Source organism: Lynx canadensis, chromosome B1, assembly GCF_007474595.2.
Source record: "Lynx canadensis isolate LIC74 chromosome B1, mLynCan4.pri.v2, whole genome shotgun sequence".
NCBI lineage: Eukaryota > Metazoa > Chordata > Mammalia > Carnivora > Felidae > Lynx > Lynx canadensis.
Window position 1 is genome coordinate 172,267,017 of NC_044306.2, and position 114,954 is coordinate 172,381,970.

The following is a 114,954-nucleotide window of genomic DNA, read 5'->3' on the forward strand; positions in this document are numbered from 1 at the left end:
CTATCGGTCATTCGTTCGGGTAAAAATGGTGTTCTATACGACAAAAGCAGCTATCACTCACTCTGTACTCCACAAGAGTGATTTTCCTTGAGACTGTCATCATAATTGGTATGCAGCAAGAGAGCCATGTGCATACTTCCCATCTCCTCACACAGAATATTACAAAGATGTACACTCGAGAGCCAAGATATAGTAAAATTAATCTTTTCCTGCATCATCAGGTACATTCTTGAGGATAGTGGGCTTTAAAAACAAACTTTTGAGTGCCCAGCGGTAAAAAATGTGATTACTAGTACACTTTGTTGCCTCTGCCTGATTTTGTGCTGCCTTACCCGCCTTTGCTTTTACACCGTTAGTGCAAATGTTAACTCAGTGAAAGAGGCACAAATACTAAAATTATTATGAAAATAGTTATGGCCTTACAGACTTCTGCAAGAGCCTTAGGGTTCTTCGGGGTGTTCAGAGACCTCAATTTGAGAACTGCTGGTCTAGTGGTTGGTGTCCTAGTGAAAGACAGTGTTGGACAGAGAAGACTCCTCATGTGTTCTCCTCACCTGTTCCAACCTCTCCTTCCTTGGGCAACTTGGGAAAACACCCAGGGCCGTTGTGACACCTTCCTTGGGTGTCTGAGTTTAAGCTGGAGTGGGGGGTGAGCAGTTGCTGAGGCCACACTTGCAAGGGTCTTTGAAGTCCCCTTCCAGAGAACTGAAGAGGCTTGAGTGATTCAGGGGAGTGCCAGGTCTTTGGCAGAGTCTGAGCGACTTAGCAGCTCCAAATAAAATCTCCACCTTCTGCTGATTCTTCCTCTCCTATAACCTAGTCTCCAAGGGAACTCAAAATCCCTTCCAGAATCTGGAACCATCCTGCAGAACAAATATATGCTAGACTCAAGGATATATATCCAAGCTGGAAGGGAGCCTCTAGAACTGACAGATGCTTTGCAAGCAGCCCAGGGCAAGAGAGTAGCACTTGCCAGAGTTAGATTATTCTGCCCTATTGGAACTTTGCAGTTAAAAATTTCAGGGGTGGGGTGCCTGGTGGCTCAGTCGGTTAAGTGTCCAACTCTTGGTTTTGGCTCAGGTCATGATTTCACTGTTCGTGAGTTCGAGCCCCACGTTGGGCTTTGCACTGACAGCTGCGGAGCCTGCTTGGGATTCTCTGTCTCCCTCTCTCTCTGCCCCTTCCTCACTGTATCTCTCTCTTTCAAAAATAAATAAATAAACTTTATTATTTTTTTTATTAAAAAAAAAAAACACAAAACTTCAGGGGTATACCTGCACACTGACATAAAAAAATAGAGCAAAAACTCAACTTAGAAGTGTATGGCTGGAGGGGCACCTGGGTGGCTCAGTCGGTTAAGCGTCCGACCTCGGCTCAGGTCATGATCTCATGGTCTGTGAGTTTGAGCCCCACGTCGGGCTCTGTGCTGACAGCTCAGAGCCTGGAGCCTGCTTTGGATTCTGTGTCTTCCTCTGTCTCTGCCTCTCCCCTGCTCATGCTCTGTCTCCCTCTGTTTCAAAAATAAATAAAAACATAAAAAAAATTTTTTTTAAATTAAAAAAAAAAGAAGTGTATGGCTGGAAATGGGGAAATCTTATTATAAACATTTATTTTGTACAGAAGGCATGGTTCTTTCTCAGGGACACAGAGTTGTAGTCTCTGAGCACCATGAAATATAATATTCGAATATAATAGCACACACACCAAGTGCTATCTATATAGAACAGGGAATTTTAACACAGCCTGCCGTGTTTAAAATCAAATATCAAATTTGCAGCCACAGAAGACATGACTATAAACGGCTTCCTTAAGTGGGACAATCCATACTGTCTATTTGGTTTTGTGGTCAAACAAGGGCCCCTATATTCGAGTTTGCCAATAGATTTCCAAGTGAACAGGACAGATTGTCTTTGGGATAAGAAGCAAAGGTGGCCGGAGGAGGGTGGAGAGGACAAGGAAAAGGCGCGTAGAGTAGAAAAACAGGGTCAAGCAGGTTCTGAGCAGAGCACAGAGTGGCAGAAAACACCCGCAGGTGGCTCTTGATTGGGGCAACAGGCACGTCCCTGGAGTGAGCAGGCTACCGTGTGCTTGTGTCACATGAGGACAGCTCAGGCAAAGGGCAAGGATGGAGACCTCTGATTTTCACTTCTGTCCTTATCAGTTGCCTGCCCATGGGCAGTCTCTCCAAGTCTGTCTCTTCCTGTGCGATTACATTAAATGAGGTAACACGTATCAAGTACTGGGTAATTGCAGACATTTAGCAAATGATGCTTGTTTCATGGCACAATTTGATGGTCAGCTTATTTGCTACCTTGTCTTTATAACCCACTTTTCTTATCCTTATTTGAATATATACACACACACACACACACACACACATATATATATATATATATATATTTTATATATATATATAAAAATGCAAAGCAGCTACATCAAAACCCCAAACTCAGGCCTTTGCTTATACCTGAAGTTTACTCCATCAGGGCACTGCTTTAGATTCAGATACTATGTCCTCACATTTTTTTCATCAAAATTCCAGTATGTTCCTTAGTCCTAAGCCCTGGACTCCATGCATGGGTGCAGAAGTGGGTACTCTGGTGGTCTAGAAAGCAGTTGACGTACACACACAGAGTGGGGTGCCGGGTGACATGGGATACGTGACCCAAGAGGGGCACTGATAAAGAAAGCCTCCTAGGAACTGGATAATTTTCCCCCAAACATACAGGTTTGTCATTTGGTGGAGATTTGCTCCTGTTGTGTTTGCCTAAAGAAAGGCACACAATGGGGCACCTGAGTGGTTCAGGTCATGATCTTGTTCAAGTTCAAGCCCTGGGTCAGGCTCTGTGCTGACAGCTCAGAGCCTGGAGCCTGCTTCGGATTCTGTGTCTCCCTCTCTCTCTGCCCCTCCCCACCCCCTTGCGCTCTCTCTCTCTCTCTCTCTGTCTCTCTTTCTCTCTCTCTCTCTCTCTCAAAAAGTAAATAAACATTAAAAAAAAAAAAAGGCACACAGAGAGAGCGGTCATCAAAAGTGAGTTATAGGGGTTGAGTGAGATAGATCCTAAAAACAGAATAAGAGGAAGACCAGCCAAGACAGAAGAAGGAAGGAGATGAGGAGATGAGCGATCCCAGGGGAGAATATGCCACAACTGGCAGGTAGAATTGACTAGAACAGGTGGGGACATTGGGGCACTGAGGCACATTTTAGGCCCGGGCGTTGGCCCACGCTGGAGCGGCAGCTGAGGCAACCCTGGCCTGTCAGGAAAGCCGAGCTGCAGGACGCCGTCTGCAATTGCCCTGAGACCAGCTGAATCTCTGCGTCTCGGGCTCCCGCCAGTAGAATCTGGATGATAGACTAACATCCGACTTCCCTCCCTCCCCAGAGTGTTTGATATGACACATGAAATAATGGAAGAAATGGGATGAGGAGGATAATTACTCTCCGCCACATTTCCATCATCTCTCTCTCAGGGAGGCCAGGCAGAAAGGGAAGGAGGAAAGGAAGGGAAAAAGAAAAATGAGAAAGGAGAGAAGGAAAGGGAAAGTGAGGTTGTGTTCAAGGGCGGGTGGGTTCATGAAGAGGAGAAATGTAAAATCAGAAGGACTCAGGCCGCTGGCTGGGAGGCCCCTCACGGTGCCCCTCGGGAGGCAGACACCCACCCTGTGATACAAAAGACAAAAGAGAAGTGAAGTCACTTGCCTTTAGTCACAGCACTAACCTGAGGCATCTATAATAGGAGGAAATGGAAAATAAAATGGGGCCTATAACTGTAACGTAAGGGGACAAAACAATTTGCAACAACCCTTAAGATTTGGAAATCTTAAGTTTTGAAAATGTGCCATTTTCTAGGCTCTGAGATTGGGAGAGCTCTCAGTTCTTTGGGATATCTTTCCTGGTTCTAGACATTTTATTTTATAGATGAGACATTTTTATTTTATAGGCTCAGAGAGGTTAAATGATTTGCTCAAGGTCACACAGCTAGTGTGTGGAAAAGCCATGATCTCAGTCCTATGTTTGGTTTTCTTTCTACTCCACTAGACATCCTAAAGATATGAAATGCAGAATTTTGAGTATCCCTGGAGACTGGGGTAGGGGGTAGGGACAAGAGAATGGGTTTTCTTATTTGCCTAACCTGGCTGTGTGTGTGATTTCAGAGCGAAAGTCGATTCTTTATCTTCTCCTCTAGACGGCCTTGGGTTCCTTTTAGCGAGTAGGCTTGACACTTGCTAAATAATTCTACTTTCTCGTTTCTCAGATGTCCCACTCAGAGCTCCAAGAGCAGGTAGATGTGTGTTGCCCACATGGGCTCCAGACTCCAGCCATCTCCGTACGTGGTTTCTGTAAAACCAGGCAGCTGATCCCTGAGCACCTTCTCTTTATCGTGTTAACCCTGGTGGTACCAAGAGGCACCTGACATTCTGGGCATGCTAATAATTCAGTGCCAGCAAGTTTCTGTTATCCTCCAGTTGTAATTGTTAACTTGAATGGAATGCAAAACTTCTGGTTCAGAGCAGAGGTTGGCTTTTAACTGTGAGTTACTTGAGGGATATGGAAAACGGGGAGTACATTTTGTTGACTGTGCAAGAAGGGTTAGAGAGGCTTTTTTGAGTTGTATTTTCTCTAATAAATAGAAAGAGGTGGTAAATATACAGTTGCTACTGTGTCTACAGACTCACTGGTGAACTCTACCCTTTATTAGCTCTTGCCTTGGACGCTTTTTCAGGTTAGCAAGCCAAGACTTGCTCGGAGATGAGAACAATGAGCGCGATATCGTAATGCCGTTTTAACACACACACGTACACTCGCACACAACTTGTAATGCTTCTAGTGTCAAGGTGTATTTCTGCAAGCCCTTCCTGCCGGCCTACCCCCACCCCTCACAGGTTTGGAATTTTTTTTTCCCCCTTAAGGGGAAGTGTAGAAATAGAGCCTGCCTGTTCATTTGCATTATTGTACATCACACGATATCTTTGCAACCATTATATTGTGTTCTCTCAATGGTGTTTGCTCTGAGGGTGGGACACAAGGCTGTTTAGTGTCTCGTAAAACATTTACCAAAAGCACTGAGCCATGGTTTTGAAGGGCATTCCGTTGCCAGAGTGTGGGAGGAGAGAGCAAGCAGAGGAAAGAGAGCTCCAGGTGTTTGGCAGGTACTTGTTTCATACTTTGTTATTTATAAATATCTAAATTTTCAGATTACATACAATTTGGTTTGCCTTCGGCTGAACGGGCGGGAACGGGGAGGGGAGGAAGGGGCAAAAATAATTGCTTTGCAAACTGTATCTCGGAGGCCCCGGATAATTGTAATCTTCACTTTCGGTCAAATGGTGTTTTCGGTTTTACTAGAGGGACTTCAATGTCGTGGAGAGTGAGGTAAAATCTTCCTGTGCTTGAGGTTTTCCAGTGATCTGAATGAGATGTTAGTGAGCATTTGCTTTAGTAAAGAATTTGGAACCAGGTGTGGTGTTTCTAGGAGGCGACGTGTAACCTTGTGATTTGCACTTCGGTGTGCCCCGTGACTCATGCCACTAAAAGCTTTTGCTAAATGGTGGCTCTGGTTTCATGAAAATACTTTGAAGCTTTCTTTCCTCCTCACCTTTTCTGTTAAGTTTGGACAAGATAGCAAATTAAAGGTCAGCTTGAAAGACTGCTTCTTATCCTCAAATCTGTGTTTTTAGAACATTCTAGGAACGACTATATGCAGTTCATACATTAATTTTGGAGAACTAATGACTGAATACTTCTTGGAAACACTACGTATTTATATTCTAGCTTTTTTTTTAGTAAAAAAATATGAGTATATATGATAAAACTAGAGCCTTAACCAAATATTTACATTTGATCAATTTTTTTTTTTTTGGTAAAAAAAATACGAGTATGTATGATAAAACTAGAGCCTTAGCCAAATGTTTACATTTGATCAAATTTAATAACAATTACAGATACCTGGGAACATGTTAATAGTGGCTAAAGCCCAAACAATAAATAGGAAAAATGTAGGAAAAGAATAGCTTCAAAAGATTTCTGTAATGCTCGTTCTCAGGGAAAGGAATCGCAGTGTAATGTATTCACTATAATAAACATGGAATCTTTGGCCTGTTTGCCCTTCTAGTGGGAGACGAAAGTATGAAGACGGTACTGAAGTTAAGAGGCCGTTGATTTTGGAAAAACATGATTTGCCTCGTGACACTGATAGTAAGGAGCCAAGAGTCTCTCTCCTGACAGGTTCCCAGTCCATTGCAAAATGGCTGGAAGAAACGATTGTTTCAAAATTAGAGGAAACCTCCTTCATGGGGAAAACTTCACTGTGGCTTTGTGTATTTAGGCAAATAGGACTGAAAGTAACAGCCGTGGAGGTCAAAAGACATCGCATTCACCTGAAGGATAGCAGATTTGGGTATTTGTATACGTGTGTCAGAAAATCAGGTTTAACAGCCAGCAGTTTCACTACCCTGACTACTGAAAGTTTATGTGACTTTTGACAAGCGGATTAACTTTTTCTTACCACTCTGAAGATTTCGAAAGAGAGGGAAGAGTGCTTGCTCTCTACTGGTCTGTCCCTTGGTTGCACTTAGATGATGAATAGTCTGTGAAACTTTTGACCATGTATGATGCCACATAAATCCAAACTAGAGTTTAACCAGTGGAGGAGCTCATGTGTTAATTCTACTGTAGCTGAACTAGAGGGATGAAGTTTTATGTGTGAAATCTTAACAGATGAACAGAAAGACTCTGGGAAGAAGTCTAAACATACACCCTTTCCAGATGCTTGTCATTCCTTGTTTCCCTTTATGTCATTGGGAAAATCCTTATTCAGTGTAGCTCCTTTGTTTAGCTTTTTCAGATATTGAGTCCCAAAGATCTGCACGGAATTGTAAGAAGCTATGATCACCAAAGGCTATGTTTGTACCTCTTGCTCTTCCTTACATGATAGTTTGTTGATGGGCCAACTCATACATCAGATTAAGTCCTGAATACATTGACTCCTAACTCTGTCATTTTAAACTTTGCTGCTATGTGATATGATAATGTTTCTATATCAGGTTTGCTTTAAAAGGCAGATAATTGGATAGTCTCTCCACAAAGGTTGTTGTCATCTGTTCCCTTTTTCCTTAGAATGCAAGTTCTTGATTTGTATATGTCATGAAGGTGAACGCTTCAGGGACAATAATAGGCCCCAAATTAGATGGCAGTTTGCAACGTTCAGTACTGCCCGAGAAGTTGGGGCTGCTTTGGCTTGCTTGGACAGAGTTGTCACACAGAAGCGTGGGTGGGTGACAGCTACCTCTGCAGATAATTTTGGGTAACTATACCAGGAAAGTCACATTCATATCAGCTGGGGGTCAGAACTATGCAGGCAAGATAGAGGAATCATCGTAAAGATTTGGGCTATTTGGGGCTGGTTTTGTGTTGGTAGCATGAAATGAAAACTGAATACATATAGTTAGCTGAACAATGAGTAAAAATTCTTCATTTGTCAAGTCACTCAGTGTCTTAAAACAGAATATAGTCCTCATCGCCACCAAAATTAATGTCATTAAGTTCATCAGGGCCTCACTGAATGCCTGTTGACTCTTGATTTAGGCATCTTTCGATAATTCAGAACTCTGTTGGCTAATGATCACTCATGCATTCATTCTCATTCAGCAAATACTAAGGTCTCACTCTGGGCTTGGTTTTCATTTCTCATTGCTTAAATGGCACTTCTTTGAAGTGACCTCCTGAATTAGGTCCTATGCTTTCCCCTTTATGATAGTCATCACATTTGTTTTATACTGTTTTTTTAAAATTATTTTTTAAAATTTATTTTGAGAGAGAGAAAGAAAAGTGTAAGCAGGGGAGGGGCAGAGAGAGAGGGAGACACAGAATCCAAAGCAGGCTCCAGGCTCCAAGCTATCAGCACAGAGTCCTACTCAGGGCTTGAACCCACGAACCGTGAGATCATGACCTGAGCTGCAGTCGGATGCTTCACTGACTGAGCCACCCAGGCGCCCCACACTTATTTTATACTTGACTCCTCTGCTAAAATCTGGATCCCCTTAGGTCATGGATAATGAGTGTCTTCTTTGCTACAGTTATCTCCAGTGCTTAGTACATACTAGGCATTCAAAAGATAGGCACCAACCCTACAAATAAATGCATGGAAGAAAGCAAATGAGAAGGACCGGGATCCTCAGAGACAGGCAGGTGACAGAAAGCAGTAGCCACAGATAACAGAGAAGGGACAAAAGCTACCATCATCAGTATAGAAGCAATAGCTGCTGAAGTTATAGCTCAGTCTCAGCCCAGCTTGACGATATAAGTTTCTAAGGATAACCTTGGTTCACCAAGAGGAATGTACTCAATATTGTCTGTTTAAAATGATAGTGAAGACTGTAAATCATTTCATAAAGATTTTCATCGAAGAAAGTAATGGTTTCCTTAAGTAACCTTTGCTTACTTAAGTGGATACATTCAATTATTTGGAAAATTTCATATATGAGTAATTCTTTATTTCTACAGTTATGAGGTACCAATGAACACATTTATCATGTACATATATATGTAAATGTAAAAAGAGCCGGGAAGAATGCACAAGAGAGAAACTTCCACGTAATAAGATTAAGTCCAATAAATGCTTTGAAAAAAATATTATTTTAAGGGCACCTTGGCTGGCTCAGTTGGTGGAGTGTGCAAACTCTTGATCTTGGGATTGTGGGTGTGAGCCCCATGTTGGCTGTAGAGATTACTTAAAAAATAAAATCTTTTAAAAATATTATTTTAAACATTTTTAATTAAAATAATTTAATGATAATATTTAATAATTAAAATAATTTAAAAATATTTAAAATATTATTTTAAACATTGAGGTGTAACAAAGGCAATAAAGTGCACAGCTCTGAAGTGTACAGCTTGATGAATTTTTACATACGTACGCACCTGTGTAACAACCACTCAGATCAAGGTACAGAACATTTTCAGTGTCCCAGAAGGCTCCTTTGTGCTTCTCCTCTCTGTCACCCCGTGGCTCAAGATGACCATTATTTTGATTTGTCCTATCATGGAAGCAGTATTTGTAGAATAAGTAGCTTTGGCTGTTCTTGAACATAAAAATGAAACCATACGTGCTTTTTTGTATCTGGCATCTTTCATTCAATATTGTGTCTGTGGCATTTGTCCACATTGTGTCATGTAGCTGGCATTTATTCCTTCATTGCTGCCTAGTGTTCCTTTGTAAGAATAGACCACCATTTAATATGTTTGGGGGATTGAAAAACATGGCTATATGGGCTGAAAATCATTCCCTGTGTGTGCCAGTGCTTTAAAGTTAAGTGATCTCAGAAAGGGTGTGGTTGGAAGTGTTATCACCCAGAGGGGTGGAGAGAGAAAAGTCTGTTTCTGGGAGTATATTTACTAAAGTGCTCTGTGTAGGGTGTTTACTTAACTGACTCCATCCCCCTGGGAGGCGACTGCCACTTTTTTACAGATGAGGAAACTGAGCTTGAGAAAAGTTTCATGACTTTACAGTTGATCCGACCTAAACACGCAAGCTGTTGATTACACCAGGGGCAATCTGGTCCTGGCAAAGACCATGCCAGAGGCCACTTCGTTATCGAAGACTTCACTTTCTTTCTTTTTTTTTTTTAACATTTATTTTTTATTTTTGAGACAGAGAGAGAGTGAGAGCATGAGCAGGGGAGGGGCAGAGAGAGAGGGAGGCACAGAATCTGAAACAGGCTCCAGGCTCTGAGCTGTCAGCACAGAGCCCGATGCGGGGCTCAAACCCATGGACCGCGAGATCATGACCTGAGCCGAAGTCGGACGCTCAGCCGACTGAGCCACCCAGGCGCCCCGAAGACTTCACTTTCATGCAGCAGTGCAGGAAAGCTGGCCGTTGACCTGACTTCGCTTAGGCCATTTTCTCTTTCCCCTCGAAGTTGGTTTCATTATGAAAACGGGCTCCCTTATGTAGTTTTCATTCACTGAACCTTTGCTTATGAATGATTATTTTTGCTTATGAATAGTTTTTATTTTCAGATGCACATGGTATTCTAACATCTATATATAGCAAGTTTTGAGAGTTCTTTTTTAAGATCAGGTTTTAATATTTATGGGTAAAGAAATATTTAATAAGAAAGGTAGGTTTCAAGGTAAGTTTCAAGTCAGACTTGCTGTGAAATTTCCTGGGAGACAAAGGTCGTGTCTTTCACAATGGGGTTAGAAGAGCTTCAAATTCTAACTCACACAGAGCTCTGGGTGCTGATCCCATGGGTGTCAAAGTCCGACTCAACTGAATATCTTAGAGATGAATAAGTTTCTAAATTTCCTTCTCACTACTACCTACCTCAACTTCCCAGCCTACAAATGTGTGCATTCACAAATATTCCATTCTAACTTCAAAAGTTACTGGAGACTTGCTCAGAATGCCCTTCCCTTAGAATAACAAAAGGAGGCATATGACCTTTAAATTTCTTTATGGCGGTGGATGAAAGGGTTTTTTTTTTTTTTTTTTAATTTGCATTAATATTGTGGGCTCTTTGGTGCAGTCAGGTCATTTCAGCAAGGCACCCTTGCCCAATGGAACACAAGGAAACATCTGGATAGTGTCTCAGTTGAAATTCTAAGTCACTTTTAAAATTTTTTTTTTTCAACGTTTATTTATTTTTGGGACAGAGAGAGACAGAGCATGAACGGGGGAGGGGCAGAGAGAGAGGGAGACACAGAATCGGAAACAGGCTCCAGGCTCCGAGCCATCAGCCCAGAGCCTGACGCGGGGCTCGAACTCACGGACCGTGAGATCGTGACCTGGCTGAAGTCGGACGCTTAACCGACTGCGCCACCCAGGCGCCCCTCTAAGTCACTTTTAGAAACAGCAGTCAGTACATGCAAAGATTTTTTGCTTTATTATTTGCACAGGTAATGAGAGCCCCTTTCTTATGGGATGCTTGAGAACAGTCATCAAAGATTTGATTCTTTTTAAATTTATGAACAAGCACAGGAAGAATATCTTAGATTTGTATACTTCCTTTTTTTTTTCTTGTTTAAACATTTGTGTTTTTAAAATATTTATTATTTATTTGGGTGGGGGGAGGAGCAGAGAGGGAGAAAGAGAATCCCTCGCAGGTTCCACACTGTCTGTGCAGAGCCCAACATAGGACTCCATCTCATGAACCGTGAGATCATGAGCTGAGCTGAAATCAAGAATCGGATGCTTAACCACCTGAGCCACTCAGGTGCCCCCATTTGTATACTTCTTAAAATACTTTCTGAATTTTGTTTACCTTTTATAGAAAATTTTTGAGTTGTAAAATATGCCCGTTTTGTACGTGAGAAAGCTGAAATAGAGAAGCCAAGATCATACACCTGGTTAGTGAAGGAGCTGACATCCAGATTTTCTACCTCCACTGTTCTCAGTTCTTCCCACTGGCCCACACTGCCAACCACACAGTGTTTGGTGAGCTGTGGCAGCCATTAAAGACAGCACTTCTTCAACAACACTCTTTGGTCTACGATGGCTTCTCAAGTCATACTATTTGGCATACTACTTACTATGCGTCAGTCATTGTACCAGGTGCTTACAATCTTACAAAGGCTCTACTGGCTAGGGATCATTAACACCTTTTACAAATGGGGAAACTGAGGCACTGAGCCCTCAGGGCCTTGAACAAAGCCACATCATTTAGTAAATGCTGGAGTTTACCTTTACCCTCAGATTAGTTTTAGTATAGGAGCACTAAAAAAATTGTTGAATCTTAACTTATCTCAATACACCCTCCTGACAAATGGGCATTTTCTTTAGAACTAAACAAAAACATGTCCTGGGTTAGACTCAGTTTAAAAATAATTATTTTTTAACTCTTGGAGCTATAGGAAAACCAGATTAGATTGCCATGGGGTCAAGATGTGTGTAGAGGGTCCTATCCATCAGTGAGATTGTGGGAACCTCAGAGATGGGGGTGCTGGAGAAAGAGCGACTATCTGGAACAGAGATGAGTCCAGGTGAGGTAGCCTTTCCCCCTGAGTTTTGCACTGCCATTGTCCTTGCTTATTTATATATTCATTCAACAAGTATTTACTGAGGACCATTGTCCAGGGTGGTTGTAAAGCTTAGAGATGATGTATGTAAGGTGCTTAGTTCAGGCTGATACTCTGTAAAGCCTTCGTAACTGATAACTTAATCATCTGTGGAAGCGAAAGAATGAGAATACCCTAGGCTTTGTTGGTAGCCATTTTGGTTACAGCCAAAACAACCCAGAACATTGCAATGGTTGGAGAAAGATTTTGTCTGGATGTCTGTATAAATTAATGGATTTTGACCTTGGCTACATACTAGAATTACCTGGAGGAGCTTTAAAAACTACCAAGGCCCAGGACCCTACAAAAATTCTAGTTGTTGTGATGGCGGGTTTGTTGTTGTTGTTGTTGTTTCTTTGTTTTTAATTTGTTTTAGTTCCACAAGCAGGGTTGGTATATAATAGTTTAGACTGAATGATGGTTTGGAAGCCATCCTTCCTGCTGGTAGCCCTGCTTTGCACTGTACATAAACAGATTTATGGGTGAGCCACTGCTTAGCCCACACAGGCACTGATCTGGGTCAGCCCTGGTCAAAAATTCTCTTAACGGATTTTCCATGGCTTCCTGTAAAAGTTGCCTCCCGGTAGGTTTTGTTCTTTATTCTTAATCTACACTCTTTTTCTAAGAGGGAAGTAGGAGAAGGCAGATAAAATAAAAGGAAAGAGAAAAATGAGGATGATCAATTGTTTCTGAATTCTTTGAGCAATCCTAGTTAACACTGCTCAGGACAGCAGACACAGATATAGGATAGACAGGCTTTTTATTGGGGGCTGCACTTCATGGCATTCGGTTGTAATCATTGCAAAAAGGCTCTCTCCATGAATGAGAGGATTTTTTGTAAGATTCTACTACACAGAGACAGAGATCTGACCACTTTTCAGAAGTTAAACATAAGAAACTTCTAGGAGGAGCCCTCTTTCATCGGAATGTCCTTTGTTGATTTTCTGTTTGAATTCTAGCACTTCTCTTCAAAGATACGTTAGATTCACACCATTCTTCCATTATACCAAAAATGATGAAATGCCCTTTCAATAAGGGTGAAGAGGCATAGAGTAAAATTTTACTGAAGGAATTAAGGAGGGAAAATGGTGGCTTTCTCTGGCACCTGGAGAGTACGTTTGCTGAACTGGAAAAAGGAATGGAAAGAGGGGATGGGTCAGGTGTGATTACTCTGTGACCTTCTTGGTTACCCCACCCCCATAATAATATACATTGAGGAAGAGCAGTGCACTGAGACCCTTTCTAATTAGGACTCTTTTGGTTGTAAGTGGCAGAATTCCAATCCCAAGTAGCTTAAGGAATCAATCAACAAACAAATCTATCAAATTTAATTCTATACATGAAGTTACACGTATACATATATATTTACGTAACTGGGAATTCCAAAGGGTGACACATGGCTGGATCAAAGGAGTCAAAACAGGTCATCAGGATTGTTTTTCTCTTCCTATCTCCCAGCCTGTTGTCCTCTGCGTTGGTTTTATTTTGGCAACTTCAGGCTTACGTTGTTCTTACAACTTTCATTCCTAAGGAAAACCCCACAGCTTTCTCATCCCCAGATGGACTGTGATTTACCTGCATGGACCTATCTCTGATTTATGGGAGGTGGAGGGGTCTTTACCAGGGAACACGGGAAGGTGGATGGGCAGGAGAAAGTAGGGATCTGCTATATCCTTAGTGCAGGTGCTGCGTTGATCTCTGGTTTAGGAATCCCCACATCGTAGGCCACAGACTCCAAAGTTGAGTTACACCCACCACGTGCCTCGTACTACCGTAGATTTACTGACTCTCAAGGTTGTTTATCTGCACAGCTAAGCCTCTTGATAACCGGTGGAGGTTTTATCATTTCAGCAAGATTTTGCTCTGAGAACATTGAGTACTTGACTTGTCTCTACTGAGAAACTTTATCATATCTTTTTTTATCACCAAGGGGAAGCCCATTTCCAAATATCTATTTCTCAAAATTAGAATAGAGGTACAGGTCTGATCAGGAAGGAACCATTATTATCAATATTAACTCCCTGCTTTGTTTCAAGAGCAAGTAAACCTCCTGAGCAATTATTGTGAGGGAATAAAAACAACACGTTGTTCTGCCCTGTGTTACAATTATTAAAGTCTTGTTTTATCTGCCCTAGTCATTTCTAAGCTTGTCAGAAGTAATTTTATGTCTCTGTTGCCTGGTGCCACATAATGGGGAGGGGGGTGGTCAGTAAATGCATATGTATTGGCTGAAGGAAGAGTTAAGAATTTTTTTGGGGGGGCCATTTTACTTGACATTCTAATTTGGCAAAGTTAGAATTATAGGTTAAAATACACAATATTAAACCCAGGACATCTGCATTTATATCTTTCTAGTTCGTATATTTATGGGCAGGAAGAAATAAAAAGTGATGCCCAGTTTTCTTTAGTTGAATTAGCTCTTAATAATAACTCTGACCAGAGCAGCGAACAGTCCTTTCCAGGTTCTTACCTCCCTTGCCCAAACTTATTTTTTTCTTCTTCTGAATTCCTAGGGCCCTTGGTGGGGCAAGAACTTCACACTCTCTGAGCATTTGCTACGTGCCAAGGGTTCTGTGGACACATTGTCTTAGCAAAGTCTCACAGCCACTCCATGAAGCCTTCTTCCTTCTTTTCCACTGTTAAGAGAATCAATCCCTCCCTCCTTTATGATACTATCTATCATGGCATTTATCACACTGCATTGTAATAATTATTTGTGTATATTTCTATGTCTCCTACTAGACCATGAATTTTTTTACCTAAGAGTCTGTGTCTTACTCAGGTGTGTATTCTCGGTACCCAACACGTAGTGGAAACTCTAGAAATATTTTTTAACGGTTTGGATACTGTGTGATATGCATTTTACAAACTTGACATCTGAGGCTTGCCCAGGGTTACTAAGTGGAAAGGAATAAGGTTAGTTTTTGGGCTCTTGCCTACCAGATTCTAAAGCTTGTTTTCTTTCTGCTAAACCATTCTGAGATGTTGGAAAGCAAAGTTGACTGGAATGAAGACGATTCAGGAGGAAGATACAAGGGGAAGGAAAATCATCATTTGCTGGGGCTGGGAAGGGAGGTTACTTACACATTGCTCAGTTTAGCAGTGCTCTGGCCCACAGACTCCCATCTCCAGCAAAGCATGTATGCACATGCGTGTGTACACACAGATACCATCGGGGACTTTCGTCACAGGGGGAGTGCTGATTGAGTGGGGACCAGAGAGCATTTTCTTGGAAAGCGATTCACTGTGAATAAGAAGCTGGAGTACTAAGCCATCCACCAGGACATAAAATATTGCCCTGACCTTCTCTGTAATGTTTCTCTGTGGTGAGATTTTTACCTATACAGTTCTAGTCTGAAATGAAATTAGGGGTAACATGTAACATGAACATCACAGCTACCACAGCTGCATACCCAGCTTTTGCCACTTGGGCATGATGGTTGGAATGGGAGAAATCTGGGGTAAGCCTTTGAAATCTGTCCTTATGAAGTGGGCATGGTGAGTGTCAGCCTTTGCTGACTTCCACTCTGACATACTGGATACACACACACACACACACACACACACACACACACTATAGACATAGAGATAGAGATAGAGATAGAGATAGAGATAGAGAGAGATAGAGATAGAGATAATAGCTTTATTTGGGATATAATTCACATAGTACAATTCACCTATTTAAAGTATACACACCACTGAGTTTTTAGTATGTTCACAGAGTTGTATAACCATCATTATAATCAGTTACAGAACATTTTCATCACCTCCCTAAAAACATCCTCTGTACCCATTACCAGTCACTTCCATTTCTTTCCCACCTGCCACCCCTCATTGCCAGCCCTATACAACCACTGATCTACTTTCTGTCTTTATAGATTTGCCCATTATGAACATTTCATATAAATGGAATCAATACAAAATGTGGTCTTTTGTGACTGACTTCTTTCACCTACTTAATGTTTTCAAGATTCATCCATGTTATAGAAAGTAGTAATACTTCATTCCTTTTCAGTGCTGAATATTGTTCTGTAGTATGAATATACCACATGAATATATGTAGTATATTCATACTACAGAACAGTATTCAGTACTAAAGTAGTGCTGAGTACATTTTTAATAGTATTTAAAAATGTTTATGTATTTATGTATTTATTGAGACTGAGAGAGAGAGAGAGAGAGAGAGAGAGAGAGAGAGAAAGAGAGAGAGAGAATCCCAAGCAGGCTCCACATTGTCAGCATGGAGCCTGACACGGGACCCAAGCTCCTGAACCATGAGATCATGACCTGAGTCGAAACCAAGAGTTGGATGCTTAATTGACTAAACCACCCAGGTGCCCTGAATATGCCACATTTTATTTATCTATTTATTTATTCATCAGTTGATGATATCTGTGTTGTCTCTACTTTTGGGCTATTATAATACTGCTATGATTATTTATGTGCAAATTTTTGTGTGGTCCTAAGTATTCATTTCTCTCGGGCATATAGTTAGGAGTAGAATTGCTGGGTCGTATGGTAAGTCTGTGTTCAACCTGAGGAACTGCCAGACGGTTTTCTAAAGTGGCTGCACCATTTTACTTTCCCACCAGCAGTATATGAGGGTTCCAATTTTTTCATATGCATGTCAACCCTTGTTACCTTTTTTTTTTTTTTTTATTATAGCCTTCCTAGTGGGTGTGAAGTGGTATAGCCTTGTGGTTTTAATTTGCATTTCCCTGATGGCTAATTATGTTGAATGTTTTTCATGTGATTTTTTTTTTTTTTTTTTTGGCCATTTGTATACCTTCTTTGAAGAAATGTTTAGTTCAGATCCTTTGCCTGTTTTTTAACTGGGTTGTTTGTCTTTTTATTGAGTTGTAGGAGTTTTGTCAACACCGTTTTTCCAACAGCATTTGCTCACTTCACTCTCTTTGTGTCACATTTTGGTAATTCTCACAATTTTTCAAACTTTCTCATTATATTTGTTATGGTGATCTGTTATTGGTGATCATTGGTATTACTATTATAATTGTTTGGGGGCATTATGAAGCACACCCATATAAGATGGGAAACTTTATCAATAAATTTTGTGTACATTCTGACCGCTTCACTGACTGGCCATTCCCCCATCTCTCTCCCTCTCCTTGGGCCTCCCTTTTTCCTGAGACACTATATTGAAATTAGGCCAATAAATAATACTACAATGGCCTCTGGGTGTTCTTGAGAAAGGAAGAGGCAATCGATCTGTCAAACTTCATTGTTGTCTTATTTTAAGAAATTGCCAGAGCCACCCCAGCCTTCAGCAACCACCACCCTGATCAGTCAGTGGGCATCAGCATTGAGGCAAGACCCTCCTCCCGCAAAAAGACTTGGCTCGATGATAACTCAGATCATGGTTAGCATGTTTTAGCAATAAAGTATTTCTTAATTAAGGTACATAAATTGTTTTTTAATTTTTTTTATTTTTATTAAAAAAATTTTTTTTTAATGTTTATTTATTTCTGAGGCAGAGAGAGACAGAGAATGAGTGGGGGAGGGTCAGAGAGAGAGGGAAACACAGAATCAGAAGCAGGCTCCAGGCTCTGAGCTGGCAGCACAGAGCCCGACGCGGGTCTCGAACTCACAAACCATGAGATCATGACCTGAGCCGAAGTCGGTCGCTCAACCGACTGAGCCGCCCAGGCGCCCCATACATTGTTTTTTTAGACATAATGCTATTGCACACTTAATAGACTACAGTACAGTGTAAACATAATTTTTATATGCACTAGGAACACAAAAATACATTTGACTCGCTTTATTGTGACATTTGCTTTGTGGTGGTGGTCATGAACTGAGCCCACGGTGTCTCCGAGGTGTGCCTGTAGTGATGTCCCCTCTTTTATTTCTGAGTTTGCTAAGTTGAGTCGTTTTTTAAATTTTCTTGGCCATTCTAACTACAGGTTTGTCAATGTTGCCGATCTTTTCAAAGAACCAACTTTTGGTTTCATTCATTTTCTTTATTGTTTTTCTGTTCTCCATTTCTTTTACTTCCATTTGACTCTTTACTCTTACTGAACTCCATTCTTCCCTTAGGCTGTTTCAGGTTTCATTAGCTCTTTTTTAAACTGGGAGGTTAGGTTGTTTACTGCATTCTTTCTTTCTTTCTTTTTTTTTTTAAGTTTGTTTATTTTGAGAGAGAGAGAGAGGAGCGTGCATGGGGGTGGGGCAGAGAGAGAGAGGGAAGGAGAGAAAGAATCCCAAGTAGGCTCCCCACTGACAGCACAGAGCCTGACTCGGGGCTCAGTTCTATGAACAGTGAGATCATGACCTGAACCGAAATCAAGAGTCTTGACGCTTAACCATCTGAACCATCCAGGCACTCCTGTTTACTTCATTCTAGCTATTGTCTTCATTCTTCATCCCACTAGACAGTTAGTTTGTAAGTGTGAGTGACCAATGCTGAAGCTGAGCCAGTGTGCTCAGACTTCCTCTCTGGGGACAGAGTGACAAGGCAGCTGAATCCATGAGGCAAGTACACAGCACGATTGATGTGAAGCACTGACCTTTCGGCTGGTGGGGTCTGTTTGGCATCGTAGTTCTGGGGTCAAAACACAAGCTCTGGAGTCTAGCTGCCTGGTTGTGAATTCTGTCTCTCCCAGTCAGTGGCCGTGAGATTTGGGGCAACTTATTTCAGTTCTGTAAGCTTCAGTTTCCACATGCGTAAAATAAGCATAACGATAGTTATTACTGCTTAGTGTTGTTGAGAGGATGAGATGAGCTACGTGTGAAGAAGTACTTAGCTCAGAGTTGGTACATGGCCGATGCTCAGTAAAGGTTGGCTGGTCTCACTTTGTTATGGTTGTCTCTGGGTCAGATGGGCCTATGCTGGGCCAGCGCCATGTAAAGTAGCTACAGAGCTTGGAGTCGTGTTTCCATTAGTTTGTACTTCTTTGCCAATCATCCATGACCTCACCCGCATGTGCTCCTGGGATGAGCCTCACTTGCGTTTGCTACCAGGTGCTGAGTGAGACACATTTCCTACCGAGGTGTGGCAGCCCTAGATGTGACTTCCAAACAAGAGACCTTTCTTTCTCAGAAAGATGGCATACTTTACTTATTTGATCATCCATCCATATCATAGTGATGATATAAAAACGAAGGCAGAAAATGTATTTTTCTGAATAAATTTGAAACAAGCTCAGGATGGGAGTACCATAAATTATGAAAATGGTATCACTAAAAAGTTATAATTTAAGTTTAATAGTACCTCAAGTTCTCGTCTGGAGGTGGGGATAGAAATGCCTTTCTCTGAATTCCACGGAAGAGCTAATATTAAGTCCTGTTACCTGAGGCTCCATGGGGATAGCATGTTCAAGTTTACAGCTCCAAGGCACATAGTGTGGCTGCTGTTTATGTGACTAACAAACATTTCTCAGGGGTAAAAAAAAAATACGTACATTGTTATTCTAATTCTTCAGTCAAAGAGTGGCTACTGGTTTTACAAGAACAAAGGTATGCAGCAATCCTCATTATGAAACTTTCAGTTAGCATCCTTGAAAATGAAAATATAGCTAACCTCTAGTTATTTGTGAATGGTATTAGCAAAGATTATCCTAAAACCTTTAAGAAAAGTAAAACATTTTAATACAAATGTTTTATTAAGTATAGTAGATAATAGTTTGGGGTCATTACCATTTAAATATAAATATTAATATTTAATATTTAAAATAATAGGCAAGCAATATTTCAATAATATATATTTCCCTGAAAATGCAGAACATTTTCATTCATGCTGTCTATATTTCCCCTCACAGCATCTCTGACATTATTGTGGAGAAATAATTTCCACTTCACCTAGAAGAAGAAGAAATAAAATATTCTAAAGGAATTTTTCCAAAGATCTAATTAGTAGAATCAGTACAACCAGTACTCAGTTACTCAATTATTCTCCCTCCCTCTCTCTCCCTTTCCCTGTCTCTCTCTCTTTTCCTATTAAACTTTTTTTTTATCAAGAACACCACTAAGTAGTAAAAAAGATGTAGACATTAAATAATTTTTAGAGTGCCAGTCATCAAGGCAGGGTGCACACTCTGAGGCATGTGTAAAGGTGTGTGTGTGTGTGTGTGTGTGTGTGTGTGAGTGTATTTATTATATATCAAATTTAGACACTGGAATTTTGATAGGAAGGAAATAGATGATACAGAGGTGAAATCACTCACATCATCAGATGGTAGAGACCACAGGCACATCTCAGTTCTTGAGACACTGATTTATTCTGTTTTCTTTTTTGTATTATTCAGTTCCATCTGCCAGTCCTTTATAAAAGTCCCACTATGGTGTAAAAGAACTAACAGATGAGTCTTGACCATCCTAAGGTTGCTCATGGTATATTTCCCTTTTGGGGGGAAAACACAGAATAATTTTTGGTGGCTCTTGAAATCTTAGGACCCTTCCGCTCCAGTGAGTGCTTAAAGAAATACTGGCATTTCTGGGATCCAAAATGGACCCGAATCCCTATTTGTTGTTTAGATTTCCATCTATTTAATTGAACAAAGTTCAGTTTGAATAAAGTTAAACATATTTTTATGTTTATTGGCCATAGAATTTTTTTTTCCTGTGAGCTACTGGTTCATAAATTTGCTAATATTTATTGGGTTATATTGGGATTTGTAAGGGCTCCTGCATATTAAGGAAATCAACGCTTCATTATATATATTGTAATCCACCCCATTTGTAGTCTGTCTTTGATTTCATTTTAATAAATATTTCTAAATTCCATTTAATATTCAGTTATTGGTAGAAGGAAAAGTAATGACTGGGACCAATTTTTAGTTCAGTTTGAAATTTAGATAAATTATCAGTTTCCTCCTGAGCTATTATGTTTAGTTGTTTAATTCGCCAACCTAATTTCAATTATTAACTGATTTTTCTGCTGGTACATATGTATGTGCATATAAGGAGTCTGGTATGGAGATTTCTTGCATCATACTTTTTCCTTGTTCATTTATGAAAGAGAACTGGAGTACCATTAATGGTATTCTATTTTTTTAATCATTATTATTGTTTTATAATTTTACTTCCAATAAATGCATTGACAACCATTCGTAAGATATTTAATAAGATGTTACTGTTAATTGTGTGTTTATATGTTTGAGGGATTTGTCTACTTTCTCTTTACAAGAGTAGTTTTTCACAGTAATGTGTTTTCTCAATTAAAAAGTTTGTCCATTCGAGTAACTATCAGGAGTCATGGCTGACACTATCATTCATATTAAGACTTAAGGTCAAAGTGATTCTCTTGTAGTTCTTATCATGGTTTCACTTAGAATTGAGGATCATTTCAGTGTTGGTGTTTCTTTAAAAAATATTTTTTTTAATATTTATTTATTCTTGAGAGAGGGAGACAGAGTGTGAGCAGGGGAGGGACAGAGAGAGAGAGAGGGAGACACAGAATCTGAAGCAGGCTCCAGGCTCTGAGCTGTCAGCACAGAGCCTGATGTGGGGCTTGAACCCACAAACTTTGAGATGGTGACCTGAGCCGAAGTCGGACGCTTAACCGACTGAGCCACCCAGGCACCCCTCAGTGTTGGCATTTCTAAAAACATGCTGTGTTAAGCCACTCCATGGCCATTTCTTTGGTTTCCCTGTCTGTAAAACAAAGCTGGAGAAACGAGGTGTTTGTCAAAGCACTGAGGTGTCAGGGACTCATGTGAAATAAATATGGTAGGAGGACGGATGCAGCAGCCACATGCATATTCTTGCTACTCAGAGACGACAACCATTCATATGACTTTTATTCTTCCTGTCTCCATAGTTGTTCACCAAACAGCTAAAGAGATTGAGCTGTGAATTCTTTGTTTAAATGCCTTAGATATACTTTATAAGGAACTACCGTCTTATTGTGCAAGTAGATGATATAAACAAACAACCTGACTACTGGTGTATCTCATTTTTCATAAGAGATGGTCTTAAGTTTTGTGTATAAGTGTTCATTTTCAAAAGTAGAATTATGGTTTATGTACACTAGAAGCATTTGCTATTTAGGCAATATTATGCTAAAACAGGAATTTCTTTGCTTTTTGCAAGTCTGATTGCAAATGACAAACACAATTGCACAATGTATACTAAAAAAAGGGATGCTGAAACAATGTGGTAGTAAACTCGTTTGGAGAAAAGTAGATACTTGGATAAGAAGCCTTTCTAGACGATTCTAGAGAAGAGTTAGGAAAGAAAACAACGGTATGTTACAGAAAGTAAAATGGTAGTCTTGGGAATTTTGCATGTGGGTGTGTTTATGTTGAGGTTGAGCAGAACAAAGGGAAATTATGCAATGGGTTGTAGTCAGAAGTTAACCAAAGATTTGCAGTTCATGATCAAAAGCTTGGAGTGTTATGGATGACCAAGGATCACATCAAATTCCCTTCATTAGGGGTAACATGATCCCAGCCACTTAAGGTAGACCGTTTTTACTCCCGCTCTCAGGATGGTTAGCAGGGAACATGATTATCAGGGAGGGAAGCCAAGGGGTGGAGGTGGGAGGCCATGCATGGTTAGTGCTGAGTGAAAGCAGTGAGAAAGGAAAGGAAAAAAAATGGGCAGAACTTCATGATGGGCTGAAAAGGGGAGAATGGGCTAGAAGCAAAGAGATTTATTTGATAAAATCATTTAAATTTTCCTGATGATCAAAGTTATATGTGTTAAAGATATATAACATAAATCTATGTGTGTATAATGTTAACATACAGAAGTATCTCAAAATGAAATTTAAAATAACCTCTATTCAGTACTCTTACTACCCAGAGACAAACCATCACCAGTGTTTTGTTACATGTGTCTAACTTTTATTTCCATAGTATCAGTCGAGATCATGTTGTATGTATGATTTTCCATACCGTCTATTTTCATAATTTCCACACTATCTATTTTTGTAATCTCACATGTCATAAAACTTTATTTGTGATAGTAAAATTCTTTATAAATATATTTTTAGTGATGTACAAGTAATATAATTTTTAGTTACAACTACAATATAATATAATTTTTATTTAATCATTTCTTCAAGGTCAAGTATTTCGGTAGTTTCTAAATATAAAGAATTCTGAGATAAACATCTTTGTGTGTAAACTTCATTTTTACTTCTTTAGGATAAATTCCTAATGACAGATTGCTACGTGAAGAGAATGTACATTTTCAAGGCTTTTAATATAGATTATAAACTATTTTTTTAACTTTGTTTTAATGTTTTTATTTATTCTTGAGAGAGAGAGAGAGAGAGCATGAGCGAGGGAGGGGCAGAGTGAGAGACGGACACAGAATCTGAAGCAGGCTTCAGGCTCTGAGCTGTCAACACAGAGTCCAACATGGGGCTCGAACTCATAAGCCATGAGATCATGACCTGAGCTGAAGTCAGACACCCAACTGACTGAGCCACCCAGGTAACCCTTTAAAGAAAAGTTTTGATCAATTTATACTTGTCTTACTGAAGAATGACATTTTAGCTCTTACTAAAAAGATCTGCTGATTTCATTGGCTAAAAGTGATATGGTTTACATATTTTTTTCTTTAATTTAAATTTATTTGCTTACCAATGAGCTTGAACATTTTGTTGGGTTTTAGAGTCATTTGTAATTCCTAGAAGTGAGACATGAAAATATATATACCTTGCATATATGACATACAAGTTAATTGGCATACTTCACATTAGCTAAACAGGGTATCTGAATTGATATATGATGTTATTTATTTGTTTGTTTATTTTGAGAGAGGGAGAGAAAGCACATGTATGAGCAGGGGAGAGGGGCAGAGGAAGAGAGAGAGAGAATCTTACACAGGCTCCATGCTCATCACAGAGCCTGATGTGGAGCTCAATCCCTTGACCCTGGAATCATGAGCTGAGCCAAAATCAAGAGTTGGACACTCCACTGACTGAGACATCCAGACACCCCAGTAGGATGGGTTGTTTTGTTTTGTTTTGTTTTATAAACAGAAGAATGGAAAGCAAGGGCTAAGTGATGTAATTGTGAGGAGGGGATGTAGAAGGGCAAGATCATAGGTTGCATTCAGTGCTGTTGGGCAGAGAGAAGGGAGGTCAATCATGTAAAATCTACAAAAGCAGATGGTAGTCATGAGTGGAACTAAGTAACAACAGGATCATGAAACCCAAGATGGAAAGAGTATGCAATTGTCAAAGAGCTTCAACTTCAGCTCAAGTGGAGTTGAAGGCGAGACAGTGGGCACAGGGGAAAGAGGTCTTGGAACTGGAGAATGAGGGTGTCTCCACTCTTTAGTCCCCCGACTCCACCATCCAAGAGGCCTTGGGAGCTTCCAAGAGTTTTCTAGGCAGGTGCTTGTTTATGCAATTCTTTGTTTCTCTGAAGTTTGGCAGAGTTTCTAGAGTATGGACCTTTTGTATACTCCCTCTCACCACCCACCCTAACCAGTGTGTTTCTTAAATTTGTGGTTTATTGCTTTTAATCATGGAGGTCACTGAGACCATTTTGTGTATTTTTTTTGTTTCTTGGTCCTGAGATCAGTTTTCCATAGTGCATACGTTATTTTGATTTAAAGAACCATAAAAGTGCCAGAAAAAATTAGAAACAGGACTGTAAAGGCCATGCCCAAGGGCGTTGGTTGGCTAAAACCTAGATTTTTAAAAATAATATTCCAATATGCTGCTTGATGATTAACAGCACTCACACTATATATTTGTATTTTTACTGTTTACGACTGAATGCCATGCCATAAAAAAAAGGTTTTACCCCATATTACTGACATGGCATCGTGGTGCCACCCCTTTCTCAATTGCTCAAGCCGGAAGTGTTAGTCATCCTGGACACTGTCATCATACAGATCATCCGTTAGCCAGTTCTGTCAACTCTGCCTTTCAGATACAACTCAAGGTCCACCTCTCTTCTCACCAGGATTACCACTCAGTCTAGTGTAAGCCACCATCATCCCATCCCTGGAGGACTGGAACAGTCTCCAGCCAGTCACTCTGCTTCCCCCTTTGCTCGCCTGTGATCTCTTCTCCACACCAGAGTGATCTTAAGGAAAAGAAAATCATATCATGTCACTTCTCTGCTTAGAATCCTCTATTAAGCCCAATAGAACCCACAATCCTTGTTTAAAAGGCCCTTACCTGACACTTAACCTGCTTTGCTCACCCTTTGTCAGCTGCATTGCCCCTCTCTTGGTATTCTTCAGATACCCCAAGCCTGTTAGCCTGCTATAGCCTTTCCTTCTTTCTTCTGGAATGCTTTTTTTCTGGGTCTTCAAACCATTTTTCCCTTACTTCATCAGGTCTCTGCTCAAGAGAGAAAGGACTTCCCCGACCACCCTAAGCAACAGCCCCCCTTCGTTCCCCTGCTTTGTTCTTCCTCATTGCATGTATCTATGGCCTCTCCCCCAAACACACACACACACATATATATACACATATACAAAAGATTATTAGCTCTTAGTTAATAGAGACCACATCAGATCAGGGTTCAGGTCTTTTTTTTCTTTTTTTAAGTTTATTTATTTATTTTGAGAGAGCAAGCAAGAGAGGGGCAGAGAGATAGAGGGAGAAGGAGAATCTCAAGTAGGCTTTACGCTGTTAGCACAGAGCTTGATGCAGGGCTCGAACTCATGAACCATGAGATCATGACCTGAGCTGAAACCAAGAGTAGGACGCCTAACTGACTCAGCCACCCAGATGCTCCAGGGTTTGGGTCTTTGACCACAATTTGCCCCCTAATGCTTGAGTACATCTCAGTGTGTATGTGTGTGTGTGTGTGTGTGTGTGTGTGTGTGTGTGTGTTTGCTAGTTTATTATGATTCCCCAATAAAGACGTTGTCTTTCTTGATCACCAGTCTATCACCAGGGTCTAGAATAAAGCCAGATAGGTGATCAGAAACCCTTTGTTGAATGATTCAGTGACTCATATAACCAATTCAAAATTGAGTGTTCTTGCAAGGTTAACCATTTGATCATAGAAAATGAGGCTCATTATGTCTAAACTATTTGCTTCAATACTATTTTATGTTCTTTTTCTAGAACATACACTCCTTGCTAATTTTAGCATCCTATCTAAACTGGTCAGTCTTATAGTTGATCTTTTAAAGATGTCCCCATGTTTCTAATTAATGACTTAACCAGTGTTTATAGATCCACAACAGCCAGAGTTTTAATGTTAGATTTTTATTTTGTATGGTTTCTGTTATTTCTATAATTATTTTAAATTTCTTTAGGATATTTACTTTTATGCTCTCAAAAAGTAAGAGTTCCTTTTAGAAAGTGTAGAAGAATATGTTGAACAGATAATTAAGCTTAAATACGAACTGAACCCAAAGGTCTTAAGAATAAGTCTTCTAAAGACAACATGTAGTATCTTTCCAGCTATTCAAGCCCCTGATCAGTTCAACCTGCTGGTCGATTAAGGTATCATACTTATAAAATATATTGTGTTTGAGGTTAATACCAATAATGATAGTGCCCAATTCTTAAAATAAAAAAAAAAATCTTCAGGAAAGAGGTTTTGTTTTGTTTTGTTTTGTTTTTAATCACAAAGTAAAGAGATGGAGAGAAGTGCATATTTTAAAGGTTTTTTTTAAAATTAATTATTATTATTTTTAGTAATCTCTACATCCAACATAGGGCTTGAACTCACGACCTGGAGATCAAGTGTCACATGCTTTTCCAACTAAGCCAGCCGGGCACCCCCTATTTTAAAGTTGTGGGGTTTGTGATTGCCTATGTTTCTAACCTAATATGACTAAATCAGACTACAGGCTACTGGCATCTCTCGCAGGAAGCTGTCCCCACGGACTCTGATCAACTTGACAATGACTCTCTACCTTACAACATGGCTCTTAGTGCCTAACAGCACATGGTGCCTTGTTTCGCCTTACATTGTATATGTTCTAATTGTTTGACATTTAATTGTCGCTCCAAAAAAGATCATTAGCTCCTACTTAATAGAGACCACATTAGGGTCCAGGTCTCTTTGACTGCAGTCCCTCCTCTCCCCCAGCAGTACTTGAGTACATCCTGAAGTTTTATTGAAGGTGCTCCGGAAACACCTATTGAAATGGAAAAGCATAGTACTCCGTAAATCCAGAGTGGTAGGGGATTTCTGCAGTAATTATGAGGATATTATTAAAACTGCATGTAATTATTAAAGAGCAAAACTCACATAATACTTGGCAAAGCCATGTGCTTCCTGAGTTCTTGTTAACCTGACTGCACATTCTAAAAGGGGATGGGAGGAATCTACTTTTTCCATTATAACCTAATACAGCTTTTCTCTTAATATGGCTTTTCTCTAGCAAAAGATAAACACAGGGCTTGGATTTTACACATTATTTATGACTTTGTAACAGGTATCTTTTTTCCACCTGCATTCACTATTCATTCTGAACTTCCTCTTTTGAAAATAAAAAGTCTGTTAAAATGACCACAGGAAATATAGGGTAAAGACAGGTAATTTCTTGGCTTATGAGAAACCACAGAGAGGGGGCAGAATGGGATCACTATAAAATCTAACAGGCTTTATGAATTAATGAAGAATGCTGCGTAGGACAGAGGCAGAAAATGCAAAGAGAATTTTCTTTAGATTTAAATGAGGTTCTGTGGCTTTTTTGTAAGTTTCAGTTTCACTCACCAAGTATTAAAGGTTTCTCTGCCTGGCTTCAAAGATAGCATCTCTAAAATTCCAAAGCTTTTCCTGTTAGTACAGAAATGCCTGTCACTGACAGAGTTAAGAGTGGCAAGGTGAAGGATGTATAGGTAGGTAGAGAGGCAGATGAGTAGGAAGAAAGAAAGAAGAGAGGGAGGGAGGAAGGAATACTATCTGTTTATCCAGAAGTGGAAAATTTCAGTCTCTGCAAGCCAGAATGCCTGGGTTCAAATCCTCATTCCACCGTTGCCAACCTGTTTGTCTTGGGCAAGTTTCTTTATTCTTGTGCCTTAGTGTCCTCATCTGTAAAATGTGGATAATACTAGTCTGTAACCTCAAAATGTATTTATGAGGACCGTATATGTTAGTACATGTGAAACACATACAACAGTGCCTGGTATATGGCAAGGGCTATAGAGAGGCGTTAGCTACGGTTATTTTATTACAGATGGAGGTGATGAATTTGAGTGAAAGTTGGACAGGAAATGCAACATACCTTGCTGTACCTCTTCATTGGCTGCCTCACCAGATGTCCTCTTGCCTGTAATAAACACAGGTGCTTGAAGTCTGTGGGCTGTTCACTGCCCATTCAGGGAAGTAGAGAACACTAGAGTGGCTGTGCTTTTGTGACAAATTTAAAGTAAAAGTAATAAAAGAAATGTCCTCTGCTTGAGTAAAGCTTGGGAGGGAAGGAGTTGGCTGGATATGAGGTGGGGCTGTTTGATTTAATTTATTGGATAATTCTGTCATTCAAGTTGTCTGAGAAGTTACAGAGAGGTTCTACGGCAGGCATAATGATGTATGATGTCACAGGCTCTTGAATGAACTCAATCAATGCAGGACCCTAGACTCTGAAGAGAAGGGAGCAGTCCTGATCCACTCCTACCTCTGTCGTCGTCTTCTCTCTGAGTACTGTTCCTGTCACAGTGAACATTTCTGAGGGTTAGGGACTCAGTCGTGCACATCTGCAATCTGGGGGTGAAGGGGGTAGGAATGAGCCAGAGTGAGGGTGTGTGGAGATCTCTGAGCAGCCCAGCCTGGCCAATCTAAACTCTTGGAAGTTCCCACTAAGCTGAGAAAGTAGCGCAAAGTTAGTTTTACTTCAAAACAATCCTCCAAAAGTATTATATTCCCTCTTGGATTTCTTTCCACAGTACCGTGTACTGGCACCTAGCTACTACATTTAAGATGTCTGCTGCCTTTCCTGTGTCCACATTAAATAGTCACTACCATGTGAACAGGAAGTACTTGACATACAATTTAAATGAGTTTAGATATATGCTTAGATTAAAGCGTATCCCACTAGAAATATAATAGAGTAACATGCTTAAATTTTATAAGAAGTAATAAATAGTAAATTTTACTTGTAAGTCAGAAACCATGCAGGACACACACCCCCATACACACGTGCGCGCGCGCGCGCACACACACACACACATGCACACACTCCTATTCTCCTCCCCTCCTGCTTTTTCTCCTTAGCTCTTTCACAATCTAACATACTATATATTTTACTGATTTATTCATTAAATGTTTTTCCCCCATAGGACTAGAGGGCTCATGAGGGCAAGGATTTTTGTCTGTTTTGTTAACTGCTAATACCTTAGTACCTAGAACAGTGTCTGACACTTAGAAGGTACTTGACAAATATTGGTAGAGTGAAAGAAATATACACATGTTAGTTACTATTATAATTTTACTCTTTAAAGCAATTGTACTGAGAGGACACCATTTTAAATTTAAAGCTTTTTCTAATGTCTAGATAAGTTAAACTCTTTATCCCAAATATGGCATTGTCTATTATTTAATTCTTCCTGTTGATACCATAACAGACTGTTTGCCAAATTAACCAAAAGGGAATACTATGGGGCTTAAAAAATTTTTTTTTGTTTATTTATTTTTGAGAGAGAGAGAGAGAGAGAGAGCAAGCACACACAAGCGGGGAAGGGGCAGAGAGAGAGGGAGATACAGAATTTGAAGCAGGCTCCAGGCTCAGCGCTGTCAGCACAGAGCCCAGGGCTCAAACCCACCAACCATGAGATCTTGACTTGAGCCAAAGTCAGATGCTCAACCAACTGAGCCACCAAGGTGCCCCTATGGTGCCCCTATGTTTGTAGGAACCACTCTAAAAAAGTAGAGGAAGATTTTTTGGTTTCCAGTGGTGGTAGGATAGGGCAGGTAAAGGGATTTTAACAATGCATAACTGAGGCCAAGTCCTTGTAGATGTTGTGTGTGTGTGTGTGTGTGTGTGTGTGTGGTAACTAAGAGCCATCTTGAAGGAATCAGTCCTTCCTGTAATATTGCCTTTCTTATAGTGAGTTCTGTGTGTCACATGCATTCTTTAGAAGGACTCTCATATATGTACATGCATGCCCTTGTCTCTCTGTGCTTACTTTTCAACGCTGGTTAATTAGCTTCATGGCCAGTCGTTATGGCTGACACCACCAATGCAGTTATATGCCTTCCATGCCAATGGTTGACACCTTATCAGATGGAAGCTAGTTCTTTAATGCGTGCATCTGTGTGTGGACAATTTCTTCTTTTTATGATTTAGCCATGCATTAATATAATGAACAATTTCAGCAAAGATTTCAAAATTCTAAATAGTGTAAAAATCTACTTCTGGAAAACTATATACTGTGATACACAAAACCGATATGCATTCATTTGATCTTTGTATCAGCTTTAGATAAATTAAAGCTCTAGTAACAAGATGACTGTAATAGATGCTACCTATATTTAAAATAGCCCCACATGATAGTTTCCTGGTTTCATATCATGTCTTCACCTGTGCTCTACTTCTTGTTCTCTCAGACCTGAGTCTCATTTCTTGTTCCTTTTTCCAAATTACCTTAGAACTTGCCTTGTCTCAAGCTTCTATTTTGCATGTGTATTTTTTTTCTATTCTCTACCGTGTTGGACCTTAGATATGCCTGCTGTCACTCTACTCTGAAAACAAAGGTACTTGGTTGAGACAAAGATCACTCCTCCAGGGACGACTTAAGCTTGTTGCAAGCCCGATACATCAGAAGTTAACACAGTGAATGTAGCACAATGTGTCTACTATGATGGCATCGACTTACAGTTTTATACATTTGCCTACATGGAGAACTATGCTAGTAGCAGTCAGTGTCAATGGCAGTAGAAGAATTGGTGACTTTTACTTTTTCTGTGTACTTTCCTATATTGTTTGAATGTGTTATAACTAGTGTGCATTGTTTTTACAAAGACCATAAATATCTGTGTGCATGTTTGACTAATTTTTTAAAATTAACTTTTTTCAAAGTAAAAGCAAGAAAAAATTTGCTTATTTTTTTGTTTAAGGCAGGAGTAATTGTAATTATTACATTCAGGTATTCAGTGAACAGCTGCCCTGTCCTTACCACCTTATTTTTTAAGTGTATCTCTTTGAGATGGATTGTTTCCTAAGTCTTTTTGTTCTTGATAATGTTTGGTGTAAGAATGCATACACGCACATGCGCACACACAGGCATATGCACACACACGCGTGCGCGCACACACACACACCCAAAACCTCCAAACCAAAAATACTCTGCTTAAAGTGTACCACACACCCAGAATTTATCAAAATTCTTGAATATAATACTCATATGAAAGGCAGATTTCCTGGGTCTTATTTGTAGTCAAGAGGCATTTAGTCCAAAATCAGTAGTTTTTTGGAAACACTGCCTTAGTGTTGTTGAGACATTGCCTCAGTTTTCCTCCATTTCAGAACCTGTCAACTTAGTTTTATAATCTAAGACTTGTTCTGGATTTTGGCCCTTTACTAACCTGCTGATATTTTCTAGTCTCTATTGATAGTTTTAGATTATTTAGGAGTAATAATGCTGTTTCTATTTTTTTTAAGAGGTAGATAAACAGATTTTCAAACTTTCTTGTCAGTCTGGTCTTTTTACTTCCCACCTTGGTGACGTCAAATTGCTAAGGTTTTATAGAATTCAGTAAGGTTAACATGACCACTAAAGGAAAACTGGAGACCACAGTTTTGAAATTATAGATTCATTTCTCTGTTTATATGCTGTGGAGCTGATCTTAATCCTTGTTCGAAAGACCTTGGGTCCCAGATGTTACCTCACTTTCAGGACCCTCCCCACAGTCCTCCTTCTGCTCCCTGCTCCCCTGATCTCTCCCAACCACCAGGACTAACAAACTCAACCTCCAGAGAGACTTTCAATGAGGTTCGTCTCTGACCTGCTTGAAAAGGAGTGTATTTACTCTGCCTAGGTGCTTTAGGTCCCTGACCCGTTGTTATGTACGAACTGTCTTCATTACCATGAATCATGTTTTACCACTCCCTTCTTTTTCTATGGCCCTTTCTATTTTTTCTCCACTTCTTACCAGTAAATCCATTTCCAGCTCCAAACTGGAAGTAAAATCAAATGAGAGTTTAATTCATGTGTAACTTTTGCCTGTATCTAAGCACTTACAAGTATCCATTCATTAAATCCCACAACAACCTGGACGAAGTAGCAATCACTGTTTTTCCCCGTCTGCATCAAGCAGTACAAAATAGCTGGCACCTCTCTTATTCCAGGAAGGTGGATTTCAAAGATCACGTGTTTACTTTTAGTCAGTAGTGGCGTGTAAGTAAAGGTTTCAGTTAAATTTCTTTTCTCTGAAATGCCGGAGCTTTTGTCTTCTTGGGCCTTCCCCGAATCCATTTGTGACAGCGGGTTTTTCATTAAGTTTTCAGACTGCCGTTGAGCATTCTGTAGCTGGCCATTTTTACACCTCCCTTCTTTCTGTACCACCCACTCAAAGCTCATTCCAGGTGCCCTTAGCAAATGACTCCCAAGGCATTTAAGTGGCCAAAGCTCATTGACCAATGAGGAGACGTGTGCCATGGAAAACAGAGTTACGCAGTTCCCCGGATCAGGAGCAGGGGTTGCTTAAGCAAAGCTTTTGTTACTATTAGCCTGTCGCATCCAGATTTCAAGACTGGAAAGGTAGGGGACACCTTATTTGTTTTAATTGGAAGAGAGGATGAGATGGTTGTGTTTGGTTCCAGTAATTTAGATCAGGTCAAATAAACAAATGTTCCCTTTTTTTAATCGAAGGCAAAAAGAAAAAAAAAAAAAATTAGAACTTGGTAGTAGTTTCAAATAGTGCACAGTTTGCCTTACCAGCAGCAAACCCAAAATTCTTAAGTTATAAACATTTTTAAAAATCAGTTCTTCCAGTAGATCTTCACTTTGCACACTTGAAAAAGCTAAGGTCTTCACAAAGTGATATTTTCATAGATTGCTGCTAGTTAAACTATGGGATCAAATAGCAGGAATTTATCAATAGTGTCCACGTTTGTTTTCCAAAGTCATTTTAGTAAGTCTTTGGAGATTTGTGATTTTAAGGTATGTGATAATGAAAAATAAGAAAAATAGGTGGGATTAGCATTATGACAATTGCTACATAAAGTCAGCAATAGTGATGTTTCCTCTTTGGAAAAAGGTCTGGTATAAGAAGACTTCTCTTGCAGCACCATTGTTCCAAACCAATAGTATTGGTTGTGAAATGGACTTAGTTAAGTGGACGTTGTGTGCTTTAAAAACTACAAATAAGTTTCACTTTCGTTATAAAGAATAGTTTGGTTCTATTTTATGTGCTATATGAGATTTGTTCTAATAGGAACTCAAAGAAACCAGAGAAATACAGTCTTTATTTGCTGCTTTCTACCTGGCAATGGAGCAACTTGAACAGCATTTGAAGCTAATTCTCAAAAGAAAAACCTTCCTCTTAATGAATAAAATGTGATGAATCGTGTTATGACAAAATATATTAGAAACGTACATTATTATACTTACTCATTCCTCTTCATCTAATGTTTAGTATCAGAAGCAAAGTTTGGGTTCAAAGAAAAGTATAACTGATTTCTCATGATTGCTTTTTCCCAGAGATGGTTTAATACGGGTTTGTATTTTATATAGAAATTTGATAATATATTTGTTTTAAAATTTAACATACAAGAGATGGCACTGTTTGGTAAAAAGTTTTAAGTATTAAAACCTTTGTAAAGAGAATTTTTTTTTAGTGTACATAGTATAAGTGCCCGATAATTTAAGTCATCTCAGATTCCTCCCTTTTTGTTTTTATGTATTTATTCACAAAATTTGCATCCTGCAACTTTCTACTTTTATTAGATTTGTTCAAAACGCCATTGGATAAGAAGTCTACTCTCAAGATCTCCCTCCGAGTCCCTTACGCCGGTTGACTCTGTAGGGGAGGTCGATGGGATGTGGGTCGACCCACAGTCACAGAGTTAACTATTCACAGCAGAGAATAACTATTCACAGCAGAGAATACTTGCTAGCTATCTTCTCCAGTACAAGTAAATGCTGTTTCTCAGTTCCAAGCTGAGGTTCAAAGGTTTAGACTTACTTCACAGATCAGAGGTCAGGCACGAATTGCTGCAATTTGTTGTTCGATTCTGCCGATATGACAGAAATTCACAGCTATGATGATTGCTTTTTTCCACTTCTACACACAGGCCAGACTGGGCAGTTAACAGCGTAATTTGTACAAGTCAGCCCTTGGCACCCAAGTTTAATGAGTAACTAGCTGGTGCCTTAAGTTTCACTGGTGCAAGGTGCATATTATAAAAAGGGTCAAATGTCAATGCACAAAGACGGAGGGGGATGGGGAGTGAAATCTCAATAACCAGCACCCATGAATCATACATAAAGAATTAGTAATTTGTATTTATTTTAAAAATCATATTTCCATGGTGTGAATGTTAGTGTGTTCATTTTCTTTGCTACTAAAAGAGGTAGATAATTTTTTTAAATGTTAGCAAGAAAGAACAGTCAGATTGGAGATTGTCCACTGAGAAAGTGAAATTGCAGGCTGTTGATTCCTTTCCTGGAGTCTCTGGTTTCTCAAAAACTTTCCAACGTGTTATGCTTTCAAAAAGCATAACAGCCTTTCAGGAATCTAGGGAGCACATTGGATAACCAGGTTTTTTGAGCCCATGATCTTTACGAGTATCTGGCATTCTCTCCTCTTCACCCCAAAACTCTACACTTCTATCCTTATTTCTAACCCAGGTTGAATATATCTTTTACTGTTTAAAGTTGAATATTGGAATATTGGAACTCTTGAAAAAATTCTTAGACAGTTGGCTTTGACAAATCACGGTTTTTCTCTTCACAGTTTTGACTCATAAATGACTCTGAAGCTGCAACATAAATACATATAATGTCATTTTTGTTACAGCACAAATTTTAATTGTCTACTCTCCCAGACTAGGATGCGGTTGGAATTGGATTCTTCCATGGAGCAGAATAATAAAGAGTGCAGATTCTGATCTCAGACCTCTTGGGTTTGAATTCCAGATTCAGCACTTACAGCTAAGGGACCTTCACCGATGGGCAGTCTCCCTGTGTCTTAGTTCCCTCATCTCCAGGATGACTGTAACCAAGGAATTTGTTTCATGGGGTTGCAGTAGTAATTAAAGAAGACAGTGTACACAAAATGCTTAGCACAGTACCTGGTGCATAATAAGCACTTAATGAATGTTAACTGTTATTAACATTATTAATATTGTTAAGTAGCATAGCTCGTGAATAAGCCTCGCCTACCCCATACGTCATCCAACTTTGGTTCAGGTTGATCTTTGCTCTGTTCATTTCATGAGAGACATAAGCTATGATATAGTTAGATAAGTTGATCTGGGAAGATTGTAGGATGCATTCCTTTTGAATATCGTGGGGAAGTGTATTTTAAAATTCCTCAGTTTCAAGTCTAGCTCTCTTTTAGATGCTATCCTTTTCTCCCTAGCTGCTTGCTATCACGTGGCAAAAGCTGTAAAAAGAAATAAATCCAAATCATCTGCTTTCCTTTGAGAATTGTTTTCATTCTGCCCTTTGGTGAGAAACATTTGAGTGAAAAAAACACAAACCCATAAATGACATCACACCAGTGGGCTAAATTCTATCCCTCATGATGCATATTGTACATATTAGAATCCGTGTGTGCCTGAAATGCCAGAAATGACAATCTTAAAAAATAATTTTTTTCATTCCATTTCTTCATTTTATTCCTATAGAACATAGAAGTAGCATTTGAATAAAAGCATGGTTTTTACTACCAATGACAAGATACAAATTATGTGCTTAGCATTAAAAAGGTAGTAACAACATCTCACACACTAATTACACAGTTAAACACCTACTGTGTGCTAAGATCAGTTGTGAGGCACTGGGATTATAGTGGTGGATTCTGCCCTGGCAAAGTTTACAACTGACAGGGAAGGCCATTATTATACCCGTTGTTTTAAGGTAAAAGCATATAAATTTGCCAAGGTTCTATTGTTTTTGTCCTTCAAAATGGCAGCCTCCTATGATTTAGTATTATGAGGACTACAGTGAGAGATTGTGTGATGTTGTGGAAATATATCTTGGGATCTAAAGATGGCTTCTGAGGAGTGAAAGTTAAGGATGACAACAAGCTGGCTGGGTAGGGGGACTGGTGAGGAGGGATTGAAGCATCGGGAACAGCATGTATAAGGAGGAAAACGACCCAAGATGAGGTTGGAAGAGGAGTCAAAGTCTTTGTTATAGGCCTTCCTAAGGATATTGACTTTATTCTATGGGCATATTCTAAGAAAGGGTAGAGGTTCAAGCAGGAGGGTGACAAGACATGCTCAAATTATGTTTTGTTTTGTTGAGGTTTATTTTTTTTATTTAAGTAATCTCTACACCGAACATGGGGCTTGAACTCATGACCCTGAGATCACGAGTCACCTGCTCTTCCACCTGAGCCAGCCAGGTGCCCCTGTGGTTTTTTGTCTTTCTTTCCTTTTTCTTTTTCTTTTTTTTTTTTTTTTAACGTTTATTTATTTTTGAGACAGAGAGAGACAGAGCATGAACGGGGGAGGGTCAGAGAGAGGGAGACACAGAATCTGAAACAGGCTCCAGGCTCTGAGCTGTCAGCACAGAGCCCGACGCGGGGCTCGAACTCGCGGACGGCGAGATCATGACCTGAGCCGAAGTCGGCCGCTTAACCGACTGAGCCACCCAGGCACCCCTTTCTTTCTTTCTTTTTTTTTTTTTTTTTTTTTAATATCACTTTGCTTGCTGTGAGAGCTAGGTTGATGGCAGTGGTCCAGAGTGTATAAAACAGTCAGTTGGAAGGATAATGTCCAGGCAGGAGATGACGGTTGACCATTTATAAGATGCTTTCACATGAAGTGTCTTATTTTACCTTATAGCAACTCTCACATGAGGTGTTTGTGCCCGCTTCAGTACACGGGTGAGGATGTTGAGGCCCAGAAAGTTAAGTGGCATGCCCGTGGTCAAACCCTGCTAGTGGCAGAGTGAGGATTCTGTTATCTGAACTCTTACCTCTTACCTAACTCTTGCCCTCGTGGTCTCCTGGTAGCTTTAAGCCCATGTACTAACACCCCTGAGTATAGGCAACTGGTTTATCTTCAGAAAGGATGAGAAATTTTGTTTAATCTAGGTTTCTAATGGGGTTGAGAAGCAGAACGTGACAAGGCACTTGATATTAGACTGGGGTGTCTTTTGGGGGAAAAATACATTTATTACTTTTATGTATTCATAATCCTGAAAGTGGGTTTGGAAAAGCTTTCAAAACTGCCCACGGTATGACAAGATAAACAAGAAAGGGTAAAAATCAGTGTGAACAGAGATGGTGCCACAGGCATCATAAATCCAGCAAACATTTGCCCTCAGTCCCGCCATTGTCGAAGAGGAAGCAGCAACTCTAAGATTCACAGGCCTCCCCACCCCCACCCAGATGAAAACAAAACAAGCGTTCTGCTCAGAATAGCTTTCCTTTGTGGAATCTAGGAAGATTTCCTCATTAGGTCTTCACAAAAACTCCATGATATAGAAAGCAGTTTCCATAGCTATTTCATAGAATGAGGAGTGGGTGAGGAGGTTGAAGTGAATTAATTAACACAGTTAATGTCTGGAAACCATTTCTTTTCTCTAGGAACTGCCTCGCAAATCTTATTAACATACATAGTTATGTGACCTTCAGTAAGATAGTTGCCTCCACACTAAAATCCGGCAACTGCGGACGTCTGGGTGGCTCATTCGGTTAAGTGTCTGACTTCGGCTCAGATCATGATCTCACAGTTCATGAATTCGAGCCCCACATTGGGCTCTGTGCTGACAGGTCAGAGCCTGGAACCTGCTTTGGATTCTGTGTCTCCCTCTCTCTCTACCCTTCCCCGCTCATATTCTCCCTCTCTCTCTCTCTCTAAAAACTAAGTAAACATTAAAAACAAATTTTAATGAATAAAGTAAGTAAGTAAGTAAATAAATAAATAAATAAATAAATAAAATCAATCCAGGAATTGTACCAGAGATGGACTTTTCAAACTGGATGCCCTAAGGTAGTCAGTATTGTGTCAGGAGGAATGTGAAGCCACAAAACAAAAGTGACATGTGGGTTTTGCTTGAAGAGTTTTGTAAAACAATATTAAAATTTTTATGAAATGGGTTGTGTTTAGAGTCAGTCTGGAAAATCAGATTTTTCTGGAAATAAACAATTGAGACTAAGTATTTTCTTTTGGAGAAATTTTCTGTTATTTGAATAGCCTTGACAGGCACATTAAAAATCCTTCTTTTCTTTTACTCATTAATATATAACACAAACTATATAAAGCCTACAATTTCATTTATATGTTAATAATTTGATTTCAATTCACAGAGTGTACATGTCCGTTAACATGACATTATTTTTTAAAGGAGGAAATTTTGCTGTAATAGACTGAAAACTCACAATTCTGCATAAATAATATGTGCCAGGAATGGTACTTTATATTCTGTATTTTTCATGTAGTCCTTCCTCTGTTCTCATACAATCTCTTGTTCTCCATAAAATCTCCACTTTATGGATAAGGAAACTGAGGCTCAAAAAAGTTGAATAAATTTGTCCGGAATCACTTAGTTAAGACATGAACAGTTCAGGAGACTGAATTTATTCTGTTGCCTCAACACGGTAGAATTAATTTCAGGACACACTTTGTAATTGCACATTTATTCTTATTTATCCAATACCGTGATGTTGATCATTAGGTATTATCCAGGATACAGCATCTAGAAAATTGTCCTCACAGATTTGGGTAAGGATTATATGCTTTGACAACTAAATATTTTAACAGCTATTATTCTATGATTCACTTGAGGGTGTGGCCTTTCTTTTCTTTTCTTTTCTTTTCTTTCATAGATCATTGATAATAAGGATGAAAACTAGCTCATGGCTTAGTTTTATTACTTGTATTCCCATAAGGTTATGGATCTCACGGAAAGCTTTTTGCCAGTCTTTACAATATGCAATATAGTCAAGGCAGAATAATTTGGAACTGTAACTGACTTTAGGGGCCATTTAGTTGGTGGGTTCCAAACTGTGCCCTCTGTAGTCCTACAGGTCCTATGGGGTCCCCACCCAGCCCTAGTGGACAACAGAGCAGAATGGATGGGGATCTCTCCCTATACCATCCATTATTTCCACTTCAGCCAGCTTCCTGTTTTATCAATTCTGTTTTTGCATCCAGGTAAATTTTTGGTGGAAGAAAGGGTGCTACATCTTAAAACGAAAACACAAAGCAAACTACTGGTAATCCAACTCCCTTAATTTTCTTCAGGGGAGCAAACTTTCTATTTTTAGATGTGAAGCAAGGTCAAAGTTTTGTGCTCAGTATATATTTTGATGTCTCATCTGAAATATCCTTATCTTGAACTTAACTCTCTTTAATTTGAATGTTTTCTGTATTATGACTTTAAAGATTATCCTAGGACCCCAAATCCTGTACTACGCACTTAGGGCAGAATAGCAAGTTGCCTTCATAGCAACTCTAATCGATTGGTAGTTAATGGCTAGAGTTCTTGTTTCAGTGGTTTTTGAGACACTGCCTGGATTCACCAGGAAGGAGGGTAATGACCCATTCATGATGTGTGGCATAAGCCCCCAAGTGGGGAGAGGCAGCCCATCAGCTAGAAATTGGCATCTCCATAAAGGACACCAACCTGTTCTTTTTAAGAGCCTATAAACTTAAAATATAGGTTATATCTGTGTTTCTTCCTAAACATTGTATTGTTCATCTTGAAGTCATGGATGCTCCAACAAAGCCAGAGGGAAACATACAAAAAATGGAAGAAGTTGGACAGTTTCTTATTACTGGTCCCCGTTTCTTCAAGAATAGGAGGAAGAATAAATGGTTATGTTTCTTGGTTTGTAGAGAACACGACAGAGTAATGGTAGTTCGTTCCTTCCTTCGTTCCTTCTTTCCTTCTTTCTTTCTTTCTTTCTTTCTTTCTTTCTTTCTTTCTTTTTCTTTTTTTTTTAAGAAAATGGCCCATGGGGCACCTGGGTGGCTCAGTGGGTTAAGCGTCCAACTTCGGCTCAGGACATGATGTCACAGTTCGTGAGTTCAAGCCCCACATTGGGTTCTATGCAGACAGCTCAGAGCCTGGAGCCTGCTTTGGATCTTGTGTCTCCCTCTCTTTGTCTGCCCCTCCTCTGCTGTGCTCTCTCTCTCACTCTCTCTCTAAAATAAATAAACATTTTTTTAAAAAAGAAAAAATAAAAAAAAGAAAATGGCCTCACGTTTTTAACCCACTTATGAAAATGATATTTAAATAGAAGACATTTGTAGCAATTTTTTTTTTTTTACCCCTTAGGATTTGCTTCAAAGGGCATGCCAAAAATTGAACTGAAAAATCCCAAGCAAGCTGCCTGAATTTCCCTGTATATTCTTGTTCTACATCCTATAAAAGGACCAGACAAACCAAATTAGTGGGGTTTTGGTGAGTACATTCCCAATGTCCTTTTCTTCTTCACTTAAATAAAACCTTAAATTTTCATTCCTATCAACCAAGGTATCTGCTGCTTAGACAATATGTACCCGGTGTGTGTTTGTTATAACAACCTTGGTGGTTTATATAACATGGTAAGTCATTTTAAACCCACAATATAAGTCCTTATTTCTTTGTTTAGTTTACATCTTTGTGACTTAAGGAGGAAAAATTACTACTGCTATCTGTACGTGTGAGCATCTTTGGCATTAAAAGACAAGGAATAATTATGTATTGCTTATAAATTGCCTCTTATACCACCCAAAAAAAGAGGTGAAGGGTATCTTATCAGAGTTGTCTTCCAAAAGTGTTGGACACAAGGAAGGGTCCTTTGCACAAGCTAGAAAAGACACTTGTGTGTTCTTGAACAATCCTCCCGCTGTCTCTAATTGCTGTTTTTTTTTTTTTACCTTCGTAGAAGGTAAAAATAACTGTCATGTCAGACTCTCCAAATCTTGGCAATGTGGTGAATTACAACCCATGTAAATGCACTCTGACAAGGACATAATTCTCTACAGATAGAAGGTATTAGTATTATGTGGGTGACAGTCCTATGTATGCTATAGCAGGGACAGGGAGCATGAAAGAGGCTAAACCTTGGACAGACGGCCCTCCGAAGCCACAGCCACAACCCTCACAAAGCTCCAATCCTTGTATATCAGGGAGGAGCTGCTGGTGACACCGATGTACCCAGCAACAGCCTCTAAGCCCTCACCGTCCCTCTCCTGCCGCACCCTTCTCCCCGCCCCTGCCAAAGTCCTTTGTTTTCATGTCCTCTAGGCTGGGTTCTGGACTTAGTCTACAGAATTCAGGGACTTGGAGAGCTAGCTTTTTTAAAAATTATATTTTTAGAAAAGCATATTCATGAAAGGAAACCTATGAAATTGCTTATAATCTCAGAATCCACTGATAACCACAGTTAGCATTATATTTATTCTTTTTTTGTTTCTTTTAGATATTTCAGATATTTTCTAAATATTATTTAACAAGGTTCACATAGTTGAGAACATGAGATAAATATTTTATCCTACAACTATGCCATAATTTATTTAGCCATTTCTATACCATTGTACATTATGTTTGCTGCATTCACGTATAAATAGGTGCTATTATGTTCATTACATAATAAATACCACTGTAGTGAACATACTTACCTATACATTTCATTTGTGTGTCTGATTATTTTCTTGAGGTAAATTTCTATAAATGGAAGCATGGGCTAATGAAAATGAACTATTTTTAATGAACACTGCAAAGCTCTTGATATTGTCAAACTGTCTTTCAGAAATGACTCAAATTAACTTGCCCTCCCCTCTCTCCTCACCCATTATTATGACAATGTTCATTTCATGCACACGGGTAAAGATTGAGTTCTGTTACTTTAAGAAGGTTTAAAATCATAAATATTTCTACAGAAGCTCAGGAAATAAAAGCCTCTTCCCTCCTCCCAGCCTCCACTCCCCCCCCCCCCCAACCAAGTCCTAACCAATATCAGGTCTAAAGTAGAAGATAATGTTATCCAGCTGACCCTGTGCTCCAACCTCAATCTCTTGGGTCTGTTGATGGGGGAATAGCATTTCTGAGGCTTGCATCCACTCACCTGGTATGTCTTGTCACCACTTTTGTTCATTTCTGTACTATGTGCTTCAGGAGAACGAAAGAAAATCTTTTCATTGTCTACATGAAGCCTAATTCAGTCAATGAGTCCAGACAAACAACAAAGTCAAAAATACTTAACCATGGACAGGTCACTTAACTTCTCAAGGCCTGTTTCTTCTTTCTTTCTTTCTTTCTTTCTTTCTTTCTTTCTTTCTTTCTTTCTTTCTTTCTTTACTTATTTATTTAAAAAAATTTTTTTTATTGTTTATTTATTTTTGAGAAAGAGAGAGACAGAGCGTGAGCTGGAGAGGGGCAGAGAGAGAGAGGGAGACAGAATCTGAAACAGGCTCCAGGCTCCAAGCTGACAGCACAGAGCCTGACGCAGGGCTCAGCCCCATGAACTGTGAGATCATCACCTGAGCTGAAGTGGATGCATAACCAACGGAGCCACGCAGGCACCCCTCTTTCTTCTTCTTTGAAGTGAGGGGCTCAGCTTCTCTGTATCTATCTAATGAGCATCTGAGGTGGTTTTTTGAAGATCAGTATGTAGTCTAAATTTGACTGTGAACAACACGATGTGTTGCATAACTTCCATTATCTAACAATGAAAGCACATCTGTTCTTTAGGAGAGAAAACTTTCCCTGCATTTTAAATACTAGGAAAAAATTTTTCAAGTTAATCATTTTTTAATGTAAAAAAGTAAAATAACGGGAAACTCCTTCAACATGGCCTCTACATTTTCTTTCAGCTCTCACATCTATAATTCGTGAGTAATGAATAAAATACCAAAAGCTGAGGACCCCCCCCCCAAAGCAAAGGAATGGTCAGTGGACCTCACAGAGAGCTTTCCAGAATCATGACTAGAATTTTAAAGTGATAGATTCTACAGATTAGTTCTGTCCAATCTTCATCCTCGCACTGGCACCAATTGCCACCCCCCCACCCCCTGGCCAGGAAAAGTCTATACTTGGGCTGTTCAGGGATTTTTATTGGATTTTTCAAACTTTGGAACACACCAAAAAGGTTTCCGGAGTAACTAAGCTCATGAATATTTGGCTATCTTTCACCATTACCAGAAATGTTAAAATTGTGTGACACTGATACTGAGCAATTTCAGGAGACTGAGCCAAAGCTTGGCAAAGAAGTCTGCCACTGGCCAGTCGATCTTGCTTTCTGAGGTAGACTGTCCCTTGCATATCAATATAGAGCAGACGCTTCACAAATATTTGTTGGGTTCCTCTCTATTCAGATTTTGTGCCACTTTGAAATACTGGTTTGTTTTGCACCTAAAAAAAATTATTTTTACATATACATTGGAACAAAACTCCAAAATCTAAAAGCATGAAAAGATTATAATAGTACCTCAGGCTACCTCTAATCTTTATCATTATTATTATTATTATTTTTAATGTTTATTTTTGAGAGAGAGAAAGAGTACGAGCAGGGGAGGGGCAGAGAGAGAGGGGAAGATACAGAGTCCGAAGTAGGCTCCAGGCTCTGAGCAGTCAGCACAGAGCCCGATGCGGGGTTCGAACTCACAAACCGTGAGATCATGATCTGAGCCAAAGTCGGATGCTTAACCGACAGCCACCCAGGCGCCCCAGGCTAGCTCTAATCTTAACCTTGGAACAAAGACACTTTTTGACTAAATTTCACACAGTTAAAAGTATCATTAGTTTATTTATATATATACATATATATATGTATATATACATATATATATGTATATATACATTCAAAATGCAAAGATAGATATATATATACATACATATATGTGTGTGTATATATATATGTATATATATATCTATCTTTGCATTTTGAATTGTAAACATGAAGAAAAAGCTGTGTAACCTAGAACATTTTTCTAATCATTTTCCCATTTTCTCTTAAAAATCTGCATTCCTTGGGGCGCCTGGGTGGCGCAGTCGGCTAAGCGTCCGACTTCAGCCAGGTCATGATCTCGCGGTCCGTGAGTTCGAGCCCCGCGTCAGGCTCTGGGCTGATGGCTCAGGGCCTGGAGCCTGTTTCCGATTCTGTGTCTCCCTCTCTCTCTGCCCCTCCCCTGTTCATGCTCTGTCTCTCTCTGTCCCAAAAATAAATAAAAAACGTTGAAAAAAAAAATTAAAAAAAAAAAATCTGCATTCCTTCCTCCTTTTTTTTCCTTTTTTTTTTTTTTTATGGTGGTAAGATATGCATAACAACCATTTTTCGGTGTGCATTTCAGAGACATCAAATACATTCACATTATTGTACAAATATCGCTGTCCTCCATCTTCAGAACTTTCTCATCTTTCCAAACTGAAACTTTGTACCCCTTAAACAATAACTCCCGTTCCTCCCTCCCCACCAGCTCTTTTCTACTTTCTGTCTCTATGGATTTAACTATTCTAGGTAACTCATGTAAGTAGAATTATATAATATTTGTCCTTTTGGGTCTGGCTTATTTCACTTAGCATAACGTCATTATGGTTCATCCATGTTATAGGATGTGTCAGAATTTCCTTCCTTTTTATGGCTCATAATATTCTGTTGTCTGTATATGCCACATTTTGTTTACCCATTCATATATCAGTGAACATTTGGGTTATCTTCACCTTTGAGCTATGTGCATAATACTGCCTTAATCATGAGTGTACCTTTCTCTTTTTGAACCCCTTCTTTCAATTCTTTTGGGTATATGCCCAGTAGTGGAATTGGTGGGTCATATGCTAATCCTGTGTTTAAGCTTCTGAGGAACCACCATACTGCTTTCCACAGCAGCTGTATAATTTTACATTCCCATCAGCCATGTGCAAGGGTTCCAATTTCTCCATATTCTTGCAAACATTTATTTTCTGGGTGCTTTTTTTTTTAATAATAGCTATCTTAGTGGGCATGAAGTGGTGTATCTTGTGGTTTTGATTTGCATTTCCCTAATGATTACTGATGTGGGAGCATCTTTTTATATGCTTATTGGCTATTTTTGTATCATCTTTGGAGAAATGCCTATTCAGCCCTTTGCCCATTTTAAAATTGGTTGGTTTTGTTGTTGCTTTGTAGGAGTTTTTTTATATCCTCTGGGTATTGATTCCTTAATATTTTAAGGGATTGTTTTCCCCCATTCCATCGGTTGCCTTTCCACTCTGCTAATTCATAAAAGTTTTCCATTTTGGTGTAATCTAATTTGTCTATTTTTTTCTTTTGTTGCCTGTGCTTTTCGTGTCACATCTAAGAAATTAATGCCAAATTAATGTCATGATTTTCTATTATTTTATAGAAATATAAAACTATATTATATATAGTTTTCTTCTAAGAGTTTTATAGTTTGGGCTCTAATATTTAGGTCTTTGATCCATTTTGAATCAATGTTTGTATATGGCGTATGGGAAAGGCCAGGGTTCTTTGAAGGAGGTAACTTTCAGTCCCATCAAGTCTCAGTAAAGATGTGTGTCAGCCCGTTAAGCAAACGACACACATATTCACACCTGATACTCACCCTCACTTATTTTTCTTCCTAGTGTAGGCTTAGGTGGTTTCCCAACAGACAGGTGAGAGAAAGCTGAAGCAATTAGGGAACTAACAGCTCAGCTGGTTCAGCTCTCGTAACTAGGATACAACTGTGAGATGGTGGCTAGGATCAGCAAGCATGTTGATATAAACATGCTTGATGAAATCCCCAACAAAAGAACAGCAGAGCTAGATAGAGTTTTAGGCTAAGACAAAAAGGATGTAGGTATATGTATAGGGGTGTGTGTGTGTGTGTGTGTGTGTGTGTGTGAGAGAGACAGCAGAGGGAAAGAGGGGACACTCCACACTGAATGTGGCTGTGAACTGTGAGCTACAGTAAATATTTATTTTTGTACGAAAATAGATTTATCTCCATGATGCTTTAGAGAAACAAAACTAGGCACAGTTACATGGGCAAACTCTGTTTGCAAACCATTATCCTAGTTCTCTTTTTTAGTGGATGGAACCTGGGTGCGCTTACAATAGAAAATGTGAAGGTCTGCCTAGCCTTCACGTGCAGACTCTTGAGAAGTAAGAAGAAAGTACTAGGCTGTGTAAGCTGCCTCACCTGGTATCACCGGGACCAAAAGTCTGCGCTGGACTCACTGCTCTCTGACGGGCTTGGAGACAGGAGTGCCACACTGATGGAACTCATGGTTGCAGGTTTCTCCACATCAGTTAGATTCTTAGCACAAGAACATAGTTGGGTGTCCAGATCACAAATGAATTCATGTTAAATCTACTAAGGATCTGGCTTCAGGACCACCCTCTCTTGGTTTTCATGGAGACTGATTTATGAGGGATGAACAGTTTGCTGCTGTAGGACCTCATTTTCTCTTTGCTGTGAAAGGGGATTTGGAGAAAAAGGAAATAAACTAATTGAATTTTCTGATGTAGGTTAGAATAAGAGAAGCCATGCTTTCTAAAACAGTTTGCAAGACTGGTATACTGTTTTTCCCTTGAAGCATTAAAGTCATTTCACACTTTATTAACTCAAAGAATATCCAGTATTTCTCCTGAGACTGGGAATAAATGACCAGCTCAAATCAGGGGCGTTTTTACCAGTGTGTTCGTTTTTCAATTGATATATTACTTCCAAGCGCACACAATGAAATTATGGAATATGTGAAACATGAGTAGCAATTATGTCTACAAAAAGGATACTAGGAGTTTAATATACCTGGAAAATCATAAGCTTCCTCACACTTGAACGTTTTATTCTAAATGCTCTAGGTTCAGTAACACTCTGGATATATATTTTCTGTTCATTTCTATTTTTAAAATTTAAGTCTGTATTTTAGGAGTTTCTTTAACTAATCTGGTTCTGCTTCTATGGAACTTTTATGTAAATATCCAACTAACTTAACTGCCTAGTTAAATTATAGAGACTGGGAAAACTGGTTCTCCTTCCTGTCCCTCTTTCTTTTCTTCCTTCTCTTAATAAATATCTTTCCCCAGAATAGAGCAGCGTTTTATCTTTTCAAACATCTACAAATTCTACCTCAGAAATTATAACTTTAGCATTTAAATAATTTCTAATTGACAAACTCTCTTCCCTTCCCTAGTTTTAAACCATATATTACTATATTTTGTTCAAATGGTGAATACTCATTAAAAAGTGGGGTGTGTGTGTGTTTGTGTATGTGTGTCTGTGTGTGTGTTTAACTTAAACAAGGATTAAAGCAGACAGCTAATCACACAGTAGCATTGCTCTATCCCTGTATGTTTCTCTGGGGTATTTATTAACCGAGGTGATTATACTTGAAAACCAGGGACATTAAATGAGAGTTTGAGAATGAGAGAAAAAATGATTTTAAAGGTGAAGGAAGTATGACCAAGGAGGAACAATAGCAGGCAGTAGCCATTTTTCTTCCCCCACTAAAACTAGAGGCCCCCGTGCTGCTTCCCCACCTTTTCCCCTCTGCAGTGAGAGGTGTCCCTGTGTGGCATGGAAAGTAGAAAGGCAGATAAATGAGTGACATTATTGAGTCAAGAAACTTGGATTTCACATATGACGTTTGGGAACTTTGGTGGTACATTCGCTATCAGATTGATTTGTGATCTGTTTTCCAATTCATCAAGACCCACTACTGTATGGCAGAGAACTGCCCAGGAGCAGAGGAATACCAGGGAGAAAAGGACCGTATCCTCAACCAGTCTTCATGAGCTCAAGCACTTTAATAACCAGCTTCTCAAAATACCTGCACATAAAGGAGCGTTTGGAAACTGCTTTCATGGCCAGGCGTGGTCTTGTGCCTATTTCCTTGTGGTGTAAAATCTCTACCAAGTCCCCGAAACAATGTAGTAGAAGCTAAGCATATCGACTAATGTAGAAAAAAAAAAGTCACTTAAGGTCTATAGCTGCCTGACCAAGAAGTTTCTAACGAGGTTAACATTTACATCCGGTGTAGTCAGTCAGTGGTCGGTGTAGCTTTTCTCCTTGACACTACTGTTGTCTAAGCTGTGTATTAGAAGTGCCAGCCCCGGGGGGACTGGGTGACTCAGTTGGTTAAGCGTCCAACCTTTGAGCTCGGCTCGGCTCGGGTCATGATCTCACGGTTTGTGAGTTCAAGCCCCACATTGGGCTCGGTACTGAAGGCACAGAGCCTGCTTGGGATTCTGTCTCTCCTTCTCTCCCCTCCTTGTGCTCACTCTCTTGCTCCCTCTCCCAAAATAAATAAACTTAAAAAAATTTTTTTTAAATGCCAGCCCCTGTATGTGCCAAGGTTGGCTTATCCATTCTTCAGTGGGCTCCTTTTGGTCACATAGACAGACCACTGCACAATACTTGGTATGGCTGTTTGCACACAGTTCTGGGTGTAGGTAAATCACAAAAGTTAAATATAGATGGAAAAAATGTCCAGAGCAATTTGCTGGTGATTATAATAAAATTCTCTTTGTAGCTTTGTCTTACCATGTTTCTCATAAAAGGCAGTGCTCATTCATTGGTTCTTTCATTCATTCATGCCTTTACATTGGGCTCTACACTGATAGCGTGGAGCCTGCTTGGGATTCTCTCTCTCCTTCTCTCTCTGCCCCTACCTCAGTCTCTCTCTCTCTCTCTCTCTCTCTCTCTCTTTCAGAATAAATAAATAAACTTTTAAAAATAATAATAATTTCAAACACCACCAGAGGGAAAATGAAGCTAGAAAGCTGAGTAAAGGGGGAATAACATTAAACATTTAATGAATAAAAAGAAAAAATATTTTAAAGACCCATTGTAATGCGTATTTTCTTTGTCTCCCAGTAGAAAGTTTACTTCTTTTTATATTTTTTCTCACAAAGACCCTATTATAGTCATATTGTCAAGAAACGTTGTGGTATTTGACAATATATATATTTTTTTAATCTTTAGTTTTGACAGAGAGAGAGAGAGAGAGTCGGGGAGGGGCAGAGAGAGAGGGAGACACAGAATCTGAAGCAGGCTCCAGGCTCCCAGCTGTCAGCACAGAGCCCGACACGGGGCTCAAACTCACAAACCGCGAGATCATGACCTGAGCCGCAGTCGGACACTTAACCGACTGAGCCACACAGGCGCCCCTGACAATATTTTTAACTTCAGAAATACCCCGCATTCAATTTAAACTTTGAGAAGATAGTAACTCCTGGCTTATTCAGTGTTGAGAGCATTCCTGGCCAGGTGCTTGTTCGCTGTAACTAATGCCTTAAAATACGGGTCAGTGAAATGCAAGGACATCAATATTAAACAGGATCTATTTTTTTCCACGGGAGCAGATACTGTTTTGTAGTCACAACCGAAATGACTAATGTTAACCAAATAAATCAGAAGGTCACACCTAAAATTGAAGCTAATGTTTGACTATGTCACTCTGTTTCACAGCCTTTGTTTCAGGACAGGCCATGTGTCACTTTCCTTACAAAGAGACCTATGATGTTCCTGTGTATACCACCATTTGGTGTACCACCAGGGGTAATAAAAGAACATATCCTGTAGAGCATGTACTCTTGTATAATAGGACCTAGCAATAACAGACCATACTATTACTCTGTAACTCCGACTTGCAAACCACCAATACAGTTTGCAGTTCAGGGGAAAGAATAACATTTACATATCATTATAAAAACTGCATAAGTTTATATTTGGGAAAGTTCACTTTCTAAATCTGTTTTGAGAGAAATTCAAGAAACTAAACGGATGAAAAATATCCTTTACACACAAGTTTTAGAATGTTTTAAAAGCCATATATATATATATATGGATATATATATATATCTCCATATATATATATATATAAATCATCATATATATATCTCCATATATATATATATATATATATATATATATATATATATGGAACTCTACTGTATTTGGACTGTCAGGGTTTGCTTTAGTTTTAAATATAAACAGACGACTGTTGGCGCCTGGGTGGCTTAGTTGGTTAAGTGTCTGGCTTCAGCTCAGGTCGTGATCTCACAGTCCATGGGTTCGAGTCCCACATCGGGCTCTGTGCTGACAGCTCAGAGCTGTAGCCTGCTTAGGATTCTGTGTCTCCCACTCTCTCTCTCTGTGCCCCTCCCCCATTCACTCTCTCTCAAAAATAAAAATAAAACATTAAAAAAAATTAAAAGTAAACAGACTACTATTGAATAGAAGATAAACTAGAGATGGCTACCCCAAAGGTAAAGCTTAAGATAAGATAGATATAATATATATATTATATTTTTTAAATTTTTAAAAAATTTTATATATTTTTTAAAAATAGATATAATATATATAATCCCAAATTTACCACTATCCTATTGTGATTTTGAGGTTAAGCACATGATCACCCTTGTTCTCAGTCTCTCCGTCAAGAAAATGGGACTGATCCTTTAGCACAGTGTTGTGGGTATATATAGATACAGAAAGGATATATAGAGAGAGATCATTTTTCAGTAACTTCAATCATATACTAAATAACATAAGGGACTTCCTTTCTATAGGAACTCTATTATTAATCCTTTTGTGAATTAAACAATATTTTTATAAATTTTTTTTTTCAACGTTTATTTATTTTTGGGACAGAGAGAGACAGAGCATGAACAGGGGAGGGGCAGAGAGAGAGGGAGACACAGAATCGGAAACAGGCTCCAGGCTCTGAGCCGTCAGCCCAGAGCCTGACGCGGGGCTCGAACTCACGGACCGCGAGATCATGACCTGGCTGAAGTCGGACGCTTAACCGACTGCGCCACCCAGGCGCCCCAAACAATATTTTTATAATGAAAATGATCATCCCTTAAATTACCAGCTCATATATTCAAATACTGGCACATGAAGTTTTTCTGAGAATATTGTGCCTGGATTACTTTCTTAAACTTGTGTTTGTAATTTTATTTTATTTATTTTTTTTTTTTTTAATTTTTTTTTCAACGTTTTTATTTATTTTTGGGACAGAGAGAGACAGAGCATGAACGGGCGAGGGGCAGAGAGAGAGGGAGACACAGAATCGGAAACAGGCTCCAGGCTCTGAGCTATCAGCCCAGAGCCCGACGCGGGGCTCGAACTCACAGACCGCGAGATCGTGACCTGGCTGAAGTCGGACGCTTAACCGACTGCGCCACCCAGGTGCCCCTGTAATTTTAATATCCCATAGCTAACAAACAATACTTAATAGGGCCTACTACATTCAGTGAGTAAGTACAAGCGTTAGTATAGGTATACTCATTGGTAATCAAAAGAATCTAATATTTACACAACTGGACAACTATCAGAAAGAACGTAATATTTACTTTTGCATTATCATTAGCTTTAAAAATGCATCAATCGTAACCACATATTTCACATGTAGTGTCTTAAAGCACTTTTGCATATAAATACAGAAGGCAATATCTATATATAGGTTCCCTTCCAGTTTGTCCACAAAAATTTAGGAATAAAGTCCCTCAAATTCTTTAACTTTAAAAATTACATTGTCAAGCAGAAAACGTGTGGTTCTCAACTGTGGCTATGTAGGGGCGCTTAAGTGGCTCAGTCAGCTAAGTGTCCAACTCTTGATTTCGGCTCAGGTCATGATCTCACAGTTCATGGGGTCTAGCCCCGCCATCAGACTCTTTGCTGAAAACACAAAACCTGTTTGGGATTCTCTCTCTGCCCTTCCCCTGCTCTCTCTCTCCCAAATAAATAAATAAATATAAAAAAATAAACTATGGCTATATCGTCCTCTATAAAGAGAACATCCTTGAAAAACATGTACTGTTTTGCTCAACCAAAACGATGATGGTGATGATGATGAAATTTGAGCATTTACCTGAGCTAAGTATCTTTTTTTTTTTTTAATTTGTTTTTGAGAGAACATGAACAAGAGAGGGGCAGAGAGAGAGGGAGACAGAGAATCCCACGTAGGCTCTGCACTGTCAGTGCAGGGCCCAATGCGGGGCTTGAACTCACGAACTGTGAGATCATGACCTGAGCCAAAATCAAGAGTCGGATGGATGCTTAACTGAGCCACCTAGGTGCCCAGCTAAGTATCTTTCTAAGTGCTTTACATGTTTTATCTCTTTAATCCTCACGTCATTGTGAGGTATATTATCCCCATTTATTAGGTGGTGAGACTGAGGCTCAGGAAAACTAAGTGACCTGTGTGATGGCACTTGTTTCTCAAGTGGTGGAGCCCAGATATGAAGTCGGGCAGTCCGGCTCCAGAGCCTGGAGTGTAACCATCATCCCTACGGTCTCATCACAGCCCATATTCTTTTCTAACTTTTCTAACTTTTTTTTTTTTTTTTTAGCGAGCTTGGAGAGGGGTGGGGGGGTGGGAGGAGAGAGAGAGAAAGAGGGAATCCCATGCTGAGCGTGGAGCCTGACACGGGGCTCGATCCCACGACCCTGGGATCACGATGTGAGCCAAAATCAAAGAGTTGGATGCTCAACCGACTGAGCCACCCCAGCCCCCTAATTCAATACATTCTTAATTCTAGAAATACAATTTGAACATGTTAACTACTTGGCAAAGGGCCAGAAATAGGGTATGGAACAGACTGCAGGACTGAGAGCTCAGGAAAGGGGCGGGCAGGGTGGTGAGGTGTGCTGAGGCATACAGTGGAAAGGGCCTGTGCGTGGGCCTCCTTTAACCAATGTCCATTTTGCACTGGCCATGGGTTTACTCTGTTAACACTGGCTATAGCTAACCCTGCTATCACTAAGGAGAAAGCAAAGGCAGAGAAAATGGTAGAAAGAGTTTGGGTTTGTCATCAGCTAAGTTTCAGTTCTAAGTGATATTTTTTATTTATTTTTTATTTAATTTTTTTTTTTTTTTACATTTATTTATGTTTTAAGAGACATAGACAGAGCACAAGTTGGGGAGGGGCAGAGAGAGAAGGAGACACAGAATCCAAAGCAGGCTCCAGGCCTCCAGCTGTCAGCACAGAGCCTGATGCGGGGCTCGAACTCACAAACCGTGAGATCATGACCTGAGCCGAAATCAGACATTTAAACAACTGAGCCACCCAGGCGCCCCTCTTTTTCAATTTTTAATGTGTATTTATTTATTTAGAGGGAGAGAACAAGCAGGGGAGAGGGGCAGAGAGAGAGACAGAATTCCAAGCATGCTCCACACTGCCAGAATACAGCCCGATGTGGGGCTCGATCTCATGAAACCATGAGATCATGACCTGACCTGAAACCTGAAACCAACAGTTGAACACTTAACTGAGTGAGCCACCCACATGCCCTTCAATTTCTGAGTGATCTTAGGTGAGGTACATGATCTGAGCCTCTGGCACCTGATATTTATTTATTTATTTATTTATTTATTTATTTATTTATTTAAAATTAATAATTTAAAATTTTAATTAAAATTATTTATTTTAAGTAATTTAAATTTATTTTTTAAGTTAAAAAAAATTTTATGTCTATTTTTTGAGAGAGAGAGAGCGCGAGCAGGGGAGGGGCAGAGAGGGGGGGAGACACAGAATCCCAAGTAGGCTCCAGGCTCTGAGCTGTCAGCACAGAGCTCGATGTGGGACTCGAAGTCACAAACCATGAGATCATGACTCGAGCCCAGGTCGGACGCTTAACCGATTGAGCCACCCAGGCACCCATCAAGTGCCTGATCTTTAAAAGGGGGCAGTAACAGCTAACATTTAAATGTCTTACCATCATACAGCTACACAAGTATAGAGCTGGGGCTCAAACCCAGGAAATCTGACCCTAGAGCAGGGGACTTTTGCTGTAAAGAGGCAGACAATAAATATTTTAGGTTTTGCAGGCCATACATACTATCTCTGCTGCAGCAACTCAACTTTGCATGAAAGCAGCCACAGACAATATGTTAACAGATGGGCATGGCTTTGTTCCAACAAAACTTGGTAAGAAGAGCCACAGGATTGAATTTGGCTCATGGGCTGTACTTTGCTGATCCTCCCTGCTGTAGACCTCTCTCTAGATCTCTAGACCTGCTCTACAGCCCACATTTTGAATTGCAATTCATAGGAATGTCACGAAAATTCAAATACCTTCCTTAAGGTGTATTATACGTGTAACAAATGCAAAAAAATTGAAGCTATCATTAACTCAAGAGTTTTTAAGGGGCACCTGGGTGGCTCAGTCGGTTAAGCATCTGACTTTGGCTCAGGTCATGATCTCACAATTTGTGGGTTCGAGCTCCGTGTCAGGCTCTGTGTTGACAGCTCAGAGCCTGGAGCCTGCTTTAGATTCTGTGTCTCCCTTGCTCTCTGCCCCATCACCACTCATGCTCTGTCTCTGTCTCTCTCTCAAAAATAAATAAACATTAAAATTTTTTTAAATAATTTGTAACTTTAGGTTCAACCTATTACTGAGGATTTTCCCCCTTGTGCCTGTTTCAAAGATCTTTAAAAAAAAAAGTTTTTAAACATTAGCGAAACTCAGATATTATTTCTAGTCCATCTCTTTCCCTCTAGAGAAGACTACATTTAAGGCATTTTTCTCTTTTAGTGCTGCTGTCTTCTTAGCATGTAAGTGAAATTCACTCTACAGCCACTTGTCCAGAAATACTACACATGCTGTAGAGCAGTGTCCTTCTCTGAAATCATCTCACTGCGCAAAATGATGGCAGTCAGTAGAGTGTCTGTGTCACAGAGATGCTCAATAAAATGGATTTTGATTTTTATGATTTAATGAATTTATTCAATTATATCATTGCATATGTATTATATTTGCAATAAGGCGATACATAATATATCAGTTCTAAGTGTAGGAGGATAAGGAGAGCTTCCCTCTTGCAGAATTTCCCACTGTCTCTAAATATAATTAAACCAGATAAAGGCAGATTTTCAATCCTTGTCCACCCATTATAGCTAGTGACTCTTTGGGTGCTGTTTTGACCCATGGTCCTTGTTGCTTGTATACTTAATTAAGCCATTGTCGTAGCTTTGGCACTCAATAAAATGCTGAAAGGACACATGTGACCTTCTAGGGTTGAATAATCTTATGTAGCCGCCCATCTTTGCTCTTGGTTTCACTCTGTCCTCTTTCCGATCTTTCCTTCTTCGTCTATCCTTGGTAGGCTAGGAACTGCAACGGCTATGCAGTAGTGACCACTATATCCCCAAGACCTGGCACAGCCTGGCATACGAGCATCCAATCATAGTTTGGATGGATGAGTGAATGAATGAATGCGTATGTAAATATTGCTTCATCATCTCTTCCATCAGATCATTGCCTTTTGCCTAAGGGGTACAGATGTTGATTGTAGTACCAATGAATTGACTGTGTTCCAGAAGAACATTTTTAGTGATTGTTTATGTCTTAAAAAAAAAAAACAAAAAAAAACACCAAAACTCTGAATCTTATTTTTTTATGAAAATTTGCATTTTATTTTTATTTTTTAATATAATTTATTGTCAAATTGGCTAACATACAGTGTGTACAAAACTCTGAATCTTAAGCTTTCTACATTATGAAGGAAACCAGCAGTGACATTTCAGAAAGGCCCTCGTCTTAAAAATCAGAATGTCAGCAGTTTGCACGTGCCCATGTGGTAGAGAGGTCTGAATTTAAATGAGGCACTTCTAGAGCTTGGCAGAGCCTCCGGTTGATTTCAAAGGTAGTGTTTCTGTGACCCAGACCCGTTGGTCTGCCTGTGATGACGAATCAGTTTGACAACAGAACCCGTCTGAGAGGGCTGTATGGTAGTCATCGTCTGGTTTGAAAAATTAAATTGACAGAATTTCAAACATATTAAAATGAGTAGTTTGGTATCAGAGATACACCGGACTTTTGAAAGGTGATGCCCATCTCTCAGTCTTGACAGCTGTGACAGTAAGAGCCAGATGAAGACGTCAAGCCCACGCCGGGAGTGGCGGGTATAAAATAACAACTTCTTTGGGGCACCTGATGGCTCAGTCAGTTAAGCAACTGACTCCGGCTCAGGTCATGATCTCACAGTTCGTGGGTTCGAGCCCTGCTTCGGGCTCTGTGCTGCCAGCTCAGAGCCTGGAGCCTGCTTCAGATTCTGTGTCTCCCTCTCTCTCTCTCTCTCTCTCTCTCTGCCCCTCCCCTGCTCGTTCTCTGTCTTTCTCTTCTGCCAAAAATAAATGTTGAAAAAAATAACTTCTCTTACTATTTAATTAATACCTGCCATGGGCAAGCATATAACCTGGTTATAGCTCTGGATTAGTCAGACTCCATCAGTAATTCTCAACAGGGAGCAGTTCTGCATCCAGGAGACATTTTGGGTCATCACACATGGAGGGGGTGGGCATCGAGTCGGTAGAGGTCAGGGGAACTATGACATCATCGTACAGCACACAGGACAGCGCCACGTGACAAAGAATTATCACATCCAAAAGGTCAATAGGGAACAAGGTTGAGAAATTTTGGATTAAATGATACCAAAGGTCCCTCTGCAGCTCAGAGTCTGGGATTTTATGAAATTAGATTATGTATGTTAAAGAAGTTTATACATTGCAAAACACTATATAAATTCAAGCTACTATTACATGATACAAACCATTACTGCCTTCTTCCTTCTCTCTGTATCTTCTGGTAGCTCTTTCTGTCCCTTGCCAGATCCCTCAAAGGTTTGGATCAAAGGAGCCAAGATCATGGGTGAAACCAGAAGTCCCTTCTACCGCTTGTTTACAGTTTGGGAAAACATTAATCCAGGAAGCAGATGTGTGCCAAATTTGTGGGATTCATTTTTTTTTTCAGCATTGCCCCATCAACCTGTTTAGAAAAAAATATAAGTATATATAATGCTTATTTAAAGGAAACCAGATAACAGATTCTTAACAGGGATTGTGTGTTGCCAAACATCCACAGAAAACTCACCCACCCCCACCCCACCTGGGCGGGTGGCTTTACCCCTCTCATGGTGTACAGACAGCTTCCCTGGGAACCCACAGCAAAATGCCTCATTTTCAGCCATTTGTTGATAGAAATGCCTGGGAACAGTGAGTCTCTTGGCTTTGTATCTGTTTATCAGACACAATCATTCATTGAATGATGTGCTTTGCCATAACAAAATCTGTACAAGCATCAACACAGTTTAAGACCCTTTGTGAGTTAACATCGTCTCAGATTAGCCAGGAGCTGACAGAGGTATGGCCCAAAATATCACTATGCCACTGCCTCTTTATCCTTTTGGGATTTCACCTAAAGAGAGTCCTGGAAGGATTTTATGTGTTGCAAGAGCCATGCCTTCAAATAGCATGAGGTTGCTGGGGGAGATAGGAAAAAAAAAAAGAGCCAAGCTTCAATCTTCAGCTTATTGTTTGGGCCTCCAGGTAAATTCCAAGTATTCTGCCTCCATTTTGTGTAGAGTTCCTTTACCACTTTCCAAGCTCTGAGGTAACAGAAATGTCCCAGTGCCAGAGCCCTGCCTGGTGGTGGGAGTATTCTCTGCTGTTTACTCTAATGGGTGGTGGTAACCTGGCCAGGGGCAGTAAGATAACCACTCAGCGTGAGGCCAAATCTTGGAAACTTTTTGCAGAAGCTGGCCTTTGATGTTTTTTCCCCCTTGATTTGTGGCATTAAATGTCACTTAATCCTGGAACCGGTCCTCTGAAACGGGTGCTAGAACCATCTGAAATCTATGGACATGACATGGAACGGAGGTAATTGCCTCCTGTGACAGTGACACATTCATGATTTGAACTTCTATTTCTTTGACTCCAAAGTCTTCCCTCTTCCAGAGTCTTCTAGTTTGGTATGTATTTTACTATATTGTACCGTTTATTATACCTGTGTGCCAGGCCATACCTAAGAAGTGACGATTAGTAAAGACAAAATTTTTCTGGTATAAATAAGGGACATCAAAACAGAAATCTTACCACAGAGATAGAATTACCTCTTGGATAAATACATTCTAAAACCTTCCACTGACTTAAGTTCCTGCTGGTGCTGGAAGATACTACTTACCCCTGTATATTATCTTCAAATTGCAATGTGTCCTTTCATCTGCAAATAAAACTCTCCTGTGAATTCCACACTGCACATTAATCTCAAGTACCTGTCATGCATGCACACAAACACACATGCACACATGCATCCCTACAGCTGTGAACCAAAGTTAACTGGTAGTTTGGATAATTCTAGATTATATTCATGCTGTTTTTAATCCTAGGTAAAGCCTGGTTGGCAAACTTTGGAAATTTTTCCCAGTACAGTGGTATTCCGTGCCCTCTAAAATGTCCCAGTTCAAAGTTAAAATCCTACTGAAAGATACTCTGAACCACTCCTAAGAAGAGATTTTAAATCCTGATTTAAGTCTGCTGTAGTCTGAGTTAGCCCTGAAATTTTATTTTACCCTGACAAGCTCAAACTTGACCTAAAACACAGGCAACAAAAATTGCAGCTAATAGTTCAGAATAATAGCAGGATTTGAAAGTATGTTTTGCTCTGTTTTATATGCCAAACTGTGAATACATTTCAAAAATATTGCCACATTAGTAAGCTAGCAGTCTTTGGTGAAGCCATCTTTAGTGTGTGCAAGGATGGTGTGGTGTTGGGGGTGGGGGGGTCCTGCCTCCGGGGACCTGGCATCCATGAGGATGACTGGACCTTTTGCATCCAGTGCAGCAAGTCTCTTCAGGTTCCTTCTGGAAAAGCCTCTGCAAACTGCTATAGCCAAAGTTTAGGTGAAAAACAGGCTTACACTTGGATGCCCGAGCCATATCGCCAATGCAGAATCACACTGCCAGACGACTTACCTGCTAAGAATGGAATCTGGGAGACCCTGGTACACCAGTCCACGCCAGAACTCACAGGCTAGGCTTCTCATACTGACTGGTTTGAGGTTGGCTGGGATAACCTCTTGTTTCCCTGTCAACAAACGAATCCTACATAGGAGCAAGATTCTCACCTCAAGTTCAAATATCTTTTTTTTTTTTTTTTAACATTCAAATTTCTTCTAACATTTTTTGAGCACTTAGTGCTAGGATCTGCATGCACTAGGAGCTTTGTGTGGATTTCATGCACTCCTCACCACAGCCCTGCAATAAGGATCACTTACAGGCAGCTGTGGTACAGACTCTAAGCCAGACTATCAGGGTTCAAATACCAGCTCTGATGCTCACGAACGGAGAATCTACTTAATCTCTCTGTGCCTCAGTTTCCTTATCGGTAAGGTGGAGATCCTAATAATATCCCATACAGACTTTGTGAGGACTGGAGTGAGTTAATACATACGTAGAGTTTAGCACACTGCCTGGTACATAATGGGCATTCAATAAACATTAGCTCTTATTGTCACCATTTTAAAGATGAGAATATTGAGGCTTTAGGAGGTTAAGTGGTCTTTCCAAGGGTTCACAACTAGTAAGCAGAGGAGCCAAGTTTTGGCCCTAGGTCTCTGACTCCAGAGACTGCCTTTATTCAGTAAATCAAGACTATTCAATCTATTTTATTATTCTTTTAAATTTTTTAATGTTTATTCATTTTTTGAGAGACAGAGAGAGAGCACGAACAGGGGAAGGGCAGAGAGAGAGGGAGACACAGAATCCAAAGCAGGCTCCAGGCTCTGAGCTTTCAGCACAGAGCCCAATGAAGGGCTCGAATTCACGAACCACAAGATGGTGACCTGAGCCAAAGTTGGACGCTTACCCGGCTGAGCCACTCAGGCACCCCTATCCAATCTATTTTAAACCTATCTTCTATTAAATGGATAATTGGGTGCCATTTATTCCAATATTTTGTTATTGTTTTATACTCACAGACAAGGTTCAACTTATGAAGTGTATTATTACTTATTGTGCCCACACCTCTACTACAAGAAGAATCTTGTCATTCAGAAGATAGTGTTTCTCACTACTCAGACACCCCTATCCCAAACACACACATGCATATATATACTCCCACCCTTCTAAAGAGAGTATTCTAAACTAATTTTTTAAAGCATAATAATGATGTGGCCGAGCTCTTAACTTGGGGAAGTATAGCCTTAATAGGAACAAGTTGTTAATATTAAGGTACAGCTCTTTTGAGGCAGTCTCTGGTCATTGAGCACGAATGCAAAATGCCTTCATTCTCAACTTTTTAGGATTTGAAGGACAATTCTCTAATTCCATTAACTATGAGGCAGGCTCCATGAAAATGAGGTCCACCATATCTGGCACATAGTAGGTGCTCAAAAAATATTTGTAGAATGAATGAATAAATGAGCACAAAAACTTCTGTGTTGGTGTCTTTTAAGTTATTATTGTGCACATATTAAGTGTTAGAGGCTGAGCCAACCACCTTCACCAGATATCTCTTCTTCGGTCTCATACATTTGACCATGCACTTAAATGGCAAAGAACTTAGACTGAAGGGGGGAAAGATAGGTGAAGAAGACTGTCTTTAAAATATGTTAGAACTTGGGGCACATGGGTGGCTCAGGCAGTTAAGCGTCTGACTCTGGTTTCGGCTCAGGTTATGATCTCACGGTTTTGTGAGTTCAAGCCCCGCATCGGGCTCTGTGCTGGCAGCACGGAGCCTGCTTGGGATTCTCTCTCACCCTCTCTCTCTCTGTCCCTCCCCCACCTGTGCTGTCTCTCCCAAAATAAATAAATAAACTTAAAAAAAAAAATAAAATAGGGGCGCCTGGGTGGCGCAGTCGGTTAAGCGTCCGACTTCAGCCAGGTCACGATCTCGCGGTCCGTGAGTTCGAGCCCCGCGTCGGGCTCTGGGCTGATGGCTCAGAGCCTGGAGCCTGTTTCCGATTCTGTGTCTCCCTCTCTCTCTGCCCCTCCCCCGTTCATGCTCTGTCTCTCTCTGTCCCAAAATAAATTAAAAACGTTGAAAAAAAAAAATTAAAAAAAAAAATAAAATAAAATGTTAGAACTTAAAAACTGGTCCTGAAATTAAGTCATTGTGCAGCATTGGAAACTGAGGAAAAAGTGACTATACTTAGCAATAGCAATCTATGCCACTTTGTCACATTGATGTTCTCTGCATATCTCCTAGAACAGAGGCCGGCAAACTTTTTCTGTACCAAGCCAGACAGTAAATATCTTAGGCTTTGCAGGCCATATATCTCTGAACTATTTGATTCTGCCATCGTACCACAAAAGCAACCATAGATAATTTTTTTTAAGGGTAATGGTTGTGTTCTGATAAAACTTTTATTTACAAAAACAAATGGCAGGCTGTATTTGGCCCGTGGCCATAGTTGAAATAGTTCGGTCTAAAGTTTGTCTAATTGTGGGGCACCTGGGTGGCTCAGTTGGTTAAGCGTCCAACTTCGGCTCAGGTCATGATCTCACGGTTTGTGAGTTCGAGCCCCGCACCCGGCTCTGTGCTGACAGCTCAGAGCCTGGAGCCTGCTTCAGATTCTGTGTCTCCCTCTGCCCCTCCCCTGCTCACTCTCTGACTCTGTCTTTCAATAATAAATAAATGTTAAAAAAAATTTTTTTTAATTAAAAAAAAAATAAAGTTTGTCTAATTGTAATAAGTTAGGTACTCTGTTACATTACTGACAGAAAGGTCATATTATTAGCTGTATGGTGCCCTTTTTAAAGGCATTGAATAAATCCTATATCTCTTTTGTATCTCCAAGCCTTTGGTCTTGAAAATTCATTGAGCAGCACACCATATAATTTATTTAACTCTCTAGTATATCAGACATGAAGATAAGGAGAATGGAGTTTATAAACCGTAAGATTTTCTTGAATGTGTTAAACCTACTCATTGTACCATTTTTTTTAATGGCCTCTAGTGTGAAATCCCAATTTTATGGATCTTATTTTTGTCCTTTTTATATCTCTGAGCTTTCTTACTTTCCAGGTTTTTTTTTTTAATTGTGGTAAAATATACACAACAAAATTAGCCATTTTAACTATTTTTAAGTATACAAGTCAGCGGCATTAAGTACATTCATATTGTTGTGTAACCATCACATTCATCCATCTCCAGAACTCTCACATCATCCCTAACTGAAATTCCCTAAACACTAACGCTCCATTTTCCCTGTCCCCATCTCCCAGCAACCATGATTCTTCTTTCTATCTCTATGAATTTGCCTATTCTAGGTACTTCATGTAAGTGTAATCATAACACTATTTGTCCTTTTGTATCTGGGTTCTTTTACTTCACCTAATGTCTTCCTGGTGCGTCCAAGTTGTAACATGTGTTAGAATTTCCTTCCTTTTTAAGGATGAATAGTATTCCACTCAGTATACATATCACATTTTGTTTGTCCTTTCATGCATCAATGGACATCTGAGTTTCCACTTTTTGGCTACTGTGTGAATAATACTGTTCTGATCACTGGTGTACAAAGAGCTGTTTGAGTCCTTGTTTTCAGTTTTTTTGAGTATGTAACCAGTAGTGGAATTGGTGGATCATATGACAATTCTATGTTTAAGCTTCTGAGGAAGTACCATGCTGTTTCCCCAGTAGCTGCACCATTTTACATTCCTACTAGCAATGCTGAAGTGTTCCGATTTCTTCATGTTCTTGCTAATGCTTATTTGTGTTTTGTTTTATTTTTATAATAGCCATGCTAGTAAGCATGAAGTAGTATCTCACTGTGGTTCTCATTTGTTTTATGTCAATGTTTGTAGTTAGTGTAAAAGACAGTTTATTTATTAGGTACTACATTAATCAATGTCTGGTGCAAATTAGATGTGTGTGTGTCTGTGTGTGTATGTGTGTATAGATGCATTTATTCCTTTCCTACCTCCAAAATTATGTGAGATGGCTTCCAGTGTCTGTGTGTGTGTGTGTGTGTGTGTGTGTGTGTGTGTATAGATGCATTTATTCCTTTCCTACCTCCAAAATTATGTAAGATGGCTTCCAGTGTGTGTGTGTGTGTGTAGATGCATTTATTCCTTTCCTGACTCCAAAATTATGTGAGATGGCTGCCAGAAACATGTAAACAAGAAGATGAATAATATAAATAGCTAAATTCATGACATTGAGAATATAGAAGACTAAAAAAAATGAAACTATAGCCAAAATTAGATAAACTTGATACTAGACTAGACTTGTCTAGTATCTTAGACAATTACTAAAATTGAAGTGACAGACTTAATCCTGAACTTCCTAGTGGCCAAAGAAAAAAGGGAAAGAGGGCCAGTAACATAATTCAGTTCTTCCAGATGATCAAAGCTTACGAAAAAAGACTTTCCTTGGCTCGCAGATGTAAGAAATAAGCCATAACTTTTAAAAGAAGTGATTTTTTTAAAAAAAGAAGTAATTATATTACTGACACCAGCAGATTTCAGACTGAAAGCAAACAAAAATTTTGATAAAATTAATGGAGTTGCACCTGGAAATGACTCCCATAGCCTGACCACTACAAGACTTTTCTTGGTGTAAAATCATAATTTCAGAGTACAATTAGGAAAACATGAAGTCAACTCTGCCTATCTCAGCAGAGTGATGAGGTCTCTTCCTTTGGATTTTAGTTAATATTTTATGTAGTACAACATGTAAGATTTTGAATTGCCACTTACGTGTTATATATGTCCTGGGGTTTCCTTTTCAAAGGCCACAAATTATAAATACATATGTATTTGTACAAATAGTTTCCTTAAGAATATATCCTTATGTTCCTTTTGGAAGGAAGGGAAGAGCTTCATGTTCAAATCTGATATTGAAATTTCTGCTTCAGTGTGAAACTACAGGAACGAATGTATCATTTTCAAGTTGATAACAAAAAAGACTTCATGATAAGTGGATATGTTATCAAACCAGTCTTAAGCAATTAAAGGGCAAAAGAAATAAAAGTAAGAATAGAAGCCATATGAAACAGATGTTTTTAAAGAACTGAGAAAGTGTCAAAATTACCCTAAAATGGAAAGAATTGGTCTGAAGTTTTACCCAGAAGTTTGGATTAAAGACAACAATAACAATGGACATTTCTTGAACGTTTACAGTGTTCTAGGCACAGTTCAAAGTGCTTTGCTTGTATTAACTCACGTATTCCTCTAAACTTAGAACTAACCTCATTATTCCCATTTTATAAAAGAGAAACTGAGGCATGGAGCAGCTAAGTATCCTTGCTCCAGTTCATACAACTAGAAAGTGTTAGAGCTGGGATTTACACACAGTCACCCAGTCTGTCTCCCGTAGCCACTCACTTACCCACTATACTGTACTGCCCCTTGATGTTATGGCAAATGAGCCAATGAAGAAATGTTTTAGCTGGCCAGCAAATAAACACCTCATATTTCTGTTGTGTCCCTATAATTTCTTTTGATTTTTTTTTCTTTCGAAGATCAAACTTACCTTAATTACTCTTGAAATTTCCCTTAATATTCTTGTATACAATTCCTATTGGTAAATTTTTTAACTAATGCTCCTGATTCAGTTGAATGATGAAACCTTATGCAGCTATTAAAAATTGTGTTTTTTGCAAAGAGTGTTAAACATGTGGAGGAGGGGCGCCTAGGTGGCTCAGTTGGTTAAACATCTGACTCTTGATTTTGGCTCAGGTCATAGTCTCATGGTTCATGAGTTCAAGCCCTGAGGCGGGCTCTGCACTGACAGCACAAAGCCTGCTTGGCTTTCTTTCTCCCTCTCTCTCTCTCTCTCTACCCCTCCCCTCCTCTCTCTCTCTCTCTCTCTCAAAATAAATAAACTTTTAAAAAAATGTGGGAGGGATGCTTATGAAGCAAAGCAGCGGTATGTAAATTTGTTGGAAGCCAAGTTCCACCCCCCACCCCCCCAAAAATAAAACTATTAAAAAAAAAAAGATGGCAAGTTCAATTGTGGCTATCATTGGGTAGGAATAATAGGAATGATTTCTTTTCCTCCTTTTCTTAATTTTCCACAAAATTTACCCAAATACTTTATAGCCCAAAAAATGAAATAAACTTCATTTTTTAAAAGGCCAAGCAGAACCGTTCTATACAAAAGCACAGTACAAAGCTCCTAATGATAATCCTATTGTATAATTTAAAATCATCTCCACAGAGCCCCGTGCTGTATAGGTAAAGGTGGCATGGTTTAGATTGCACTATCATATGTGGCTATTTAATTTTAATTAAAATGAAATAAAATTTAAAACTCAGTTCAACAGTTACACTAGCCCCATTTTAAGTGCTCAGTAGCCAAAGTGGCTAGGGAACAGCTTTTCCATCCTCACAGAAAGTTCTATTGCACAGCGCTGCTTTTGAAGACAGAACATGGAATCTGGAACCAAGTGACTTGGAATCAAGTCCTTCTGGGAGCTGACACTTGCTGTGTGAAATGGGCAATTTACTCAACCTCTCTGAGCCTATTTCCCCATAGACAAATTAGGAGTAATAATAATATCATTTTCCATGTAAGGAGATTAGGAAGGTCAAATAAGATAATGCATGTAACCGTTTTCCAAAAACTGCAGTGTGGTTTACCAGGTAGTAGCTGCTTCACAGACCACCCCCCCCCACCCAGTTTGAACGTAATCCAGCTCTTTGTGTACTGATTCCAAATCCTTCAATGGTTCCTACCAAGACTTTTGCCTAAATGACACCGTAAAATTCAGACTTACCAGCTCTTACCACAGTTCCTAGAACAAGTCCTTGGCAATGTGAATGTTCCATTTCTTTCTTGTAAAAAGCTTCAGATACACAGCTCTGTACTTATCTCTTATAATAACACCTCCTCAAAGTTTTCCTTAACGATGTAAGTACACTGCTCTACTTCTAAATGGAAAAGACTGTCTTAAAAAAAGAAAGCAAAGAGGCTTTGTCTACCAGATAAATGGGTTAAAAGGAAATCAATCTGAGTCGACAGTGCAGGAATTGAGCAAAAGATGTTGCCATTTGCTGCAAGAAGATGAGGTTTTCACTAACAATTACAACAGGTTCTCTGTGCTTCAAAGCTGTTGGGGTACTGATTAAGCGGAAGTACTTGCTCATTCTGATTTTTTTTTTTCCCGGAGTCACTTCTGGTTTTTCCTGCAAAACAACCTGACTAATTTAGCTTCTTAGAGCTGCTGTATTTATTCCCCATCTAACCACCTGCTAGTGAAGCGTGGGTCTCGTGTGTCTTACAGGAATGAAGTAGGCAAGTTTTGGCTCAACGCGGTGCAGACTCCACACTCACCCTCCCTTCTGCCTCCCGCAGGTCTCCTCCAGCCGTGGATGCCTTTGACATTATGACCGCAGAGGATTCCACCGCAGCCATGAGCAGCGACTCGGCCGCCGTGTCCTCGGCCAAGGTGCCCGAGGGCGTGGCCGGCGCGCCCAACGAGGCGGCGCTGCTGGCGCTGATGGAGCGCACGGGCTACAGCATGGTGCAGGAGAACGGGCAGCGCAAGTACGGCGGCCCGCCGCCCGGCTGGGAGGGCCCGCACCCGCAGCGCGGCTGCGAGGTCTTCGTGGGCAAGATCCCGCGAGACGTGTACGAGGACGAGCTGGTGCCCGTGTTTCGAGGCGGTTGGCCGCATCTACGAGCTGCGCCTCATGATGGACTTCGACGGCAAGAACCGCCGGCTACGCTTTTGTCATGTACTGCCACAAGAACGAGGCCAAGCGCGCCGTGCGCGAGCTCAACAACTACGAGATCCGCCCGGGCCGCCTGCTCGGCGTGTGCTTGCAGCGTGGACAAACTGCCGCCTCTCATCGGTGGCATCCCCAAGATGAAGAAGCGCGAGGAGATCCTGGAGGAGATCGCCAAGGTCACCGAGGGCGTGCTGGACGTGATCGTCTACGCCAGCGCGGCCGACAAGATGAAGAACCGCGGCTTCGCCTTCGTCGAGTACGAGAGCCACCGCGCGGCCGCCATGGCGCGCCGCAAGCTCATGCCCGGCCGCATCCAGCTGGGGGCCACCAAGATCGCCGTGGACTGGGCCGAGCCCGAGATCGACGTGGACGAGGACGTGATGGAGACCGTGAAGATCCTCTACGTGCGCAACCTCATGATCGAGACCACGGAGGACACCATCAAGAAGAGCTTCGGCCAGTTCAACCCGGGCTGCGTGGAGCGCGTCAAGAAGATCCGCGACTATGCCTTCGTGCACTTCGTCAGCCGGGAGGACGCCGTGCATGCATGAACAACCTCAACGGCACTGAGCTGGAGGGCTCGTGCCTCGAGGTGACGCTGGCCAAGCCCGTGGACAAGGAGCAGTACTCCCGCTACCAGAAGGCGGCCAAGGGCGGCGGCGCGGCCGAGGCGGCGGTGCAGCAAGCCCAGCTACGTGTACTCTTGCGACCCCTACACGCTGGCCTACTACGGCTACCCCTACAACGCGCTCATCGGGCCCAACAGAGACTACTTTGTGAAGGTTAGTGGGGGCTGTACTGCTGGGGAGGCCCCCAACAGCCGTGTGGCCCGGACAGAGTCAGGGGTGTTGTGGCTGTAGTTTGCTGGGCTGGTAGACAGGCTCCTCCCCCCACCGACCCACCCTCTTTGGGTGTCACTTCTGGGTGTTTTTTGTTTTGTTTTTGTTTTTTTTGCTGGCACTTAGAGTGTTCACTTCCACAGCATTTTGGGAAATGTGGGTCGTTCATGTGTATGGGGGCGAGCGGTGAAATCACAGGGGCATAGAGGCAACTTCTTGCATACTACCTTTCCAGGGTCTCCCCAATTTGGGGCTAGTCCACCTGTCTCTAGTTTAAAAGCTCCTTGTGAAATTAGATCTCTAGGATGTTGGCACACGAAGGACAATGTTGTGGTGGTGGTGACGTTTAAATTATTGGCTAGCATGTAATGAAACCAACCAAGCATTATACTGGGAAACCAATACCTAGGTTCTGGGTCCTGCTGTCATCAGATTAACTGGCTCTGTGACTTTAATCAGTCCCTTTCACCTCCCTAGGCCAGTTTTCTCACGCATAAAATGAGGAAGGTGAACTTGCAGATCCCCTTCCAGATCTGACTTCTTTCTATTCTGTGAATGTTTTCCTGTATTAAGTTGCACTTGAAATCCTAGGAACTCATCGGCAAGTTCATCTCTTGTGTTGAGCAGGCATACTTTGGATGCAAATCTAGGATGGAGTAGCATGTTTGAAGCATCTTACCAGCTCATTGAAGAGCAAAGGTGTAACCACCTGCAACTTATGGCAAACAACTAAATGGCCAAGAACCTTGAGTTGAGATCTGCTTCCTGTACGGTCACTGTTGGTTGCTCATCATTTTTTTTGTGTTGTTATTATAAGCAGGCAGCGTAAGAGGCCGGGGTCGAGGTGCGGCTGGCAACAGAGCCCCAGGGCCAGGGGTTCCTACCTCGGGGGATATTCGGCTGGCCGTGGTATATATAGCCGATATCATGAAGGGAAAGGGAAAGCAGCAAGAAAAAGGATATGAACTTGTACCGAATTTGGAATCTCTGCCGTCAATCAGTTGCCATTAAACCTGGTACAGGTCAGTATGACACAGAGATAGAATGCATCAGCCTAAACCCCCCACCCTCTCTTTGAAGTGACTCCAGGCTTTCCTTGGGCTCTTTCATTGCACAAGGGTTCCTTTTCTCATAGGCAGCCAGAGATTAGGCAAGAGTGTGGCCTCCTGAGCCTTCTTAATGTGGGACTTAAGGGGATGGTCTAGCTCTGACCATGTTCAAATCAAACTTTACAGTAGTGGGTTTTTCAGATGGGTGCCACTTAGTCACTAGGCTTATTCTCAGTCTGTGACCCAGTAGGCAGAGTTGGAGTGGTGGGGAGGGACAGAGGAAGGAAAATGGAAGATTAGGAGATTCTTCTGTATCTTTTACCAGCTCAAACCGTCTTTTTTCTTACTCAGGCCTATTGCTCCACTAGCTGTCAGAAAGCCAGAGGATACAGCTTATTGCCAGTTCTGAGAGTTGTGGGAAGGGTAGGAAATCCTCCTTTGGGAGCAAAAAACACAACTTGTCCCTTGTCATGGTTTTATAACCAACCAGAATACCTCGGAACAAGGCAGTGGTGAAAGTTTTTGCAGCTGCTAATTCCTGGATTCTCATTTCCAGCATTCATCTCCCCCTCTTGCTGGATCAATAGATTGCAGGTAGGGACACTCAAGTAATTCAAGCCAGAGACCTTGAACTTTGCTTTCACCTCCAGGCCCTACAAACCACTCTGCCAGTGTTATTAGTGCCCATTGGTCATCTGGCGTGAGTCAGATCTTTCTGATCCTCACTTCTAAGGAATTCCATTGTGAGAGCATCATAGCACCAAACTCCCTATTAGCACACACCACACAAACATCCACACATAAGGAAAATTCATTCGTGGAGAGTCAGAGCCATCCTCCTCCAGCTCTCTTCCTGGCTTCGTGGAGGGTAGACTGAAGAGCGCTTTGAGAGAATCCTCACCTTGAAGCCCAGCTCCTCTTGATTTCTTCTGGTTGAGGACTGTACCTTCCACCCCCTAGCTAAAAGAGAGTCAACGAATCTGCGTTTGGGGCATAGGTTTGCACTGCCACATAGGGCTTAGAACGCATTTTCCCAGCAGAGGCTTCCTTTTGAAATAGTCCAGGGATAATTTTTTTGCCTAGGAAAAAAATGTTGCAGATTCACAAATTGACTCCTTAGTCTGGATTTTGCTTGCAAATGCCATTGACACTATAAGCAATGTAAAACTGATCCCAAAGCTCTCTGTAATCCCATAAAACAGAGCCTGGATACGATAGTTGTCACTTCTACTTGTTGGAAACTGGACTCCTGTTGGCAAGTTGCTACAGCTTAAGATTTAACTGGAGAAACGAACTCTTAACCCAATTTTAAAGCGTATAGTCGTGTCCTGCAGCCTGAGGTAGAAACTCCTGTGAGCGGACAGCCTAAACAATCCAGAACTACTTAGTACAACCCCAGTGTAGTTTTAAACTCAATCACCTCCGGTCCCCATCTTCTGGGCCTCTTTGTGATTCATCCAGAAAATGAGAACTTTATATTTTAGGAGAAGCATCAGGGCAATGGTGGAGTATGTGGCCACAAGACCATATGGATTGAAAGATTTCATTAAGGTTTTAGATGTATTATATTGAAAGGCCACACTGTGTTTAGCCTGCAATCATTTGTCTCTGTACCTTATTTCAGATCAGTTTGCGTTAGAATAAATATGCTTACAGTTTGTAGGAAAAACATAAATGAAAAGCATACTTTTGTGTATGTATTTATATTCTTGCTTACCCTTCAACACACACACACACACACACACACACACCACATACTTACACAAACTCCCCCAAAACCAAGGCTAATATTTTTTCTTTCTTCTCTTTATCATACGTTGGCATTCAGTAACTGCTGTCTGTTTGAGCCCCTGCTAAAATAGAGTCCTTTGGACTTTCCTCACAGAAACACATCTTCGAAGTGCTCATCATAAAAGCAGTCACTCACTGTGACTGTGAGCAGACTATGCTCAGACATTAGCGAATGAGGGAATTTGCCATTTTTTTTATTATGTGTTTTCCTTGAATCAGTAATGCTGAAATCTGAAATAACAAGAGTGAAGTGTACACAGACCTCTGAGTTTCTCAGAAGGAAACTCTCTCCAGCGCCTGCTTCTTAAAATTGAAAATGAGGGGGCCTGTGTGGCTCAGTCGGTTAAGCGTCTGACTCTTGATTTCGGGTCAGGTCACTATCTCACTCATGGTTTGTAAATTCAAGCCCCACATTGGGCTCTGCGCTGACAGTAAGGAGCCTCTTTGGTATCCTTTCTTGCTCGCTGTCTCTGCCCTCCTCCCCTGCTCATTCTCTCTCTCTCTCTCTCTCTCTCTCAAAATAAATAAATTTAGAAAAAATTTTTTAAAAATGTGCAAGTGATAAGGGTGGCGGGTCTGGTAATGAGCGATGGTGAGTGATGAGACAACAATCTCACCACGCTGGAGGGCCTCTGATCACGTCTCGCCTTGAACCCTGCTGTCTCAGTCAGAAGGCCCTTCCTTTGCTGGACATAAAAGTAAGATTCAAAATGAGATTCTCTGTAGAAACAGTAGGAAAAATGTGGTGCGGAACCCAAACTCTGGACTCCCCTTGCGTTAGCATCTGTTGGGAGACCCCTCCGTACACACGTGGATCCTTTTGCAAGATGACAGGGGGCCTGCTGCCAGCAAACCCTTTCTTCCTCTTGGGTAGCACCTTGTTACCTGTACTGAAAGACAACATTAATTAGCAGGGGAGGCCGTGACCACTAAACTTGGTTTTGAAAATACCAAGGAAGTGACACATCTTTCTCTGGACTTTCAAGCCGTGTGCATTTCCTTTCTCTTACAGTGGCCATCCCTGCCATTGGGGCCCAGTATTCCGTATTTCAGGCCGCCCCAGCCCCTAAGATAATTGAAGATGGCAAAATCCACACAATGGAAACACCTGATCAGCCCCATCGCGGTGCAGCCAGACCCAGCCAGCGCCGCAGCTGCTGCCGCCGCCCGCCACCGCCGTCATTCCTGCTGTGTCAACGCCGCCACCTTTCCAGGTAGAGCCCTTGCTGTGGTCATTGTCATTGTGTGTGAGGCCTTGTTAATCCCAGATTCACTGACATGCAGGCAGGAGAGTTTGCTGTGTGCCGAGCTCTCCGAGGAAGTAGGTGATTGGGTGAAGAAAAATGTACTGTAAATCATGACAGGATGGAAAAGTTTGAAAGAATAATTATACTACCCTAATATTATCACTGTATTAAAGATGGGAGGCAGGGTGCAGAAATGACACGTGTATTTCTTCACTGTGTCATAATATTTGCATATAATGTTGTGCATTCAATATTACGATGCTGGATAATTTTTAATTCATGTTCTTACTGTTAAGGGGCTGACTTGCAAAGTCCAGGGAGATCGCTCACATCTTCACTTGCCAAATTGCAGTTCAGTGATGATTTTTTTAAGTTTCCCTCTCCTGCCCTTCCCCCCCACCCCCAAGCCCCCCTGCCGGGTATGAATATTTACACCTGTGTATCCACACACAGGTGTGTAAGTGTGTAAGTGTGCGTGTGCATGGAGAGAGAAATATCTGTGGGCCACTGGGTGGCTCCGTCGGTTAAGTGTCCGACTCTTGATTTTAGCTCAGGTCATGATCTGGTTCATGGGTTCAAGCCCTGCACTGGGTTTCCTCACTGCAGCGTGGAGCCTGCTTGGGATATTCTCTCTGTCTCTGTCTCTCTGTCTCAAAATAAATAAATAAACTTTAAAAATATATATCTGTAGAAATGTAGATAGATAATAATTTTACAGGGGGCAGCTCAGTTAAGTGTCTGACTTCAGCTCAGGTCACAATCTCGCAGTTCATGAGTGTCAAGCCCCAATTCGGGCTCTGTGCTGACAGCGCAGAGCCTGGAGCCTGCTTTGGATTCTGTCCTCCCTCTGTCTCTGCCCCTCCCACTCATTCTCTGTCTCTCCTCTTCAAAAGTAAATTAAAATATTTTAAAAATAATAATAAAAAAACAAAACTTTGCAAAATCCACCCTTATCCTCTTCTCCAACCTGATCCAGCTCTCCCCCATTCCTCCTCCCTGTCCTGTTCTTCCTGTTTCAGCCTCCTTCCCCACCTTTGCTCATAGCTTCTCTTCTCTGTGGTCTTTTCAGCCCCGAGTCTTCTGTAGAATCTTTTCCCAACCACCTAGCTTGGAAATCATGCTCCTGTGTTTCTCATCAACCACAATTGTTACTTGGCATATACTGCCAGTATGTTCTGTCTCCCCAACTGATGAAGCTCCTCTAGACCACGAGCTACATCTTACATTTCTTTTTATCTTCAGTGCATAGCACTTAGGGAATACTTTATGGGTGATAATGTCATCATCCAAAACAATAACAACAAAACATCGTGTTAAAGCTACTTTTTGTGAGGCAAGTGAATCTCAAATACCTTATCATCCACAAGCACATATACTCAGACCTAGGTCTCTTACCAACTGGATAAGAATTATCCAGGGAGTATGTTTATTTTTTTTTTTATTTTTTACATTTTTGTTTTCCACGTTTTATTTATTTTTGGGACAGAGAGAGACAGAGCATGAACGGGGGAGGGGCAGAGAGAGAGGGAGACACAGAATCGGAAACAGGCTCCAGGCTCTGAGCCATCCGCCAGAGCCTGACGCGGGGCTCGAACTCACAGACCGTGAGATCGTGACCTGGCTGAAGTCGGACGCTTAACCGACTGCGCCACCCAGGCGCCCCATCCAGGGAGTATGTTTAAAAAAGCAGATCTTAGGAGCACCTGGGTCCACCTCAGTCGGTTACGCATCGACTCTTGGTTTTGGCTCAAGTCGTGATCTCATAGTTCATGGGAGTAAGCCCTGCATCAGGCTCAGTGCTGTGAGTGCAAGATTCCTATGCTTGGGATTCCTCTCTCCCTCTTTCCCTGCTCCTCCCTGGCTCGGGAGTGTGTGCAACTCTCTCTCGTGCTCCAAATAAATAAATAACTTAAAAACAAAAAACAGATTTCTTAGACTCAAACCCCAGAAGATACCCGATGAGCAGAACTGGGCTGGAGTTCTAGAATCCGTGTTTTGTATAGGCTCCTCAGCAATGCTGAAATAGAGCCATGCTTGTGAGCCACTGCACTATGGTGCTATATATTTGCTTTTGCCCTCTCTGTGCACCATTCTGGGCTGTGTTATTCAGAAAGGGTCACTCCAGCTGAAATTTATTCATTTACCAATGTATCATCAAGTAGTCGTCTAGTCTGGACTAACTAAAGCCAAGAAAAGGAATAGGTTGTAAATGACTCATACTGTAAGATGGCAGCTAAATGTAGCTACTTTTTGTGAACTCACTATAAATATCTAGAGTAACCTACAAACGACACTTAGTGGAATTCTGGTCATTTCTAATTTCTCGTTACTAAGAAACTCGTGAACTTTTGTCCTTGGTGCATAGTGTCCCAAATTCCAGTTCTTGGACTCACGCTCTAGATCACAGGCTGTTTCTGTCTTTTATCGGTCTGCACTGAATGTTGCCATCAGGGTCTTTGTTCAGAGTCTTTGCTTATGACTTGGTTCAGTGTACAGTTGTTATCCGTTGATCCCAGGGCAGATTTTTTCCTTCCTTCAACATATCGTGCAAATTGCTTGTAGCTACTTACTTGTGAACTGCAGGAATGACTTCTTTGAGTGTGTGTGCTTCTTGGTGCTCACCCACTGATCTAGGTACTCGGGGACCTCCCTCTGAGTTCATTGACCTGGGTTCTCAAAATGTTCAGCTCTCTGCCTCGCCCGTATTCTCTGCCAAGTTGCAGCAGAGGAAGGAGCGTTTTAAGCACTACTGATTGGTGAATAGAACACCTTTCTGAGTGGAGCCACACTAGAAATCAGTTCCCAGCATTACTTCCAGAACCTTCCCGTGGAATACTTTCATTCATACTCCTCTGTCTTGCACGTGCTTAGGGGTGTTCCTGTTTAGCCATTTTATATCCTAAGTTTCATAAGCCTTTATAAGTAATTTAAAAAAATGTTTGCTGGCATAGACAGTCACTTTTCAAATTTATTTCTCAAAGTGTCCCCAGTCTTCAGAAATCTTTGGGATAAGTAGAACAAGGATAACCGTTCCTCTTGATGGGGCCTTTTCCTCTCTTTCCCCATCCCCAACATCCGCTGCTCACCCCAGCCACACCCAGGTGTTGGGGACTGGATGGTAGTACATGAAAATGTCTCTCTCGGATTTCTCCCTCCTACAGTTGTGTCCCTTTGTCACTAAATAAACGTCCATATGTTTGTAGAAACTTGCTTGTGTCTTGCTGCAAACCACAGGCTTCCCAATTCTGAAGTTTCTGTCTGTGGTTATGAAGCAATGCCAGTGAGGTAGTCATTGTTAACATGTTGTAGGAGACCAGATAATACAGGGCTAAAAGTGCTGGCTCCAGAGTCCTACATTCCATTGCTTAAAAACTGTGTCACCTTGTGCAAGTCATTTAACACATCCTCTCTGTATAGTCACAGTACCAGCTTCATTGGTGGTTGTGATGATTCCATAACATCATACAAATAAGGTACTTAGAATAGTGCCTAGCATACCATAGTCTCTCAGTTATTATTATCATTGGTATAATTATCATTTTGGTTACAGTTGACAAAATGGCTCTCAGATGGTGAATTTCCTTTGAACATAATTTTGCGACTCTCATTTGGAGATTTTGTAAAGGAAAGATAACTAATTCCCTTATGGAAATCCAGGAAGAGAGAATTTTTAAAATAGAATCTTCCATTTCATCTCTCCTGAATTGTTTATTTTGAAGATGCACTAAAACATACAGGCCATAGCAGCATTGACTCCAGGGCTTTCTCAGGAACATAAGGGGCACTAGATATTTCATTAAATGTGTGTTTTATTTGACCACAAATCCCCTTTTCCATAAAGCATCTCGCAGAACTAGCTTGACAGCAAACCCTTTGGGAAATACTGAACCACAGTCTTCACTCTCTACCCCTGTCAGTTGTGAAAATAGTGTGTTACACTTCCAAGTAAAGAGGAGCAGGTAGCAGGGGCTTTTATAGAGCTAGTAGTGGCATCGGCAGTGAGGCGGCTTTAGTTAGCTTGCCTTTCCCCACTTCTTCCTGTGGAAACTCCTCCTTATCATTCAGAACCCAGCTCAAGTGTCTCTACTTCTGGGATGCTTTCTCCAACTTCCCAAGTTCCTCAGTTCCTTTTCTAAGCTTCCACAATCATTTGGATACAGTTGGCCCTTGAACAACACAAACGTTGGGTCTGCCAACCCCCCACGCAGTTGCAAATCCATAATTGGCTCTTGATTCCGCAAAATCACTACCACTAGCAGGCTACTGCTTGACCAGAAGGCTTACTGATAACATAAACATATGTGTCAGTAAAACACATATTGTGTATGTTACATGTATTATGTTCTGTATTCTCACAATAAAGTAAGCTAAAGAAAAGAAATATTATTAAGAAAATCATAGGGATGAGAAAATGCATTTACAGTACTGTGCTGAACATATTGGAAAAAATCCACATATAAGTGGACCCACTCAGTTCAAACCCATGTCGTTCAAGGGTCAACTGTATATATAGTGGTGTCATATCTTAGGTTGAAACCATCAGTAGCATTTGCTGAAAATTGTAGAGGGTTGCAGGTTTTTTGTTTTTTTGTTTTTTGTTTTTTTAGGTCACAGCTTAAAAAGCTGCCCCTTCGGAGAACTATATACTTGGTTCCATAACATTGTCACAGTCTGTTTTCCTCTCTGTTTTTGAAGCATCTTGTTCCTTCAGTTAAATTAGAGTTGAAGCAGCTGGTATATACTTTAGGGAAAATATTTTTAATTACAACGAGATCATCTGAGAAAAGGGTAGATTACTCAACTCCCTTTGCTAGCCTGCTCATGCTGATTGAGAGGGATGGCAGGTAGAAGATTCCAGACTATTTAACTTGTAGCTCTACGGTTCTGTCACTTTGACCAGTCGAATTTGGATGCGCCTGGAGGATGAATTTCCAACTTACCTTGATGGCTCTTTCCACCTTCCCTTACAGCAGTTATGTGCTTTACCCCTCTGCCCCCCTCCCCCAACCCCACCCTGAGAATGAAAACCTTCGCTTTTACCTCCTCCTACCCCCGACCCCCGGGAACTGAAAGAACGAACGGCGCCTTGGAAGGAATGGGTGACTAAATGGAACAGGCACCTACGCGCAGTCAGTGAGGATCCTTTCTGTCTCTCCTCCTCAGGGCCGCCCGATAACTCCAGTGTATACAGTGGCTCCAAACGTTCAGAGAATTCCCACTGCTGGGATCTACGGGGCCAGTTACGTTCCGTTTGCTGCTCCGGCCACGGCCACGATCGCCACACTACAGAAGAACGCGGCTGCCGCTGCCGCCGTCTATGGAGGATATGCGGGCTACATACCTCAGGCCTTCCCCGCCGCTGCTATCCAGGTGCCCATCCACGACGTCTACCAGACATACTGACACTGGTGAGGAGAGTGGAGACAGACCACGAACTACCCCTGAAGGAACACTTTACTATTTATGAAGAAAGAACGTGCAGGATTAGCACACCTATGAAAGTGAAGAATGTTATCAAATGTCATACTGAAATATTTTATATTCATGATGAAGTTTTCACTAGTTTTTTTTTAAGACTATTTGCAATTTAGCAGCCTGTGTTCATACATTTCTAAGAGACTTGCAATGGTTCGTGCCTTAATACCATCTCTGAAAAATTTGTACGCTGTAGTACATTTGTATAGAGGTTTTTGTTTTTTGTATTTTTAAGGATATATTTTCAGTATGAAGGTTATTTTCTTAACTTCTGCACTCCAGAGATTTCTATTTTGTAGTACCTTCAATAATATATCAACTATATATTGAAAAGCACACTTGAGCAGCTAGGGAACTATTTTGAAAAATATATTCAATATTTAAAGATACAAACAATAGTGCTTTAAAATACTACATAAAATGTTATTTTAAAAGTTATACTGGAAAGTGCAATTTTAAAGTGAGTAAAATCTCTATTTTAGCTGGCATTAAGGGTTGACGGTGTTACCATCTGTCCTCTATGACAGTTCTTTTTTTTTTTTTTTTTAAGGAATTAAAACACTCGATTTCTCCTTAAGCCCATGTTGAAAAGACTTGTCACATATCTGAGTCCAAACACTGGAAAGCTCTCACCTGCCACCATCACCCTGGACCCTGTTCATTCTCCATTTGTCTTTCCCTCCCCACAGCCCTACTCCTTCCTTCCTCCTTTCCCCAGCCCCACCTGTGAGTCTGGCAAGTCTAGGGCAAAATGAATTACTCTGATAGAGAGAACATTGATGGCTTTTATACTTCTTCCTGGGTTTTTGACGGGGGTGGGGGGTGTTTTGTTGTGGGTTTTTTTGTTCTGTTTTGGTTGGGAAGGTATTTTCAATAGCAGAGTATGTATAAGCACAAGGTTTTCATAGTTTCCATAAGACATCTTTGCATAGCTATTTAATTGTCTTCTATAAAACCTTAATTCTTTTTCTAATGCTTTTATTTTATTCATTTTTTGAAGTATGAGTTTGTAGAGACAGTGAATGTCATTGTAGACAAGGCCCCCAAAGACTCTAGTCACAGAAAGTTAATGCTTCTAGTTGCTTTTATCATGTTTCAGTGCGAAACGTCTTGGGCGGCAAGGGTGTTGGAAATATGTTTATTGAGCAGGGCTTTCCTCCGGAGCTGCGCACATGGCAGGTGTACTGAATGGGGACCTACACACCCAGGAGGAGGAGAGAGACCTGGAGGAGTTAAAAGATAGTTTGTAAATAATCTCCTAATGCTGGCTTTTAGTTGTTTCATGTTGCAGAAGTTCATGGTGTATAGTTTAATGCCAAAATGAAACCATTTATTTCAATGTTATTAAAAATTGTGTTTATTAGGAGAAGTAAATGTATTGTTGCAGTGTTGTGCCTGTTTCAAGGCTTGTGTTTATCAGAGTGAATGTAAAATACAGTAAAATGTTAAGATTGTCATCTGCTTTAGGAAATACATCAACTTGGAACTTTTTTAAAGGCTCCATCAAGGAACTGAGGTGTGCAATAGGTAGCAAGTACACAGTTGTGTTTTTATGTCACATTAGAGATCTGTAAAATCTTTCCACTCAATTTTTGCTGATGGCTGAATTCGTATTATGGATTAATAATAAGATCATGCCTTTAGCAACTATTGTAGTTTTGTTTTCAGTTTTAAATTAAGACATTCCCAAATGCCTCTTTCCCCCCTCATTTTAGGGTGGGATGAATTTTTTTATATATAAGCAATATTTATTTAACTATTCTGTAAAATTATTGAGTGCCTGCAAAGGCCTTTAAACATTTCTAACATTTATTTCCCACCATTCTTGAATGACATAAATAATTGTGCAATGTTCCTGATGATGTACCCAGCAAGCTGCATCCAAACTCAAATCTGTTGGAATGAGTAATCCAACAAAATGCAATTTGGATCAGATCCTCATCCCTTGACTTTGTGTGAAAGAAGTACTGTCCTTCCAATGAGAACTGTCACAGAGGTTCACTGGATGAGACTCTGGCCCAGCGGTCTTACTGTATTTTACATATGCCTGTAAATTATTTGAAAAAAAAAAAAAAAGTAATAAAAAAAAAATTGATATCTTAACATTGCAACTACCAAACTACCTTAAAAACAAATGTTGGTGAGCCTCCTATCTGGTCTGTCTGTTTCTGTTTCAAAACCATTTCAGATACACTACTGAGGTAAGTTTATAACTTGAAATGTGAACTTTTTTTTTTTAGGGTTAAGAACAAACTATATAAACGTTTTAAAAAAAAAAGCTTTAGTGTTCTCTGTTTCAAACATGCTAGCAATTTAGGTGTTATCTTTAGTTGCTTTGTATTTGAAAAGCTTTTAAATTTATTTAGATCTTGCTCCATATACAATACATTCTTAGGATGTATGTAGTAAATAAAGCTTTCTTTAAAGCAATTTCCAGGCCTTATTTTAAATTGTGTTTCTTTATACTGATTTTTTCCTAACAAAATTAGAAAGAGCTTTACAGTGTAGAAGGAAGCAATTGGTTTACTATTTTGAGCTGGAGGCAAGTTACTGTCCTGTCTTTGCCTTGGAATTACCATCAAAGATGGGTTACATAGTAAAAATGGTGAATTATCAATATTTTCAAACTTGGGCTTAGGTGATTGAAGGTTAAGCACCCAAATTCTGCTCAACATCTAGACTGGAATAGGATTTGGCAACACCTGTCACTGCTGTCAGTACTGAAGTTTATGATCCCAAGAGCTTTACACTCAGACCTCTAAATGGAGGCCACGTTGGGTTTGTCCGGTGGTCTTGTGAAAGCGCTGGATGACCTGAATGTCCGTCACTGCACTGGAAACCAAAGTCTTGTGTTCCTCATTTTCACAGCGCACAGCAAGGTTAGCAGAACACTTCCTTCCCTTTTCTCTGGAGAGCATCACTAACTTCAGACAATATCCATCAGCAGAGCCAACCAAATGATTCAAGGGAAAGTGATGGGCTGCCAATGGAAATACTTTTAAAATTTTCCCCACATGGCTTTGCCATTGATCAAGAATTTTACCGTCTTCGTCTTGAGCAGTCTGGGTTATGGCGTCACTTCCCACCTTTCTTGAAACAGTAACTTCTTGCTTTCTCTTAAAAAGGTAAAGGCCTTTTTTAGACGCAAGAGGGGCCAGGATACTTACCAAGATGACAGATCATTAGGCAATATTTTCAAGGATCTGCTGATTCCTTTTCTAAGAGAAGAGTACAGATATCCTTCAAACTGCAGAATCACAGAGTTTGATCTCATTAGAAAAAGAACAATTGTACAAAATAGGTATTATACCACCACTAGGTGCCAGGGTCTGTTGTAGGTACTACAAGCATGAACAAACCCACAAAATCTTGCACAAGTAGAGCTTACATTCTGGTGGGAGGACACAGTTTGAGCAGATAAACAACATGTTGGGTAGGGACGAATGCTATGATTACGTGACTCGTTAGGCTCTTTGGCTCCCAAATCTCGGGTCAACCTCACAAAAACTCAGTGAAGTAGGCAGTCAGGCAATGTGGACTGGCCAAGCTGGTAAAAACCTGGACTGAAATCTGCGGTCAGATCCCAAGTCTCAGGTTTTTTCTAAATAGCACACTGACCCTGGAAATGGGTAAAACAGTCATCCAGCGACCTCCCTCAGAGCTAGAATAAGAAAAGAAAAGCTTTTCTACAAGTGCAGTTTTGGTTGGGTTCTAGTTATGTTTCCCTATGCGACCTCTTTCCTCGGATGGGCAGAGAAATATCAGAATGGCTGAAAATGCCTATCTCAGCCTGGAAGACCTAGCGTCTCTAAGTGGAGCTGCTAGAAATATACACTCTGGGAGGTTTAAGGAATTCTATCGGCAAGGCTGTCCCAGAGACGATAGAAGGCTAAAAAACAATGTCATGAGAAGTCGCCTATACCCTTCCAATTCTTTACTAGGTAGGTGCCATTTTTTTATTCTAAAAAAATCTGTCATGACAACATACATAGGTATTATTTAGTTTGAAAGAATAGTTAGAAAACAAAGTTCTGGTTTTTCTTTTCTAGTGAAGGAAAACCCCATGACAGTCCAACGTTCATTGGATTCTGTTACTGGCACACACTGTGCTGGGTGTGTTTCATTAGCTATAACTGGACCTTACTGCTTACCGAACTCTGTTTAAGGATATTAGGGTGCTTGACTATTTAACAGAAATGTATAGTATATTACCTCAGTATTATGTGATAGTATCTTTGTTACTAAAGCCTTCTGGGCACTCGGCTTCTCTCAGAGTTTAAACACGAAAATGTGACATTTTGGCATGGTCTGTTTTGATGAAATGACATTTTGACCTCATGACCCTTAAAAAAAAATACATCTTCAGCCTTTAAAAAAAATACTAGTAGGATGATACAGATGATTCACTTTATGCCTACCCTACCACTTTCTTCACACATTCCCCATCTCGACCACCCAAGGTCAAGGGCATGATTAGGTTTAAATACAAAATGAGGCTCAGGAGACATCCACAAATGTTTTGCTTCAATTCCAAGCTCTAAGCTGTTGGACTGTATCCAGCCTTTTCTTTCCCCTCATTTCCCTCTTAGACATCCCTTTCTAGATATAGTATTCCCGGTTTCCTAACTTTCTCACCACCATATACCTGGAAAAAATTTGCCAAAGACTTACCTCTGGGACAAGCACTGTGAACCTAGTGGAACAAGGCTGGGTTTGTCGTCCACATGCCTGGGGGTAAACCCCAGCTTTGCTACTGACCAGACAGTGATTTTGGAACAGACGCCTCACCTCTCTGAGCTCCAGTTTCTTAATTGTAAAATAGAATAACAATCCTGACCTTCACAAGGTTATTGTGAAAATCAGATGAATTAATGAATCTAAAAAGGCCTGGTATGTTGTAGGCACTCAAGAAACAGATTTCCTTTCTCTTCCCCTGTAGTGTGAATGCATTCTGCTACATTAACTCTTTAAGCCTTTCCATTTTACCCCTTTTATTCCTTTTGTTTCCATTTGTTCAGTAAACATTTATGAATGCAACTCGAGGCACTAGAGAGACAACAATCAACAAAATTGACCCTCTCTGCTCTCTAGAAACTCCCAGGCGTGATAGGACAGTGTTGCAAGTGCTCTGAAATGGGAGGTGGCAGCCACGCAGGCTTGGTGCAGGGGGTTAAGGAGGATTTGGGGAACAAAGTGGCTTCTGAGCAAAGATCTACAGAATGAGTAGGGATTAAGGCAGATAAACAGAGAAAAGAGGGAATAGGAGGTGGCCAAGTCCAGAGAAAAAACCTTGGAATAGTCAGGGACCTGGAATAAGCTGTCTCAGAGAGAGAAAGGGTGTGAAGAAACTCAACCATAGTTCCGTTCAACATTAAACATGGTTCATGGACCTGTGCTAACTGTAGAAGGAAGAGATTTGGTCCCTATAACAAGGAAGTGGGAAGAGCTGTAAATCATTCTTCCTTAGGACTTTGAATTCCAGGAAATGGTGGAGACCTGCTTTTATCAAACTACAGAAACTGAGGGCTTTCTTTCAATCAACAGGATGGTGCATTTGAGCACTCCCCTAGTGGGCAACTCCCACCTTTCTGTGTTTGTTGCCCCAAGTGATGCCCATCAACCTTGATCTCGGGGGAGAGTTTGTAGGGGCACCCAAGGCTCTTAGGGTTCCCTGCCCTTCCTTTCCTTCCTTGGGTCCAGTTTCCAGCCTCTGGAACCTTCCTTTTCTCTCGGAGATCATACTGCAGCTATATGTGCTGGCCAGATGTCCCCACTCTCCCTCTGGAAGCCCTACAGATGCAGGGCTTCTCAGCAAAGATGAGGGAGGCCTGTAGTCCTCCAGATAACTGAGGGCACAGTAGGGTTCCAAGTAAAATCTTCAGAGACTCACTGGCTTCCTCAATGGGATTATATTTCTCTGTGACTCCATTCCACACAATTTACTCACAAATGCAACACCAAACCCTGCATTGCAAGAATATGACCTTTCCTGAGCTAATTTTTAGCCATCCTTTTTTCTTGCTTGCTCTACTTGTTTATCAAAAAATCTTCATTAAGATTAAACTAACCACGAGGTTTAATAGGCCTTAGTCATTCTGAGGCAGGTAGACACGTTGCTAAAGCCCAGTTGTTCTGAGATGACCTTGCTGGGGGGCACTGGGTCAAGATTTTGAGCTTACAGTATTATGATAACACCGGCTATGCAGTGTTTTTGTGGGGAGTTTTCCTCTCTGTTTTCAGGACCTCTATTCTAAATTTTTTTTTTTCAACGTTTATTTATTTTTGTGACAGAGAGAGACAGAGCTGAACGGGGGAGGGCAGAGAGAGAGGGAGACACAGAATCGGAAGCAGGCTCCAGACTCCGAGCCTATCAGCCCAGAGCCTGACGCGGGGGCTCGAACTCACGGAGCGCGAGATCGTGACCTGGCTGAAGTCGGAACGCTTAACCGACTGCGCCACCCAGGCGCCCCTCAGGACCTCTATTCTAAACCGTGGTGGCACCAGGAAATGGTATTTCTATCAGCCTGGCCAGCTTCACCACAACCCTGATTCAAATATGGCCACTTGACATTTTCTCAGTCTTCCACAAGGTGCTAAGCAAACTCAGCTCCTGACAGGCCCCTAATCTTTCTTTACAAATAAGATGCCTCACCTAAGAGGAGAAATTCTGGAAGTGTGACCCAGTCTAACTGTGCTGTAGTATTTCTAGAAGGAAGCATTCAAAACATTAGAGACAATATCAAAAGAATCTATTTAGCATAATTTCCTGACACCTAAGTGTGAATATTCCCTGACCTCATCTTATTCCTATTTTTCTTACGCTTAGGATAATGTTAAAGCCTTAGAGGGTGATCACTCAGCAGGAGATAAGAATAATGGCTAACAGTAAACTTATTCTATGCTGATTGAATACTTATTACGTGTCAAGTTGTTTACATGGATTTTTTTAAAAACTTTTTATTAAAAATAATGTAGATATAGAATTGTACACATATCATATTTTTAGAGATCGAATACATCCCTGTCACCAGCACCCAGATGAAAAAACATGACCACCATGCCAGAAGCTTACCTATGGCCTTGTCCAGTCACTACCTCCTCACCAAGGGTAACCACCACTCTGATCTCTAATGACATAGTTTTGCATGGGTCATTTTGTCATACTTGAGATAGCTGCTGCTATATCCCTTTACAGGGTAAAAAACAAGGAGCAGAAAGAGGTTAATAACTTCCCTAAGGTCACGTAGCTAGTAAGTGAAAGAGCCTGAATTTGAACCCAGATTATCTAACTCCAGTGTTGGAACAACCTGTGGGTGAGTACTGGTAGGGGTAATTAATAATACCCATTTTGTAAGGACTCAAAGTCATTTGTTTCTTCTAGAAGTTTACACTGATCTCCTAACAGTCACTTCACAATAAAGGTTTATTGGAAAGTAGAGATAAAACCCAGCATCCATGGCTGAGCAAGGGGCACAAAACTTTTGAAGTGTCCAGGCCCTGTGGGATTGCCCTTCTACATTTTTTTTATTCCTACTGGCTTCCAAATCTCTTGCACTCTAGCATACCCTTTATCTAACTCCACTCTCCGGAAGGGGAGAATGAGTAATTCCTATGGAGTTATAAGTTTTTCACTAATGCAAATCCCTTGTTCAGTATACTGAGGAATAAAGCTCTAATTTTGACATTTAAGATTATACCCAGTACAATACAGAGAATAACTTCAAGGATCAGGAGGTCCTCCACATGCCCTCACCACGTATTACAGCCAGTCTAGGAGCTCGGCCTAAAGACTTCTGAGTTGCCAGGGGTCACATAATTAGACCCTTGGAGAGTTAATTGAATAATGTTAAGGACCAGTAGCCAAAATATGAGACATACTGAATAAAATCTTGGAAAAATATGCCAATCAAGGAACTTCTTTATTCTAAAAATGCTAATATTATTATTAGCTTACCTTTGAATAGCATTTCACTGTCCACAGAAGGCTTCTTCAGCTCTACCTCACTTGAGCCTCAGGACAATTGTTAGACAATTACAAAAGATATTCTTCTCCTTTCCCTTCTCCTCATTCATTCATTTGTTATTCAACAATGGTTTTTTGGGGAAGGGTTTGGGGTTTTTGTTGTTTGAGCATCTGTTGTGTGCTAGGGCATTGTGCTGGGACCTTAAGAAACAATGGTGAACATTATTATCTCCATTTTATTCAAGGAAGAAATTGAAGATGTCACCCAAGATGACAGTGATACTCTACATAATATAGTGTGACTGTTTGCACTGTGCCAAAGACTTTAAACACAGCATCTCATTAAGACCTCATGACAACTGTATGAGGCAATTACCATTATTTTAATGCCCATTTCGTGAACGTAGAAATGAGGGGCAGAGAGAAGTTAAATGGCCACTGAGGCCTCACAGCTGTGTGGATGGAAGAGCCGGCATCCACACCCTCGTTGGGTCTGACTCTGAAAATGAGAGCATAGCATGACCTTACAGATTCAGTAACCAACGTCCTTATTTGGCCCTAACTCACAGGAGCTTTGACTCTGAGGCAAGCAATAGAAGGATAAGAGCTCTATGGTTCTGTGGGATACTGGAAGGGACTTGGTTGAGCCCTACTTCTTGTGGGCAAAACAGGTATTTCAATGGATCTCTCAGAACAGCTTTTTCACCCAATGTTAAATATGGCCATTCAAATGGAACTTTGGAATTTGAAGTTTTAAAAAAACATACTACAATATCTGATGCTTTCATTCACTCTGCCCTGAATAGAACTAGGTATCCCACTGACAGAAGGAGATTGGCCTTTGAAGACTTCACTTCAGCTTTTTAGAACGTTCCCCCTCATAACCTGTTCTGTACCTCATTCCCCCCAAGGTTGGTCTCACTAAGGTTAATCACATGAGTAGTGTCTGGCTCCTTGTGTTTTCAGATTTCAATGAGAAGAGACAGCATCCATTTTTTTGTATGGAGCACCAGCAACACCCTAGTACTGTGCTACAACAAGAACACTGGCACAGGCAGCCTCTTCAGGGGTCTCCTTGCCTCCATTCTTACTCCCTTTCCATTTCTATGCACCCTCACACGGAAGCCAGAGTGATCTTCCTAAAATCAAACTGGAATGATACATCAGAAGTCTTCAGTGGCATCTCCGTGTTGACCTGCATCAAAGCTTCAGACACTAGCTTACAATACACATCGCCCTCTATAACTTGGCCTTTGTGCAACCTTCTAGATTAGTTCCTGCTTGTCACATACAGGCAGAACTGACATTCAGGCGATATGCCCCAATATGGTCAGTCTAGCCATTTACCTCCAGTGTCCCCTCTCACTGACCAGAGCCTGTGCTGGTGGCTGAAGATTTGACTCTGTTGCTTTCACCTGGTTACCATTTTCTCCAATTGTAACAAACAATCTTCAGTTCTTTGTTCAATTCATTCATTTTTTGAACATCAAGTATAGAGTAATCATTGTGCTAGGTGCTCAAGATAGAGAGCTAAAAGTCCTGCTCTCAAGGAAGTTCTGGTCCAGTGGGAGAGCTGTTAGGACAGAAAGATATTCGAGTGCTTGTGAGGCACTGAGGAAGGACACTTAGGCCAGACTTGCTGTTCAGGGAGCTGTTCCTGGAAAGGGGGAGGAAACTATTCATGCTGGGTTCTGAAGGCTGAGAATGGGCAGAAAGAATCTTGATAAGGGAGCAATGACCTGTAACAGCACCAAAGAAATAAAGGCCTAAATAGATAGGATGAGACTAGTGATATAAGATGAGGAGAGGAGGGCTGCTAGTTAGTGTGTGTGTGTGTGTGTGTGTGTGTGTGTGTGTGTCTGATGGGAGAAGAGCATTCAGTACAGAGCTGGCCATTCAGGAGCATGATTCCATCCTGACCACAGTGGGAATGATAATTGTCATCAAAGAAGTGACTTGATCAGAACCACATGTTAGAGAGAAAGCTCTGGTCACATCATGTAGAATAGACTGGAAGGGAAGAACAAAAGGAAGGAGATCAGGAGGCTGTTGCAGGAACAGTTTAGAGATGAGAGTGGGCTGGATTAAGGCACTAGCAAATGGGTACTGACAGAATGGACTCAAGAGGTTTTACGTTAAAGTCAACTAGTCTGGTGACTAGTATGGGGCAATGGGAAATGAAAATAACTCCCAAGTATATGGCCTGGGGTAATTGGGTAGTGGCACAGGTTTATATAGCTAACATCATAGAGCACTGTGTTAAGCACTTAACATAATTGACCATTTAATCCTCTTAACAACTCCATGACATTATTGTTTCTTGTTGTTGTTGTGTTGTTGTTAGGGTTAGGATATGTGCCTGGTATTCTGCAGTTCTGAGACCTCTCCAGAGAATAAAACCCAGACTTCTGCTGAGGTGACAGTAGACATAGCAGCCATCTACCCAGCTGAGGCAAGGAGGGGATTTGGAGCTCTAAATGCTCTTTAAATAGAAATTCAATTGTTCCTTCTGTTTTTACATGAAATATTATTCTTACCTCCATTTTAGAAACAGGGAACCTGAGTCACAGAGGGGTTAAGTGTCCACCGTCACATAGCTAGTAAGTGACAGAATCAGGATTTAGACACAATAGACGATCTGAGTACAGAATCCACATTCTTAACCAGACCACTGGATTTCAATTTATTTAATTGAAGGGTTATAGAGGAAGGTAGCAAATTTGGCCAAGCACATGACAAGCTCATTCTGGGGATGTGTTGAGCTTGAGACACCTGTAGAGACTCCAGGCAAGGTCCCAGAAGGTAATTGGCTATATAAAGTTGGGTTTTAAAACCATGGGTTTTATTTTATTTTTATTTTTTTCTTTTTTTTTTTTTTATTTTTTTTTCCAACGTTATTTATTTATTTATTTATTTATTTATTTATTTATTTTTTGGGGGGGGACAGAGAGAGACAGAGCATGAACGGGGGAGGGGCAGAGAGAGAGGGAGACACAGAATCGGAAACAGGCTCCAGGCTCCGAGCCATCAGCCCAGAGCCCGACGCGGGGCTCGAGCTCACGGACCGCGAGATCGTGACCTGGCTGAAGTCGAACGCTTAACCGACTGCGCCACCCAGGCGCCCCAAAACCATGGGTTTTAAAAAGATGACTCTTTATAACAAATATTATTTCTGGAAAATTTCAATGAATGCATTTTTTACTTGATTTAAATCATAGTGCTCTGGGACTCCTCATACATGGGATCAAGGGGATTCAATGATTCAAAGAGTGAGATGCCAGTTTCTTTTCAGTCCATTGTAAGACTAGTTTTGAGAGTCAGGTATTATCAAAGAGAAACAGAATTTCTGAATTGTGACAACTCCCTTTTCAAGGGCCAGTTCTGTCAAGTCAGACCATTGATCACTGTCAGGATTGTTCACCTGACAGCACAGTTAATATCCACTCTGATTGACCAGCATCCACTGTGATCTGTAGATTCTGTGTTATACCCACCCAACAGGAAGGGAGGGGGAAGGGGCAAAATGTAAGAGAAGGATAGGAATCAGTGGCCAAAAGCTCCAAACCAGAGTCAAAAAAAAAAAAAAAAAACAAAAAAAAAAAAAACACCAAAAAACTTGTTAAAGGAAGAGCCTGGATTTTTAAAATATCTTGGTGCAGAGAAGCAGGATGAGATAACCAAATACAATAGGGACCCAGACATGTTCAAAGAAAGTCAAAGAATATTGCAGCCAGTACTCTACTTCTCTGTCAAATTCAACACGCCTAAGAAGCAGAATAATGTTTTGGAGGCAGGTGACTGAAGAGATATTTCCAAGATAGTGCCACAGGTTCTAGGTTCTTCACAATCTTATTATGATGTTTTCCCACATGCTCCCACCTGTCTCCAACTCCCCACCCCTACCATGCCCCACTTGCCCAGTGGGGAAGGGAACATACCAGAGTGACCATAGCAAAGGTCGCCATGGACACCCAAGGCAAAGGGATGGCAGAGGATGTGACTGAGACTCCAAGGGGTTGCAGCTCCAGCATCATGGAATGCTGTGGGGAGCCAGATAAAGCTTTACTCCCATGTGTGGCCAAGAAAGTCAAGCACAGCTTCACCGGCCACAGACTTCATTGGTTAGTACCAGGACTAAACCCTCAGAGATCAGATTTAACAGCTCACTGCATCAGAAACCAGCAACACCCACAGACCAGCCTGAAGATCCAGAGCTTCTCACCTCCTGCCATGATGTTACATGAGCTCCTAGCAAATAGCAAGCGCCATTTTGAAGGAGAAACTAGAGGAGCAAAAGAACTCTGGAAGGGAGGTGAACTTTAAATAATTGAAATTGACTGAAAAAGACTTTTTAATCTAAAATAGATTATTGTAAACCAAAAGAGCCTGAGGTACCTTTACCTGCAAGACCAGACGTTGCAGTATTGTGTCTACTCAGGAAAACAAAGGTGCAAACTATTGTATTGAACTGAGAAAACTATTTTTCTACATCTGAGTGCATATTTAACTGAGGAAAATGTCATCCCTTCTCCTGATGTTTCTCTTTATGTGTAGAGAGTTCAATGAACATAACTCTTTGCCCCACTTTTCTTTTCACTCCCGGAATGATAGCTTCACATGTGATTGATCAATTGGGGAAAATCCTGCATTCTGGGCTAAGCAGTTCCCTCCTCCTCTTGGGAGGGAACCTAACAGTAGATGAGTTCCTCTCCGTTCCTCCTCTCCTAAATCCTCCCAGACCCGGGGCTGCCTGTGACTGGGTAGGATAAGTCTGCCTAATTCAGGAGTTTATTTAACAGATCTGGCTTATGCCAAGCCAAGTCCTCGAGCATCCTCTAGTCTCCTCCATCAGTAGTAAACATGACACACCTCTATTTAAGTTTATTTACTTCTGAGAGAGAGAGTGCACGCACATGAGCGGGAGAGGGGCAGGTAGAAAGGGGGAGAGAGAGGGATCCCAGGCAGGCTCCATATTGTCAGTGCTGAGCAGATGTGGGGCTCGAATTCACAAACCATGAGATCATGACCTGAGCCAAAATCCAGAGTTGGACGCTTAAGCAAACCGAGCTACCCAGGTGCCCCTATTTTTTTTAATTGAGGATAAAACTACTATAATACTCACCATTTTAATTATTTTAAAGCATATAATTCAGCTGCATTTATTATATTCACAATGTTGTGTAACTATCACCACCACATAGTTCCAGAACATTTTCATCACTACCCAACCCCCCCAAAAAACCCATCCCCATTAAGCAGTCACTCAACCCCCCTGCAACCTCTACCTGCCTGCTGTCTCTACGAACTTGTCTATTCTGGACATTTCATATAAATGGATCATATCGTACGTGGCCATTTATGTATGACTGGCTTCCTTCACTTAGGATATCTTGAAGGTTTGTCTATCTTGTTGCCTGTATCAGTACTTCACTTCTTTTTATGCTTCAATAATATTCCCCTGTATGGAGATGCCACATTTGTTTGTCCATTCAATTATTGATGGACATTTGTTTCTAGTTTTGGGCTATTATGAATAATGCTGCTTTGAATATTCATGTACAGCTTTTGTTTGAACACTTGTCTTCATTCCTCTTGGGGATATACTTAACTAGGAGTACAATTGCTGGGTCATATATTAATTCTATGTTTGAGGACCCACCAAACTTTTTTGTACAATAAAGGCACCATTTTACATTCCCAACAGCAATATATGAGAGTTAACAATTTCTCCATATCCTTACCAATATTTTCCTTTCTTTTTCTCTCTCTTTTCTTTCTTTCTTTCTTTCTTTCTCTTTCTATCTCTATCTCCCTTCTTTCCTTCCTTCCTTTTCTTTTTTTAAAATTTTTTTAATGTTTATTTATTCTTAAGAGAGAGACAGACAGAGACAGAGTGTGAGTGGGGGAGGGTCAGAGAGAGAGGGAGACACAGAATCTGAAGCAGGCTCCAGGCTCTGAGCTGTCAGCACAGAGCCTGACGCGAGGCTCAAACTCACAAACTGTGAGGTCGTAACCTGAGCCGAAGTCAGAAGCTTAACTGACTGAGCCACCCAGGTGCCCCTTTTCTTTTTTTATTATAGCCATCCTAGTGGGTGTGAAGTAGTATCTCATTGTGGTTTTGAGTTGCATTTTTCCTAATGATTAATGGTGCTGAGAATGTTTTTATATGTTTATTGGCCACTCTACATCTTCTTTGGAGAAATATGTATTCAAGTATTTGTTCAATTTTAATTGGGTTGTCTTTTCGTTGCTGAGTTGTAAAAGTTCTTTATATATTCTGAATACCAAACCCATTTCTTTTTTTTATTTATTTTTTTAATGTTTATTTTATTTTGAGAGAGAGACAGAGACAGAGTGCAAGTGGGGGAGGGGCAGAGAGAGAGGGAGACAGAATCTGAAGCAGGTTTCAGGCTCTGAGCTATCAGCACAGAGCCCAATGCAGGGCTCGAACTCATGAACAGCGAGATCATGACCTGAGCTGAGGTGGCCTCAACCGACTGAGCTACCCAGGTGGCCCCCAACCCATTTCAAATACATGATTTGCAAATATTTTCTCCCATTCTGTGGGTCATCCTTTCACTTCCTTGGTAGTGTCCTTTGATGAAAAAGTTTTTAATTTTGATGAAGTCTAATTTATCTATTTTTTTTTCTTTTGCTCCTTGTGTCTTTCATGTCATACTTACGAATCCATTGCCAAATCCAAGGTCCTGAAGGTTTTTCCCTTTTTTTGGGGGGGTGCTATCACCAGAAGCAGAATTGGGAGGAAGGTGCAATTATCTAGCAGCCTTAGCATTTCCACCACACAATAAATAGATACAAATAACCTTATGCGAGTGTTGACTATTACCTTTTTAAATATAATTTATTTGTTATAAGTTTATATAATTTGATTTTAATAATGGCCCTATTTAACAATTTGTTCACAAAATTCCTGAAAATTAAACAATCAGCTCTCATGAGTGAGCACAGGCCAGCTCCAGCCTGGGCTGGAGGCATGCTTTGACCTAAGGGACACATGTCTCCACATAAACGAAAGAGCATAGGCAATGAGGTCAGATGGACCTCTCTCAGACTTACTTGTGAGAATTTGGGCAAGTCACTGAATCTCAGCTTCTTCATCAATAAGATGAGATGATAATGTTAATCTCTCAGGTTTGTGATAAAAATTAGAGGTAAATACATAGAGTCTGATCCATAAGAGGTGTTCAAAAATGCTAGTTTAATATTATTTTGCCATAGCTTTAAGCATACGTTCAACTTTTCTTTGTACTCAGAGAGACACCTGAGAGTCCCCCAGGGTACAATTGGGAGTTACCAAGACCCACATTAGGTATAGCATTTGCATGAGGACACAGATGCAAATACGTTTCACTTATTATACACTTGGCATGGCCAGAGCCTTGGAAATCTTGTCTCTGGGAGTTTGGGAGAAGGGGAAGCAGAGTGTCAGGCTCATGGCAACCCTAGAAATTGGAGGATCCGATTATGATTATGTGACTCCCTGTAAGGCCTTCGTGCTCCTCAAATAGATTTCTGACAAGACTGCTCAGAAACTCACCAGTTCTACCCTTTACCTTTCAAACGTGTCACCTAAGGGAACAAGGGTTGGCCCCTGCACACATCATAGGGATCAGCTTATCAGCCAGCCTAGAGGGCAGAGAGCAGGGCCCCAGGGAAATGTCACGCAAGCAGGTATGTCTTTATGTCTTTATGGAACGGAGGGAGGGAGGAATGGGGCAAAGTTTCTGGCATAGAGGAAGGCTTTGCAGGGGGCAAATGAAGGATATGAAGAAAAGAAAAGATACCAAGCAGTGGTGAGAAGGGAAGGGGCAAGAAGAGACACAAAACCTGTTCTCCCCCACCTCCCAGAGCTGCACGTAACCTCCGCCTTCACACGCCCCTGTAAGAAAGCTCACATCCTCTTTGCTTTTTGTGTTCTCAACTGCAAGTGCCAGGGTTACAGTTAATCAGGAAGTAAATGCACAGTGGCTGGCGCTTGATCCAACTTCAACTCGTTTGTCAACATTTCACAGCCTCTCTAAAGAGGCTGGTGGAAAGATGACCTGAGACGTATATCCTTTCGCCCTGGGGAGGCCAGGTGCTTTTCCCCTTCATTACTGGCCACTTACAAAATAGCAGTTGCCACCTGTCAGTCACTGTTTAGGTATGGAACATCCAGCATGCTGACAGCCACCAACAGCAGGGTCTTCATTCAGAGAATGGTGGCCAAGAGTGTACAGGGAACCCTGGCTTTGTGCTCAGCTGGAGGACCCTGAATAAATCACCTGCCTTCTCTAGGCTTCCTTATCCTTTCTGTAACTTAGAGATAATAGTACCTACCTTGCAAGGTTGTTGTGGGAGACATAACTAGAGTAAAATGCTTTGCGCAATGGTAGGCGATGTAATGTGCATTTAATAAATGGGAGCAGCTGGTGTTATTACTACTGCCTGTGTGATCTTGGGCAAACTATTTCATCTTTTTGGGTCTTAGTTTCTTCATTTGTGTGTTGTGGAATCTGGCTCTATCTACAGCAAGAGATTAGACCATTGGCTTTTTGCTATTGCAGTGCTCAGATAGCAAAGAACTAAGACAGCAGAGAAGGCTTGTTCACCCCTCCGTCTGAATGGAGTTTTAAGGCTCTGGCACAAGAGCAAAGTGGGGTGTTTCTCCAACCACAGGATTACAAAAGGGGATATGGTGCTAGGCAGTGGGACCTGGGTGTATTAAAACAATCACCCTTAAATGCTGCCAGGAGGGGGGAATAGATGTGCTCTCTGGCCGAGGTCATGACAGACATGTCAACATTTGCTTAGGTGCCAGGATTCTACTCCCCAAATAGGTGGTGACAGAGTGGGGATGAGACACCTCTACAATTTCAGAAGAAAATTCCCCCTCTGGACTCTGGTTGAATGAGGCAAAGCTTTCCTTTTCTGAATGGGGCCCAGTGAATAATTATAATAAAGAGAGACAGAGACAGAGAGGGGTGGGTGAAGTCAAAGCTGTGTCTCTAGGTTGGAGGGGATGAAGGGGTAGGTTGAAGGACAGTGGAACCCTATCAATTCTCTTAGTCTTGCCTAGTATTTTGAGTTGTCCTAATGTCCTTAATTCAGGCACATAATGGAATAAAGATTGATGTTGGATACAGAGCAGAGGAACAGGCGTCTTTTCCTCAGACCTGGGCCCCTAGGGCAGGATGCTAAAGACTTCGGGCTTACTTATTCCCAGCATATCTTGGGTCAACCCCATCTCCATAAAAAGAAAAGACAAGGAAAACAAAACAAAACAAAACAAAACAAAACAATACATATGATTATATGCAGGGCACATTTTCTACAATCTGCATTTTCCCAGAGCCTCATTTATTTCACTTATTTTGCTCCCCTCCCCCCCCCCCCCCCCCCCCGCCAATTTCCATTAGTGATTTCCGGATGTGCATTAAGGAGAGCTGTTTTCCAGCTGGTAGAAAGCATTGCTCATTAACAACATTCACAAGACCCCAGGCCTTTGGATGACAAGTCCCAGGATTCCTGTCACCCTCCCAGCTGGAAGGTCTCTGCTAAATGGCAAACTTCCTGAAGTTTTTCCCTACACATTTTGTACTGTGATAAACTTTCAAGATCATACTTTGGTTTTTTACACTGTCTTGAATTCTGTACCACTAATTCCATGCCTCCCCATCAGGATCAAAGAAGCATCTGTCACAGAAGAGTGACTTGAGTGGGCCAGGAGCACCCAGCTGGCATCTGTGTGTGTGTCTGGCACTCTGTCTCCTACCTGGACCCAGAAGGGTGAGAGCTGTTAAGTCCTCTCAGAGATTGTGTATTCTCATTTATACCAGCCTGCTCACTGATCCGTCACACCATGGCCACACTTTTATGCCAAATGATGTCAATATATTCTCCAAGTCCTCAGAACAGGACCCCCATTTTAACTTAATCACCTCTTTATAAGACTTATCTCCACATATAGTCTTCTTCTGAGGTACTGGGGGCTAAGGCTTCAACATATGAATGGGGGGGACACATTTCAGCTCATAAGAGCTTCCGTTTTTGGTGTTGTTGCTGATGTTGATGAAAAGGAGGAGAAGGAGAACATATTCTAGAATTTCAGAGGAATATAAAAGTTCAGGAAGTGTCCAAAGGTTAGCAACTAGAACCAAGAATGTGAAATTAGAAGGAAAGTGAAGAAACCCTCAAATCACTGGGCCTGAAATAGAAAAGGCTGATTTTCTTTTATTGAAATGTAGGGTGGCAGGCTTAAATACGGATGTGCAGGGAAAATGTTTTCTTTTTGTTGTCATCCTATTTGTTGACAACTGGTCTCTTTTGGGCCTTGCTGAGGGTCTCTGATTTCTGCTGGCCCCTCCCCCATTCTCCCTGAGAGGGTTTCTGAGCCTTTGGCCCATGGCATTGTTGGGGGGGCGGGGGAAAGAAGGCACCTTGGCTTTATGGAGGCCCTTAGGTATGTGCTTATCTCTGGAGGTTCGGCTGGTGCCCTATTAATGTCTACAACTAGCATACCTCCTGGTCGGTGCTCCCTTGTCCCCAGTTCCTCACCTCACCTCAGCTCCTGAAGCTCTGGACCCTTTAGAGCTCAGCCCCAGCCTTCCTCTGCCATTCTGGTACAGTAGGCATCAAGGCTGGCTTGCAGGTTTACCAATGGGAATGGAGGAAGGTTTGGGACTGTAGAGTAAGCAGTAGGCGCTCTGTCTCTACCTGCTCAATATGCAGCCTGCCTTTTGTACCACCTTGGACTGCCCGCTTCTACCCTTGGCCCTTATCCCAGACCACATCCTGCTACTAGAGATCTCCCTCCACAGTACTAAACAAACAGGGAGTGGAGAAGAAACCTGTCTTCTAGGTGCCTCTCAGTTTGTCGAACATACCTTTTAAAGGGACATCAGAGGATGTATCTCGCCATTTCTCTGCTTAACTAGGCTTCTGGTCATGGCATCTTCTTCCCAAAATGCTCTGGGACAAGAAGACACATCCGACTCATTTACTTTCTCTGCTTATAGCTTCCTGACTTGAACCAAAACATAACCTACAGACTGCTAGTTAAACCCAAACTGTTAACAGCATTATCTTCTCTGTCCTATGAGAGAAACTCTGTGATCCTGACCAACTGGGAGCTGAAGTTATTTAGAAAAATCCTTTCTCTCATTCCAAACCTAACTTTCAAGTTACTGTCTTTCTGTGAAATCTTATTTTGAATGTCAGAAACTGAATACTACCACTCTTTCACTTTGAATTCCTTTAGGAACCATTCTAATCACTTCTCTAGATAAACAGATTCCTCTAGCCAGTAGCAAGAAAGCAAAAAAGAAAAGCACATTAATTCCCCCAATTATGACTCTCATTACAACAAGGTGTGTACTCCTTGGTGGGCAAAGGTAACTTCCCCCAAAGCACTTGCTTAATGTTTTTTTTACGGAAGGGAAAAGAAGGAAATTAATATTTTGAAGATAATAATTAATTTCCCCCTGTTTTGATAAGATAGAACAAGCAAAATTTGAGTTCAACCAAAATGGAAACTGTTTTGAGCAGTCTGAGAGAGGCTGAGCATGTAACCATACTTGGGAATTGGAGTAAGGAAGGGTCATTTTGCCAAAGATGAAGAGGTGAACTAAATGACCTGTGCAAATCTCTTCTAGATTGTATGCCCACTCGTCTAAATCCCAAGAAGACCCGGAGTTGATATCAGAGACTTCTTTTCTCGAGTGTAGTGTATGTGCATGGCCAAAGGGGCCACATCCATCATGGTGGCCTCTATGTACATTATGGGACCAGGAAGTCTTTGGTTCTACAGTGTGTAAATCCTTCCCAGCCAGGGGAATGAAACTCTGTACACTTTAGGGGACTCAAAGTCTTCTGGCAAGAAGCACATCAGAAAAGCAGCAGAGATTTCTTTACCCCTGGATATTGGGAAGCTGAGGGGACTTTGGGGAGAATGAACCAGCCCCACCAGAGGGCCTGCTTGTTGACTCTATGCAGGCTGCTTTTAAATAGGGCTTTTGAGAAAAATGTCATTTGGTTTCTCTAAGCCCCAGTTTCCTCATCCATGGAAAGAGGGTATTGGTACCTACCTCCTATACTTACTGAACGAGTTACATGAGATAACATAGATCCAGCTCCTAGCGCAGGGCTTGGCACATAGCAAGTTGTCAGTAAATGATAGTTGTTTTTATGACTACCATTCTTTTTAGTGAAACTCTGAAAACAAAACATACGCAAGGCAGAGTAGAAAAACCTGCATGAGGATCCTCGGGTATACAAAATAAACAAACCATGATTTGTATGACTTTTTCCCCTCCTTCTTGGGTAAAATCAAGGAGCAAAGAGATGATTCTAAACTTGTAGCCCATGTTGTCAAAAAAGAACCTAATGTGACTTGGATCATGTGGGTTACTGAGAAAATGAAAAGTATATTAGACTCCACCCTGCAGGGTAAGGGTCAAATGCTGAGAACTCAGCCCCTGTACTGTTCTCTCGTGACCCCAGAAAAGTCAGAATCCTCAGGCTGAGTGATTTGGGGCAATGTATGCATGATACTGAGTGGGAGGACTCTGGGTGGAGTAAAGAATGGAAAATTCCCATTTTTTATTGTGCTTCATAACTGGTGGGTTAAAAATGAACAAAAGGAATAAAAATGATGCCAACCAGAACTAGGGGTGAGAGAACCAGGGAAGTCAGAAACCCATGAAGCAAATCAACAACAACAAAAAAGATACTCGATTTAGAACCATAATCATAATGATTCAGCAGCTCCAGGAATCTTTACCATCACCACCCCCATGATTTTCCAGATAAGGAAACTGAGGTTCATAGAGTTAGATTACTTGTCTGAGTCCACAGTGAACAAATCTGGGTCTCTCGGCTTTGACTTATCACTCTTTCCACATCCAGGGATTATAGAGAAGACCCTGAGAGGAGAAGAGCCACTAAGGAAAAAAACAGGTTATTTCTAGCCAAGTCCCAAGATCTATGATTGGTTAACTGGCAGCTTGCAGCTTCATGAAAGGAAACTTGACTCCAAGAACCGCAGCCAGAGAAGGCCCTGGGGATGGAGGCCCAATGTTAAAACAGCAAGAAGTCAGAGTTGAGCAACAGATGGCAGGACTCCAGTCCCCAGAAGGGAGCACATGCACCTGTTCAGGTACTGGAGCATGACAGGACTTGGGCAGGCCTGACCCCAACAGAAGGGGAGCTGGAACAGGGCAGAGCAAAGGGCCTGGTTGAAAAGCTCATTTTACAACACTCTCCATATTTCTGGCACGTTGGTGGCCATTCTCTCTCTCTCTCTCTCTCTCTCTCTCCCCCTGTCTTCCTCTCTCTCCTTTTCTTTCTTCTTTCTTTCTTCTTCTTTCTTTCTTTCTTTCTTCTTTCTTTCTTTCTTTCTTCTTTCCTTTCTTTTTCTTCCTTCTTCCTTCCTTCTTTCCTTTCCTGCCCAGCATCTAAATCCCCCTTCTTAATTTTGAGGACCCCCCCCACCCGCTGTAAGTCAGAGCTGGTGTCCCTTGCACCAGCATCTCCAGAGTCAACCAGAAGTTACGAACGTACTGTATGCTAGAACTCCCAGTTGCTAGCCAATGTGTGTGTGGTACAGATGTGAAAAAACAGAAATCCTGTCCTTGTTCTCGACTGCCAAAGGAACCACACAGGTTCTAGGACCCCACCACCCAGGACTTTGAACTATGTGAAGTCACAGAAACGGTGGTGTTGGATCCATGATGACAGCTGAGGTGGTCTTGCATTAAGATTCCTATCCAAGGATAGTGACCATGGTTGGCGATGATGGTGGCATCCTGGCCACATTGTGTCTGCTGCCCGGCCTCCTTGGTTTCCAGGCCTGCTTCTCCAAACTTCTTACAGATTCTGTGAGCAGGCTTCCATGAGTTCATTTTCCACCATTGGCCAGCATTCAACTACAGATACCTGGCTGACACAGGCACTATTCCTCACCTGTAACAGCAGAAGCCAAAGAGTTTTAGAAGGCTAGGACTCAGCTCAATTGTGACTCTTATAAAGGCAGATGTGAGAGCATGATGGCAGATAAAAATGTTCACAGTGGAACACATGCTGCAGGAACACATTTGCAAAACCGTCTGTTATCCTTGCCAAAACCACTTACGTGATGCTGGGAGAGAGTTTGGCCTAATAGTCCTGTCACTGCTGCTCTCCATTAGGAACCAATCCATGTTCAAGTCTGAGGCTCAAAAATTCACCCAGGGTCACACATGTAGCCAAGGGACAGAACGCATGGAAGCTTTTGGGTTCAACTGAGCTTTGAAATAAATGTCAGGAAGAAAAGAAACTTTGGCTCCTTCTTAAAGAGGCATTAGATGCTAAAGGTCTGGTCTGGGTTATACAATCTGCACCAAGGACTTCCTTAGCTCCATAAACAATGAAGTATTGACTGAGGGAGAAAGGGAGTTGAGAACCGTTTCCTGATTAGAACAAGGAAGACAGTCCCACGTTTTGTAAGCCACACTGAGAAAGTTACATTGCCACACTATGTCCCTGCTTTTCCATGCTGTTCCTAAAAGAGGAAGAAGGAAAAAATCCATGCTGGATTTGGGGAAATGCCCTCTACTCTTCCATTAGGCTTTCATTTTCTAGGCTCACGCCCTAGGCTCCTCTTTCCTTCTTTTGCAACAAGCCCCAGGAACTTACTCTGTTTCCATTTCCCACTTGCTCTGTTCTCTGGAGTTCTTATCACTCCTCCACCCCAGCCCAAAATGGCTACAGAAGAACAACATCTAGTTCCAGCTGCCTCCAAAGACAAATTCAAGCCCTGATTCTCTTAAGGATTTTCTTCCTAAGAATTCAGGACAAACAGGCAACAACAACAACAACAAAAACCCACAGAGTCAGTTCCAAAAGCTTAAAAATCTTACAAGTCTCACATAGCCGTGGTTCCTGCATGCTGAGCGGAAACAATACTAACCATAGCTAACATGTACCAGGTATTTATTATTCACCAGGCACTGGGCTGTTCCAATAGGTGTTATCCACTCTATATTCCCAACCCCCCTTGGCATGTTATTAATGGGACCGAAGCTGACAGAGATTAAGTAACTTTTCCAAGGTCAATTGGTAGTTAGCTGCAGAATTGGAATTTGAACTTGTCTGTCTGACTCTAGCTGCTGCTTTTCTTTTACATTTTGTTTTAGTTTTAAAATGCTCACCGCGATCTTTGTCCTTTCTTCCCAGCCTCCTTCCCCCTTATAAATTATTTCTGTTCATTTCTGACTTATCTTTGTAATATTTTGTTTTGAGAATATATGTACACACACACACACACACACACACACACGGGTTAAAATTGGTACTCTTTATACCATTCCCAGTCTGTCTTTTTTAAAAAATCAATTTAATCAGAAGGAAAGGATTTTCCAGAGCCAAATAAGAGGGGAATTGGAGGAAGTGAATGCTGCTTTTAGATAGTTGAAAACAGACACTCAAGAATTTTCCAACATTGCCCCAAACACCCCAGATAGTTTTTTTTTTATTTTTTTAAAAATGTTTATTTATTTTTGAGACAGAGACAGAGCATGAACAGGGGAGGGGCAGAGAGAGAGGGAGACACAGAATCTGAACCCAGATAGTTTTTTACAGTGTCTCAGCAACAAGATTAGCATTTGGATATCAGAAACAAAAGTGTGAATGAACTGGAAGTATGCCTAACATAAAATAGAAATCAGCTATAATCCAGTAAGAGCAAGGTGCCCAGTGGCTGAGTCTGTGCACGGAGCCAGAAATCAGGACGCAGACTACTGTAAGCAAGAGTAATAAAAACTGAATTTCAGTCTTCACTCAAATCCTTCAAAGAATAGCAACAGAAATCGGACGCCTAAGCCTCATCAAATTTCTCAAATCCAAATTCCCTCCAGTATTCAGTCCATGATATTTTTGCTTCCTCCGCACCACCTTTCTCCCTCTCCCCTAGCTCTTGAGTATGCAGATCACCTTACTTTCTTTTTTTTTTAATTTTTTTTAACGTTTATTTATTTTTGAGACAGACAGAGCATGAACGGGGGAGGGTCAGAGAGAGGGAGACACAGAATCTGAAACAGGCTCTGAGCTGTCAGCACAGAGCCTGACGCGGGGCTTGAACTCATGGACCGTGAGATCATGACCTGAGCTGAAGTCGGCCGCTTAACTGACTGAGCCACCCAGGCACCCCAACCACCTTACTTTCTTGTGCTAAGTTGTGCTAAGTCTTCTGAGCTTTCTTTCCACTTCTTACATCCGGCCTCTTCTACCTATTTATTCCTTCCAGAATCTAGGAAATTGAACTGGCAATGATTCTTTTTCAGTGGCAGGAGAAGGACTACTTTAAAGAATCCTTATGTGCTGATAAAGCAATTTCATGTACACCGCACAGTGACTCATCATTGGTAATAGATGCAATTTAGTGGAGAAACATATCAGATATGCCTCTGGTAAGGAGAAAGAAATTACATCAATTACGTGAATAAGGAAACTTCACAATAAAGAAGTGTTGATTAGTAAAAGGTGATTAACTACTGAAAGGAGGAAGAGAGGCCCACAAGGGGTTCAGCAGTAGCCAGTGTGATGAAAAGAAGCTTCTACCTTTAGGCTGAAAGAGCCTGGACAAAGAAGGGACTAAGGGCTTGGGAGACCTCTTCAGAGAGGATGTGGCTGCTTCAAGAACACCAGCTGGATGTGGCAAAGGCACTTAGCAGAGAGCACAGGCTAGAGCTGTCTCTGGAAGCGTCCTCTACTGTCAGAGGTTGTGGGTGGATCAAAGCTGCTTAAAAGTCACAGTAGGGAGAGCAAGCTGTTAGGGTGCAGCTGAAACTTGTCCGCATGGACTGTTTGTTGGGCAGTCATATTGACTAATAACAATGGCAGGAACTAGAACGAGTAGCAACTAGAAGGGAGGGAACTAGAACGAATAGCAACTAGAAGGGAACTCTCTTTCTGTGGCTATGCCCTTGCAGTGTCACTCCAGCACCTTCTTGAAGAAACCCAACATTCTGTCAGCTGGCAAAGGAGAAATGTTTACAGGCTCCAGCTCTGATATCACCAGGCTGTGTAAAGAAGGTTGAACTTAGAACAGAAAGACAATAAATTGATCAAAGGCATAGGCCCTGGCCAGTCACAGTGGATGCCAGTGGCAAACAACCAGTAAAGATTACTGGTTCATTTCAGGTAAGTACCCTGAGTTGTGCAAAGATGTCATATTTCTCTAGACTCTGTTTCAGCTTTCTGCCGTATCCCTAGAGATTGCATGGTAGAAAAGCCTGAGATACAGGATATCCTGTTCTCAAAAATCAGAAAGATCCAACATGAACAGGGCAGGTGATGGGGGGCAGGGTACCCAAAGGCTAATTTTTATGGAGGACATTTATAAAGTACCAATTGTGAGCTAAACATTGTACTTGAAAATTTACAAGAATTATCTAATTTAGAGCTTATAACAATCTTGGAAGGCTGGTGTTATTCCTGTCTTTTAGGTGAGAACCCTGAGCTTTTCAGAGGCTAGGTAACTTTATGGAGTCCACACAGCTAGTAAGCGGTGGAAAAGGGGTATGAGCTGAGGTCAGCATAATCGCCACCAAAGCCTGTTTGATCTATCTTTTCTTAGAGGGATGTGTTAAGTTGCTATAGTTCTGTAAGTTGTTGCTTTACATATCTTGAGGCTATCTTTTTAGGGGCATATTTGTTAATAATTGTTGATAAAGGTCTTATAACCATCATATAATGTCCTCCTTTTCTGCTTATGATGATTTTCAATTTAGATTCTATTTTATCCATTATTGAAACTGCTACCCCACCTTTCCTTTGGCTTCCTTGTTTGTGCTTCTTCATTCCTTACTTTTAAATTCTCCATGTCCTTTTACTTTAAATATGTCTCTACAGACAACATAATACTGGATGGAGGAGAGGAGAATGTTTTGTTGTTACCATTTTAAAAATTCAATCTAAGAATCTGTCACTTTTTATCTTTGATTCTAAAGTCTGTGAGGGGCGCTTGGGTGGCGCAGTCGGTTAAGCGTCCGACTTCAGTCAGGTCACGATCTCGCAGTCCGGGAGTTCGAGCCCCGCGTCAGGCTCTGGGCTGATGGCTCAGAGCCTGGAGCCTGTTTCCGATTCTGTGTCTCCCTCTCTCTCTGCCCCTCCCCCGTTCATGCTCTGTCTCTCTCTGTCCCAAAAAATAAATAAACGTTGAAGGAAAAAAAAAATAATAAAGTCTGTGTACTTTATTTTTTTATGTTTTTATTTTATTTTTGAGAGAGAGAGAAACAGAGTACCAGCAGGGGAGGGGCAGAGAGAGAGGGAGACACAGAATCTGAAGCAGGTTTCAGGCTCTGAGCTGTCAGCACACAGCCTGACGCCGGGCTTGAGACTGTAAGATCATGACCTGAGCCGAAGTCACACAATTAACCGACTGAGCCACCCAGGTGCCCCTAAAGTCTGTGCACTTTAGATCAAAGCACACACAATATATCTCCTCAGAACAAGCTGACAGGCAGCTGGGAAGATTCAGAAGCAAAGACAAAAAAACCCCAGCCATGAGACCAGTGGTAAGTGTGTGGGTGCCAAGCCCTGCAAGGCCTGTGAGGAATGGACCAGATAGGACCTCAGTTTTCAGAGAAATACAATAACAAACAGAAAAATGATGTAGAACCACAGATCTCTTCTTAGAATAGGCAGTGCAGGTTGGGAGTCTGACCACAGAGTCACAAGAAAGGTTAGGGTTATCAGAGCTGGAAACAAGCCAAATGAAGTACAGAATATGAAAAGACATGGTGTTTACAAATATGAAAATACTTATGATTCCATATCCCAAGATCACGTGGACTTTTTTTTAGCAGGTGTGCTAAATGACTTTTCCCAACAGTGCATTCTGAAAAAATTACTTCCTTCTCTCAGCGTTTGTTTTCCCATCTCTGTTGTTGTAGTGGTTGTATTTGAGGGTAAATCAAATTCCTTTAAAACAATTGAACAAATGGTTTCCAACACAATGTAAATCTGGCAATTAGTCTTTTACTGAAAGATTGAATTACTTAACCGCCTTTCTCTTCCCATTCTGTGCCTACTCCCTGCCATCAAAGCACTCATCCGCAAAAGGGAATGAAGTCATCGAACACCGTACTTCTAGATCTATTCATCACAGAAAAAGAAGCGGAAAGATTGTCCATAGGACAGTCCCAAAGGGTCACCCATTTGACTCATTTATTACTTTCCTGTGATAGTCACTCAGATTATTCAATGTCGCAGAAATTGAAAGTTTGGAGTTCTATTGACTCTCACTTTGGTTCACTAACTATGGAAAAGTTATCTTGCATCATTTGACCTGTGGATGCAATCCCTTACACCCAGGGAGCATTTTCCAGGTGTGAAACACTTCCACCTTGATCATTTCTTTTAAGGCCTCCCATTGCTCACTAAACAGGCTGAGAATGCAGGATGATGTTTTAAAGGTGAGTGACTGAACTGAGCCTCAAATCAAGTTAGTTCTCTTTTCACTTTTCATAGTTTCCTCCTCTCCTTCGACAATTTTATTCTGTGTTCTGCCTCAGCCATTGCCATGGTCATACCTGAGACCTTGTCATTACTAATAACCTACTTACAATGTTAGTTTTAAGTATCTCAACTACCACCAACTTTTATTTTTCCAGCTCATTCCCTCTTGACACTGACCTCAACATTTCTTTGATCCCACCAGGACCTGTAATCCATTAGTCCTGCCTCTTCAACGTTCCCAGCTCAGATTCTGTGGTATATCTTTGTCGTCATCCCTTTTATGTACATCTTCAGCTCCCTCGCCCCCGTGTCCTTCCTGGTAAAATCTCATTTGCCACCAACTTGGCAATTGTCCCAGGCAGCTGAATGTTGCCAAACACACACAACTGCATACACACACACACACACACACGCCCACACGTGCACACACACACATACCACAGATTCATTTTCAGTCTCTGAGGTTTTCCTTCAATAAATAGCACCCCTCTTCCCCATCCACGTTCTCAACAAGTTGAGAAATAATGCAAAATAAATGGGGAGGCCAAAAATCACCTTTATTACTAATAAAGACCAGAGTAGAGGATAGGCATTAGGTCAGTTGGTCAAGGTGCTAAGTCCCAGTACCCATCCAGCTCCAGCAGCAGCAGCAGCAGCACTGAACTAGGGCTCCATCTTAAGTTATTTCCATAATCCAGCCCCTCCTCACCATCTAATCACTACCCCCACAGCCCGGGCCACCATCAACTCTCCCCTGGTACTAAGTAGCCTCCTAAGTGTCTCCATCCATCCATCCTTACCCCCACTCCTCTTTTCTCATCAAAACAGCCAGAGTGAGGCTTTTAAATCAGTAGCTCTCTACCTTGGCTTGACATTAAAATCACCTGGGGAAGTTTTAAAAGTCTTGATGCCCAGTCCTCACCAATTAATTCAGAGTTGGGGGTGAGACTCAGGCATCATGATTTTTTAAAGCTTCCCAGGAGATCCACTGTGAAGCCAAGGTTGAAAACCTGTGCAGTCAGATCTGTCATTCCTCTGTTCTAACCACCTCCATATGACTTCCCTTTTCACCCAGAGTAAAAAGTAAAGCCCTTTAAAAGGCCTGCAGAGCTGCACATGAGCTGACTTTCCTATAAGTCTCTAACGTCATCTCCAACCCCACTGGCCTTCTCACTAATCCTCAAACATGCTAAGCGAGCTCTTCCTGGAGGTCTTTACACTTGCTGTTTTTCTCGCTGTCTGGAGAGCTTGTCCTCAAGAGAGCCACATGCCTCACTCCACTTCCTGTACATCTCTGTTCAAAGATTTCTTTATTAAGAGGCCTGTTCCAAGTACTCAATCTATAGAAACACACACACACACACTTCATCCCATCAGTCTCTGTCTCCATTACTCTGCTTAATTTCTCTTCACGGCACTGTTGACTCTTGCCCCTACTGGAATGGAAGCTCCTTCAAGGCAGAAATTCCTCCAGTTTGTTCACAGACATATTCCCAGCACCAGGAACAGGACAGGACATAGTGGGGGAACTTAATATATAAATATCTAAATATCTGTGAACGAATGAATGAATGAATGAACTTCCCTTTGCAGAATGTTGGCTCCACCACACTGTCTTCTTTAGGTGTATGAAACTAAACAGTTACCATCAGCCAAGATATATCCAACTGAGGATACCAGGCCTGACTCTTAACTTGCTAAAGAAAAATATGAGTGGATAGGAAAAATACCCTCTCTCCCTTCTCCTTTCCATTTCCCCAGCCCTACCAGCACCTTTGAAACAACATGAACTCTCAGCAAAGCATGCTGAATTAAGCGTGAGGGTCCCCGCTGGTGAGGTGCCCTGCCCAGTTCGGCTGTGATGATAAGCAGTGTGGCAGGGTGTCTGTGGATCAGCGCCATTGAAAGACACCTCCTGCAGAGCTCCATCCATGTTGGAGGACAGCCATACGATCACAGTCCAAAGCCAATAGCAAAATCAACAAAGGATGACAGGAGGATCAAAAACAAAATCCACAATGGGTCATCCAGTGCCTGTCATTACCAGAATAAGTAGGCTTTGGGTTCACAAAGGGAGGGAGGCAGAGGAGGAATGGAAAGGAGGAAATAGATTTTTGTCTAATGCATTTATTTCTAAATACATTTTTCTTACAAGTAAATATTGGAGAAATCTAAGAAAATCTTAAAACAAATAACAAATTTTCATAATCCCACTACGCAGATATAACAAGTGCTCAAATTTTATGAGTTTCCTTACAGTCTCCTTCCTATGTGCTTTTTGCCTCTCATGTAAACAACATAATGACATCCCTTTCATTGCTGATCATTTCTATAGGATACTGCTCCAACGTTTGCACCCGAACAGATGATAATTAAAAATTTTTTAATTCAAGTATAATTAACACACAGTGTTATACTAGTTTGAGGTGTACAATATAATGACTCAATAATTCTATACATTACTCAGTGCTCATCATGATAAGCGTACTCTCAATCCCCTTCATCTTTTTCACCCAGCCTCCCACCCACTTCCCATCTGGCAACCACCATTTTTATTTCTATAGTTAAGAGTCTGTTGTTTTGTTTGTCTGTTTTTCTCTTTGTTCATTTGTCTAGTTTTTTAAGGTCCACATATGCATGAAACCATATGATATTGTCTTTCTCTGACTTATTTCACTTAACATTATACCCTCTAGATCCATCCATGTGGTTGCAAATGGCAAGATTTTATTCTCTTGTTTGATGGCTGCATATTATTACATTGTATATATACTCCATTTCTTCTTTATCCAACAGATGATCTTTTTTTTCAAAATATTTTTTTAATATTTATTTTTGAGGGAGAGAGACAGAGTGCGAGTGGGAGAGGGGCAGAGAGAGATGAGACACACAATCTGAAGCAGGCTCAAGGCACAGAGCCCGACTCGGGGCTCAAACTCATGAACTGTGAGATCTTGACCTGAGCCGAAGTCAGATGCTTAACCGGCTGAGCCACCCAGCTGCCCCACAGATTTTTTTTTTTAAGTTTATTTATTTTGAGAGAGAAAGAGAGAGAGAGAGAGAGAGTGCCAGGGAAAGGCACAGAGAGAGGAAGAGAGAGAATCCTAAGCAGACTCTGCACTGTTAGTACAGAGCCGGACACAGGGCATGATCCCACGAACTGTGAGATCAGGACCTGAGCTGAAGCCAAGAGTCAGACAACCTACTGAGCCACCCAGGCATCCCTCCAACGGGTGATCATTTTTAAGGCCTTTGAGATGCATTGCCTAGTAGCTTTCTTTCTTCCTTTCTTTTTTTTAAATGTTCATTTATTTGAGAGAGAAAGAGAGAGAGTGAGGGAGGGGCAGAGAGAGGAGACACAGAATCCAAAGAAGGCTCCAGGCTCTGAGCTGTCAGCACAGAGCCTGACACTGGGTTCAAACTCATGAGCTGTGAGATCTTGACCTGAGTCGAAGTAGGACACCTAACCGGCTGAGCCATCCAGGTGGCCCCATAGATTTCCAAAGAGTTTTACTAATTTACATTCCTTCCAGCAGGGCATGAGAATACATACCTCACTTGGCTTCACCTGGCCTAACCTGGGTCTCATCTCACCAGTGCTGACCAAAATCACCTTGAAAACATTGGAATCATGACACTGTGTAAAAGATGCAATCAACGGGAAACTGCCTTCTGACTTTGCAGAGAAGCAGTGAAAAGGCAAGGGATCAAACCTGATAGGTTGAGGTGCCCTCTTGGTCTAAAAACAAAAGTGCTGCTTGCCCCCTGCCTCGGTCTTTTATAACCACGATTAACTGCCTCCCAGTTCTCTTTTTCAGATCTATGGCCAATCAAATCCTTGCCTCCAGGACTTCTCTTCTCCCATCATGTCATATTAAGCTTTTTTTTTTTTTTTTTTTTTTTTTGGTAATTTCCCTGCTTTAACTCCCTATGGGTCTCCTGAGCTCAGAGCCCATGGCCCTGCCCACAGCAGCTTTCTCAATAGCTCTCACCTGTGTCCTTCCGGGTTTGCCCACGGCTTCTCTTTCTGTCATTTGGAGATTAGGAGTATACATGCCAGTATCCCTAACCTGGATTTTTCTTCTGTCGGGTGTGTATGTACATGCATGTGTTTAAGGACTCAAAATACTTCAGAGATCATGGTGACGAGATCATGCTCTCTGCAGCAATGCCTGGCCTTGGCTGAACATTCCGCTCACTGTGCTCAGCGACTGGATACACATGTCTTCTTAACCCTCACAGCTCCCCTATGGGGTGGGCACTATTATTACACCCATTTTACAGATTAAGGAGATTTAGGGAAAGAGGTTTTAGATCACTTAACCTGTAAATAGCAGAGCTATGTCTAGAGTTCCATCTCAGACCAAAGATGGTGTTCTTAAATCTTCCCCTGGGTTTTTTGGGGCGCCTGAGTGACTCACTTGGTTGAGCATCAGATTTCTGCTGGGGTCATGATCTCGCGGTTGGAGCGCTCCAGCCCCGCAACCGGCTCTCTGCTGGCAGTGCGGAGCCCATTTGGGATCCTTTGTCCCCTTCTCTCTCTGACTTCTCCTGCTCATACGTGCTCTCTCTCTCTCTCCCAAAAATAAACATTAAAAAAAAAAAAAAAAAAGCATGACCTTAAAAATCATCCCCTGGGTTTTCAACCTATCCATGCCAAGCATTCACAACGTTTTCACTCAGCTATTTCTTTCATAACGTAATAACAACAATAATAACAATATCTTGAAATCACATCTTCTATATGTGTAGGAAGTCTCTTTCCCTTCCAAAGATTTCTCAGGATCTTGGGGAATGGGGAACACTGTCACCCTCAGTACCGACAGCAGCTCCAGGCTGCTTGGTCGATTGTTCCTGCCGTCTCGTTGCTTTTCTCCAGGCAGCCGTTCGCCTTAAACACTGCTTCCTTCCCCTCTGCCCTCTCCCTTCATGACTCCACTCCATTCAACATCCAGAGTTGAATACAGATCGCTTTGCTGAAGAATTGGGAGGAACAGATTACTGAACAGAACCGGAGGGATTAAAATTGGCTCTCAGACTTGATTGCTGAAGAGCCTGGTGATGAGACGGCATAGTAGAGTGTGTCCAAGAGTAGAGGCTCTGGAGCCCAAGTCCTGGCTCTACCACGAAAGAGCGAGTTCCCAGTGATGGAGCCGTCCTCGTTGTTTACAGTGGATTCAGTTCTGATTGGTTAGAATTCATTCTGGCGTCTGTTCTGATTGGCCAGTTTCTACTGCTGTCTATTCTGAGTATTTGCTATCAACATCAGGTTGGTCATTAAACGTTTTTAATATCACTCTTTTACTCGGTGTATAAAATTGAGCCCACTACTTAAGCATTTTTGTGCCTCAGTTCCCTCATCTTTTTGCCAGAGGCCACAAAGCCCTTGGGAGATGGCTAGAAGGAAGCTTAGAAAATAAGAGAGCTCTGCACATTGGTGCCGACATAGACCATCATCCATACAATTTAAGGCCTATGAGTAGGACTGGGCCCTGGATGGCACCATAAAAAAAATCCTATGCCGGCACGACTGTTTGCTGACCATTACAAACAGTGCAAAACACTTTTGTGGTTATTACTAAAAAACTCCTTACAGTCTCCTCTTGCATAAAAACAGTTCACTGTCATCTGCCCCAGGTGAGCAAGTTTCAGATAAATGAGCTTCAGAGGGCTCTCTGGAATAAGATAAGGGGAGATTTCCCGGGAAACTGACAGAATTATGAAAAACTGCTGCTTTGAGGCTAAGCTTGCATCAGAAGAAGAATTCACAATAGATTTAACTACTATAAAAATGTAAATTATTTTGTTTAAAAATATAAAAAGACTAACCACAAACTAAAAATATATGTTACAGCACATGGCAAAGAGTTTAATCCCTTTAATACATAACTCGTGCCCGTAACAGTTAAAGGAGAGATAGTACAGCAATATGGAGAAAACATTGTCTGTTGGACCTTAATTTTTAAAATGGCCAAAGAAAATAAAAATAAAAATGGCCAAAGAACGTGAGTAGATAAAACATAGAGAAGTAAACATAAATGACTAAAAACCTTTTGGAAAAAATATTCTCCAACTTTCATAACTAAGTAAATTTTAATTAAAAAATACTTCACCTGTCAATAATTTATTCATATCATTGTATATTTGAAAGTTGTAAGAGAATAGATCTTCAAAGTTCTCATCACAAGGAAAAAAAACTGTAACTGTGTGAGGTGATGGATGTTAACTAGATTTATGATGGTGAACATTTTGCATTGTATACAAATATCAAATCATTATGTTATATACCTGAAACTAATATAATGTTATATGTCAATTATATCTCAATTAAAAATTATTTATTCATTCATTCAATGATAAACATGAGCATGAACAACCAGGAAAATGGAATTCCTGGTTATTAATGGGAGAAGATATAAATGTGAGTAGAGGGGGTGGGTGTGATAGCAAAATCTCCATTTGGTATTTAGACATGTTAAGCTTGAAATACATATCAGACATCCAAATAGAGTGGTGGTGTAGGTAGTTGGATCTACGAGTCTGAAGTTCAGAGGAAAGATCAAGGTGCACATAAACATTGTTGGAGTTAATAATTTTTAAAGTCTTGAGACTCTGTGAGGTCACCAAGAAAGTAAGTAGATAGAAAACAGTAAATTATTGTCAGTGGAATTCAAATACACTGCTGACAGGCATCCAAAGCACCTTGGCAATATGTATCCAGGATCTTAAAAATAGTTTGGGCTGGGGTTCATCCTTCCTTTGACCACCTAGCATCTGAACCCTCTTCCTTATAAAATGGAAGCTGGTGCCCATCAAAGAAGTAAAATTTGCCAAATACTTCCTTTCCTGGTCTCCCTCGTAGCACATGATGGAGGCTTCACCTATTAGATATACTGGCACAGACCTGGAACCAGTGTCACGAATGTATAAAAGTGGAGACTTTATGGAACTGCTGTCAAACTGTCAAACATGGCAGCAACAGAAGTTAGTTCCAGGGCCTGTGTCCACTGTCCAAGCTCTGTGGCATCTGTGCTACAAACTGCAGAATCTGTGCCCTGCAGGAATGGCCATGTTGAACTTCTATTATCAGCACTATAGTATAATCTGAGGCATTGTTCCCATCTGGGAACTCTGAGCCTGCTTCTCTTGTCCCAGAGATTCTGTGTGCTTGACACACTGGTCTTTCAAGAAAGTAAAATTAGTTAAGGGGGTTGGTGGGGGGCAAAATGCGTGAAAGGTATCAAGAGATACAAACTTCCAGTTATAAAATAATTAAGTCATGGGGATGTATTGTATAGCATGGGGAATATAGTCAATAATATTGTATTAATTTTGTATGGTGACAGATGGTAGCTAGACTTATTGTGGTGATCAATTCGCAACGTGTACAAACGTCAAGTCATTATTCTGTATACATGAAACTAATAGAATATTGTAGGTCCATTATGCAACAATTAAAAAAGTAAAATTATTTTGTTAATTAATTCTGCATAAATGAATCTGAGTTGGAGTTTTGGGCTACAACTAAGAACTCTGATACAAGTCATTTTTTAAAAATCAGATCTTTTTTGTGGTGATTCTACCCTAAGAATCATAATAAAACTGTAGAAAATTCCAACTGAGATTTCTTCTTCTGTTGCACTTATTACCTTCTAACATACCAAGTATTTGACTTTTCCCACAAAAATGTAAGCTGCACAAAGTTAGGGGTTATCTGTTTTGTCCACTGCTATATCCATGTGTAGGAGGCAGATTGTAAGATGTCCCCCAATTACCCCACACTCTGGTATTCTGCCCTTGGTAATCCCATTTCTTGAGTGTGGGCTGGATTTATTGACTTGCTTCTAACAAATAGAATACAGCAGAAGTGTCATTTTGACATGAAGTTATTAAAAGGTTTGTGACTTTTGTCTTGGGTATTTCTCTTTCTCTCTCTTGGACCACTTGCTCTGAGAGAAGTCAACTGCCATGTTGTGAGGCAGCCTGATGAAGACATCCAAGTAGCAAGAAAGTGAAGGAGGCCTCCAGCCAAGAGCCAGCAAGGAATTGAGGTTCTCAGTCCAACAACTATGAGGAATAGAGGCCCATGTGAGTGAGCTTAAAAACAGATATTTTCCTAATTGAGTCTTCGATGAAACTGTAGCCTATTGTGGGTACAACCTCGTGAGACACCTTAAATCAGAGGCACCTAAGTATGCCATGCCTGGATTTCTAACTCACAGAAATTGTGAGATAATAAGTGCTTGTTGATTTAAGCTGCTATGTTTTGGAGTAATTTCTTACTCAACAATAGATAATAATAATAATAATCCCAGCACTTTAAATAGTGCCGTGTAAATACTGGTTGAATGAATAAGTGAATAGCAAATACACATAGAGAGGAAAAAAGAAAGAAAACACCCAAAATCATTGATAGTGATTGTCTCTGGATAAATCTGTAGGCTCAACAGTGATTATTTCTATTTTTTATTTTTTAGGGTGATTATTTTTAAATACTTATCACTCCCATACTTTGTCCCAGCCTTTTTTTTTTTTTTTTTTTTTTTTTAGAGAAAGAGAGAGAGTGGGGAGGAGCAGAGGGAGAGAGAGAGACAGAGACAGAGAGAGAATCTTAAGGAAGCTCCATGCTCAGCTCAGAGCCCAACATGGGCTGCAAGATCATGACCTGAGCCAAAATCAAGAGGTGGACACTCAATTGACTGAGGCACCCAGGCACCCCAGTCCCACCTTTTTATTATGAAATATAAACACAAAGATGTAAAGTTGCATAAACAAACAGCCTGATGGAATGTTACAAAATCAGCACCTATGTAACCAGGTGAAAGACTAGAATCCTGCCTACACCCCATAATCATGAATTCTTTTTAAAAACATTATTTTCTGCATAGAACCCTCCTATCCATGTATTGTTTATATCTTTCTTTTTTTCCATTTTTTATTGTGGTAAACTACACATAACATACAATTTATCATTTTAACCATTTTTAAGTGTACATTTCAGTAGCATTAAGTACATTCACATTACTGTACAACCATCACCATCATTCATCTCTAGAACATTTTTCATCTTTCCAGACTGAAACTCTGAACCCATTAAACACTCCATCCCTCTCCCTTCCAGCCCCTGGCAACTGCCATTCTACTTTCTGCTCTATGAATTTGAGTACTCTACGTAGCTCATATAAGTTAAATCATATAGTATTTGTCCTTTTTATGCATTACTTCTTAAATTAAAAAAGACTGTACATTTATAAGATTAAACTCGTGAGAACCAGTTCAACTTGGTTGAAACCCCATGATTCATCATAAACAGTTCAAACATGGCTTAAACAGCTTACTGAATGTCACAGCATGACAAGACTTAGCAGTTTCTGGGCAAAGACATATTTTTGCTATGTTTCTACTATTTCCAAGTTTCCTCAAACCACTTTGGGTGGGAGTGAAGCAGAAGCTAAAGAACAGGGGGATGTTTGGGAATGCCAAAGCGTCATCACAGTATGCCTGCCACCTCACCCCAAATGACCCTTGGCCTGGAAATGTTCACAGCAAAACAACAACTACAATAGGACTCTTAATAATTAATTATACCAGCTGCCACCTATTAAATACTTACTGTGGGTTAGGCCCCATTTTATTTACTTTATATGCATTAACACATTCCATCCTCACAGCAGCTCTATAAAACAGATATCACCATTATCCTCATTTTGCAGATGAGGAAATTGAGGCCTAGGGGAAGTTGAGCAACTTGCTCAAGAGGAAGTCAAAGTAGTTTCAACACCGGCAGTCTGGACCATCGCCTTTGCTCTTCATGAGTGGTTCTCAAATGTGAATGCACATCAGACTCCTAGGCTCTTAAAACCCTGATTGCTGGGCCCATCCCTGAGTTTCTGATTCAGCAGTTCTAGGATGGAACGCAGAATTTGCATGTTGAATATATTCCTGAGTATGCTATGCTGCTGGCCCGAGGACCACACATTGAAAACCACGGTTTCTAACAGGGAGGTGAAGGTGACCTACCATGTCTCGAATCAGGCGCTTGACAAGAACAGCAGTACGGGAAGAGGTTGTTCCCATTTTAGAGCAAGCATGTGAGAGTCAACAAGATTGAAGACCTGCTCACATTCATGAACGTAGAAACGCTGCAGCCCTGCGTTCAAGACCAGCTTTCCGAAAGCCAAAGCTCCTGTCTTACTTCCCACTGTCTTACTGACAGAAGCAGATTTGGTGCTTTGACAGGGTAATGATTGGGCACCTCTTCAAAGCAGTGTTCAGTAAATATTTTTTGTTGATTTGAGGGGAGGCAAGAGATATAGCTTTTCTTTTAATAGAATTATACATATGACACATAATAGCTTTTGTGTTAAAAAATAGAATTAATTCCCTGTGCTGAACATCTCCTAACATTTTAACCTCTGTGGCAGTGTCCTTCATTTTATATTATTTCTGTCACTCATAACTATTATTTGGTCATTTATAGTCATTAAGGATGATTTAATGGATGTAGTTTTTTTCTAATATATTTTTTTAATGTTTATTTATTTTTGAGAGAGAGAGAGACAGACAGACAGACCATGAGTAGAGTAAGGGCAGAGAGAGGAAGACACAGAATCCAAAGCAGGCTCCAGGCTCTGAGCTGTCAGCACAGAGCCTGATGT

At 41.0% G+C, this 114,954-nt stretch overlaps 1 protein-coding gene and 1 long non-coding RNA gene across 3 annotated transcripts; one reads left to right on the plus strand and one right to left on the minus strand.

Annotated features, from left to right (window-relative positions):
• Positions 1 to 2,943: 2,943 nt before the first annotated feature.
• On the plus strand, positions 2,944 to 79,266 carry RBM47 (RNA binding motif protein 47). The gene is given in 15 exon segments (XM_030313995.1): positions 2,944 to 5,151; positions 66,059 to 66,359; positions 66,361 to 66,423; positions 66,425 to 66,526; positions 66,528 to 66,978; positions 66,981 to 67,117; positions 67,119 to 67,215; positions 68,089 to 68,145; positions 68,148 to 68,206; positions 68,208 to 68,272; positions 68,274 to 68,296; positions 71,127 to 71,218; positions 71,220 to 71,281; positions 71,283 to 71,328; positions 76,525 to 79,266. Coding segments are annotated over 15 exon segments (1,875 nt in total). The 5' UTR covers positions 2,944 to 5,071; the 3' UTR covers positions 76,765 to 79,266.
• LOC115512703 lies at positions 56,468 to 66,062 on the minus strand. 2 transcript variants are annotated; one of them, XR_003968460.1, is made up of 4 exons: positions 65,481 to 66,062; positions 63,460 to 63,558; positions 58,735 to 58,846; positions 56,468 to 56,749 (listed from the first exon to the last, which is right to left on the minus strand). It is a non-coding gene; the product is annotated as an uncharacterized LOC115512703 (long non-coding RNA). The 2 variants fall into 2 exon arrangements; XR_003968459.1 differs by lacking the exons at positions 63,460 to 63,558; positions 65,481 to 66,062 and having other exon boundaries at positions 58,735 to 59,492.
• Positions 79,267 to 114,954: the final 35,688 nt, after the last annotated feature.